A 134,263-nucleotide genomic window follows, 5' to 3' on the forward strand; every position below is an offset into this window, starting at 1 on the left:
TACAGTCAGAAGAATTAAAACTCTTTTCTCCTCATGACATATGTAATTTTGCAGGAGTTAGTATATTCACCTAAGCAAGTTGTTCATCATATATTAACTGATTTTTAAAGACTTGGGCATTCAGCTGTAAAACTAGTATAACAGCATATGCATATGTTTAAGAAATTTAATTCAAAACCTAAGTAATATTAGCTGATTGTTCTAGCAAAAAGAGCAAAGATGCATGTATCAGATTTCTGCATGAAGAGCTAGAGGCCGCAGCAGTGCCCAAAGCTGTAATAATCTATTTGCTAGTCGTACTGCTTGGCTCTAAACATCCATCATATAATTCCAAAAAGGGAAGCAGACATCTGATCTTTGTTGTGGATGGGGTTATGCCTTCCCTAGCCTTACTCTAGTGTTATGCTTAAGAAACTATGGACACTTTAGACTTTACTGCATGTTTGGTAGTTCCAGCAAAAAGGAAAAAGAAAAAAGGAAAAAAAACCCTAAACCCTCCAGACATTTACCTGAAATATATTTTTAAACTTTCTTCCCTTGATTCTGCACCAAAGAAATGGAAACAGTAAATTACTTATCATTTCTGAGTATTCTTCAGTAGCTTACATCTAGTAAACTTGTGCCCTGCCATATTCAGAGCAGCAGATTTTTGTTCTTTAGTATCCATAGAAAAGACCTGACAAGAAGCAGGCAGAGACAGTGTGCTAAATCCAAGATCTTTTCCAGGAAGTCTAATCTTTTATCTGCTGAACAGAGCTTGATAGGTCCCTGCTTGAAACTGAAGTGACTCAGTAAACCTTTTAGCTGCTGAACCTGTGGCATATACAGAAGGAGGCTGCAGGCTCCTTTAGCAGCTGATCTCACCTATTCATGTGGTTCACTGAAAGGCAGCAAGAAACAAGGAATTGCCAAACTACATGGGAAGTCTCCAGCAAGGCCTCCTTAATGGGCAATATGAAATGGGCTTGGAAAACGCAAAATGTTCACCAGTCTGTCCCCTCACAAAGGGGAATGGTTGTTTACACTTCTGCGATGTTTTCTCCCTCTGTCTTTCTGCTTTTGCCTCAAATGTATGAGAAAGAAATCAAGGTGTGCACATGTACCTGTGGGATGAGATAGGTGTCTTCCTTTGCTCCCTTGCAGTATTTTTAGTTCCTTGCTACTAACCTGGGAAAGGGATCCTGACTTAAAGATGACATTTTTTGTGCATATCTCATACTGTGAAAAGCAGTATTTTCAGGGACTGTATTTGCGAAGAGTGACATTTCTATAGTTGCTGATTACTGCAGCTGTCGTCTGTGTGGTAGCAAGCAACACGGCACCATATACAGCTTTGCAGAATCTTGGCAATAAAAGGACAGATAAGGAAATAAACTTCCCTTTGGTGTATCTGAATTTGGGATGTGACTTTTTGTTCTTTTGGAATCCCGTGTTTTCTTAATGCTGGCTGGTAGGAGAAGAGGTTAAGGGTAAACTTAGTTTTCCATCTCTTCATGCTTAAAGCACTTCAGGAGCCCTTGCTGGAGAACTCTGGGAAATATATGTGGGAACACCTGCAATTTGAGACCGTGGTAATGTAAAAGGAAAACCTTTTTTTTTCCTTTTTTTAAAGGCGGTTCCTAGCCATTCTTTTCCACAGCTAGCGTGAACATAGATGATGGAAGTCTTTGCAATGACATCATTAAACTCAACTGCATTATTAGAGTAATGCCACAGGATATGATTTCCTCATCAAATTTGCATGATTCCAAGTAAATGTCTCTAAAAGCCTGGAAAATACTGCTTGTAACAGAAAAAACTTGTGAAATTACTATTCATCAAAGAAGCTTTATGACTATTTTCAGTAGAGAATTTAGTAGTGGTGAAAAGGTACAGCTTTTACGTTGACTGATTGTCTGAAACCACGGAGCCTAGCTTTGAAAAACCTAGGTTTGGTATTTTTCAGGACAGTCATGGAAACTAAGCAGGTAATAGAGAATAGGGCATTTTTGAACTTCTGTTAAAACTGCTACGGAATGGGATGTTGTGACTAAGCAGCGATGCCGCCTAGTGGTACTAGGAGTAACAATCTGAGAATAAGCTTGGACTCTCGGGTTGTACTATTTTTGAGGTTTTTCACTCAGAAAAGAAAAAGAAGCCTTGTAGAATTACAAGTACAGTGCTGATGTCAAAGCTTTTGTTGAGTTCAGCAGTGTTAGAGCATCACTTACTACTCTTCAGTTGTGTTGGGTTGAGATGCCTTTTTATGAAATAGTGAATCTGAGAGCCTGCTTTGTTTCCTTTCATGTGTGAGAATCAGACACCTCTTAACACTGTGTAGTGTCAGCCTCTCTCCATCATTTATTCCTGCATAAGCAAGACTTTCTTTTTTGTAATGCTGTACTACCTCATTTTTGTTCTCGCTGTGCACCCTGGCCTGCTCCTCGTTTCATCAATAGCAAAAAGAATAATGTGTATATCCACAGATTGTCAGCAGCAAAAGATGATGTGGCTTCAGGCCCACATTTCCACAGGTTACTCTAACACAAAATAAAACTGTAAGTAGAACTGTGTTAGCAGATAATAGTCAGTACAGAGAAGGAAGACACACTGGTGGGAGTCAGATCAGGCAGAGTAGTTATTGAATTCAAGGAATCATAAAATAAAGTCTCATAAAGCACTCAGGAGATGTGGGAAATGAAGAAAGAAGTGAAATGAGTAGTCAAATAGGATGGGCTTCGTCTGCTCTGTACCGTACAAGTAGTTTAGCCCAGCTTTTGCTTTCCCTCTGCCTACTGCCTGCAAGCTGCATTTGGCTATAGAGAGGGAGCTGTAACATGTACCCATCTATATAATCAAAAAATGCTGTTAGCTCCAAGAGGTGCTCAGTCTAGCTCATTTCAGTTGGGGAAGGTCCATGCACCTGGAAAAAATAAGAACAGCTCCTCAGAAAAGACAAACCTTCAAGCCCAACAACGGTGGTAACAGTCTCTGCTTGGTTTTAACTTTGAGATTCAGACACCCCTTCAGGGAAAGCGTAGCCACTAAATGGTACCAATAACTTTTTGTCTCCATTGTCTGCGTGATCTTTATGTTTTAGGGCATGGAGTATCTGGGCACAAAAAGATATGTTCATCGGGATTTAGCAACCAGAAATATCTTAGTGGAGAATGAGAACAGAGTTAAAATTGGAGATTTTGGTTTGACAAAAGTCTTGCCCCAAGACAAGGAATATTACAAAGTGAAAGAGCCTGGAGAAAGCCCTATATTTTGGTAAGTCCTCTTTCAGTATATGAAAGCATGGCATGTTTTCACTTTTGCAATTTCAGTCAATAGTTTTGCATTTTATGGAATTCCTAAGTGCAAACTCAAAGTCTGTTGCTCAGCATTGTGAAAGTCACATATGCAATGTTTGGCTTTTCAAAACAATATATAAATGTGGGTCTTTTCAACTTAACTTTCACACACAAACCCTAAAAATTACCTAAACAGCTATTTAAAAGAAATAGTATGCCACAGGAAAGATGCTCAGAAACAGGAGACACTTAAAAGGGCCTGTTCTCCAAGACCCTTTCAAAGTTTTGGACCTTTAAGAACAACCTGTTTTTAGGGTCCAGATCTGCTAGCTGATATGTTGGTTAGATCCTCTGCTTACCAAGTGGAGTTAAATCTCACAGACTGTAATTCGCAGGGATGAAGTGCTACGTTGATCATTCAGGTAAGTGTCTGAATTTGGGCAGTGAGTCTCCAGAGAAGGTCCAAGTTACTCCAAGATACAGTAATGCTCCAATAGGCCCTTCTTAGCTGGGAAAGGAAAAGAATGCTCTGTGTAGTCAAGGGGGACTGAAGGTTTATTAAATGGATATTGGTAGACTCCATTCAGAATATAGACTGTTCCTCTATGTTCTCTGTATACCTCTATACTGTGCTTTCATAACTAAGACCTAGGAAAGTACCTTAGGAATATTCCTTAATATTGGAATCCTCTGATTTCCTCTGTCTTGATAAGAAAATGCAATTCTTTACGCATTATTTTAGGTCATGTGGCTGCCGTAGGCCCTCTAAAATGTGATATTTAAAAGATAAAATAAGTTAAAATGGCATCACAATGGATGTTTTGGGGAGTAGTAAAACTTAAGGCCAGAAGTACATGGGACAAAATTCAAGGCTTACTGAAAGTGATGGAGGGATCTTCTCTGGCTAGAATATCTCTTTCCAGGCCTTATCACAGCAGTCTTGCTTACTCATACTACAGAAAGGAAGAATATCTACAACTCTGTTAAAACACTTGGATATGGTTACCACTAATTGTTTTTATAGAAGCTGATTTGTGTTTTCAATCTCACTTAACTAATACTAGAAGTATAGTTACTAGCAAAGGTGAAGAAGATGAGAATGTGCTAATGCTTATGAACAAAGAAAGCTTATTCATGATAACATTTCTATCTTATTAAAACAAATATGTTCAAAATCAAAAAAGACACCAATCACCACAGGATGGTATTCCTTTTACTATGTGTTGCAGGTATGCTCCAGAATCTCTGACAGAGAGCAAATTTTCTGTGGCCTCAGATGTGTGGAGTTTTGGTGTGGTCCTGTATGAACTCTTCACTTACATTGAAAAGAGCAAAAGCCCGCCAGCAGTGAGTACATAAATTAATCATTCTCAGAATTTTTTTTTTGAATTTTTCAAAAGATACAGATTGTACCTGTCCCTAAAGAGCTAGTTATTTACTGATCCTTTCCTGAAGAGGTCTTCGTATTTGTGAGGCAGCATTCAATTAGAAGGAGCAATATGCTGAAAAGCATTAGTATCAAGCCATAAGAAGCAAAGGAGATCTGGAAAATTATCTAATAGCCTATGCAGATCCTATTCATCCTAGAACTTTCTGAAACAATTTTGAAAATCTTACTTTTCAATCTTAATCGATCTTTGTTATTGAAATTCAAGAAAGAAAGTAGCTTTTTGTAGATGGTTAACAGGTGCCTTTTAAAGAGAAATTTAAGCAGTACATAGAAAGAACTACATGAGCAGACTCACAATCCTACTTACAGCTAATATATAGCATTTCCCAACAGGTATAACAGAGGACGGTTGAGCCTTACATAAGTTACTGGAGCTGTTGTCACCCTTGGCCAGTGTCTCAGCTCTAATAAATTTAGTTTTGAGAGCTAAATAGTGATGATAGTCAAAAATGCACTTGGAAAAATCCCTGCATTGACCTCACTGACCTTTTAGTATTTTGATGCACCTATGAAGAGATAAAGGAAGTGCTCTCAAGACGAGAGTGGCTCTCCCTGCACAATAACATACACATTGCAAACATCTGGAGTTTTTCTTCCAGAATTATAAAATGGGAAGTGGTAGGGTGAGTCTTGGGTTCAGATGGTATATGCTTTGAATAAATCAATTTTACATGAGTTCTTTATTTCATCAGCTAGGTTGTCCTGTTGGTATGTATCAAGAAAAGTCTATATTGCCAATAAACAAAGGCAGTGCATTTAACTAGCTGCTGCTTTATAATAATTAATCGTTTCTCTGACTTTGGCCATTTACACATTCTACCAACGGTTATTTTATATTTTCACATCATACTTCATTACAGAAATTTACATAGCATTGGAGGGAAAATAAATCCTTTTATGTTATGCTTAGAAATACTTTTCAGTTAATAATACTTCCTTATTCAGTTTTCATCTCTGGCAGTCCAAGTCAAATTTCTTTCTACTTTCTGTGTTATGATGATTTTGGACAGAAAGATTTATCTCTGCCTGGCTTAGACAAATCACTGGCTTTAATTATGCTACCCTTTCTGACCTGAAATTACTGATCTAAAAAATCCTAATTATCTTTTTTATACATCAGTATATTAGCTGTTTTCTGTTTGGCTAGGATTTTTCAAAGCATCAGGGTTTTTTTTTAATATTTCAGAGAGCTCTTTAGAATTAGCTGTCAAGTTTCCCCTTTTAAAAATAATTAACTATCAGATGATGTTCAACATTTTTAGAATGATTTAAGTTATCACTTTAAGTTGCAAATATATCATCCTGTTTTCCTCCAAACCAAAAAAAAAGTCATGGAAGGTAGGTAATTATTGATATATTGTCTGGACTTGTCATTGTTGTTATTTATAACTTTATCATTGTCATCTACTGTTTGATTTATAGAATTTCTAAAGTTTTATTTATTCTTACAAAGAATTCTTACTTAGTGATGATTTTGCAACTTTTTTAATTTAAAAGTTATTTATGATAGTTGGCTTTCTATCTCAGGAATTCATGCGCATGATTGGCAATGATAAACAAGGGCAGATGATTGTATTTCATTTGATTGAGCTTTTGAAGAACAATGGACGACTGCCAAGACCAGATGGATGCCCTGATGAGGTGGAGTACTATAGTAATACATTACCAAAGTCTGAAAGGTGTTCAGTCAGGGTGAATAGATGGTAAATGCAAAACCTGTGCAAATCCTTCATGGATTAATGCGGTATTTATACAGCCTAAATAGTTGCGCTGTTGTTTTGTCAGAGGCATGATGAGTCTAATCATATTCATTTTCTGAATATTCAGGTTGCATTCCCTCAGGACCTAAAAATATAATCTTTCTAAATATATGAAGTAGGGTTATTGTGATCTGCTGCTGTAGGTGTGCACTCAGATTTCCATTTCAAAAATACAAATTTATTAAGGCAATGAGGGGATTAGCATATAGAATTTGTTTCATGGAAGTCCCATATAAAGATTTTTGTTTAAAATTGCAAACTGTGTTATTTTAAAATCTGTAACTTTTAGCCGTACAACCTTAATATTTACTTAGTGTTTTTCACATTTAATTCCAAGATTTAAATAACCCTTTATCCTCGTCAGTTATTTTCCTCCAGTTGGTCTTCCCCATAATACCTGTGTTTATCATGTATTTTTTTTTTTTTATTGGCAAGCATTCTCAGCAAGGAGTTACCTACAGGCTATGGGACTCCTATTCATGTAAAGTTAAGTCTATGCATCAGTCTTTGTATGTTCAGCGCCTCTGGATTTGTATACAGGCTTTTCATGGATACTGATTGTATATATATGTGAAACCATCCTCAGAACACACAAATTAATCCAACATTCTTCTATTTTGCAAATATTCTAGGTGCTTTAAATATTTCTATTTCTTTGCAAATATTTCTAAGTGCTGACTCCTTCTAAGTCCTGTAATATCCTACTTTTGAGAGCTTGAGTCAGGCTGTTAGGGTTGGATAAGAGAACTGGCAGGGAAAGAATGCAAGTAAGATCAATGCATTTTGATGTGTATAACCTACAGATGAGATCTCTTGCTGCATTCCTTTAAAACCAGGTAGACTTGAAAATAACTCAAGTGATCCTTGCAAAACTGGAGACAGAGGAGAGATCAGGCTCAAGTGGTCTAGCAGAGAAGAGAAGGAATGGTACAGATGGGGCAGGGAAGCTACTGGGAAAGAAATAGGCTATAAGGAATCAAGAGAGAAGTCTCTGGAGTAACTTTTTCTTGTATGTATAAGTTCTTTTTTTGAACTGCAGAGGTTTGGCTTTTCATAGATTACCTGAATGTCCTGGATATGAAAATACAGAATCTTTTTTTATTTTATTTTTTTACTGAAACTGTATCCAAGCCAATGTGATGGTTTTGATGTGTGACGTTACTCCAGATACCCAAGCAAGATGGAAATGCTTTTCTTTTGTCAGTAGCTGCACTCTTCCCATTTTGATCCGGAAAGGCCAGTCATTACAGATCTTAAATCTTCCAGATATCTGTAGCTTACAAGCTGCTTTAGACTCAGGTCAGTGTAGGAATTTCAGATTTGTTGAAAAATAAGGAACTGAAAGCTGCATTTGTCCTGGGAGCTTTGCAGATTTTTTTAAGCAATATTTGAAGAGTCATTGGAAGTGTGAGACAATGGTAACAGTCTGTGTTAAATTAGTAAGAAAAGTAGAGGTAAAGAGGTTGGCAAGCTGTTTTGTGATCAGGTGTTGTGTACAGGTTTGGAGAAATAGGGAAGGGTTCCTACATGCTTACTGTAATGGAAATCTCTTGCAAAAAGCATTTGAATTTACATTTACTGTAAGTGGGTTTAGTTTGTGCAGTAACATTTGTGGCTTATTTTTAGTATTTAAGACTTGAGAATTTAATACAAAAACATAGAGAAATCTGTGTTAAAACAACTGTGGGAGAAGCTTAGTTTAGAATTGCTGTCTTTGTAAATCTGATTCTTTGTTCATACTTGTGATCAATCATTAGGCACTTTAAACATTTTTGGGATTTCCAAAAAGTGAGACCAAGAATCTAAAAACTTAGCAAAATCCTTAAAGTTCCTAAGAGTTTCCAAATTAGTTCTATCAATTTCTATTCTAAGACATCTCCTTTTATAATAAAGGATTATGCAGAGCAGAACTAACTGTTCCCACTTTTTAATGTTGTTGAGATCAAGCAAATAAATTGCAAGATTTCAGGGCCACGATAAGCATAGTCTTGTGCCACTGTTGTTTGGAACCATAAAGTTAAGTTGGATGTTCTTTGGGCCAGTTCCAAGTAACTATTAACTATTTGCAGCATTGAATTATTTGATAACAATTTTGTTTGTTCTTTTTCCTCCAGATTTATGCTATCATGAAAGAGTGCTGGAACAATAATGTTACCCAGCGCCCCACCTTTAGGGATCTTGCTCAGCGAGTGGATCACATAAGGGACAACATGGGTGGATGAGAAAACTGCCTCTCATTCAGAGGATATGTTGGAATGCAAAACAAAATGTATTTGGTCTGCTGTGTATAATTGACAAATGTACACACATGCATCTGTCTTGGCTGGGAGTAAAATCTGGGTGGCAAATATCCTATCTGAAACTGCAAACTGAGGAATCCTGCTGGTTTTCTTTATCAGGATATATTTGTTACTATGAGAAAATGTTGTTGAAATTCTCAATAGGGAGAAAAATTATTTTTCTAAATAAAATAGTGTAATATATGGTCAGTCAGCAACACCATTATTTGCCTTACTTGGCAATGCAAAAAAAAGAGGTGGCTAACAAATGTGGCGAGATTTTTTTGAAATGGAAAGACAGTGCATTTCTTTGTTGAAATGGAGATGTACTGAAATACTTCTAGTCACACTGAACATACTGTGACTTGGCACTCTGTTTTGTGTGTTGCACAAGGGCTTGTGTTTGTTAATACAGTTTTATAACTTTTCATTGTTGATGCAGAAATGCTTCTCTGTATAACAGAATGAAAGTGGTTGTGTAACTCAGCAATTTTTAATGTGCCTGTCTGAATCAGTTATTGGCCAGCAATATATGCAAAAGATAATAGGCTGAGTGTTGTACTGTAAGGATTTTGAGGGAAAGGGAGCAAATTGTTCTTAATTTGGAGAGCCAGAAAACCTACTTATCCATGTGAAATCTTTAATATAAAATGATGTGGAAACTTTAATTTAAAATGAAAAAGCAAAAATGTTACCCACTTATTTTTTTTACTCTCTTTTCCCATCTTCTGTAAATACTAGGTTCCCTTTATGTATTTGAAGATACAGAGAGAAAAAGTAGCACTGAAGCTACTTTACTGAGGGGATGTCTTCAGTTTGTCTCTGAATATAAAAAAGCTAAACATATTGCTGACTCTTTTAAATGCTGCTCTTTTATTTCTCCCATCTCTGTAATTTTAAGCAGTGATAAATGTATCTATAAATTTGAAACTTTTTAATACAGAATTAAAAATACAGAAAATGCCCTCCATTTCCCAGTTCCTCGGTTCACTGTTAAGGTGATCACCTTATGCCTTCCTTCAACAACCTGAACAGACTGCTTGTGGCCAGTCGCAACCATGCCAAAGCTATTTTTTAATGAAGTGGCCCAAAGTTGTCACCTGTTTCTTTCTATGGTAAAACTCAAGAGTAAGATTATTTAGAAAGAAGAAATATACGTGCAATTGCTCCATGCTCAGCTGGGGGCAAGGACAGGATCCCAGATACTGAGAATTTTGAAGGAGGTCAGAGCTATGTAAATAGATTACTTACAACATATAATTCGGCCTTTTGAAATAAGTCTAGCAAAAATTCATGAGGAAGACAACTCTTTGGTTTTGCTTCCAAGCATAAAACCTGGGGAATAATCACTCATATCTCAAAGCAGTAAATCAAAGTTTGCAGTAACTTCTATTTTCTTCAGTTCAAATAATCTGATTTATGATTGCACAGTATAGTGCTTGTTGTTCTTGAGTTTTTGCTGAGGGAAGTTCAATTAAGGGGCTACACAACTTGAAAAAATTGTCTTGACATCCAGATTTGTAATTAAAATTAAATGTTAATTTTTTAAAATTTTCAACAGTGAGTCTGTGACACAGAGCATTTAATCACAGTCTTAAGGAGGCCCCACAGTGAAGTAATTACACCCACCTTATCTGAAGTTTAATTACCTCAATTTACAAAAATTTCTTACCCAGCATAACATAGTGCCAGTATAGCAATGTTTTGTACCACTATGGTGTTTCTCTCCCACAGTTCTTCGTACAAAACTATGATTTAAAATATGGGAGATTGCTAAGTAGGGAGGGCAGCATCAGCCCCCTTTCTGGCTGTTGCTTTCAATAAAACTTTCATTGGTTTTCTTGTCACCAAACACTTGCATAGATAATTTTTTAAAGTAATTTCACAATCAGTTTTTAAGCTGCAAAGAACTTTAAAGTGCTTTGTTCAACTTAACATCTGTTTTATCTATTTCTATACGTTGCTTTGAAGATGATTTAAAATTTTGTGCAAGAAACATTTTTGCATTTGTAGTCTCAACTGCGTGTATGTATTTTTTGTAACAAAAGAAAATATAGCTTTAAAGCATTAAACAGCATTTTAGCTGGGATAACATATGCAGGAACTGTGTAAATTTTGCAGTGTATGACACTCAGTAGCAAACTGGTTTCCAATATATAGTAGACTCAAACATAATTTATGTAAAAATCTCAGGGAAGTTTGTGTAATGCAATGAAGAGATCTTCCAGTCTGCTATTTTTTCAAGTGAATAAAAAGTCTTTTGCTTCTTCTACTACAGTATGATTGATTCCATAGTCTATTTGATTGCATAATTACAGTTTTGAACTCAAAAGGGAAATGATTGTTAAGTGTTTTGTGGGATTTTTTTCCTTTAATATTTCATAATTTCAGAGAAAGCCATAACTTTACACCACAGTATGATTTTTGTGCTGTTAGTCAGGGACGTATAGCCCATTGTAACAACTCTGTGTGTACAAAGGACTTTTATCATTCAGGTTGAGCTCTGCAGTGTAAACATTTAAGTCCTAGAGCAGACAGAATCACAGATTTCTCAAAAAGCTGATTTTTGAGGAGGATAAAAATGCAGTAGTTTTGTTGGATTGGCTACTGCCAAATTAAAAAAAAAACTTGCTTGTCAAAAGCTCTCACATACACTGAGATATGCACTGTATGATGCCATATTTTTTACTTTATACAGTCTTTTGATTAAGAATCAGTTATTTGCTTTAAGAACTTTCTTAAGTTGGCATTCCATTTTTCATATTTTAGTGTAATTGATATGCTAACCAAAATGCTGTGAAAAAGTGCTATTTTATGAGGACATGACTGCTGCTATGGTGTAGAATAAAATATTTTAAAAGAAAGGCTTTTTCTGTAAGTGAACCTTAAAGGATCTCTGCAAACAAGTATTGTCAAGTATTATAATGGTTTGTTGTCTATCAGTGTGAATATGCTAAGCTTCAGGATTCGTTTTTAAATATATTACACAACCTTGCAACAGTCATGTAATAAGCCTGAGAAGGAATGAATTTTCAGGAAGCTGTTCACTTTCCAGAAAGAAAGAAATCAGCAGAAACCCAAGTTCTTGTCAAGTTGCAGTATTGATTAAAAGCTTACATAGCTGAGGTAATTATTGCTGTTCATCCTGATGAATATAACTGTCCAAGATATTTAAAAATTACTCTAAAAAGTTTATTTTAGAAATCAAGTTTCTTTTACTTGTTTCATTTTAGTTGAGGAACTTCACCAGCTGTTTTGAAGTGTCTGGGAAAAGAGATGTTACTTTTTTAGGAAACATGAATAAATGTTAGCTGTTGTATAAAGAAGCAAGCTATTCAGGAATGTATGATCACATACACATGGAGGATGGAGTTTTGAGACCCAAGAGCAGAAAAGAAGCAAGACTGATGGAAAAAGGCAGGTGTTAAACACTGAAGAAGCTTTCTGAAATGAGAAGTGCCCGATCATATAGGGCAAAAAAACGGTAATGTCCACTGAAAAAACCATACCATGACAAATATTTGTTAATATGCTTATGAACTCTATATCCTTTGCCTTAAATCTAGAATACTTGGAGAGCTAACATGACTGAAAAATATGAGGATTACTATACTAAAATTGCTTAAGGTTGTACAAGGTCTCAGAGAATGGGCCAATGACAGACAGCAGTGATAAAAAGGTGTTTGGAAAAAAAAGCATATCTAAATTTGATTTTGAATAAAAGGTTTACAATATATTAAAGTGAAAAGAAGTCCAGTTAGGAAAAAAAGAAAATACATGCTGCTTATAGTTGTCAGACTGAAAATCCTTCAACACCTGCCTTATTGAAGAGAACAGGAAAGGGATATTTTTTAGAAAGCTGCGTATCAAGACATGAAACTTAATTGTGCATTTATTTTGAGTTTGGATGGTGAAAATAAAATACCTAAATCTAATGAATGGCACATGCCTGCCAAGATTATTTTTTAATGTATATAATGCCTAGAATTAGTTTCTGGTGTTTTAAATCACCACCGAAAACGCTGCTTTGTTTAATGGGGTAGTGTACAGGACATATAGCTGTGTGACCTTCTCTCCCAGAATAGCCATGTGTAGTGTTTATATTTCGGAAGGAACCTGTCTGTACCTGAGGAAAGGCTGTTGACACTCCCTAAAATTAAGTCTGGCTTTAAGTATTTGGTTAAGCTTTGGTTTTTGTTAAGCTAATTATTATACTATGAAGAAGCACTTTGCTTTTCAGTATTTACAGAGAAAGAAGTCTCTAAAAATGAACCACTGTCAGATTGCCTATGATTTGTTTTAAGAAGGCTGTTCTCTAACAGCCTTTGTTCAGCTAACAAAGGTAAACTCTCATGAAACCACTTCTTCATTTGCATTACTTTGTGATTTTTGTGGTAAGATTTTCCTGTAATCTTGAATTGCTTCGATATATGAAAATTATCTTGAACAAAGTCAGATGCCATTAAACTGTTAAGTTTTTAGAAGTGCCGTTAAACTGAAATGAAAAAAACAGAACAAATATGCAAAATATGCATTTATGTGTACAAATATGCAAATATATACTTTAGCTACTGTACTGTGATGGAAGTAAAAATTGACACAGTTCAATTACTCCTTTCCACGCATAAAAGGCATCTTTTCCTCACGGCACATTGCCTGAAGTCTTTATTTCTTTTATGAATGGAAAGTACTATCCCACTGCAGTTTAAATGTCACTGTAGGTAGTATTCCTCCTGTTCCTCCTAACACCTTCTGACATAATTGGGGATCTTTTTTAAGTGTACTAGTGAACAATTTTCTGGGATAATGAAAAAGTGTGAAGAGGAAAATATAATGTAGGAGATGTAATAATCTTATGAGGCATGTTTTGTCTCTGTGTCATATAGTAGGGGGCAATGTAGCCTTCAATTCATGTTGTGTAGTGCTGTGATGTCCTGCCTGTACTTTTTGAAAACTATCTATAATGACTAATGAATCCTGAATTAGGTTCAGAAACCTTTCAATCTGCAAGTCAGAAAGTGAAACATTCTTTCCAGATAGTAATATGGAGAGAAATCAGAATGTCCAATATCTGCAAACATTACTGCACAATATTATATCCTATAGTTCAGCAATGCATTTAAAAAAAAAAAAAGAAGAAGCTAAATGCTACAATTATAATGTTAATAGTGTAAGGTAACTGAGGCAGCAGATGCTGACTCAGAAACTCATCTAAAATAGAGTACTGACATAGCTGAGTCTCTACCCTAGAAAGGTAGACGAATGCTCACATAACATCAATTATTAGGAGCAAGTGCAGAAATATGTAACATTAAGGTCATAGCTAATATTAGTAGAAGCATTAGTAGAATGCAGAAGATAGCACTTCAAGCATTTGTAACTTTAAGTGGCTTTATTTTGGGCAGTAAACAAATATCCAGGAATGCAAAGAATTCTAAAAGTTTTAGCTAAATAAGAAAACATTGTAGTTCTGTAAGTATTAAGTTTTTATGAAACATTTTGCAAAAAGTTTTTTGCAAGGAATGAGAGAGACTGAATAACACATTAAACTGTATTATAACTTTAAAGTACTGCAAGACAGCAATAGCCAGTTTGCTGTGTATCTATTTTTCAGGGTGTTAAATTGTATTTTCTGGATGGAGCTGTGCTATACAACTCCAGTTCATTGAAGAACATTCTTTTTGTGTGTAAAATAGACAATTCTGCATTTTTAAGCATCTTGTTAATATTTTTTTTCCTCTACAGTGTTGTAACAATGGGAAACTTTTAGTGATTTCTAAAACCAAACTTACAGCTCTTTACTAAAAAAAAAAAAAAAAAATCAAACAGTGGTTTCTGCAACAAAGTAAGCTCACTACTGAAAGTATGGTTACTGAACCATCATTTTAGGATCCATTTTTTTGACGTTCATATTCTGCCCTAGTCTCATCTGAGACATGTAAATCTTTCTTTTATTGATTGATTAAATGACCTCTCTCTCCTCAGAATTACCAGTTTCCGCAGAGGAAGGCTAGCTCAGTGAAATTCTTCAGCCACTGCACCTTCCTTCCATTTGTCACATTTATGCAGAAGTTGCAGCCTGGCACATTTGAAACTGTGGATAGTAGTGTCTCCTATCTTGGAGTTAAGCTAATTCTCATATGAAGGTTTTGGCTTGAAAAGATAAGAATGCATGCATGCATTATTTTCCAGGATATCTCAAATGAAATGTGTAACAGACTGCGTAGCACTTGAGTAGTAAGCTTGGTGCTATAGGGACAGTTGTACAAGTTGCACAGCTTGTTCTTCCATCCCACAGATGGCAGTAGTTCTGCTTCAGCAAAAGTATGCAGCATTGTACAGAACATATATTTTTGGTGCTTATCTTTTTGATTTCATCACAGCTTTTCTGACAGCCTCTCTGTATATGCCCAAGTCCATTGTGGGCTCACTTTCACCTCGTCTAATCATTTCAGTATAAATCCCCCCTCAGGTTGGTTCAGTTCCAGTGTCTTGAAGTCTTTTACAGCAAGATACTCAAGTATTTCCTAGTCATTTTTTCCACAGAAATAAAGGCAACTTTTTTGCAGCGTTCTCCCCTTCCACAAAGTTATTTCAGCCCTCATGCACTGGAAAGGGAAGAGGACTGGCTGAACTAAGTGGTTATTACCCAAGGAACAGTAGTGAGAATGGAGTTACATCTGGTCACGCGCAGTGGAGCCATGCTGTGGGCTGGACAGTATGCTGCTCCCAGCTCACAGAGAGATGTAGCTGTGCTTCAGAAATGCTACATAAAGTTGTAGGCATATGTGAGGTATGCGAAGTAGCTGTGAGGCATATGTGTCCTCTGCTGAGTAATACCACTTGTTGGTATACTTTTTTTTTTTTTTTTTTTTTTTTTTTTTTTTTTTGGATATATGCATCCATTAGTGCCTTGCCCAACTTTGCCTATCTGGGAGGGGACACAACCTGGTCCTACCTGCCCTGCGGCCACAATTTACCAGTACTCACCTAGCTCTTGAAACATTGCTTTCAGGAGACTGGGCTTTCCTGGTAGGGCACAGCCAGCTGTGCCACAACATCAGGGATGAAGGGGATAGGTACTGCTTCTGGGAGGCTGGAGCTGGCCCTGCCTAGGAAGCTTCCCCTCTTCCCATGTGGGCCCGCAGCAACCCCCAGGCGTGGGGAAGGCAGAGTAGCACAGCACGAGACCCACCACTGGCCCTTGCTCTGCAGCAGCACAGAAGTGGGCCTCCGGGAACACCAGCACGACCAGGCAGTGTCAGCAGGTATGAAACTCTCAGCACTCTTTTGTCCAGCTTCATGTTGTTTTGTTGGAGTGTGAAGCTTCTGCAAAGTCTTACTCAAAATGTAATTCAGTTATTTTTTTTTCAGGGGTTTAAGTGGAACAACGGTTTAACAATTAGGCTCTCTCCTCCAGAAAGGAGTTAAAATGACATGGTTTATGACTAAGTCAGGTCTGTCAGATCTTAATACTTATTCCAGCATTTTCCAGATTTATTTCTTCAGGTTCTGGTTTTTTTTGACCTGTTAGCAAAAGTAGTATCTGGCTCTGTGAATTGCATGCACAGGGTTGTTACACACCTGGCTTTCTCCAACTTTTATTTTTCAATATAATTTTATTTGGCTTTAATAAAAGAATTCTTTTGCCTCCCAAGCTCCTGTCTGCCTTCAAATTCCTATCTTCTAAAATTAATACACTGGGCAGTTGAGGTGAACGTGTACACACATGAGCCATATGGCTTTCTGAAAACATCAACTTTCTGTACAAATGCATGCAACATTTAATTGACACACAAAGAAATCCAGCTTGTCCTTATAGCACCAAGCTTACTACTCAGACATGATCCCTTTTCATACGACTGTGCATACCTTAGGGTTATTTGATACGCCTGGACAACAACACAGAAGTTCATACCGGAGTCTACACCCCACTTAACTCAATCAAACCATGTAAGAACTTGGTTTTTCCCAAAGCAAAACTTAAGGTTAAAGGAAAGCACTTTCAATCATTATAGGACATCACAGGAAACTGAGAAGGACTTGTTGAATCAAACTATCAGCTTATCAGGGAGCAGACTGCTCACAGCAGCATCCCCTTGTGCGTGACTGCGCATAACTGTCTGTTCTTGCCTACGTTCTTTAGGTAGCATCCATTTAACCTCCCTCTCCCCACAGGAATAATTTTTGCTTTTTATTTATACACATAAATGGCGCAAACACACTGACAATGGGAAAACAACTGTTTCAGCCCTTATGAGTGATAAGCAAGCCTCTGTGTGTATTTAATGGATTACTTGGTACATGGTTTCAGCAAAAGGGGTGATTTGGGAACACAGGATGATGGGAAAAGTAATGATCCCAGTTCATGTCCTGGAGCATGGATATAACAGTAAAGTTTATGGAAGGATGCTCCTCAGCTGACTCAATTCAGGCAAAAATCCCTTATTTTAATCAATGCTAAATATAAGCTCAAGTAAAAATAGTAAACCATTATGGGACCTCATGCATGGGGAAAAAAAAAAAAAAAAGATTGACCTAAATGGCAGTTGCCATGGAACATCAGGAAAAGTCATAAGCAGCACATGTGACCTGCTTCCAACCCAAAGGTGCAGATTCCTGAAGCATTGATTAGTATTTAGAACATAAGCACACATTTTATTAAAGTACAGCCTTTCTACATGGCCTGAGACTTTGTGCAGCTCAGGCCCACCCGCCTGACGCATTTTGAGGTGGAAGCTTGAGTAAAGTTTTGGACAAGCTTGGGACCACAACAAGAGAAAAAGCTTGCGTGTGCTGCCTCTCCAGGGTAGACTGACAAGGCTGGAGCTACTGGGGCCCGGTCAGAAGGAGAGCCTGAGGTGGACAGCAGGAAATTGGACAGTCTGCTTCCTTATGTGAACACTGGGAAGATTCCCAGGAATTGCACAAACCCTTGAAAAGAGGATGCATGGTCCTTGAAGGGAGAGGTGCCCCTGAATGAAAAGTGCTCTGCAAGATGATGGCATCTCTTTGATGATACCAGTACCCACCACCTTTAAGAGGCAATGTAGACTCTGTAAAAGCAGAGATTTTTTTTCTTCAAGAGTTTAAACTTATATTTGGCAAACAAGGTCTGACTGGTTGCCAGACAATTGGAACAATGCAGAAGAAAAAGCTGCCTTCCACATCATATTAAATTTCTGAGCTTTCTTAATTAGATAACGCCCCCCACCCAACCAGCTTCTCTCTTTAATGTGCCAATCATAATGAGAGTGGAAGAGATGCAAGGGAGCAAGTGCTGAGAGACTTAAATGCTGATGGTGTAAGAAATCTGTAAAACAAAGTGCAAGCTGTAAAAAGCTTCAGACTTTCCTCTGAATTGGAAGGGCGGCAATACTTCCACAAGCCTTAAGAGGCCCTGAAAAGTTTTCTGGTAGTTCAGATAACTTGCTCTACGTTCCTTGATATGCCCCCAGTGTTGGAAGAAACTGCAGGATGAATCTCCCCCCCTCACAACAAAAAGATGTCTTAGCTGTCATCAACACATGGTAGACAATAACAGCCCCTTGCTTATGTAACTGAAAGACTCCAAGACCAAAAGCCATCATGGTTAGGCTGGAGGGGCAGGACTAACCTAATTGCTGAAGCTCTGGCCCTCAGAGGCCTTGCACAAAAGGCACAGCAGTGCTGGGATCATCCTGTCACTCCTGGGGATCGTTCTGACCTCAAACAAAAAACAGCGAGAGCAAAACCTGTTTTGCTGCTTGGAAAGCCCCCCTATGTAGACAGGGAGTCCATCTCTTGGCATGGTGACAAAAAGATGCAAAACCACAGAGACAGAAAAGCACTTCGGTGGTGACCTTTGATGGCAGGACTAGTTGGTGCTGAGCTCACATCTTCAGCAGGGCCAGAAGCATAGCCACTGCTTCCCTTCATAACCTGGAAAAGGCAATCCAAGGAGGCAAAGGTGCACCTCTTGCTGGGGACTGCTTGGCTGGCCTGCCTTGACTGTGACTCAGAAATGCCACAAGTCAGTTGGATTCTTCTGAAGAAGACATCAGAGTCTAAAAAAGAGGGAACTGTACCTACACAGCAAGAAACATTATGCAATTAAGTATCCCAACTCAACAGGACACTCAAGAGAAATTAAAATGGCAGCAGTATGTTCTGCCTTACTTGCCTAAATAATGTAAGAAAAGGGTAGGCCTTGGAGAATGAGCTTGACAGACTCTGCAAAGGAAAAGGTTTGGTTTCAAAGGGACGGACACTAGTATATGAACTTTTACAATGTCCTTTTTGACTTTCTTTTAAAGATAAAAATTTGCGAAAAGTGCATTGTCTGGATCATCATGCACTTAACTATGTTCCAATGTTTCTTTCAAGTAATCCTCGTGCTCCAATATTTGCTACCTTTTAAAACCTTTTCCTAAAGAAACGGATGTATTAACGTTCACGTACACTTATCCACTTTATTTCTCATTTATTTATAATGTTAAGCAAATGAAAGGCCACAGAAAGAGCTATCCCTAGAAAAGCAGAAGGTGTCATACTGAAAATAGCCTTTTTTGATTTATGCTTCTGACTACTGAAAAATTTGGGGATTATCTGAGGAATAGAGTCTAATACAAAACAAATAACTCATGTATACTGGGAGATATAACTAAAATTTCAAGTCTGTGAGCAAGTTTTGAATAAATATCACTTACCAGCATTAAAAAATACTGACTATAGCTGACATCTAATATCCTAAACATCTCATGATTAAGTGATATTTTAATTGCTATTGTCTATAACATTACATAATTCTGATGCAATTAATTTTGTAAGGAAGTATGTGTTAATAGTTATCTGTGTCATCCAGTAGATAGCAGAATGCCTATTTTTTGATTCTCACCTGAGTTTCTGTATGTGAGAGAGTTGCTACATCACTCAGCCCCTTTACCAATGATATGCTCTTGAAAATTCACAGATACAGATCTGGCTGTGTACACTTCAAGGTTAAAAAATGAAATTAGCTGTCACTGAAGAAGAAATTTGGGCATTGCAAATTGAATATAGGAGAACTCCAGAGCTGGAGAAATGTAGACAAGGGAGGTTGAGGGGAGAAAAGAGGCTGATGCACATACTAGTGCTCTCTTGCTTTCTATCTTACTGATGCTGGTTCTCCACAGTGTATTAGTCAGAAAACAGGACTGGGCAAACACACAGAAAAGGGCACAGTGTTTGCCATCATCATCACACCAGCGGGTGGCACAAAGCAGCGTGTGTAACAGTCAAGGAACTGATGGAGTAAAAATTCAGCGAGAGGAGCTAGCAGCTGCTGTGCTTGTTGCCACTGCGCACAGGGCTGCTGCATGTACACGGCTACGTCTTGAAGCTGTGCAACGAAACATTTGTTCAAAGCATAAAGGCAACCTGTGGCACAAGTGTGAAAAGGAGCCTCCCTTCCAAGAGAATGAAGCTACTTGCTGATACTGGTGAGTGACTGTGGACCAGTAGGTAGATAAAAATGTATCTAGGCTATATTTTCCTCAGTAGGGAAGGAGTTAGCATTTTCTGTTGCATCTCTGCTGCAAATCCAAAATCTTGGAGTGATTACACTGTTTGTTTCTGACTTTGCCAGCATACAGAAATATAAGCCCAACTTCTTTTCCTTGTCTATCTATTGAGAAAAAACAAAACAAAACAAAACCAAAACCAGGAGGATACCACATCTACTCCAGTAACTCAGGAAAACTAGCATTTTCTGTTTGATTTACATAAAAAAATTGGTAAAATAAGAAATTGATGAAATAGGACTAGAAGTAGGAGTGAGCTGTGTCTTCTAGGTCTCTAGGTTTCATTAGATAGTTGCCTGTAGTACATTTGCATGTACTACCTGTTTCAGAAACAGCAGCAGAAGTATTGATGCTGGTATAGACGTTTGTCATGTCACTTTAATTCTCTGAATACAAGGGACGAGCTAGAGACTAGATTTTCCCTCCTTTTATCTAATGCAAATCAGTTATTGTCACAGCATCCAAAATGAAATTGACATATCTCAGATCATTTGGCTAGGGGCCATTGTCCAGGAATTGAGAGACAGGCAGAAACCCCCTCTCTGCTACAGACATGCAATGTAATTTTTGGGAAAAATCACAATCCAATCTGAAAAGAGATTCAATCACTTACACTGGGAATTGGGAGTTCATTGATATGAAAAACTGCAGTCCTGAAAATCCCCATTCGACCATGACCCAAACTCCAAATTTCACATTAGTACCACTAAGGACTACTAAACTCTATTTTTGTGTATAGTCAAACTGCCACCTTATCATCGTCTGAGGTACTTGGCTTTAGTTATGTGACAAACTCTCCTTCCTTGCATTGCTTACTAATTTAGATGAAGAATTCTGGCAGGTTTTAGAAAAGGCACTGCTGGGAACGAAGCAGGAAGAGCCGTTGTACATATTGCTGTGGATTATCCCTAATTAAACAGTAATTTTACTTGTGGGGCCATCTGCTCCTAGAGTTCATAAGTACATCCACCTTATTAAAATTTTGGAATTAGAACATAAAAATCTCTATAAACAGATTCTAGATAAGCTAATAGTAACAAAGAGATGGAAAATTTCAGGCTGAGGTGGGCCTTGGTTTCTGAGCTAGGTAGGACTGCAGTGGAAAAGCAGGCCACCATTAAGAAAAGGCCACCAAAGAACCCTTTCCTTCAGGTGATAATGAAGACGTACCCATCTTAGATGACTAGATGAACAACCAGAAGCAGCTTCTCAGAAGAATACAGGAAAAACAAGAATTGCCGTTCAAAAGGAAATCAACAGGTGTCCTAGGGCTAAGTATCCTAGGAGAAAAAGAGATATGGCTGATGATGTATGTGATAAATGCTGTGAGCTGGGCTGCTCAGAAAGTGATCTGCTTAAACTATGTGCAAAAAGTTGACCATACTACTGTATCTCTGCATTTTTGGATGCACAGATTCCATATTAGCTGCAGTGTTACATGATTAATTAAACAGAGGGAGAAAACAAACATTATCTCACTTTTCCTGTAAGTTAGTATGAGATATTACTGATTTTCTTTGGGGGAAAAAAATCCACAAAAATAACTATCACTGATTTTTGGTTTCAGACCGCAACTGTTATTCTACAGTTTTAGCAAATCATTATAACTCATTCTGCTGCCCCATCTTTAAATCCATACTACAGGTTACCAGTAACATTTTGTAGCACCTCAAGGAGAAATTTAATGTTAAGTACAATTATAGAGCAAATATTTCAGAACTGTCTTTTTCCTTCTATTAGAAATAATGGCCTTGAATGAGCTGAAGTTCATTTCCAGTTGGGAAAGACGTATTACAAACCTCAGTGGCATCCAGTGGTGGATATCTATACATTTATTTGTTGACCCAACTCTTGAAAGTCTATAGACTCTCAACATTTGTTTCTCTTCGATTCCAGACAGCATGATATTTGGTCCATATATTTAGTGTATTATTCAGTCTCTCACTTTTTTTTTTTTTTTTATTTTTGAGCTAAACACTTCTTAAAACTCCATCTTTAACACAGTTCAGGACTTTCTGATTGAGCTATATTTTCCTTTGGACTTCATCATTATTTCTCTTTAAAATTTCTGCGTGGCAAGAAATTGGAATTGGAAAATGGAATAAATAGCTCATGAAATACCATTTCAGGTACTCTGGGCTTGCCCTGTTTCCTGCCCCCACACAAATACACTTTCTTGTGTTGTTGTCTGTTCTTGCTATTAAAATCTGACTTTTATTCCTACTCACTCTTCCTGCGTGAGCATCTTACCAGTAGTCTACCTTTGTGAGAAGTGATAATGAATTATCTTCAGCTTCTCAGATGTGCTTCTAAATTAGTAAGCATTGCCTCATTTGTCTTCTATTACTAATTGTTGGGGTTTTTTTTGTTTTGTTTTGTTAACTCTCTTTGGCAGTGATTGCAGATGGCAAAAGGCTGTACTGAAAAGAAAAACTGCAAGCCTGGAAGCTCCTCTATTGTAACAGAACAAGCTTTTTCGCCCTGACCAGGCACTCCCTAAAAGAATGAGCCCAGAGAACAAGCACCAGGTGGTATCAGAGGCCTCCGAGGGTACAGAAAACGGTCAAATACCAGTCACTAAAGGAAGGAATTGATGAACACAATGAAAACATATTTTCAACCAGTGCAAAACACTCTGTATATAATGAAAACCTAAAGGTAAGTACAAAGCATAAGAAACAGTTTTGTCTACCAGACAGGGGACCTGGCAGGAGCACTGTGGCTCCAGCGTCGTCCCGCTGGATGAGGATGCTGTGCATGATCAGCTCTGGTACTTAAATGTCAGCAAGCACCTCCTCCCTTTCAGCAGAGAAAGGGTGCAGATTTTTTGATTTGCCTTTCGCCACATGCGATTATTGCAGGCTCAGCAATCATAGTAAAGTGTTATTTTCTGGTTTGCAGCTGGATTAAATGAATTAGTCTGTGCGTGTTCTCTGCACCAGCCTCCCCTCGCTGTTAACAAAGCGATTGATAATGCAGCACCAATTCAAAGTAAACGCAGATGCAACAACCTTTTCTGTATGAGGTTTTTACAGCATCGCTTCTACAGTATTACCTTACCAAAATATGTTTGCTTCCACTATATAACTAAGAGTCAAGCACCTCATCTTAGGTGATAGATTTGTTTCTGGTCTTACAAAAGCGGGTTTGGACACTAAGTCATGTAATCAGAAACACACTGCATCCTGCCACCTGACTAGACCCATGGCAATTGAGTGACATGTAATTGTCACTTTTGATTACACTGCAAGGAAACCACCAAATATGATCTACTCTCAAAGAAAGCTTAAGAGTGTTGGAGGACTCCATTTGCTTTACATCAAAACTTTTGGATATTCTAGTGAAAACAGTCAAATATTTCAAAACTGTAAAATAGAGATCAAATTTCAGTTAATTCCATTTATTTGGTATTTGTCATGGCTGACCTGCTAAAGCCTTTAAAGAGTAGGACTGTTAAGGAACCGCATGAAACCACAAATTTCACCCTTTCTCCAGGTTATGCATACTGACGTATCTTGACTCATACATCAGATAAAGAGTGATATTTCTATTTATAATTTTGTCTCAGCATGAAACAGTTCATCTTGAACACTAATTTCCTCCTACATTATTTATAGTTTTAACGCTGGGTTATGTCTAACTTTGAAAGTTAAACCCCGGGGTTGTTCTGTTCAAGATTTAGGCTCATAAGCTTAAGGTTTGAGCTATATGTTTCATGAAAGGAGGAGGAAAGCCTGCTTGCTATTACAAGCTGTGTAGCCAGACAGATCAGTGGTAGTGGAGTAAACAAGTTGAATAAGCAGCATACATAATACTCTCTTTTCCCAATATTTCCTCTAGAAATTTAGCAGAAAGCTTTCTAGCAACTGAAAATTAGTCTGTATGTTTTGTTCAGTTGCATCAAGCAGGGCTTTTTCTCTGTTTTACTTCAGTATCTTGTCTTACAGATTCCATGTAGCGTTTAGTCTTTATCATAGTAAGGAATCTGAACTTCCAAAGCTCTTGCTCCTGGCCACAAAAAAATAAATAAATAGATAAATAAAAAGGAGTATTTCCCCTCAAGTTCTTCTTACATTCTCATAGGAAATCCTGATCTAGAGTAATAGCCTCCAAAATCAAAGCTTTGTGTCATGGAGTAGCTGGACACTAAGGTTGAGAAAGCAAATGGCTACAGAACCTTAACTAAACTGTTCCAAAGAAAACTGCAGGAGAACTTTACACAGTTACTTTTTCTACTCAGGCTGAAAAAACAACAAAAAAATGCATCTCACTACATAAAGGATTGGAAAAAGATAACTCATTTCTTGCTAAACATTACTTTACCATACCATTGGAATTTAAATACAATGACTAAAGAGACAGTCCTTTTCAGTCCTGTACAAAGCTGGAAGATAATGATGTTCATAGTGAATGCCCATTCCTCCCAGCCTCTACTGAATATAATTTATGTTTTAAAAGAAAGACAGATGCCTAAGTGCTGGAATCATAATAATATCTGAGGAAGAGGGATAAAGAAGAGATGCAATAATCTCATTAAGCACTAGTTTAATCAAAGAACCGTTTTCAATGACCGTGTAGTCTAAGCTATGAAGTTTACTATTCAGTCAACTGAGATGTGCTCTGCTGTTTACAGATAGTAATGAATATGTAGTTAGTGCTACAAAACTGAAGTTATGGTGCCAGTTACCACAAGCACCACTAAAGTGAGAAAAAAAGAAAAGCTTCCAGTCATCAGCAGCATAGTTAGAAATACAACTTGTTACAGCCAAGAAGAATAGTCAGGGGAAAGCAAAAGAGTCTAGAAGCTATAAACATTAAAGTAACAATTTACAAATACAGATGCAATTAAATATATCTGAAGTAGTATAGGTCAGCACAAGATAAACATATGGGGAAGATGTCTTTAGAGAGGGAAGTAAGGTAAACCAGGAATACTTGAAGTGTTAACACTTCACCAGCTAACCATTTAGGGCTATCTGTAACTAGGTAAAGTTCTTAGAGAGATGATATAGCATAAACCAATTCTGCAACTGTAAGGAAAGGGAAAAATAGTATTCAAGATAATCAGCGATCTGAGTCAGCATTCACAGAAGTTTGTCAGCAGAATACCCTTTTTGTACAGCTCTGTACCAAGAATTTAAGCTCAAGAACATCACGGGATGTTCTTTCCAATGACAGAGAAAGAACAATTCTAAGACATTTAGTATAATTACTCTTTAATGAAACACTGAAGTTCAAGTGTTACAAATATATGATATTAGATTTGTGCTGTAAGTTTAAAGACTAGACATTAAAAGGAATTGTAAAGGTTTAGTAAAAAATATAGATCAAAAGTTACTGCAACAAAACAAAGTCATTACAATTACATTTGTGGATTTTTTTTTCTTTTTTTTAAAGAAAACCAGCAGCATTTACTGGGGTTTACAGACAAAATAAAATACAGTACGAGTTTTCTTCCTCCATACAGTACTCAAACAAGTAGCACTGCCACTAACACTGATTCTATGTATCTAAAATAAGCACAGGCAGAATTTTAAACTCTGCATATAGTACTAATTTCAGCTTTCGTACAGCCCCATTTGCAACACATTCCTGCCAAACCCAGGGATTCCCGTTTTCTTCTGGGATACTTGGCCCAGAGGAAATTGTTTGATCCCATGGGGTCTGCAATTCCTGTTCCTCCCCTGTCCTTCTGAACAGCTTCTTCTATCTGGCGACTAAGTTCTTTGAAGTCATCTGCCATGGGTACATATTCATTATAGTCATTTAAATCATAAAAGTCTTTCAGTGTCTCCCATCCAAGCAGGGGGCTGCTTCTCTGCAGCTGCTCCAGTTCAGGACCCGGAACTGACTGCAACTTTAGGTTTCCCAGTAGTTTGTTACTTGCTGTTTCAACAAAATCTGTTTAAAGAGAAGGGTTTTTTTAAAAAAAAAAGTTAAAACACTATTATAAGGAGCATCAAAAGCAGCACATAGCTCTAGAAGCAGAAAAAACACATGCAGCTAGCAACAAGCAAATCATTTTTATTAAAGAAAACCATCAGTACTGCTGAGTCTCTATTCCATGATTTACTTATACTGTAGTTTATTTGTAGGGGAATCTTTATCTTTTAAAAGCTTTGCTGCTTAAGTAATAAGGAAGGACAAGTCCTGTTAGACACGGGAAGTACGCTGCTAGAACTGTGACTGAGGTGTAGACACCCTATCACAGCTGCAGTATTGCTGGTTTAGATGCATCAGTACAGAATGTTCACTGTTCTACTACAATAACAATTTGTTGTAAAGACACTAAAGACCAAAGTTTTGTTGTGTGACTTATGAATTTGATAGACCACTCCTCTCCCATGCACAATCATACAAACTATCATCATTTGAAGAACAAATGAGGAAAAAAGACTGAACATTGGACTAAAACAAGAATTTTTATATAAGCAGCTTCTTATATATTGTATTTTTCTATAGCTATTTTCAGCAAATACTCTCCACTTGTTTCTCTTTCATTTATTCTTTCCTTGTCCTACGAAAAGGAAGCATAGCACAGGTCTGCAGAATTTACTTGGAAATATACTTTGTCTCATCAACCCTAGTGTTGTCAACTCTAGCTGTATTCCCATCCACATCATACCATTTCCCTCTTTTTTACCACTATAAAGTAAGCAGCATTGCTTATTTCAGCTAATGTGGAAAAAGGCAGTTTCTTCAATTTTTAGAGCTAAAAAATTCTGAAATAACTGTTTGTCTTGTGGTCTTAACTTAGCTGTTAATTTTTCAGGTAGCTGAAAGAATGAGTACTTGATCCAGTGTACATTATATTTGCTTAAATACTGCCAATTCATAGATATACGCTAACTTTCAAACAGAAACAGAACTGCCCAAACGCACACAAAACCGCAAGTATTTGTAGCTACTTTACTAGTCTGATAGTTACTGCTATTTATTAGCATCCTGGGGAAGAGAAAGACCTCTACTTAGCTAGCATGCAGCACAGTGGGGTGTCTTCTCCATGACTGGGGCTCTTAAAACCTATTGATAAAAAGGAAAACAAAGCGTGCCGGGCAAGAACTCAATCACAGGATCAGAGGCCAGGCAAATCATTCGTTACAACTCAAAAGTTAACTTCCCCAGCATAGTGCTTCATTAACTGCTTGAGGTCAAGCGTTAATTCTTCCATTTTTTTCAACACGGAAAGTCATTAAAAGCATTAAATGCCCCTTTGTCACACATTTTAGTGATAATTTCAACGTTTTCCCAGTTAAAAAAAAAAGTTATTTTCACTAATCAAAGAGCTCATCATTTAAAACTACTCTGGTTGACTACTGCGGTTCACAACCACTCAGTCCACAAAATACCTGCTTAGGCTTTCTTAACGGTAAAATTCTCTGAACAACTTTTTACCCATTAACTGTTTCATGGAAGAGAAATAAAACAGTTCCTCAAGCCATGTGCTGCTGCTGAGGAAGCAAACAGAAGCACCAAACCAGGGACTCCCACGCAGCCTCCCCCTCGCTAGCCCCTTCGCACACGGCAGCGCGAGCAGGGTGGTCAAAACCCCACCGCGCACCTGGGACCGCGGCGGTGAGCGGCGCCGCTTCAGGGCTCCCCGCAGCGAGGGAAAACCAACTCGGGTCTCAACTTGGGACCGCGGCCCCCAGCCCGCACCTACCCCCGCGCCCCGCTCGCTCACCGGCCGCGGGCGGCGGCTCCACGGCCAGCAGGGAGAGCCGCTTCCAGCGGGACCCGCCGCAGGTGAAGATGACGGCGCGGATGAACTCCCGGCCGCACAGCTTCACCACGTACCCTTCCCCCTCGCCCCCGGCGAGCACGGCGGCGGCGCTGCGGGCGCTGAGCCGCCCCGGCAGCGCCGCGCACAGCAGCGCGGCGGCGGCGCAGAGGAGCCGCAGCTTCGCCCCCATGGCCCCGCGCTGGGCTTGCCCCCGCCGCCCGCGAGCCCAACGGCCGGCGCCCTCGAGCCCAACGGTCGCCGCCCGCGAGCCCAACGGCCGTCCCGCGCGCGCTGCTCCCGCCCGCCCGCCCGCCGCCGCCTTATATGCGCCGCCGCGCGCGGGCAGCGCAGAGTCACCGCCCCAGCCCCGTCCCCGCAGCCGGGCACCCGCCGGCCTCCCCCTTCCCCTCCCGCCCCCCCGGCCGCCGGTCTCCCGCGCCGCCTTCCCCGCCCCCGCTTCGCCCGCCTCGGCGGCTCCTGGCTGGCAGGGGCGTCCCGGCGGCTGCCGCCGCTTGCCCCGCTGGGAGCGGCCCGCCGCTGCCTGCGTCCGGAGACCGCGGTGTGACGGCGAGGAGGCGCCGGTCCCTTGAGCGAGTGGTACGTGCTCTGCGGGACGGGCGAAACGAGCAGCTCGCCCTTGCCGGGGGTCCGGGCTTGGAGCTGGCGGGGACACACGCTCAGAACTCCTTCGCTGTACAGTCGTTGTTCTCTTTAACTTCTCCTGTCTGTTGTCAAATATCAGGTTTTGAGGTCTTTGGAATTGCCCTTTAACTTTCTGAAAACACGAAAAACCCCCACTGTGATTCTTCTTTTCAGAAACCTGCAAAACTCCTCTCAAAGCCTAAAAATTGTGGTTGAAGGAGAAAGACAAAGGCAAGTAAACTAAAAGAAATGAAATTCCTGAAGCGTTGTACTCGATCTGTAGACACTTGAAGTGGGATTTAAAAGCCTGAGTTCCTCAGGACTTCAAATCTGTCATTTTATAACCCACGTTTAGTTGCAGCCGTGACCTTCAGAGGCACCGTGCTTCTGCGTGAGCTTCTTTGGCATCTCTAGTCCTGCACCTGCAGAGCTATTTCACCAGCAATCCCCCAAAAGGCTCACGCGGATGAGGGTGGCCTTGCCTAGCTGGACTGTGCTCCATGCACAAGTAAACACGGCTTTCTTTTTCTAACTCAACAAGAAATTGCTACTATCCCCTTTTATAAAGAGTTGTACTGCAGAAAACCAGGAAAAAGTTCACCTCTGCAAAAACACAATGAACCATTTGTCTATAGAGCTTTTTGCATGAGGCCTGTGCTTTCCGTTCCTTGGGTACTGTTAGTATATATATAAAAAAACCCTTAAAAACTCCATCCAGAAGAAAAGCACAAAGAAAATGTATTTCCATAGCCTAGTATACAAAGGTGAATGATTCACCCATGCTGGAAGACACAGACTCCATACACCTTCTCAAGGAAGATTTGTGTATTTTACACTGAGCTGCATCTAGAAAGAGGTCATGGGGAACTATAATACTGAGTAAGCTAGAGCTGCTTATACTTTGGCTTTCTTTTTGGTCCAATGTCAAACATTTTGGACAGTGATACTGCTTCAATAGCAGACACAAATTACCATCTCACTGTTACTCATATGCAGTCCTCAGAAGTGGAGGCTGTCAATCAGAAATTCCTCGAGGACAAAACCTCGATCATTTGCTCCCTGGGTTAAAGTCTTTATTGCCCTTCTGTTCCATCCAAGTTGGGCAAATCACAGCTTGCATTTTTTAAGTGAGCAACCGCTCAATCCCATTGGTGTATGAGACTTTTTCTGAAAATGCCTGCCCCATCAAGTGAGCTTATTCATGGACTATAAGTGGGCTTTTGGGTGAGGGAGGTGTTTTCAGTTAGTGAGATCAGGGAGCTGTGGTCATGTGCAAGAACACTAACAAAACTTTCACAGCAATAAGGAAGGCATCTCCCGAGCTAGTCAGCAACTGTCCTGGTGACTTTACATGATGCTTGTAAAGTAATGTCATTTATTCTATACTGTACTTTGATGTCCATAGCCGATAATGGATCCAGTCTTTAAAAGCAGGAAAATCCAGGATATGTATTTACTGGAGTTTTTCAACAGGCAAATTCAAGACTTGTCTCTAAATTTCAATCTTTAATGGTCAAGCTGATACTAAAACCTCCCCATATTTTCATTTCAAATTTAACTGGAAAATCAGTTACTGTGATACCTATCCATGTGTGCCTAAGCAAAGGAAGGCATGGTGGCCAACTGCTTCTTTAGCAAGAACCTCAGTTTTGCAACTGTCTGAAGCACCTAACCTCTGATTACAGCTGCTTAAGACTGGAAAAAAAGTTCAAGACAAATTCCATGACCTCACTTGCTTCTTCATGAAGACTACTGAAGGAGGAAGGCAATACTTTCTGTGCCTTCCATTGTGCTTGTTGGCAGAGACTATAGCGTGAGTTATCAGAAGCTTCAGAGGGAACGTCTTTCGAAGGCATCCACAGTTCCTCAAGGCAGCCCACACTGCAACATAATTCATCACTCTTCTTGTTGATAAGCATAGGCTAGAAATGCTCTCTTACTAGGATTAAAGACTACCACAGCTGTCAGCAAGTTAATGAGTTTTATTAAGGATCATATCTGATTGAGCTGGTGATAGTCTGACATTGACATGTTACTATACTTAATGCTGTTTCACTAGTATGGTGCATTGCTCAGTATTTTGCTTCCAGTCAGATTTTAAGAGCACTGCTTTTCTGTTAAAGACTTTTCACTAGATATATTGTCATTTGAATAATAGGTTATAAAGAAACTTACTAAATAAGTCATGTAACTTTAAATCATACAGGATTTTATATAGAAAAGCTTTACTAGCAATCTTTCAGTAGTTTGCCATAAATTTAAATCAAGTCAGAGGCTAAGCTGGTTTAGCTGTTCATCAGAGCCAGAACACCTGGCTTGTATTCAAGATAAGAGATGCAGAAGAATATAAATAATACAAATTTTTGTGCAGTAGCTCAACCAATCTTAAGTAACTATTTTCTTACTAAAATTTTTGTATTATCAAGAGTAACAGACAGTAGCACAGCAAAGAAATGAAATTCCATTTGCAGTCTATAGGATTTTGCAAGATACATATATTTAATGCATTGTCCCACTGCAAGTATTTTTATTCTTAGTTTCCTAAAATAAGATACATATGATCACACCATTTCTTTCCCCTCTACTAACTTTTGAATTTGTTGACCTATAGTAATCACATTTTATAGTGGGTGGAGAATGTTTCATGAAAACAGGTGGTTAACAAAAAAAACATATCCTTTAATAATGTCTTGACTGAATGAAAGGTTTAATCCCAAGTTAAATATCACCCAATCTGTATAGGAGATTAGACTTAGAACACAAATGGATAGGTTTTATTAGTCCTCATTCAGAGACCTCACTTCAAATTCATGGAGTTCACTGCTGCAAGAACTATGTGGTTTTTGAAAGCTACTCACATAAATTTTAAATAGCTTTGTGGTTTGCTTTGTAGTGGACGGGATTTTGCAAGAAATGTGAAATACCACTGCATGCATGTGATTGATGATTATCAGAGTTACCAGCTACCTATGCAGGGTTTTATCAGAAAATGATAGTGGGTTGTAGAAAGGAGCAGTTCACCTTTAAGAAGGCTAATAGTTCAAAAATAAAGAAAACTGAACTTCCAATAAATTCAAAGACTGATTAAGCAATTAAATAATAATAAAGAAACTGGCTGGAAAACTGTCTACTCCATAAGTGTGTTCCAGGCCCACTTTTAAAAGCAGCAGAAAGTCAACCTGCCTAGTCATCAAATAACCTCAAAATGTGTGAAAGGACTGTCAGAACAGATTTTCACTACTGTAAATAGGGGAGGCAGAAAAATTAAATCATTAAGGAAGGAAGGGGACCAAACTAGAGCTCAAAGAAATCACTTTGTTTCTCAGCAATACTCCTTGTGGGTACTGTCAAAACCAGATCAACAATTAAAATATCAGCCAGTTGTAGCTGTCAACTAGCATGCGCTTTCCTGGATTCTAAGTGAGATATATCTATAACTAGAATATATAGAGTTTAATTTGGACAACCTGATCATGACTTACCTCTCACTTTCCCTGAAGAATCCTGCTCTGAGTGACACTGATTCAGGATACATGGCTATCATACACTATGGCCAGAAAAAACAACAGAATTAAGGTAAGAGTCTCTCAGGTCACAACAAGCTCCTCATTATTCTCTTTCTTTTCCCCAATGATTACTGAAAACAAATGAAGACAGGTGCAGTGATCTATTAAAGAAGGTCTTGCAGCTGAAGCCAATTGAACAACAATAACTGAAAAGAGCAGGAGATTTCATATGTTTTCTTTATTTCTGTGAATGCAACTGGTACCATGATTCCATGGGCAACTTGTGCTGTAAGCATCTTTCTATCTCCCTAAAGTAGGTCCTGTCAAAGGTAAGCTTTCCTGCTTTCATTATTCTCTCAAGGTAATTATATAGTTCAGCTACTCTGTATGATAGATCTGACTGCATTTGGCACATGCAAGGGTTTCACTTAAGATGCTGGCAGTAGAACAGATACGCAGTAACACAGAATCAGTATCTTCAAAGTGTTTATTTATCCATAAAAAAACAAAGCTAAGAACAGAAAGTAAAGCAGTAAATGTGACTAACCCTTAATTTCTTGACAATCTCTGGCATGTTTTGTGTAGGCCATTTAAATCCATTTCTGGTTTTGGCATTAGACTGTCCAGTTTAGAGCATGCTGTTTTTCCCTTATGATATAAATTTGTTAACTTTCACTCATGCTCTTTGGAAAACGTCCAGCTAAAGTTGCCTTACCTCCCTAACTTTTTTGTATGGTAATTTGCAGTGGCTTAACGCTGTTGATCTTAAGTTTAACTTTGGGGGAAAAAATTCAAATTTAGCTGGGATGAAATAATAAATAGCTTCCCTGCTATCTCCTACAAACTGCTACCCGGGTCATTATTTTGCTTAGCCTGCTTGGTTCCTTTAGTGCCACTCTTTGATCAAACTCCATAGCAAGCCATCTATCACAAACACACAGATGCTAGTTTGTACTTCACAGTATGGCTATTTACTAATTTTCTAAGGGCTGTAACTAAAACTGTAGAATGAACTATTAAAACTGCTCTCCCTGTAAAAATTTATTTCACAGTATTACAAGGTAGATTAAAAGGCACAGGTGAAGACAAACAGATACTAAAAACATGCTGGTATAACTGATTTTCTTTGTTGGAAGCAAGAGTATTAATAGATGATAGAGGCAGCAGCATAAAAGGTTGTTAGAACATCTTCCAAATTAAAGCAAAGCCCACTTCAAAACTTGGTGGAAAGGTAGCAGAGGACCAGCTCTCCAAAACAAAAGGAGTAAGTAGGAGTGCGTAAATCCCAGGAACAGAACGGAAGATAGCAGCAAGTCAGGACAGGTGTTTTTGTGGTGAGGCATTATGCTACAGAACAGGCAGCAAACATGACAAGGTCTGGGGTTGCATTTTGTGAGTAAATCGTAAGTCTAGGCCAAGCTATTATAACCAAACGAGCTATTATAACCTATTTTATCATTATGCACATTAAAATGCATCACTTTTGAAATCTGTAACAGATCAGAGTTGTGTGCGTGTCCTTAACATGCAGATGACAGAGCCACACAGAACCAACTGCAAAAGTGCTTGAGTGCAGAAGTGAATGCACTTTCAGGAACTGATCTAACATACGGTATAAAAACTGTGCTGTTAATTTATCTTTTTGTGATACCCTCTGAGTAGTGTTTGTTATATAATATAGTCACCTGTCTTACTGTAACAATACCCTAATTTCAGTGAAGTAGTCTTCAAAAATACATCAGTTTCTAATTTGGGCATTATCTCCAGCTGGAAGTTAAATTTTTTAACTCAACAAATTGTTAATACAAAAATTACAGCTTAGAAGGGCATTAGCGGAAGACTTAGGCTTAATTCAGTACTAGTACTTTTTGAGCATTTGTTTTTCAACCTCCCAGGTTAACGCTGAAAGTGTTTCCACCCAAAACACATAACAATCTCTTTTTAAACAAGACTTCCAATAGAAAAAGATGTACTTTCTGCCAAACTTAGTGTCAGAACACCAAAGTGTACTAAAATTATATTCTCAGTATATACTATGCTACAGTAAAGGCATGCAAATAGTCCCTCCGTTTTCCAGTACTTGTAAGGTCCCTTGGATCTAACCATTACAAAACATACATTAATGATTTTGCCTGCTGCTAGCCGAAGTTAATATTTATCTTAGTAGTGAAACTCTGATTTTGTGTAAACAAATTATCCTGAGTTTCAGAATGTCAAGCATAAAAAGATTCAGGAAATAGCTACATAATTTGTTTTCTCTTTTTGAGAAATTATCTCTGCTTATACTTTAATACAGTTTTTTTTCCTAAAACACACAGTTAGCAAGTGACATTTATTTCTGAACTTCCTTGATAAAAGCTGTTTATTCAAGAATTTGAAGCAGAGACAGTCAGTTTACTGCCAAAAGAACAGCAACTAAAAAATGTCTTGTTTTTCAAAGAAGTTGTCTATTCCTGACTTCAAATTGAGCTGTGGATGCTCTAATATATTTGAAAATTATGGCCAGAGTTGTACAAATTTGTAACCACCAATTAACTTATTTTTATTGATTACAGTGAGTTTGCATCTCACTACCATACACTTTTGCTACAGTTGAAAGTTATTTTCAGACTCTAATTAGACAGTGGGAATTCAATGTTTCATTCTAGGCAAGGAAAGAAATACTACAACAACCATGGATATTTTCAAGAGATACAGAGGAAAATCATTGCTTTAGAAAGTACTGCTTTTTAAAAAATGAATTATCTTTGATTTTATAAAAGCACTTAATTTCCTCAAAACTTTAATGATTCACTGAAGTCCAAAAAACATGATTACAATTAATTATATATTAATTAATATAATTACAAATTACAATTATATTCATTTCAGATACAAAGCTTTGTTACCATCTTCTTATTTTTCTATGTAGAACTTGCTCTGAGCTCTTCTGATTTTTTCCAGGCCTTCATAAGTAAGCGGTCCTTTTGGCAGTTCTAGCAAAGTGCTCTGGGTCTCTAATATGTTCTCTGCTTCACCTTTTTTTTTTTTTAAAAAAAAAAAGTCATTATTGTGAGAAAACAAATGAAAAAGAATTCAAGAAATTCAGTTTTAACTATTTTTGTTTGAGGGCCAGAATAACTAAATATCAGGTCACAAAGAGGCTGATGCCATGCAGTATTAATTTTGTCTTTAAGGGATTTTGGACCAGTGGTATAACTGCATGCAAAACTGTTTGGTCTGAAACAGATATCTTGTCAAACAAATTCAGCCTGAGCAATACTTCAGCCAAAACAGTTCTGTTGTCATTGTTGCTATTTCTGTTAGGCCCTTTCTCCTAAAAGCTACATTGAGTTATAGTTCTTCTAGAAGCATATTACACAAATGCTTTGAAATGGCAGCTGGAGGTTACAGCAAGGCCTTTGTGTCAGGATGCAGTTCATACCATTTCCATAAAATATAGGACCAATTAGGAGAGTCTGGGGAAAAAAGTAGATCACGACCGCACATAAAACAGTACATAAACCTTAACAAGTATATTCCCTGTACACACTACCATCCTAGACATGCCGTAGTTTGGCACAGCTTTTCTTCGTTTCAGCTGTAGGCTGAAAGACGTTAGGCTACAGGCAAAAAGTGGACAGCAAAGTACTTGAAGCGTTAGTTAAAGCATACTGCTCACGCAAAGGCTTGCTAAGACAGTTATCCAAACATGCAGTCTTAACAGTACAGCAGGAAAGAAGTTGTATAGATAAGTTGTTGAAGTTGTACAGATAAGGATGGAATAAGAACAACTAGGACAAAGTATCCAAAAAGCAAAGATACAGATTGAATGTACTACCTAAGTTGTGGTGGTCTGATTGTTGATGTAAGACAGGATAAAGATTAGGCAAAGAGTGTGCTTTTTTTGGCTGATGCCATTTGATGCTGTGCCAACAATCTTATCCCAGGTACCTAAGCTTGAACTCCTGTTTTGATGATCATTAGGGCAAGTGGGTTCAAGTGCTGTTTACGTGCAATAAACCTGCCTGAATATTGTCATGCAGCGAGGACTGCAGCCATTCTTTGAAGCACGTCTGAATGCTGCAATCTCCAGCTGCAGTTTTGGTAGTATGTGTGTGGGATATCCACGTACACATCAGTAATATCTGACAGGATGACACTGGTTACCACTCCCAGTGACTGGTAACACCACAATGTTAGGCAGTTACATAGGGCATCAGATTATGGGACAACAAGAGATCTTACATGACAGATGTTACAGGTGCAGCCATATCTCTGTGCCTGTCCAATACAGAACACTTACTAGAGCATGTTTCTCCAGTCACCATTCCCCTCAGATAGCTCAAGGTAGTAACAGTGGCCTCTAAATCTCATAACAGGCAGCCAGAGTTTCACTGCTTAGCTGAGTTCTGTGCAGTTGGAAGGTGGCTCTATAATCTCTTGCCTCCCTCATGTGTCCAAGAAGGTCCAGTAATATGTACCTGGAATAGGAGGACAAGCAGAACAGGAAGGCCTAGAGCACAGACATCAGGTCCATGGCTAAAAGTTACTAGCACTGGAGAACTTAATTGTAGTGCCTCAGCCATTCAGAAAAGATTGTGCACCTAGGGGCTGTTCTGCAACTCTGCCATGCCTGAGAGATTGAGTTGTGATACATGGCTCTGGACCGCTTAAGGCTTCTGAACAGCATAAGCAGAACTCAGAAAAGGTATTTCCTCCTATGTCCTCAATATTCCCCTTAATTGGCCCAAGCTATCTACAGGGGGAAAAGGCCCTCCTATTTCAGTGTGGGAGAACAAGAAAGTCATGAGAAAATACTGGACAGGTAGACTGGAGATAAAAGACTAAATTAACCCTAGGCAAGATCAGAGACAAAGTAATTGTTGAAAGAGAAATGGCGCAACTTTCTAGGACTATTATGGACTGATTCCAAAGAATGAAGGAGAGCAGACAGAGGACTGTTTGAGCAAGGTGGTTCAGATGCAAGGACTGTGAAGAGAGGAAGTGACTGTGAGGCTGAAGACAGGCATATGAGAGGGAAGAGACCAATCAAAGAATGGTGTATAGCTTCATAGCAGAGGAGCGGTTGAGAAGAGAGCCTGTGAATAGGTGCAGATCAGCCAAGTAATAAGAACAAGGATTGTGGCTGTACGTCAGTTGTCTCACAAATCCTTCCCTTCAATTAATTAATATTTACCTTAAAATAAATACGTACCCCAAACCTCATTTCCACGATTACAAATCTTCTTCTGATTTCCAACCTAGGCTTATGCAAGGTAGTTTATTCCTATTTATTCTAGTGCTGATATTAATAGCTTAATATAATTAACTTCCTTATTTTCCTTTACCCTATCTTGTAAGTAGGATCTGTAGACCCACATCCATGTTGTCTTTTTAGAAGGCTAAACAAACTGACTTCTTAGCTTTCTCTCACAAAGCAAGCCCAGAATTCTCTGGTAAATCTTCAGTTATTTTAGATTCCTTACACAGAACTAGCTCAAATTATTTATAAAACTCCAAGGAAGGTATTACTGTCGTTCCGGATCAGTACTTTTCTATCTGTGCTAGAAAACCTCACCTGATGTCCCAGGACTTCACTTGTCTCTTTCGTGATTTCATCACAGTACTTGATGATACTCATTCTGTGATCAAATAATATACTCAGTTTATTCTCTTTTTCTGTCGTTTCCAGCTGGTGAGCTCCATTGGTGGAAATCCTTATTAGTCTCTAGGTTCTTGCTGTTCTTACCAAATTTCATCCTATTTTATTTTCCCAGCTCTTTAGGTCATCAGTTCTTCTTGATACCAATCAAGTTTGTCATCCACAAATTTGTTTGTATAATCTACTCATAATTTCAAATACAAAACAAAAGCAGATTCAGGCCAAATCTTGAAAAACTTCACTAATAACCCTGCTAACCTTCGCCTTTAAGCACAACCCTCTGACATCTCCTCTTTATCCCAGTGCTTATCCTTCTACTAATCCCCATGTCCTTCATGCCACCTTAGTATTCATGCGATACCACATTTAATGTTTTCATGAGTTCAGAGTAGATCTACTACATTCCCTTTTGAAAAGGAAACTGATTTTCCTAGGAAAAAAAACACTGTTAGTTTGGCATGCTTCTTCCTTTTTATCTTATTATCAGTTTGGGTCCATAGTTTTTCTTATTCTTTTCTCTAAAACCTTGTCATAAGCCTTGCATACTGGTGGAGTTGTCCTACTGGATCTGAAGTTGCAAAGGTTATTTTCTCTTATCACTTTCCAAATATAGATACCACATTACCCATCTTCAAACTATACAGGACCACACTGTTCTCTAATGTCCACTAAATGGCATTCCATACTCTTACCATGGGGTTTGAACTATCTTATGTCTACTTTTTCAAAATTCTGGAGTGAAAATTACCTCATTAAAAAAAAAAAAAAAAGAAAGAAACCTAAATTCCAAGCTTTACTTCCACCTTGAATGTGTTAATCTCCTTTTTAACACTAATTTCTGTGAGCCACCCAGTCTTTGTCCCTGTGCCTAGCTGCCTCTTCATATTAAAAACTGAAGCAAAAGTACTTAGTGGGGTTTAGGAATGATCATAAATGTTCACAGATATACACTGGTGAACAGACAGCCCAAATGTTTGCACCCATTTGCAACAGGAAGTATCTCGGAGTTTGTCCAATTAATGTCTGGCATTATTCTCAACAAAGCGCACAGAGATAGGAAACAATTCTGAGAACTTCAGCCTAAATCAAACAGCTGAAACAAACTTTTATTTAGTTTCAGTATGTTCTGTGTTCAGTAACAGACTGCAAAGTCAACCTATTTAACTAAAATGGTGACAAGCCATGGTCTTTCCAGTCAGGAGACTTAGAGTGAACATTCTCTCAGCATGCCTCCTTCACTAGAAATCAGAATGAATATAGATGAAGATGTCAGATTTTCCACAATCCTCAGCACTGATCACTTAATGAGGTCCACTGTTCGCAACTATGAGGCAAGAGCCCACTTTCTGGGACTCACCTTTTTTCATCTTAGCAGGGCACTGTGGCAAGATGATCAGCTGACGACTCTGTCCAGCTATGTAAGTGGCATGACTCCTGCACTGTATTCCTTCAACTGCTCTTATCATCCTCACCCCCTGCCAAAACAGCAGCATCTGCAATATGCTGTGCTTATTTCAGCTGTATTTATAATCTTAAAAAAATGTGAATTCTAAGAGAATCAAGAGAGGAGAAACCAACACACAATCTGAACTGGAAGGAAATGCTTTAAGAGTAGAGTGAGTAAAGTATTCTTAACTGGGAAAATATCTGATTGTAACAGAGAGGAACAAAAATAAATGTAGGAGTGAGATTAGGAAAAAAAAAAAGCTGTTGCACATTCTCTCCCAGCCACTGTTAAATTATATGAGGTTGTCTGATATATTAACCTTGGTTCTATGTGTGAACCAGACAGATTTCTATATACATACCTTTTATCCTTTGCAACATTGTCCCATAGCCCATATCATATTGATAGGCAAATATAAAGCCTAAGGGAACTATTGGCAGTAGAACTCCTGGGTTCTTCTTTCTTATCGCTCTGTTTTTAAAAAAGAACAAGAAAAAATAAGATTATTTAGGGCATTCAGCATGTCAGTACAGTCAGTCCAAGGTGACCTTGATTTTCTAGGACTTGTATATCCTTCTGCACTCCTTAATCAAAGCCACAAAAGTCTTAATTTCTTCAGAAGCACTAAATCCCCTTCTGGGCAGATAATCTCGCTCTACTATCAGCCAAGGGTACGAAAGAAAATACTTCAAGTGAGTTTTTAACGTACCTAACAGGAAATAGGTTTGTCTAACCAGCATAGCATTCATGTGCGTATGCATATGTCTTTGTCAAACTGTAGTCAAGATACAGCCACATGCAATATGCAGCAATCAGGTTATTACAGTTAATTCCAAATGCATCGCAGTGCACAGACAATGCATCATGTATAAGGTACATTTAATCTCTACTCTTAGAGAGAGATAAAAATATTTCTCATATTCCCCATATCACTTTATAGCACAAGCAAACCACATTACCAAAACCAACCAAGAGTCCTATAAGGCAAGTTCCTTAACTTCCTTAAGCAATACAACTTTGTTAGCTATAGGTTTTTCCTAACACAAATTTTTGAGTTTCTTGGTTCAAACTGCAAGTGAACAGATGTCAGAATATATCTGCCTGTTCAGTGACATATTAAAAAACCCTTATGATGAAGGATTTGTTGTTAATGAACAGTTCGTTAAATCACAATACAGACAAGAAAGTAGTATGGCTTTTAAACAATCCCTCCCATTCCACACACGACTTTTGTTTTATGCTGAATTTTTGGTATTTCAGATAAATTGTTTTATTGCCAGCTCACATCTCTGCTTTTATATAAATACGCAGTACAGACATACCCAAAACACATCCAGAAGTAGACAGAAATGAGCTGAGTCATTCTGTCATTTGAGCAACCTCTGAGAAGTTCCTGGATAAAAATAACTACCTGATAAAATGCAAGAGGATGAGCCAAAATTATAGAAATATCTTTGTAATGTATCTATTTAAATTTTCTATTAGGAAATAAACTTCATACCCAGCTGTTAAACCTACAGCAGCAAGTCCAAAAAAAGTCCCAAAGTACTTCAGAAATTCCCGGGTCCAAGCAATCTGCATGGCTGCTTGTCTCTCTCTCATCTGATTCTGCATCAGTAGTTGCCTTTCCAGCTGGAGAAGGGAGAGACATTAAACAAAATTAACTCAGCCATTTATTTTAAAGTCTGACTCAATTTCACACTGGTCTATTAATCCAGAAGACTAAACAAGAAGGTTTCCTTTTTGTTCTCTTACCTCAGTCATTCGTAAGTTTTAATTGAGAATGGTCTTATTCAGTAATAACTCAGATTATTAAAGAATAGTTTATACCAAAAAAAAATTAGGTAATTGACAAATGCTTCACTACACAATCTTTCTTATGCTGGTTCTCATAGTCAGGATAACCAAAATACCAGTGTTAGGTTTTGAGAACTCCAAGTCTGAACAGCACTCTGTAGGTTAAGGTTCTCTTTATCTTTGCATTTCCATGCTGATCCCAAGGGCACCACCCAGCTGGACAGAACACTCCCTAATCTATTCTACTTAATTATAATTTAGATGGTATCTTTAGAGTCACCCTTGACTTTTCTTTGCCCTTTAAGTCCTTTAAGGATTTCTTTTCTCCTTTACAATGCATCATAAAGCTAAGAACTGTTGCAGATCAGTACAGTTTACAAATACAGGAAAACACTACAAATAGTCTGTCAAGGTATCAGATCTTAAAGACACCGGAATACACCTCAATTGTCTATAGGAAAATTCTTCTGCAACTAACATTAACAATAATAATTCAAAAAGAACAATTTGGACAATGTATTTACATGCCAAAGTAGAACTTCCTATGGTGCAATAGAATAAAAAAGTAAGAGTATCAGTATTCTTATTACACATCCTACCTATCTCAACACATTTCATATTCATTAAATAACAGGAAATTTGTTATTTCTTAAAAGTTCCTCTCTACAATACAAAACATCAAGTAGTACAATGGTCTTTCCTCCTGATAGTGATGTGCACTGTTGTGCCAAAACTAAGCAGTGTGAAATCACAGTATAATAGTTAACACAGTTCAAAGTCTGCTTCTTCCACTGATGTTTGTAATTCAGTTTGGGAAAAAAACAGAGTACTTGATTTGGTATGTTTAGCTTCAGCTTAGCTAAGTGGGTTGCATTAAAAAGCCCAAGAAAGTACATGAAGCTGAACACCAGCTGCATAATATAAAAAGTGTATTCTAGAAAAGAGAGAACAAAGAGAGACCTCGGAAAGTTCTCTTGTCATGCATCTATGAAGTATATAATTAAATCTACTCTTTTCCCCTGCTTTCTAATTCAAGAATAATTTAAAGGATTTGTAATTACTTAAGGTTTCCACCCATTTATTCATCTCCATTACTATTGATTTAGCCTGAACAGAACAATTTCTGTTAAATTGTTACTAATTATTTCTTCAGACTATGTTGATCTTGCTATCTTATTTACAAGCTCATTCACTACCTAGATAGGTAGAATTAATTTTTTAGACAACATAACAAAAAAAGGACAGATCTAATTACATATACTTGTACACAGTAGGAAAAACAACATTCACTGTAGTCTCACAATACTGTTTCATCTGTTTCTCTTTCCTCAAAACTTACATTGCAATTATTGTTCTTACAAAAATATCACTAACAGCGTCTAGTTTTCTGACATCCATAATTTTCATATCACTTTTTTTCAGAAGAAATAATTATGTCATGGCTGACAAACCACTTAATAAAATATCAAAATAATTAGATTTCATTTTGTCACCTATGAGACACTTGGAAATTCTAAAGTAGGCATGCATGCTGCCCGTAATTAGCCCCATTGTGGTCCCCAGTATCCCAAGCCTGGTAAATTGCTGAGGGTTGATGTGACAAGATAAGATAATTACATGTAATATCAATTTAATGACTTCTATTTTCCCCCTTCAATTTGATTATGTGTGTAGTTTGCACGTATGTGTGAAAAGTATTAAGGGACCTTTTGTTTGCCTGATGACAGATAAGGAGTATATGTTTCCAAGATACACATCCTAAATGAGCTTCAATTTGAAGTAGTACCTGGGAAAGAAGGGGGACAAGGATAGGCTGATGAAATGTAGGTCTTGGTAAAAAGAAATCTTCCAAAAAAAAAGAGAGAAAAGCAGACAGTTTGTTATGCACAAATAGTGAAGATAAGGAAGTATTAAAAAAAAAAAAAAAAGCCTACATCTACAAAAGTACCTAAAGGATCTTAACATGGCTGCGAAAATATATATATATTTTATATATGCCCAAGTATTGAAAGGAAAAGAAAAACAAAACCCAAGACAGACACTAAAGTCAAATGAATACCTCTCCATAGGAACCTATCATATCACATTTCAGAAGCTCAAGGTTACTTCTATGTGTATGTACAAGTAATTTATATAAATAACTTAGTATAAATGAAAACAACTTGTTTTGCATTATTACAAACATTAGCCACTAACATAAAGATACTGTTTTTCCTATTCTAACCAGAAGAATGGTATTTTTTCCACCTAAAAAAACACCTCAACTTTTTACAGCATTCCCATATCCCAAAATACAGAAAAAAACTACACAAGCACCTCTCATAATTCCTTGACTTTGAGCAAACTTCTTCAATGTGCATACAACTGCTTATCTAGAAGGAACATAATATTGAATTTAAATCCATTTCTTAAAAAACAAGGTGTGTGGGAGAGACTGATGAATCTTGGAGACAAGCATTTTAAGGATATGTGAGGAAATGTGGCAAAGCTGGCAAGAAAATTTCAGGTGCTCAGAGGAAGCTTAATTCACGGATGACACTAAAAAGTAGATCTAGTGACATTTAGCTAAATTAATAATTTAATTCTTGCTATTACTTAAGTTGCATAATGTTACAATGAAGCATTATTTAACAGAAAATGCATTATTGTACTTACACTTGCAATTTTGCATCAAGAAAGTGCCTAGATATTTTTAGCTACGATAAGTACTCTACAGTATTGCTGCTGAGGTTTGTTTTTTAATCAGTTTTTATTTAGTGATACATGGAGAGTTACACGGAGAAAAATTGACAAAAATAATGAAATATTACTACATGTGCTCCACACTCTTCTTAAGATCTGTGCAGTCTTATGCCGAACCCAAGAACACCTCCCCCAAATGCCAGAAATCCTTTTTATGCACTTTCTTCTGTTCTTCTGTATTCTGAAAATTTTGTTTTTGCATTTCACTTCTTCCACATCAAGCTCAGTTGTGCCACTTGATATAGCTTCACCTTGCCAAAACAAAAGACATGCTATAGCGGTAGGACTGTAGTGAGACTGTCTGCTTAATGGAGAGATTTAGTAGCCCCCAGATAACGAGTTCCAGGGCAAGTCCCAGATGACTTCACTGGATTCCAATCTTTGCTTAAGGAGAAGGAAAGGAGAAACTATGGCTGAATTTGCCCCAGGACATACTGCTTCATCACACAACTTAACTTAATGGAGTAACTGCCAAAAAAAAAAAAAAAAAAAAAAAAAAAACCTGTTTGGAGAATTGCTGAGTTCTTTTCTGAGAACATTCTAGCCACTGAACTACTGAGTAACTACAGGTCGATGCTGCCATCGTGTTCCCGACATGGACTCTGAGAACATGTAGTTAGTACAACAGAGAATGCCCAACTTGCAGCCATGGACAGAGAGACCTAAGGCAGGGCACCTACCTGCTCTGTGTCATCAGAGCATATTTAATATGTCCAAACCCAACATCTGATCATCTAGACAGGTTTCATCAGCAATGCTCAATGCTAAAAAGAGTATAAGCATTTAAATGAATTTTGAATGATCTAAGTTAAGAACTTATGAGCCTACAAGAAAAGTTAAGTAGTTCCTTTGTATATCATTCGTTAGGAGATTAAGACACAATACTTTTGTGCTTACCCATCTAACACACTGATCTGAATGAAACATCTGGAGATCACACAGTTTTCAAAGACTAGGATAGCCTGATACTGTAATTACACACTGCCAAATAATTATTGGTAGAGCGTAAGACCAAACCATTACATTAAGATTACTTTATCTAACCTTAAACAAGTCTGAATTTGATAGCGGATCTATACAGGGAAAGACTCAACAGTCCAGCACAACGGATAATTTCAAATTAGATGAAAGATACAAAACCAAACATGTTCGACAGCAGTTTTTAATCAATATCCCATTTTCAGCTGTTAATTTTGTAGCAATTGTGTCTTATTTTCCTCCACATGTGTTCTATTGAAAATGCCGGTCACACTGGGTAGTCAAAGAGTAGACAGGACTCTTGACCTATTAACATGTAGATTTTATGAAAAAAGGCCAAGTCCTGCTGCCTTAAGATTTATTTTGCAATAAAGTTTTCTTAAGATGACTTCTTTTCCTATTACGACAGATTAGAAGCAAGAATTAATAACAGTATGAATGCATTTTACTGCAAACCATACCTTCACATGCAGAACTTCATAGATAAGATCACAAAAGCATGCATCTTTCAAACTTAGCAGATGCATGCTGTACCGTACTTAGAAAACTTTCACTCTAGTTGATTATTGAGGAAACAAGCCACATATATCTGCATATCATATATAATAACATCATATATCTAATATCATATGTAATATCACATACATCATATAATAAGCAACAGTTCACCTAAGTGCCATGTCTCAGGGTACAAATTCAGTTTGATTTTAAACTTACAGGTCTCTCATCTACATATACCTAACTTCAGTAGGGACTATCTACATTACTAAGCTTACCTAAAACCTATAGCTAAAGGGTCTCAGATGCAGGCTTACCAGGGAGGAAGGGAGGTGCCATAGTTTTCCAACCCATGTTGTTCCACATGGCACGAGTGGAAGCTGTGATGTGGATGCATAGGTACACATCCAAATATACCATTGATAAATCAAGTCCTACAACAATCTGACCATACTTTTAAGCCACAGAAACAAGTATAGTTAGTATTATAATGTAAAAAACAGCTACATAACAAATTTTTGCTAGTTTCATTCCTTAATGAACAGATTTTCTTAAATCACAGTACCAACTTCTTTACTAATAGTAAATACCAACTATATCATTTTAAAATGTAAGCTTAATATTTAAAAAAAAATACTAGTAGCAAGTAACATTTGATATTTTATAACACTCAAGAGGACCCAATTAGAAATAACTTTTCCCATTTTTCTTTAAATACAGTTTGCAGTTTCTTAACACTCTGTGTGAGAAACTGAGAGGGCTGATTAGCATTTGAAGTCTGACACATGCCAACTGTTTATAGTAAAAGGAAATCAATCTGACAAAATGAAACATGACAGATGAAGAGAAGTGAGGCTGAGGAACAAAAGGTCAGTGACTGTGAAACTGATAATGTTAATAAACTAGTCAGTGGTAACCATCCTTATCATTTCTATTGATTATTCTTCAGACTGTTACAATGATGTCAAACCAGAGAAAACAGCATTTATACCAACATTTCATTGATTAAAATCCAGTGGGAGAAAATTCTCATCTGAAATAATTTTATCAACTTTGACAACTTGTAAAAAAAATAAACTGTTCTCTCTGGATTACAAACCACATCAGCACTGGAAAACAGACTAGAAATTTCCGATCCTTTAGACGCTTTGCTTGTTTTCTTTCTTTCTATCTTCCTGTTTTTGTGTCTCATGCTCAGACACCGTAGGAAGGAGCAAACACTACTTTCTTCTTGTATTACGATGATGTGCAAAAGCAAAATAAATGGTGTACAAACATTTATGGCTCAAGAGAAGTGGAAAGCAGAGTCAGTGCAAAATACTTCACTCCCCATGTATATTAAAAACCATTTGCTTGATACATTGCTTGCTGGTCAAGATGTATCTGGAGAGAGGAAGACATAGTAACCACCCTTGCTAAAACCTGCATTTGCAGCTCTATATAGTAGCTTTCCTGGCCCATACACAGCTTTCTCCCACCTTTCCAGAAGAGTAGGCAGGACAAGCATGTGGCTTGAGAGTGATCAAGGCAGTAAAATTTTATGTTAAACTGCATTTCGTGTCACCATCATTAAGACATAACTATGCTGACAGTCTGGTATTCTAACGGAAAAGTAATTAATCTACCTTAGAAGGAATTATCAACCAGACAGAACTTAAACAAGGACATGTGTGTATTCCAAAATTCACAATCTAAATTTAAGAAAAACAAATCTGGAGAAACTGTTGGCATACTCTTTATACTAATTAAAAAAAAATCCTTCAGTTATGTCACGGTTAATCTCTTGCATTTAACTGTTAGAGGTGCATGGAACAGTCATTACAGCTATAACAGAAGATGATTTTCACTGACCAATGAAAAACTCTAAGACACTCTGAAACCACTATTTAATCGACTAGTAACTTGAACTGCTGAATACTCAGAGGCAAAGTAAAATAAAGCTTTATTTTTTTCAAAAATGACAATCATACTTACAAATACCTGCAAATCACTGACAAAGCACACACAAAAGTTGGTGTGCTGGTAGTATACCTAAATGACTGTATAAACCCCTTGCAGTAGCAATGCACTAAGCTTTTCATGACTAGACTAAAGTTTTAGGCCTATGTGGAAATAAAAAGGAAAGTAGAATAGTGATCCTGTGTTTACACCTGTATTGTAAATCACTTGAGTGTAATACAGAGATGATAACTTGTAATAATTACATAGTATTTGCTTGGTTCTATGACAGCCTGCACACAGAAGTGTCAGGAAATGGGCCTCCAGATCAAACAGTAAAAATTAATCAGACTTAAATGTTTTATCCGGCAGCATTCAAAACTTGTCTGCAAATATTTTTCACTTAATAAAGCACACAGAGCAATTAAAGTTATTAGCACTGCAAGAAACTATGCTCCCTATAAAGCAAACTCAATTTTTAGAGCTTTCAATCTCACTCATTAAAAAATATTTACAAGAAAAAAAGCTATCATAAAAAGAAAAAGGTCTCAAAACATTAGCCACAGTCAGAATAAATTATTCAAGTCAGAATAAATCTGCACTGAAATAAACCCTGTCTATTCCTGTTCTCAACAAGTGATTAGGATTACATGCCATATAAAAAGAAAGTAACATAAAAAGCACCTAAATCTGTTTGAAGGTTTAAGCTCTATAAAGGCTCAATGCACGGAATTGTGGTACAAAATAAAGGTTTTCTGCAGTCACCTGCCATTTCTGTGTTTGTGCCTCTTGTCCATAAAGCAAAGAACATACAGCAGAGGGACAAAGGGTGTCTTCTACCTGCATTTAAGAATCTTTAGCCTACAGAGTAAGCTAAATTTTAACTTAACAGTGCACCAGCGTTCAGAATTCTCAGGAGTTTTAAGCAAGAGTCGTATAGACAAACTAAATTCTTTTGGATAGTCAGTTACATCAAAAAGAGGTAGCTATGCAGCACGAACAGTTAAATAGATAAAGCAGGGTAAAACAAAGCATTAACAGTACAACATCAAGTCATTCAGAAATTTGACTAACAATTAAATAAGTAAGAATTAGCAGTTTGTTAGTTCCATCTCCCTATACTCCAAGTATGCTTGTGTGCCATAAAAAATTTTTTTTTAGAAATAAAGACTCAGAACATCAAATCAAAAATGAAAACCAGAGGAAATGGCTGTAAAATCATACTGTTGTATGAAAAGGGGATTATAATTCCTACATAGTCTACAGATAGGATATTTCTTCCTACCCATTTCGGATTCTGATTTGCAGGATTATTATAGCTGTATTTACCAGTATTTTTGTTATAAAATTAAAATAGGTGTAAGATTCCTTTATTTTCTGTTTTATAACCTGGATTCTTAAGAGTTCTGCTCAGTAGAGCTCCCATTTTTTTTAACTTTGGTGTTTGAGAAATAATGTTTCTTGGAAAACCAAGTATATAGCCAGTAGGTCTGGGATTCAACTTCAGTGGAGTTAAAAGCAGAAAGTTAATAGGGTAGGCTTGCTCAACTAAGAAGCAAGGCATCTATGGAAAATTCAGAGTGCTAAAGGAAACAGTTTCAGATGGTATTTTTCCTCTGAAGTCAGTTAAAACCCCCAACAAACTAAGTCTTACACATGGATTAACTGCAGGTGTACCTGTAAGCAAGACAAAACTTTTACCTAAGTAATCTGCACTCAGTACAAGAAGATGTAGTCACAGATATCCCCCAGAGAAAACACTGGTCAAGAGCTGTGCTGATGTGGAGGTCTTAACCCTTATCAAAGGCAGGGTATGGTCATCATAAACTTTGGCCAAAGAGACTGTCAGTATGTTTTCTAGAATGTCTTTACTAAGCAGCTATTCCCTCAAATCATGCAAAAAGAGTAATCTTTCGGCAAACAGCTTGGCCAAATTCTATAATTACTTAAAGTACTGTAAACTGATCAGCAAAAATGGATGGAGGAAAACAGTGCAACTTACAAAGGACAGGCATTTGCAACTGGATCAACTACTCTTCTTCCTACTACTTCTCCCATTATTTTATCCCCACTGCACACACAGTTCAGTGAAAGCTGCATTACTTTATGATTTATGCTATGTTTGACTAATTTAGTGCATCCACATATATTGCAGTGGAATAGCACCTCCATCCTCAACAACAGATTAAGTATTACTAATAAGATTGATTCCACTAAAAAGATTTACTTAACTTTTGTCTCTCATTACTGGTAATATGTAGCAATCAGTTTGTTCTGCATCTTTTGCTAATAGTGTTTGCATTTAGAAATGGCAATTAAAATTTGCTCTTTGTAAAAGAGTGCACTTACTTTCTATAATGATCAGGCAGAGTATACAATCTCCCATCTAATACTAGCCAAAAGGGCTTTTTTTTTTCTTGTGAGATAGATTGTTCTAATCTTCCTCAACACAGATATCATTCATCTTGTTCTGTTTCATTTGATGCAAGCAAACTAATAAGGATATGGAATTGTTACCAGAGAACATTTATTTCCTGAATTAAACCCAGATCACCCACAGGGCAAAACAATTTTTCTAATGCTTCAAGACAAATGCATTTGAAATGCTATAAGCACTACTAATATCTTGTCAATAGAAAACAAATGTAGCTATTTCCCACCCCAAAGGGAAAAGGATGGTAGCAGTCACGGAAAGGAAAGTGTGCTTATATTTTACTTCACACGTAAGAAAGGTAGCCATGTTTTTTATTGTAATAGAACTTAAAAAAAATCCTTGAGAACAATTCTCAGTGAAAACTTGAGAGGAAGAGGTCAAAAGACAAACTTTTGTCTTTGTAGGGACTTAAAAAGAACACAGAAATTTACTCGAGCCTAACACACTAAGAAAAATTAAAATTTTCAGGTATTATCAAGGACGTGGGTTATCTTTCACTGGCAAAAATAAGTTGAAAAACCTGTAGATGGAAGAAATATCACCACACAAAAAAGTTTCATTAGGTACAGGAAGGAATCTATAAAGGCGCTTATGCAGTAGCATGTATCAGCTCTCTTCCTTTTCTGATTAATGAAAGTTTTAAGGCATTAAAAGAAGCGTTATTGTTCAGAAATGCATAGGCGTTTTAACATAGCCATTTCTTTTCCTGCCAGGAGCCAAAACATAGCACACATCTGCCTTTAAAAAATCACCTCATTTTATGACCAGCTGATAAATGATCAATAGTAAGTTGAGTGATAGGTTAACTGAATTTATTAAGTAAAGAAAAAAAAACAAAGTCCAAATCCCAGAACACTATTTGCAGATATACTTTATCTTCAAATAAATCAGTGTGCATCTCCCCCTGTTTCTCTTTTTCTTTCCTACGTTTAGTCCATTGCTTGGATAACATTGTAGAATAGAACAAGAAGAACATGTTTAAGATAGTGGTCCTTATCAAGCACAAAATGATAGGCTCATTAGGTCAATTCATCTTAACTGTCTAAGCTGAAGTACTCTTAGTCTACTATATATAGGATAGACATTAATATTTTCTTTTTTCAACAGTTTTGCTTTCTTCTCCTCTTCTGTCTTGTGTTTGTCTTTACATCAAATGACTAAAAGAGAATGTGGCCCAAGGTCTTGTTCACCATACAACTCCTGCTAACCTATCTGGTATCAACTTCTTCACATTCCTAATGTTTTTTGTATTTAAATGAAATAAAAATTGTGCATATAAGACCTTCATATCCAATACAAATAATTTTTCAGCTAAAAATGAACTGGGGAGAAGGGGCAGGAGAGATCACTGAGCTGTCTGATAAGTAAGTGAGGATTTTCCCATCTCTCCCCATAAATAAAATAAAAAACATTTCTTTTGAACATAAAACCCATTTATTTTCATAAAAATGCGCATATAAATACTACTTGTATTTTATCTACCCGATATGAATAATTTCACTTTTCACTTGAACAAATGTTTAAAATTTCTCAGCTGCACCTTTTATTATATACAATCACATAGTTACCACTGAAACTTCAGTTCCTTAGAAAGCAAAAACTTCCTAACCCACTAGGAAGACAAGTGGATTCTCAGGTACTTCCTAACAAGGAACAAACTTAAAACAATGCTCCTGGTGAAAGGCTTAAGCTTATTTCTTATTGAGCATATATGAAACCTAATGACTGTACACATTTTCCAAAAGACATTGAGATGAAAAATAATGAACAGCTGTATAACTGAAGTTACAACATCTTGTAATCTTTACTGGATAAAAATCTCACTTGTAACACAGAATAACGTAACAGAATCACAAAGAGGACAGCATTAAGTCCTACAACCCAGACATTTTCTGCATTTAAAAAATCATCACATTTACCTATATGCTTGAGAAAGCTGGAAATAGCAAGCTTGGAGAAGAGACAGCACTACCAAAGAAAGAGTATTAAGTTGAAAATACAAATAGAACAGTTCATTAAATACTGGCCAGTGCTCAGCTAACTGGACCTGCATTCTTCTTCAGGTATTACAACTTCTGTGTATTAATAGTCATGAAGATAAGGCTAGAAGACATATTCACAGTCATTTAAAGCTAGGAGGAAGCTGAAATAGACATTTGTTTATCCTGGTCTTCAAGACCATCAATGAAGATTTCACAGCCTTTTTTAGTAACCTGCTTAATGACAGTTAAGCACTGAAAGTCTCCTAATATTACCGCCATCATTGCTTGCTTTTCAAAGGAAAAGCAAGCCAGTTGTCTTCTTATATGACATAAGGAAAAACAAACAAAAACAAAACTTAGAGGGATTAAAAAAAACAAAACACACACACCAAACTTCAAATACATAACAGCCATATTTATATGACCAGACAAGTATGATTCTTTCATCCTTTTCTCAGTGACTGTAATGCCATTGTTATTCTTACTACCATTTTCTGAACTTTTCAGTTTGTCTGCTCCGTAACAGAAGTAGCAAAATCTGTTTTCCAGAAAAGTCAGCAGTAGTGCAGATTGAGTCATTTTAGCTTCTTGTTAATAAATCCATATTGGCATTTGCTTTCTGTAAGCATCTGTGCTGTTGATTCAGCTTGTTTTTAGATCAGTATATAAAACCCAGATTTTTTTTGAGCTTCTAGTCTCTAATCACTTATTCTTGGTTTGTGTATTTAACTTTTCCTTCCTGAATGTAATACTTTGGACAGGTTTATTCCATTCCATTCTATTCCATTACATTTCCTATTATTTCAGGCACTTTCCAATTCATCAAGACAATCTGAATTCTAAAGCAGTCCTCCAATCTAACACTTTACATATGTAATGTTACACTGAATTATAGCCACATTTTATTTTGAGAAACTGCTAACTGTCTGGATGTAAATTTAAATTTTCTGGTCCTCTTCCATGACTTGTTATAGTAGAATTGACTATTATTATTATTGTAATTCAGGAAAAAAATTCCAATGTCATATGGTCAAGACATGGTCTATCAAAAGTTTGCTATAGAGAACTACAGTATTTTCATTTGAGATTCAAGGACAAATTGAACATGAAGAAACAACTGCCTCATTCCTTTCATTTGTTGTCATTCAATGAAAACTTCTTAAGGAAACAAATCCAGACAGAAATGCAATGTAATCGCAACATGTTTTGCCTCTAATAGAGGGCTGACAGATAAGTCGAAAGAAAAAGTGTCAGGCTAAACTACATTTACTCATGCGTTCACTGAGTATTTGATACAATTTTTCCAAATACAAATATTTTTGCTGCATATCTTTTATAACATCAAATGCCAGTCTAATTAAATTAATATCTATGCATTCAAGTTACAGTGCAATAATGTTCTAAAGCATATTCTTACGAGACTGATGGCGCTAGAGCTATTTAGAAAATGCTTAACCACTTCAAGCTGTATCCCTTACGTATGTACCATAGCGCATGCGTATGTTCTAAAATGCATATTTCTTCTCCATAAGCAACACCTGAAGGACAGATAAAACCACAGAACATCTGAGAGTTGTGTTCAGAAGTAAAAATGTTGTGATTTGTAATTTAGATGAACTAAGCTATTTCTGCAAGTACAGCACTGGCAAGAGCCAAGTATCTTTTTAATATTTCTGTGCTATGTCCAAGAGAATGTTTCACTTGTAAGAAGAAACTGTTAAGATTCTTTTTCAGATTCAAAAAGTCAGAGTATGCACTGTTGTACTGCAGGATGAGTGTCCTCAGCACCACTTGATATTATCTGCCCACCTATTTAACTTCACAATCATTATGAACTGGGAAAAAAAAAAAGCCTTACTTTTTTTTTATTATTAATAACTACTATTTCTCTGTTCAATTTTGTATCACTGCCAAAGTTTCAAAGGAGCTGTTAAAACAAAGCAGGAAAAAAAGAAACAGGTCCATAAACGTAGTAGATTAGATATAGAGGTGCAAAGGAGCTCCAATACCACTGGCTGGCCCAAATTAAAATAAGATCGTTTTCCCAAGGCTCACAAGGAACCAATTGCATTAGGATGCCAAAAGAGGAAAAAGGTTTGGGTAAACAAGGAGAGGCTAGCATGAATTTTCAAAAAAGAGGATGCAGTACTAACAACTGCATTCTAAAAACAGGCGCATAAAACCTCCACTCTTCCAGCTCTGCTTGATATCAACATTTTCTCTGCCAAGGAATATGGAACCTTTCCCATAACCACACAGCATTATACAGGGAGCAAGTCTAGTAACTATAAGCTCCCAAAGAAATGAACACTGATCTATAGCTGTTTCCTGGCTATCCAAATTACCTGGGGAGAAGAATCCACTTAAAGTCTGACATAATAAAATAGGGGGAGAGGAATGATGGCAGGAGAAAGGGAGTGAGACTATCCAGAGATTCATATTGCAGACTGGAGGTTATAATCAACAATTTTTATTATGGGTAAATACAGATTTGTCAGAAGTATATTATTTTCCTAGCCTGCTTATTTCCTCAAAGGTTATGTGTCCTCCCATCAAAGGAGGATTATCTTTCACTCCTGAATGCAATTATGCTTTTCCACAGAGAAGACTATATCCTTTGGTCTGATAAGGAATTCTCTCACTGGGAAAAGAAACAAAACTCAACCAAAATAAATGCCCAAATCCTTCTAAACCCCTGTCCCCAAACAAAAAAGAAAATACTGTAAGCCACAGAGATGGCCTGCAGAGGTGGGCAACCTGACATGCTGGGCCCCCTTAGGCTTTAATTCTGAATTCCCTTCCTTGCGATGGTGTCTGTTTGTCAGTATCATTTACACACGGAACAGTCTATCTAACAACTGTCAGCTAAAAGTTAGATTGAGATTCGATTTTTGATTCTAACTTTAATTCTTTTCAAGATAATGTTACTTCTCAGTGCCAAAACAAAAGTATATTATACCAGAAAAAAAAGTGACAAGTTAGTCCCATTCATCTCAAAGCAACTAGTGATCATTGATACCACGATTATATCTACTTGTCAGTATCATTAATTCTGTTTCTGTTAATTCTTCGAATGGAACTGTACTGACTTTTGTTTTAAAACATATTTTAAGATGGTGTGAAACAAAGTGAATTGATCTACTAACACAGTGAGCAAAACTAAAGGCTAGGCAGACAATTCAGGCTCCACATTTTGGGCTGGGGGAGAGGAGAAGTGTCTTCTGTGAAAGAATTACGTATCTTCTTTAACATTTGATCTATATTTTTACTTTATTGACAATGAAAATAGATAATGGTTTAAGTTACTCAAATTTCAATACATTTTAAATTCTTCAAATGAAAACTAGCCAAGGATCTACATCATTTCACAGCTGGATGCCTCTAGAACTGTTTTCAGCATTTAGCTGATGTCTGGAAAAGGTGGGTGAAAAATCCAAACCTAATTTTTTGCAAGTTTTGTCAGTTTGTCAACACTATAGATGACAGGAAAAAAAGTATTTGTTTGTTCAATAGAAACCATAACAAACCAACCCAAAAACTCTCAAAGGGCTTTACATAAGATAAGCTTCTAACCAACCTCTAGAACTCTGGTATTACACAGCATTGCCAAGACTGTTTGGAAAGTATTAGGCATTTATATGGGCAGTAGGGAACATGCATGTATGAGCTGGCAGTTTAACAGAGAGGGGACAAATCTTCATTTCTAATAGTAGCCTACTTAATCACTATGGTTAGGAAAACTCTTCTGTGGAAAAACTGACCCAGAAAGTGTGTAAACTGCAAGAAATTCTGAGCCACGTAAAAATGGATATGCCTGAAATGAAACTACGCTAGATGGATTACTAGTTTGAGCTAGTACAGACAATGCCACTTCAACTAGAGGCCAGTGCTCTGACAAGCTAAGCTACTCATTCTCTGATCTTTTTACAGAGAAAGTTCACTACACATTCTAAATTATTAAAAGGTATTTCTAGCTCAGGAGACCATTATGTGCATTTGTGCCAGCTAGATACCATTACTACTGCACGTGCAATATGGTAATGGCAAGAGTGCCCTCAAACACTGGTCCCCTCTCACAACCAAAAGCAAAAAGGCCTAGAAATTCAAGTTCAGAAATTTAGTTTTAGTAGCCCTCCCAAGGATGTGTCATGAGGGAAGTAATGGAAACTCAGCACAAGGTAACATTCAGGTCAGAGCATTCTTTCTTAATATTATCTCCAAGTACCTAATTTTACTGGAGGTGCACTTCAGAAGTTAAGATACTTTCACAACAGCAGCAGCAGTCCCAGTTTTTCAGCAGGAAACACCTCAGTGTGTATTTTGTCATGTTGAAATCAGTGTGCCTTCTTTCAAACATAAATGAAATAAGACACTGAAGTCACAGCATGTTTTGACATGTGCTGTGCACATGGTACTCAACAGGAGTGCAGAAATCAAGTGACAGCTCTTTAGAATTCGCAGAGCCTGGCCATGAGACAGAAGCACGGAAATCCTATCTCAGAGTACCATGTGGGCCACAGTCTCTGCCCGTTTCAAAGGGCAAAGCATGATAGAATAATTCAGGTTGGAAGGAACCTCAGCAGGTCCTGCTCAGTGCAGGCTCAGCCATGAGATCAGAGCACATTTGCTAAGGGCTTTAACCAGTCAGGTCTTGAAAACCTCCAAGGACAGAAATGGTACAACCTCTGTGGGTTCCAGCTCTGCTGCTGGCCTGTCCTTTGCAGAGGGAAAGCTTTCTCCTCATCTCCAGTCTGAACCTCTTCTGGTTCAGTTTATGCCTGTTGTCTCTCATCCTCCTGTTGTGCACCAGTGTGAACAGGCTGGCTCTGTTTTCTTGATAACCTCCTCACAGGTACTGGGAGGCTCATACTGTCTCCCCTGAAGCAGCCCCTTCTCCAGGCTGAACAACAGCTCCCTCCGCCTCTCTTCAAAGGGCCCAGGCTTCAGACCTGACCATCTTTGTGGCCCTCTGCTGAGCCCACTCTGATTTATGTACATTTTTCTTGTACTAAGAGGCCCCAAACTGAATGCAGTATCTAAATGCAGTCTAACATGTTGAGTAGAGGGTGGCAGTCACTTCCCTTGACCTACTGACTACACACCTTTCAATGCAGACCAGGACACTGCTGGCCCTCATCGCTCCCAGGGAACACCCCTGGTCATGCTCAGCTCCCTGCTCACTTAGGCCCCAGAGCTTCCCTGCAGAGTGGCTCCGCAGCCAGTCTGTCCCCAGCCTGTACCATTGTCAGGGGCTTTTGGGACTTGGCATTTGTCCAATTTGAATTTCATCAGTCCCCTATCAGCCCATTCCTCCCACCTGTCTAGGTATCTCTGAACATCAGGTCTGCCCTCAAGTGTATTGACTGGTCCCTCCAGCCTGGTATCATCTGCAAACTTGACAGTTTACTCAATCACCTTCTCCAGGAAGTTCACCCATTCAGGCCGTAACGTTCTCATTTGGATGCAAGACTACTGTGCAAGACATAGTCAAAAGCCTTGCTAAAGTTGAGGTAAATGACATCCACTGATATCTCACCCAGAAATCCAGTTATTTTATCACAGAAGGCAATCAGGCTGGTCAGATACCCTTGGTAAATACACACTGACTGTTCCCAGTCACCTCCTTCCCCTCATGTACCCAGAAGTGTATTCCAGGACAACTTGCTCCATGATTTTCCCTGCGACAAGAGCAGGCCAACTGGCCAGCAGTTCCCAAATCGCCCTTTTGGCAATTTTTGAAGACAGGCACAACATTTGCCTTTCTCCAGTCTTCAGGGACTTTCCCTGATCTCTACAACTTTTCAAAGATGATGGAGCAGCCTCGCTGTGACACTGGCCAGCTCTCGCAGCACCTCTACATGCAGCCTTTTAGGTCCTGTGGACTTGTATGGGTTGAGTTTTGTCAAACACTCCCTGAGTCAACTCTCGCCCGCCGCTGGTAGTTCCTCTCCTCCTTGAACCCTATCACTAAGCACAGAGGCTGGAGAGACCTTGTCACGAAGACTGGAGCAAAGGCAGCTCCTCAGACTCATCTGTGTTCACTAGCACGAACTCACCCGCCCCATTCAGCAATGGGCCCACATTTTTCTTGTTCAGCCTTTTACTGTTAAAGTAGTGGTAGAAGCTGTTATAGTTGCCCTTGATATCCCTTGCAAGTGTCAACTCCAGATAAACACACATGAAATTCCTCTTTTGTAGTCTGCTTTTGCCTCAAACTCCCATATGCTGCCTTTTTGCATTGGAGCTCAGTCCTGAGATACTGTTTAGCCAAGCCAGCTCCTGACACATGTACCTGTTTTCCTGAGTACCAGGATGAACCATCCTTGCACTTAGAGGACATTGTCCTTAAGCACCTGCCACCTTTCCTAATTCCTTTTTCTTTCAGAGCTGCCTCCTACGGGACCCCAGCAATTGGTTTCCGGAATAAGCCAAAATCTGCTTTCCTGAGCTCCAGGGCCTGTACTATGCTACTTTGCTTCCTCATCCCCCTCAAGACCTTGATCTTTACTAATTTCATGGCCACTACAACCAAGACTACCCTTGATTATCACATCCCCAAATTAGTTCTTATGTGTGGATAGCAAATCCAGCTGTACATCAACCCTGGCTGTCCCATCAAGTGCCCACCTGTATCAGTTATCATGCACACCTTCCAGAAATTTCCTCAGTTGCTTGTGTTCCACTGCATTGTCCTTCCAGCAGATGTCAGGAAGATTAAAGTCTCTCACAAGAAAAAGAATCTCTGATCCAGAGGCTTCCTCTAGTTGCTTAAAGATGACTTGATCTGCTTTTTCATCCTGATCAGCCGATCTGTAACACTATCATGATGCCACCTTCACTGACCTCTCCTTTGAAATTCAATCAGCTTGTCATCCACCACAGAGAAGAGCTCCATATATGAGCTACTCTTTCACACAGAAGGTGGCTGCCATCCTCATCTTCCTTGCCTGTCTTTCCTGAACTTGTATACATCAATCACAGCTCTTCCATCATGTGGACTGTCCTACCACATCCCAGTTATCCCAATGATGTCGTAGGTGTGTGACTGCAAACAGTGCTCTCATTCTTTCTGCTTGTTTCCCAGGCTGCATGCATATGTGTACATACGTATGCGGCGGTACTCCTTTCTCTAGAACCATCAATACTCCAGAATCTGTAGCTTTTGTCACTCAAAAGTTTCTGCAAGGACCAGATGTATTCTGGACTGGCTTACTTCATTTCTGTAGTAACAGCAAAATGCTCCTACAGTGCAGCTATTAAGGACAGAATTTAGTTAGGATGAGGAAATGTGATTTACTGTTTTGTCTGGAGAAGAAAAAAAGAAAAACAAAACAACCTCCCTTCCCCCCAGACACTAATGTAAAAATATTCTATGATCTCCAGTAGAGTTTAGAGCATTTCTCATGCTCAGCTACAGCTGAAGTTCATTTTTTCAAACGTGACCAGGATCATGCTCAGCAGTTAGACAAACTGAAGGATTAATCTTTGCCACATAACTCAAACTCCAGCTACATAACTCGTGCCTTTTGAGCTGTCGTGCCCTCATATACTTCAGTTCATGGGGCAGTTCAGTATATAACAGATTTTTATCTTCCATTTCCTGACCAAAATTAGTGTTTCTTCTTCTCCTCATCACGTTGCACTGTTTTCCCACAACAGTACCTCAGTGAAAATTTCAATAGCTAGATAGTATCAAAAGAGTGCTAACTGCCATAGGTAGCAGTTATGCTACCTGGTTAGGTCAGTTAGCAGTTATGCCATAGGTATGGCAGTTATACATAAAGATACCACAAACAGATCAGTCAGATACTGCTTTCCCATTTTGGTCATCTTACATTGGAAAGAAAAAAGGCTGCCGTAACAGAACTACAAACTAGTCATCAGTTGAGACCTCATTATTAATGATGCTGCAAGCTAATATATAAAAGGGTAGAAAAGGAAAGGCAGTGAAAGGACACAGTATACCACCAATTCTTTGTGGAGTTCCAATGAAAATTTTCTTGTGAGTAAGCATATCATTTAAATCAGTTACCAAAGATTTAAAATGCTATGAGGGATTTAAAAAGTGTATTTCATAAGCCCGAAGAAAATGGTTACTGCCTAATACAGCTGTTCTCAGACACATCATGGTATCTTCGTGTCATTCAAAGTTCTCCTAATATAACTGAAACAAAACAAAACAAAAAAAACAATCCCAAACAAAATCTCCACCTCCTCCTCTGAAGGGCTACCTTTTGCACAGCGAAATACTTACAGACTAGATATGGGAAACCTTGGAATTGACTCAGTTTTCCCTGTGCTGAATTTTTTGAACAACGGAATGAAAAGAAACTTTTGAGAGCCAAAAGCTGTATTATCTCTATAAAAATAACATCAAGGCATAAACTAAAATCTAAACTTTTCTTTGTGGGCGAGGAGAAAAGAGTGGCATCATATCTAGATGGTAGGGTTCCATTCAAAACAAAAGGGCTTTTGATCCCTCTATCTGCATTAGAAAGTTTGACAAAAATTTCAGAGAGCTTAGTTTTTATATGTCCATATGCTTAAGTAAGACCCTTTAAGTTGCATTTAGAATGTCTTTTACAAATCACCACAGATAATATTCTTCTGTTGTGCAAAGTTAATATAGTAAGCTTTAGTCTGTGTAGTCCAAGAATCAAGTTCACTAACAGTAATAAATTCAGTTTAAAATTTCCTCAATTGCTTGTCTGTATTGTTTCATGACCTTCTACCATAATTTTGCTTTCAGTCACTCTAAATATCATTACATACGGAGTACATAATCTTTTTTTAGAGTTATTTGAAGACTAGGTACAACATACATACATTATGCACTAATCATACTTAAGACTGCTCCATCACAACAAAGTGTCTAGGAAGCTTCAACGAAGCATGTGAGTTTTGACAATCCACCATTTAGAGACCTACCTGATGGTCATGGAGTATCACTATCTAGAAATATTACAGGAAAAAACTGTATTTGAAGTGTTCTAATCCATGCTGAAGAATGATCAACCACAAATATTGCTGCACTCCTACTTTTCAGTTTCAAAATGTACAACAGAGGTTGCTTCGTTTATCTAAAAATAGCTTTCGTATTTAATTAGCTACTGAAATAGCTTTTTGAAAGTATACATTTGGGTTGTTGAAAAACGGCAAGGAATAAAAAAAGAAATTAAGTGCCTGTCTTTAACTGCATTAATGGCACTCATAGCTCATGAAAACAAAAACTCCAGCATATATGATCTAAGACCAGGAACCCCCTCTTATGCATTCAGCCATACTAAAAGCACTTAGCATGGCCATGAGTTGTAGATTTGATATGCTAGCTGTTTGGAGAGAATTCTGCAAGTTACATTTTAAGGAACAGGCTCATGATAAAAATGAAGCCTCAACAATCTTCTACCATAAACAGTTTTCACTAGATAAAAGGTGGATGTTTCATTCTGGAGCCATACCAAGACACAATACAAACAACTGGTAAGTCCTTCAACATCAAGGCAATCTGACAGTCCAGTTTCTATTATTTTTCCAAAGAGCATTAAGATACAATTTACAAGGCCATAAGCCATTCTTTTTACAGTACTTCCCCAAGAAGGCAGTAGAGAAGAAATATGCATATGGCTTTATGCCATCTTTACCATTCTCTTATTCTGAATTAATCAAGCTGGTCTGGGTGTCCAGCACAAATCAAAATAACTCTAAACAGACCAAGAGTTAGCAAACACCCAGACTTCGGTTTTGGAAAGCTGCTTGTTAACATCTGTCACGTGACTTGCCTTCATATTTTTGCAAGTCTCTTTTCAAGCTACGATCCTCCACAGAGGAAAGGCACAGCTTTGCTCTCTCCTCTGAATGGAGAGAGATGTCTGGAATGTTTATTTTTTAAATCTAAGTGTTCTTACATATAAATTCATAGCAGGCAGAAAAATCCTGTTCCAAACAATTTACAGCAACTTTATGATTCTTCCTCATCAGCATGGAATAGGAAAGCCTTCACAGATCCTACTTGTATCAACAACAACTACCACTATTTGTCGTGTGGCATTTTGCTCCAGATCAACCCAAAGACTTATTAGTTCACTTAAGAGCACTATCATACCATCACTATTTGTAGGGATAACATTCCAGGAGATGTAATTTTTGATGACTTTGGCTTGGAGTGACAACAGTACTGCATTCACCCAACATTGTAAATTATAGGACACGCCAAAGTATTTTCAGAAACTCTGAAAAACTCCAAGAGGTCTCAGTCCCAGATGTTTCTTTGGGATAGTTTTTTAATTTAACCCAAAGCAGTATTTTTTGAACCTCTCATGTCAAATATATCATAGTCATCAAAGGGAAAACCTGTACTTTAATGAGAAATATAAAGGTTTTCAGAGAACATGAGAGAGCTAAAAGCATCCATTCCTAGTATTTCACCATGTGAGAGTATCTAATGGTTTAATTGAAGCTATTTCATGCTGGTCCTAGCATGACTTAGCTTTTCCATGTACTTCCAGTTATAATCTCTACTCCTAATTTTCCACACAGAGCCTGAAACCTATTTGTCTAACACCAGACGCCAGAAACATCACAGGTTTTAGTCACAGATGTAAGAGATAAATGGCAAGCTTTTCCTCTTCCCTATCCTCTCCCAGAGTTGAGAGCAGAGCTCTTTTCTTTCATCCTCTGCTGATGCAGAACTTAAGTCCTTTTTCTTCAGTAATCCATTCCTTCCACCTGAGATGACTGCACCTTTCATGTGTTTTTTAAAAGGTGCAGGTTTTCTGACACGGCCGGTATGTCTGCAAAAACAGTACGGATCAGGTATGTATGGATGAGATATGTACTTCTAGAAAGAAATGTTATGTTGCCTACTATTACTATCAAAAATTAATAAATGTCACATTGAGAGGTTTCCTAAAGCGTGACTTGCAATGATTTGGTATGCAATTTGAAAGGGCTTATTTCTGTAGAAGTTGTTGATTACTGATATTAGTCTGGGCATTTGGGAGCATCAACTACAGCTCTTGGTCATCTGATGTTAAAAGGCCCATGGAGGTGTTTGCCAATCAAAGCCCCCAGAACCCCACAAGAACTAGTGTGAACCCAAACTGTTTTCTCAACTCCATCCTTCACTCTGTACAGCAGAGGAGAAGCAGAGCATGAAGCACAACTCCACTTTAATTTCATCATCATGCTCTCAAACTGAAATCCCTCCCTTCAGGGGGATTTCCAAAAACTTCGGGGGTGAGGGGAGGGCATCTGTATAGTAAAGAAAACAGACACAAGTTGTTTGCATACAAAATTTCTGTTTGCATTTGAGAACTACATAACCCAGCACAAACAGAGATGTTCGCAAATCTTGCAAGACGCTGAATTTCTTTAGACAATGGTTATTCAGTGTATCTTTTCCTATGCTTTCTCCTTTCTAGCAACATTTCCAGTGCTACCTCCAGAGCTGAGTTTAAATGTGATCCTGTAAAACCTAGTATCTGTGAGTACTTCAGCAGCTCTGAAAAACAGAGTATGCCATCTACTGGCAAATTAAGAAATGGGACGTTCATCTACTGTAACTTCAAACATTTTAAACTTCCCTGTATTCAATTCAAAATCATACCTAAAAGGAAATATTCCAGTTAAGTCTTTCAGACTGTATTCTACTGTTTAGTATATAGACAAGTTAGAGATCATAAAACTCCTGACAACAAATCAGACAACCATAAACAGTGCTACACTGTAAGTTCTATTCTGCACAAGTTTCTGATTTTTAACGCAACAGAAACTGGTTTTCCTTGCCTTCCCCAGTTGCTATTTTATTGCCTTATCAGAGTGAATAAACAATATTCTATGCCCTATTTAGTCTCACTTGCAAGAACAATAAACAGCCATGTTGTGGCTCCCTCCTAATGTGAAATAATTGCTGTTACAGAACTTCGAAAGGAAATTGTTTGGAAGTTTTGTATAGTGGAAGAGTTGAAACACGTTTAATTCATGTGTTTTAGGAGTAACATCAACATTTTATTGCTCATGCTGTTACTGATTAACGTACACATGTAGCTATACACTGGAGTACTCTGGCCGTGCTTCAGGGAATTGCTGAGGGTCAGTTTGCAGAACGACACTCTTAAGGCCTGGCTAGCATGTTGATACCCCTGTAACCCATTAACAGGGACTCCCGAGGAAGCTACTGGATTTAGACGATAGCAGCTTTACACATCCGAATTTGACGTGTTAGCCAAACACATCTGAACTAACAGATTTCGTAGTCAAAGCACGTTTAACGCCGGAAAACGGCAAATCCCTCCACTTGAGGCGTGAAGCTCAACTTTCTGCAGACAGCGTGACGCGGGTGACCTCCCCGGGTACCGCGGGCGGCGCCGGCTTTACCTGCAGCCGATTGTTCATCAGCATAAACTCCTGCTGGGCCTTCATGCTCTCGTTCGCGTACTTGGAAAACAAGCACCCCATTTTGCCCTGAAGTGCGGAACAGAGAGGGCGGGTGAGCGTGGGTGAGCGCCGGGTGAGCGCGCCGAGGCGACCCCGCTCCCGCAGCCCGCGGCCTCCCCGTCGCGGCGGCCCGCCCCCGCCCCTGCCCCTGCGCCCGGGGGAAGCGGCCCCGCCGCCGCGCCCCGCCCAGCGGGCCCCGCCGCCCCCCTCACCTGCGGGAGAGGCGGCGGGGGGGGCTGCGGCTGCGAGCGGCGCGGCGCGGGGCGGGGCGGGCGGTGGCAGCGGCGGCGGAAGGTCACGGCGCGCCTCCCCCGCGCGGGCGGCGCTGGCCGTTGGGCGGCGGTTGGCCGCTGGGGGGCGGTGGCGGCGGCGGCGGCGGCGGTGGCGGCGGCGGCGGCGGCGGGGGGGGGATTTAAGGGGCCGGCGCCGGGCTGCGAGGCCGCTGGTGCCGCGGCGGCCTTTGCCCGAGGTGGGAAGGGCGGAAAAAGGTGCGAGTCGTGCGCGGGGGGGGCCGAAGTGCTGCCGCGGGTCCCTGCCGAGGGGCGGCGGCGGCCGCTCCCTGAGTAAACGTTGTCGCTACCGGCTTTCGCCGCCAGGTGTGCGTCGGGTTTTTGTCGCAAAACTGAAGTTATCAACTGTTAAGGTGCGTTCGAGGTGCAGCTATAATGTCATTAGCAGTCTCTTTATTCACTTCTGTTCCCTGTTTATCCCCTGAAGTATTCCCTACTTCATACCACAGTAAAGTGCGTTCATCAGTAAAGCGCTGATTTAAGGAGCAGAGGAAGAAAATGGCCTGTTTGTGCTTGCTTTCAGAGGGAAGACCGTTGTGATACATCGTAAGTTTTTTGTTGAAGAAACAAAACTGTTTATACCTGCCTGGGGTTTTGAGAACAGCTTACTTCTACTGTAACTAGGAACGGTTTAGGTGTTCTTTTTTTTGTTTGTTTTTTTAGTTAATTTTAAGTAAATATCCTAACTCTTCCAGCAGTCTGAAAAAATGCAGTTCCATTCAATTTAAACGAGCTTGCATATATTTTTAACCTAGGAGTATTGTGACATTAAAATTATATTCCACATTTCAGGCAACTTCAGAATATAAATGGTTATGCATTTAATGAATTCTGTTAGGATTTAATGCTAATTTTTACAGCTTAAATATTTTAAAATGCACAGAGCAAGAAGTTCCTGTTCTTCTGTGAGATATACACAATGTAGCTTTCTTCCCCCCCCCCTTCCCTAAAGCTACAGAAACAGTCCAGAGGAACTTCCTAGAACTTGCATTAAATGTGTGTACAAACCATGGCAGGATTACAACTCATGTATGTTCCATCTAGGTGCAGAATATAAATTAGCAAAGAAAGGAGTAATCAGTGTCAAATGTGTGTGACACCTATGCTTGGTGTATTATTCTGCCTTTTATAATGTGTTGTTGTTCTTTATCATTTCTTGCCATCACCAACCATAATTAAGGCTGGCTTTCAATTCTAAAGAAATTAAATTGTTGGAATTAACCAAGTGTGGAGACAAAAATTATAGTCTGGCCATTGGCTTATAAACATTGATAGGAGTATTGGGTAGGACCCCCAGAACTCCTTGTATTAAACAGTATCTCATTAACGTTTCCAGTACTGGTCTGAAAATATATGACAACGGTCAGTATCTCTCAGTACTGAGTCTGATGTTTCACGTTACAACAAAAATTACTGTTTTCCAGAAAGAGTCTTTTAGCTCAAGATTCAGATGTAGTTTTCAAACACGTTTCTGCTAATGTAGTGATCTGTCAGTGATTCTTACCATTGGTATTTATTCATTTTCTAAACACAAATGTTTTTATGAAACTTTTGCAAAAAGTCTGAGGAGACATTTTTCCCACAGAAAATAGGAAGAAAGTATCAAAAAAGAAAACTATTTTCCCCTTCTTAGTGGCAAAACAAAAATAAAAGTGAGGAAAAAGGAAAAAATCAGCTATTGCTGTGGTGCAGAATTACTCAACACTTTTATTTCAAGTCTTTGTATGAAGTTGAAAACAAAAATTTTGTGATGTTTTGAAAATGCTTGTGACTCTTAAAAATCATTTTCACTTGGCCATGCATAGTTTTATGGAAGCATGCTTCAAAGATACAGACATTGAAAACGTTGTGGTAGGGCATATTTCCTACTAGAGAGACTTGGCAATCTAGGTCCCTATCCAACTTGCACAGTCAGTTTACCATATGGAAGAAGTCTGACTTCAACCAGACTGCTTATAATGGTAAACACTTCCAAGGATAAAGGCCCTGATGCAAGATTCTGCATACACCTGTGAAAGTCAGTATTTTTACCGACAGTTACCCACCAGTAGTTTTACTGCAGTGATTAGTGTTCACTTGAATAAAAATACTTGCTTAAGTTTCTGTTTATCTAAATAATGTTTGCCAATCTTCAGAAAGGAACGTGATACTGAGAAGTCCTGTTCTTTAACTTCACTGATGTTTAATATGTGCATACAGTTGTTATATATAGAATTAAAACATACTCAGCCATAAAGATGTAGTGAATGACAGCAACAGTCAAGGAAGGGGGAAATACAGAAGCTTTTGGTGTGATTCACAAAATGAAATCTGGTGCAGAGAACTGAAAGGTACACCTGGCTACATTTAAATCTAAGTGCATACAATACAAGTTTTTGTGGATAGAAGGATGCATGGAAATTTCTCGGATATATGAATGATGGGTGGCTATGTAAAATATGAAAAATAGAGACTAGAATAATTATGGGAGGGGGTTAAAAATGGATAAATGTTGGCACATTAAGAAGCAGGGAGAGAGAAAAGCTGTAAGAGAAGATCAGGAAAATGGCAGAGGAGAGCCGAAAAAAGAACTAAAATTAATAGATGAATTTAAATACAGATTGCTGATAGTAGAACTGCCTAGCAGTGATAGAATATAGCATCCAAGTGCATGGGAGTGGTGGCTTGTGTGACCTGCAAGAAGGTAGCACGTGACTCCTTGGTGACTAGCAAGCCATCTGTGCAGCAGTGATCCAGGGGAAACATTTCCTGTTATGTTCCAGTTCTGCACCAGATGGCAGTACTGCACTTGCAGGCAGCGACTGACTTTTTTTAGTTCGGCTTCACTGGGCAAAACTGTCGTTTATCAGTCTTTCAGTGGTATATCTAATGGAATGTCATTTTCCTTCAAAACAACTTAGCAGATGTATCCTCCACCACCTCCAACCTCTGCAGTCAAGTCAACTATTTTGGGCTGTCTAGATTTTTTTTCCAGCTCCTGAGCCAAAAGATATTCCAGACTGCAGTAGACTGCTGTCTTGCAAAGGTTGGTAACTGTGGAGGTGTAATATGTTTGGCCAGATGATACTGATTTCCTAGAATAAAGGATGGCGGGGCAGTTGTGGCTTAGTGGTTAGGAAATGGGACTGGTTTCTGAAGAAAGAAATAAGGATTTTTGGAGCAGCAGAGAGAGCGGAGGCTAGTATGGTGTTGTATGGCGTTAAAGAGCCACTCTGGTTTACTCCTGCGGAGGTGAGAAGAGTTGCTCTGGGGGAGACAGGTTTGAGCTACACCAGACTCCAGGCACCAGACAGCCCGTCTGTGACAGGGGCTGTAGCTCCTGCCTCTTTTTGCTGATGCTTGCTGCTCCAGGCATGGGCTGAATGGTATTATTTCACTGATACTGCCAATATTTGTGGCAACCCTTGGGGCTCATCCTATTCTAAATCCTGCGCCCGGCTGCCATGGAAAACCAGAAACACCTTGACAAGCCACAGTCAAATCTAGAGAGACTATCTGCCTTGCTCAGCTGATTGGTACTTATCCTACCCCTTCATCAGTGCCTTGCTCACACTGTTTCAAATGCATAATGAGGGAGCGAGAGCTGGGTTGAAATGGTACTGTTAAGTCTGCCTTGGTGCTGTGTTGTGTTGTTGATGTGCTTCATCAGTTGAGAATCCTTGTCCTGTGGAGTGCAGTACAGCAGCGTAAAATGTAAATTGTGAAACTGTGCTCAGGCATAGGCTCTTGTTCAAGGGTTCCAGGCTATGGCCTGGAACTACCAATCTGTTAAGTCATGATATGGGCTACACGGAATTATATTAAAATATGAAACATACAGTGTCTTTAGCATCAAATACTGCATTGTTGGGTCATCAGCAGTTTTGAAGGTAGGCAATGTTTCATTAGTCTAAAAAGCTGTAGGGATTGCTGCTCTTGCAAAATACCCACACAAAATCATAAAGATGTTTTGTAGTAATACAGAAATGGCAGTCATTTGCCAGGTAGTAATGTCTCCTTCATTCTTGTCATCTTTTTAAAAAATATTTAAATGATAATTATGTATTTTCTCCTAAAATAGTTGGTCAAAAAATTAGATGTTAGAAATACTGTATTTGGTGCTTAATTGAAAAAATTAAGTAACCTATAACAGGAACCATAGCTAATATGAAAAAGGACAGTTTGTGTACCTCTTGTATATAGAATGCTATACTCTCCTTTTCTGGGCTTTGCCTTTAGTCTTCTTTTTAAGACTCAAAATAGAGCTGAGTGTGTTATCAGGGATTTATTTCTCTTTCCTCCTGCCTGTTTTCTGGAAATTTTTTGTTGCCTGTTATGATAACCATCCATGTGACTTTGATTCCTAACCTGCCATTATAGCTACGATTGTCCTATTTTATAATCCTAATACCTGAAACTCTGCAGCAGTTAGTTCAATGACAGGTAAAACAGGAAACGAAAAGCATTCAGGTAAGCATACATGATATTTGAGCCTCAGTCAAACTTTATAGAACTCTATGTAACATGCAATTATGATTTTAAAGTTGACTTCCATATAAATAAGAAGCGATAGTAATTCATCCTTTGCATAACACCTTGCTTGGAGATGCTTGCTTTAGGGTCAGATGACTAATGTTGCTAATGCAGCACTCTCCTGAAAGCCATAACTGGGCCACATTCACACAGATTTGTCAGTGTAATTCCATTAATGTCACTGAGGCCACATCACAGATAAAATATACTCTCCTCTGATTTGTTACCTGTCCTAAATTACACATTAGGAGTAAAATATTTCTGACTAGGTGTAAATGGGAAATAACTGTAACTTGTGCCGATATGGATGCTTACTGCTAAACAAAATGAGATTTTTACAAGACAAGAAAGAGAAGGGAACGTGGTTAGAAAATCAACTGGAAGAAATGTGGGAAAGAAGGTAAGCATTCTTTCTGTTATCTTTATATGTAGTGCACATGGATGAATCAGTTTCAGTTTTACCATAATGATTTGGCTGTAAAACAATTCATTATCTGTTTCAGCTTCATACACCAAATGAAGAAGGAAGCAAATTGTGCTAGAATCTCCCCCCCCCCCGCCCCAGAGATACCCTCTCAAATTAATATTTGGAAAAGAGCTTGTATCCTAATTGATTCACACTTCAGCATACATCTAACTGGAAAGGACATTAACAAAATTAAATTCCAAAATATGTCTTAACATTTTCCAAAATGCTCAGCAAATGTACAGCAAATGCTTATTTATCCCCTTATAACTTTGAAGCTACTGAATCAAAAACAGTTAAAGAACTTTAAAGAGGAAAAAAATTAATCCTCCAAAATCATAGTATTCAGGAGACTGGTTTCCTCATTTTACCGTAGCAAATTGAGCTGAGCCTCTTCCTTACCGTAACTAGAAGCACGCTTACTGAAAATATGCATGACTGCAGGATATCTTAATCTTATGTTAATTAGTTCTTTAATCCTTTTTTGTTTTTTAATCCTAATTTTGTTCAGCAAAAAATCCAGTTTTAAATCTTTCTTATGTTAAGGCCAAAAAAATTATTAGATTACTTGAAGATTTTTTTTTAAGTTCTCTTAATATTTTACTTTTGAGAAAAGGAAGTAAATGATAGATCCAGTGAGCTTTGAAAATCCAAGCATGTACGTAGAGTGAATATAAAGCTACATAGCTTTGACCCAGCATTTTTGTTTACCATAAGGGAAGTCCCAGTGTTACCAAATCCCCTTAGTCACGTACTTATCAGTAGTGAGTTTAATAAAGCTACTCATAAACTAGCTTCCTCTTCATGCTGGGAATGTTTTCAGTCTTGTGTTGTTCTTACTGGAGTGACACTCCTCAGACCTGTGTCATTGGGCTTTAAAAATGTTTTTGTGTCTGGTTTGTAGCTTTATTTTTAATGTACAGTATCTAACTGAATAGTTAAATTTGCCCTTTACAGATGTCATATTTTTTATGAAACAATGTAGATCTTACTAAAGTACTACCTGAATTAGTCATCCTGGTTACCTTCATTCCTTGCACCAGTTGCCACCAGCAGTGTGCCACTCACCTTAACTGCATGGACGAACCTGGATGGGCAGATCAAATTCCTAACCATCAAATTCCTGATTTTTTTAATCAAAATCTTAATTTCAGTGTTAATTTTGGTGGCAGCATCTACAATTGGACAGGTGCTCCCTGGATAACACAGTACAGAGCAGATTTGTTTCTCTCTGTGACTTTAAAGTGAAATATTTCCTAAAGGAATATGCTGATGCATCATGCTTGCTTGGGGTTATGATTGCCCAGCTTGTATTTGCTGATGTAGTTTTTCTGTTTCAAAAAAGATTCTTGCATTATAAGTGCTGAAAGTGCTAATCAGGTGAGATCTACACCCATTAGATTCTCTTCTTCCTTTTTTGCTGAATTTGAAATATAATTGCTAGAAAGCATTTTTTCACTTAAGAAACAGCAGAACAGAGAAGTGTTTCACATTTCATTTTTTATTTATGCTGTTCTTCTCATGTCATCATGTTTTGTGAGTCTAACAGGGTTCTTCAGTGTATGAACATGTTTGATCCTTCAGAGGGGTTCCCTCACACTTTCCTCTCACCTCTCTTCTGGCTTGCAGGGGGAAAACAGGAATAGGGAGGTACTGAAGCAATACTGTTTTCCCTGGATTCTAAGCTGGAGATTGGATTCCCATTAGTACATTTCCTAGTTGTACTGTGAACAGACTCTCCATCTCCTTCTCTCTGCTGATATGCAATTTATTGTTGCTATACTGTGGGGGTGCCACTCCTGTTTTGCCACTGGAAGATTTTGGGGTACCTACTCTTGAAGATTTGCTGGTCTAAAGAGCTGTCAGCATGCCAACCAGTTAAGAAGCAGGTGTGATAGTAACAAATGCAGTAGGAATACCTGAACTGAATATGCAAGAAGGAAAAACAAGATGGGAATAAGGTGTCTCTAAAGGATATGGGGCATATCCCTGCATGCTTCCTGGCCATACCCACTGAAAAAGTGGTATTTTGCCTGCTTGAATTAGTTGAGTGGCCTACTCCCTACAATATTACTGATTTAGCATCTTTGCATAGCCCAAAAACCCTGCTGGTTTCCCAGTCACAGCTGAGGATATGGGTATGTTTTGAAGTTATTGTTTGTATGAGAAATGATTCTTTATTGGAATACTTTCTTGACAATCATTAACCGTGTTCCACTCTTCAAAGGCAAATCCAGTTTTCAGATGAATTAGACCAACTCTTAGTGCTATCTTACGGAAGTCAGAAAAGTTTACACAACTTTCAGGCTATTTATAATTATTTATAAATTATATAAATATATATTTATATATATATATAAATATATATATATAGATTATACTATATATAATTATTTATAATTATAATTTTCTGAAGACTGAAGTGTTCAAAGCAAGTCTTTTTGACAAATTTTAGTGCCTTATTGTGACAGAGATAGCTATTTTGGTTCTATACTGATACTTTAAAGGATAATTTATGTTCAGGGCTGACTGCAGATTTTTAAAAGATTCAGCAGTGTTTCCCATAGTTTTGCTACTCAAAGCTGAGCTGCATTTTTTTTGTTATTAATGTCTGTCTAGATCGTTACTGTGAAATTTGTAGAGGTACTTCTCCTTTCCTCTGTGGTCACAGATGCTGGTATCATGTTGGGCTCTGGTTACTCTACAGCAGTCCCTGTGCGTATTAGAAGGATTTCTTGAGAATTGGTTATGGTGTGAGGCATGGCCTAGTAGATACCAGTTGACTGCACTGTTTAGCCCTTGTGATGATGAAGACAGTTTTGTCAGGTGTTAACTTAAATCACTGATCTGTTTGAACTGTAGTCTTTAATTATGTTCCACAGAAATAATTTCACACATGTAACACTGCATATAAATACCATATATAACTAATACACTATATATGTTAGGTATATTGTAATATAATATAACATAATGTGACTAATCCCTATTCTCCCAGGGAACTATTGAAGCCCTGTAATACAGTATTGCCATTGTTAGTAACAGGCCATAATCTTTGTACTGAGTTTTCAAGGCCTCAGGACTGAGGCTTGTCAGGCTTGCTCTGTCTGAACTTTTTTTTTGATAAGCCTGTAGCTTTGTTTTACTTGGTTTAACTGTTACAGCAATTTCTCTGATTCATCAGTGTCTGTGGCTAATTTGTTTTACTTTTATTACCTTTTATGGTACTACCATGATTTTATGACTAACATGATGTAGCGTAGAGAAATAAATGTCTGCTAAATAGCAGAGGAGGCCTTGAGAAGTGGAGCCACAGGATGCAGCGTACAAGCATGAGATGGTAAGAGATGGGGCACAGGTTTGGCGTTGGAGACACACAGCTAAAAACAACTCACCAATGATCAGTTAAAGAAATGCAGAGCTGGACATAACTGGTTTTAGAGGTAACAAAGAAATAGTATCTAGCATATGTAAAAGATGCTGTATATAGTAAATTCAGATGTAATGTGGAGCTGCAAAGTTTAAAAGCAGAGCAGCAAAGTTTAAAGCATTAGAAAACATAAGAATAGTCCTGAGTAGATCAAAGGTAGGTAAGAAAAGAAGGAAGGATGAATGAGGAGGAAGAGAAAGAAACCATCAGCATAATACTCCTCCTCATGAAGTACTGCAGGTGCTGACAATTCATCATAACACCCTTCCTCGCACCAGAATGAAACCACCGATCTTAGGGCTCAGAGGAACAGGGGCAAAGGGTGAACGTAACATCAGGAAAGGGAGTAGAAACTGCAAATTGTGTGCAACAATTTTAAATGTATTATTATTGAAATTTCTGCATAGACATATTCTTTCTTTTTCTGTAATGATTAAATCTGGACTATAATGATTCTTGGATTAGACTGTTAGGATTTCAGTTATACTAACAATAAATTCTTGGCTTATATATAAGGTGCGTTTCCTCTTTGCCCATAAACAAAATTTTGCTTGTCATTAAATTTAGTCCAGTCTGTATTCTTCTTTAAACATACTGAGGCTAAATGCACCTCTGCATATAGCGCCATTAAGGTACTTGTTTGAAAACAGTGGAGAAAATGTGCAGCAAAATGGAATGTGGCTATCCAAGGCTGCCTTCCTGTGCTCCAGCACACTCAGGAAGGGTGTAATAGTCCTGTGCGTAAGCTGCTGTCATTTCTCAATATGGAAATTGTTTGCACATTCCATTTCTGTATGCAGTATGAAATAAGTTTCAGTAACTCAAGCACTATTGAAACTCAGACTTGTCTGTAATGTCAGATTGAATGGTGAAGTACAACCAGAAACTATATACCAGTAACAAAGAGGGCATTTGTTAAGGTCAGCGCAGTCATTAATCAGTGAGTCAATAGACTGAGAAGAGGGACAAAGATGGAAAATTAATTTCTGTAGACAGAATACTCACTATATAATTTTCAAATGCAAGTATAAAATTTGCAGGTGAGCACATAAATACTGTTGCCCAAAGTGTATGGCAAAAACACAGTAAAGCATTCTAGCAGCTATCACATTCCAAATCCAGCTCTGCATCCCTCTGTTTTGAAAGGGATCCAGCCCATAGAGAATGGGAATAGCAGTGGCTGGTGCTGTGGTTCTGACTGAATGGAACGGTTCTCCTCATCTTCCTTTCTAGGGCTGATGCTATAGGACTTCAGAGGATCTGGATCCAAGTCTGTGAACAAAACAAATCTTTGTCAAGCATCTTAGTCTTCGAATACTGCACATGGCACCTGCACAGCAGTGCTCTGAATTAATAGAAAACATGATGGTTTATGGGTAGGTATTTGAGTGACTTCTCAACTGTCTGCTGGTTTATGGCCCCCTACAAAATTTTAGCTGTATACTGTGAATGCCAGTACTTGGTCCTTACGGCACAGGGACCAAAGAGATTTGCATGTCCAATGTATCCTTCAGTTAACCATTTGCACCCTGTGCATGCAGCCTTGGATGAGTTTTGAATTTTCTTTGTATTATACCCTGTAAATGTACTCACTACTAAACTGTTCTTACAACAACCCAGAATACATTCTGGTGCCTCAACAGACTAATGTCCTGAGTAAATATTCTTATTTGGGGGTTGCTTTGTTTTGGGAACGTTGTGGGAGAGATGTTACTGTCAGATTGTTTTTAATTTGGAGTTTTATCCTTCAGTAGGCTCTGGAAGTGGCAGGGAATTCAGCTGTTGAAAGGAATTTGGACTGCTGCTTTGTCTATGGAAAAGCAGCAAATAGCCCCTGAACTTTATGGCCATCCTCTATGCTGCACAGACATCCAAACTTCAGTTCTGTTGGGGCTGTCGACTTTAACGTAAGTGGGCTCCATCATACAGGGTATTGTCCGTTTGGGGAATGGGGAAGGATATGATTCCACTATGAAGCAGTATCTTCCTGTTTCTTTTTTTTTTTAAAAAGTTCCTAAGTGATGTATCACACTGTTCTGTTTAGGTACCCACCGTGATTTGAAGGCAATTTGTAATCCAAAAGCAATGCAGTTTTGTCATTCTGTATATTCCTATGAAATTACATGTGTGTACAAATGAAAGTAAAAGCAGTTCTTGCTTTCAGTTTACTTTTGCATTCATGGCTTTCAAGAATAGAAAAGCATTACAGGATACTCCCCTGACTCTTTCCAGCTAATTCACGAAGAACCAGATTTCCTTTTTTTGTCTTACCGGAAGAATTAGGAAATGTAGACTTAGCTCCTTCTGTTAGAATTTCCGATGGTCTGGGAGAAATAGGGATTTCGTTATTAATGTTTCCGTACCTTAAGGGTCTCTAATTCTGTGACCAAAATGTGAAATACGATGTCATCCCTCCGATCAGTGTTGTAATTTATCTTTTCCTTTAACTTTTTAAAGGGTGTCTGGTCGCGGCGTCCCCCGTGAGGATCTCGGGCAGCGCCGGGCCCTCGCTCCCGAGGGACCCCCTGCGCCGCGGGGCCGGGCCGCCGGAGGGGGAGGCCCGGGCGCGGCTGGGAGGCCGGAGGCACCCGCCCGCCCCGCCGCCGGGGCCGCGCTGGGCCGGGCCGCGCCGGCGGAGGTGGGGCCGGGGCGGGGGCCGCCCGCTGCCTACTGCCCGCCGCGCCGCGCGGTGCAGTGCAGCCGCCGGGAGCAGCCGCCGCCGGGAGTCGCCGCCGCCGGGTACGTGGGGGGCGGCGGGCCGAGGGGCGCCCAGGGCAAGGGGCCACGGGGAGCAGCATGGCCTGCAGCCCCTTTCCCAGCCGGCCTGGGAAGGAGGCACGGCCCCGGGACCTGTGCCGGGGCTCCGCGCCGCTTATTAGCAGCGCACGGCCGAGTTCGGAGCTCTCTCCGACGGGGGAGCGCGGAGCTGAGCGCTGCCTGCGGTGGCGTCCCGCCGCGCTTTGGCGCGTCTGGCGCTCCGCTACGCCTGCTGCACCTGTGGCGAAGCTAGCTTCTGGAGACCTCCCAAATCGGGTCCCAAAAGCTGCTCGGGTGGAATTAGAAATACGGAATGACACGTGAGACTGAGAGGTTTGTCTAGAAAAACGCTGCAGGACAAAACATACTGCAGACAAAAGTATAGAATTTAGAGCCTCGTGTCTGTATCTATATGTGTGTGTACATATACCTACACATGTATATACCTATATACACACTATATGTGTATGTGTGTGTCTGTGGATATGCATGTGTGGATATATACATATAGACACATACTTATGCACACATACATATACAAATGTATGTACACAGGTATGTATTTTTTATATATACACCATAGTGTATATGCATATATATATGTGTGTATCTATATATCTGTTTATACTCACTGTAAAAGAAAAATAACTTTCAGAATCTTTTATTTGCTGTCAAGTGCTTACATGGGAAAAAATCCTGTGAGCTCAAGGGAAGTAATTAACAGGAGGAAACTAAATTCGTAATTTTGAGTGTCAAGTACATTAATGACTTCTGCAGTCTGTTGGGCATTATTTTACAATTTAGTTGTTGTTTCTTTTTGTTCTATCTTTTTCTGAGAAAGTAAAATGTCATTAAAGCTGTTTTTTAAGCACAGAAGAACCTGGTGGAAAGAAAAGTTCATTATGCCTCACCAATTACAGAAATCCACCCCCTCAGCCTCCTAAGGTAGTTTCAGGTTTCTATAACCTGAATGTTACATTCAGCTATTTCATATACCACTATCTCTATGTTCCTCCCACACTTATAGTAAGAAGGTTAATTCATACCAGCTTTGTGTATTATGTGTTTTTACTTCCATGACGGGTACGGTGAGTGGGCTGTCACGTAAAAAGAAGAAACTTTTCGTTGAAAAATCTTAAGTTGTCATTTTACAGTACTTTCTCTTTGGAGTATCCCAACCTTTAATTGAGATATTCAAAGACAGTATAAGTGGGTGCACTTACACTGAAACATATGTTTAAAGTCATATGTTGTGCTGTTGATCTGGTTATCCCACTACCATCAGCATATTCCTGTGAGTACTGCCTTTGGCTTCTAATACTTGCTTTTTCTGTATTGTTTGATCTCTAGAACCTAGAAGAAGAAAAAGACAGCGCTCTTTATTCCTCTAAGCTAATATAAAGGCTTAATAACTCTTCCTGCACTACACAGTGGCATGGCAAGAAACCTTCATTGCTCTCAGATCTTGGAGAGAAAACATAAGCTATATTCTGTAAGCTATTACCAGATAAGGGTAAATAGTGTTCTGCTCATTATTCCTACGTACAATGTTTACACACAGGAATAAGTTATGCAGAAATTTCCAGTCATTGTTAGCAGTTGCTCAGCACAGTGTGTGGTAAATACTGTGGGAACCTTGAGTTAATGTAGGTGTATCACTTCTTGTTACTGGTATTCCAAGGGCTGTTGTTCACATCTTGCTCTGATCAGATGACATGTTTCTTAAAATGCCTGTGGCATTTTATATAGTAGTTTTCCCAGCATTTCTGTCTCTGGTTACAGTGAAGCACTGTTAGCAATAGAGAATTTTCCCTAGTGGGGAATTTTCCAGTAATGGGGAAGCTTCCTAAAGAAGTAAATGAAGTTGCAGCAGCATTTAAGTTCTGTCGCGAAACAGCTTGGGTGCAACAGCTTTGTCCTCCCTCTCTTCATTTGTTTATGAGAGAAATGTTAACAGCCAGCAAGACTGAAGAGTATTTTATGCTGTGAATATCTTTTTGCTTTTATAAAACTGTGTTAGCTACAGGTGTCAGATGCAAATTGGGAGGAGGAGGGAAGGGACATTGTGGTAGGTTCTGTAAGAAAAATAATGAGAAGACAACTGCTTTGGCACCCTGAATGGCATTTAGGGTCTCAAGCAGCTTTAGTTGAGCCTCCTAGAGTATGTGCCTGCTCAGAGTGAAACAGAAGAAAGCTCTGTAGTGGTTATTGCAAAAGACTTTTTTCATGTGCATCTGGACTTAACCTAGACCTTTCTTTTTCCTCTATCTGAAAGTGAAAAATTGAGTACAGTAGCAGATATTCTCAGTCTTGAAGGATTTTGTAAGTGGTGTCATATTTCTTAGTAAGACCCTGCTTGGCAGTTGGAGAAAGCATGCAAATTAAAGTTCTTTGGTTGCAGGATACAAGAATTAGAGCCATAAAAACGCTGCCTTCCTATCATCGTTCTCTGAGGAGTCTCTCAAAAAACCCTACCCTGGAGTTAATGCCTAAATTCTGATTTCCTGCTGAAAAAGTGGGTATGGGTTGCTTGTGATAGTACAGGTGTGTACTTTTCCATGACTATAGTACACATGCTATTTGTTTCAGGCCGTCTATTAGCTCAAGTCCCTTTTTTTCAAAGTAGAATATGTTCTGGACCTGACTGTACTGCAGCCCAGGTATTTCTTCCATGGGCGGCACAGAGATGCACGCCTGTACCTGTCAGTTTCACTGGCATGCTCTTCTGCAGGCTGTATCTGGAGTGAGCTTGATCAGAGTACACTTTGAGATTGGTATTCTTCCACCTTGTTTGAGGAGCTTTATTTTGGAGCTCAGTTGGTGCTCTGAACTACTCACTTAGATGGTGGCATAATGTTGAAGGTATTCCCATGCATGCTCATCACCAGAAACTTGGGTATCTTAGCTACCTGCAGGATTAGGTAGAAGTTTGCTGGTGCTTTCAAGAACATCATTTGTGGTTAAGGAATAAATCTGGGTCTCTAGCCGTATAAGTCTGGAATATATTTATCAGTGAGATAGAGTCTGAGGATCTTATATTTATTTTCCTATCCCTGTTTAGCAGAACGTCCTTTTGTAATTGCTCATGCCTGCCTGGCTGTGTATTAAAGTGGCTTTCTTTTTCAGCTCTGTGTTGCCTTCCACAAAGTCTCTGCTGGGATTAGGCAGCAGAAGGCTGAGGAAGAAAGTAGCTTGTATCAGATTCTGTTGAGAAGAGTCTAAGTCCCTTAAGCTATCATGCTATAGAGGCACATACGTGTCTTATGACTCAGGACAGTGCTGTTACTTTGTTACCAGAGCAACAAAGATAAAACAGTTAAAAGAGTCTCAGACCAGATAGAATCTCATCAGTTAGGTCATCTGATGTTGCCTAATTTCCTATGCAAATATTGGAACTACCATTAGAAAGCAGTTTAATGCAATCTTTGCTTATTTCTGTGGCTTTTTGGGTATCCAAACCCAGAATTTTATCTAAATAAAATTCTAGATTCTTCTGTACTCACAATGGACTTGCATAAAGAGTTTGAATTTTGCTTGAAGGTAATTTGAAAAATGATTAGACAGTTTGATCCTACTACTACTATGACTCAAAATACACACTTAGGAAGTGCAGTGGGTGTGTGAAGTAAGTGTGTGGTTTGACATTGATTAATGTGTTGTAATGCTAGTGTTGTGTAGGAGTATAAAAGGCCTGTCAGCAAAAAGGGGGGAAAATTTTATTGAGGGAAAATTCAAATAATTTGTATGTTCAGATGTGAAGCAGAAAAAAAAATCAAGCAAACAGGTTTTGTTTGTAGGCTGGTAGTTTCTAGTACTGTTTTACAAATGCACTGTTGTAAAAATGTTCATTAAAAGATTAATTACAACTTGAATGTTGTTTGCAATATATATAACTTCACAAGCCCTATATTAACATTGTGAAACTAGTCGTTACAAAATTTGGTAAATTCACAGCCTGTTAAATTAGGCAAACTGGTGGAGAAGAGGTGAGTTCTGTTTCTTGCCCTGAAAGTGTATAGAAAGCTCCTCCTCTCTCTTCCTAGTGGCAGCACTCCCTGCTGCAGTTTACCTTAACAACTGGGTACTTATGAGTACTTATTTACAAACTGACAGAAAGTAATAAAGTATATATTTTGCCATAACCAATAACAAATGATCAAAGCAAATAAAACTGTATTTCCTTCCTAAACCCAAGCAAGAAACTGTCTGATTTACAGTGGTCATAGGTGCAATTTTGGCATATCTTTGGCTAGAGTGGAATTCGGTGCCTAGAGTCCAGTTCTTTGTATGGAGTGGCTGAAGTATATTCTACAGTGCAAGTTAGAAATAAGCAGATATTTATATTTGCCCATTATTTTATCATTTTAGGTTCTGTCTTCACCATGGAAAAGCCTTTGCTTTTGTATATATTTGTATTCCACTGGCATTTGCTGAATGGTAAGAAGCTAAACTGTTTGATTAGCTTTCCTATTCGTGTATAAGCATGGAAATTTTAATTCTTCAGGTAGTTTTCTGTACAGTATTAGTGTTTTGTTTTTGTTTTTCTTTGCTTAATGTTTTGAATAAAAAGGTCTTTGCGTGCCTTTAAATTAAGCTCTAGATATGTGTGCTTTAATATAGGGGCTTTGATAGGGGTCTGGATTGAAATCCTGGTCATTGTTTCAGCATGTATCCCTCTTAAGATGTGGTACCATTTTGCAATACACAGGTGGTTTCATTGGCTATGTCAAACCTGGGAATCTGTTTTGTACTCTTCAGCATTGTGTGTAAAAGTAATTGACATTTATATAAAACAGAATGTTCTTGTAAGAGGCATTAACAATTGCAGACAGTGTTCTGAAAGCAACAGCTGAGGGTGTGCACATGCATACATCTGTTTTTTTTAACAGAATCATATTGTGCATATGCACAAATCAGGGGTCTGCAGATATAAATAGCCCAGTTTGTCCTGAATTTGGCTGTGTGCCTGCAAAAAAAGTTTAACTTGTATGAACAGGACAGTATTTTTGGTCCTTCAAGGTCCTATGCGTATGATAAAATGTAACTTTGAAAATTAGGCTTATAGTTGGAAAATTAAAAATTTTCTTCTCAATTTTGTTTTTCAGCTTTATTCACTGTTGAAGCTCCACAGTCACTCTACACTGTGGAATATGGGAGCAATGTGACCATGGAATGCACGTTTCCAGTGAATGGGCAATTAAAGTTTAAAGATTTAAGTGTCAGCTGGGAAAAAAAAGATGAATTTAGGAAAGATGTTTATGTACTTCTCAAAGGGGAGGAAGATTTCAACAGTCAGCACAGTGACTTTAAGGGAAGAATAAAATTGTTGAAAGAGAAACTGAACTTTGGGCAGTCTGTCCTTCAGATCACTGACGTTAAGGTCAGTGATGCAGGGTTTTACCGCTGTCTAATTGACTACAGGGGAGCTGACTACAAGATGATCAGTTTGAAAGTTAAGGGTAAGTTCTACTGCAGGAGTTTCAGTGCTCTGTGACACTCTTGAGAGGTCCCAGAGGAGTTGCTGATTGGAAGGCATGCCCGGGTTATCATCTGAAGAAACTTCTCTAGAGACTTGTGCAGCCTCATGACCATTGCACAGCTGAATGACCTTGTGTTTCTGTCCAGATGGAATCCATTTCCGTACTTTGTTTTCCAGGCAGATGAGGAATGGTGTTGCAAAAAAACATTTGGACAGGGCAGACTGGACCAGAAAACTAATGCAATTTTCCAAACAACATCAGCATTGTAGTAAACACTATATAAATCCTGTACCCCCCTGATTACTATGAAGAGACACAACATATATCTTTTCTGTCGAGAATTCTGTTTACAAAAGCTGAGTTGATATATAGAAATCTGGCCCAGAGGCTGGGGGTGAGGAGATTGTGTCTTGCTAACATATGCTGTTCTTCTAGCTTCCTACTTGTAATTGTTTTCTTCCCTTTGCTTAGCTCCTTATAGAACCATAAACCAAGGAGTGGTGAGTACAGGAGACAAAGAATGGAAGTTAACGTGCCAGTCAGAAGGATACCCGAAAGCTGAAGTAATATGGCAAAATGGAGGATATCAGGATTTGACTGATAAAGCAAACACAAGTTACAAAACTGGAAATGATCAGCTGTATCGTGTGACAAGTACGCTTAAAATCAAAAGCAAAGCTGATGAGATTTTTCACTGTACATTCTGGAACAAAGAACTTCAAGAAAATATATCTGCTATTTTATACGTAGCAGGTAACACTTCTGAATTTCATTTATAGTACTACTTTTCATGATCATATGTTGTTTTGTATCAGATGGATCAATCATGATTTTCTTCTCTTTCCTATCTAATTTAGGAAAGGCTGAAAAGAAATACTGTGTGGTGTTAAGCGTTGCTATTAGTGCACACTTTCACAATATTAATACATTCACTATGCACGTGGGGATGGAGCTAGTTGTTCAAGGACAGCAATTTTGCACGGCCTGTAGTTAAGTGAAAACTGAGTGTGCACCTGTCATTTAAAGGAAGTTCAATTATTTGAAAAGCATAGAGCTTGTATCCTAGAAATAAAACCCTTTTTTATAAATTAAACACATTTTCCAAAAATGTTCTGTTTCAATGATAACTGTCTACGAAATTTGAACAACGTTTTTTTCTTGCCACTACAGCCATTGCTGCCAGCATATTGAATTTAACAAATTATGCACAGATTTTATTTCTCATAACAACTGGATTAACAGAAGATACATGAATGCAGGAGAGCAGTACAGTGTCCTGTGAGACATTTTAATCAGTCACTACCTCTACTGCTTTTGCCCTTGGCTGCTCTTATTATTTCTTCATTGTCCCTGTGATATGCTGGCACAAGCTTTGAACGAGACTGGTGACCTGGTCCAGCTGAAAAATAATCTCTTCGTGTTTGTCAGACTGTTACTCAGCCAGGTCATTTCACCAGTCCAATTCATAATATCGGTGCTGGCACACTTTCCAGGGCTGTCAGGAGGTGGAAGCAGGCAGAAGGTGGGAAAAGCCTGTAACAAGCTGGTCGTCCTTTCAGGAGGTTCTCACCTCCTTGGTGAGAACAAGAGTACAGTTTAGACAATGACAAGAAATACCTCTGGGATTCAAGGAGGCCACCTATCTTTTGCATTCAGAGCTCTGCCATCTCAAAGGGACTTTCTGGTCTCTTAACCATCTTGTTTCTATAATCCTGATGGAATGGAGCTAAGCGTTTTGTTCCTTGATGACCAGCAGGACTTGTGACAGGAATCGAAGGGACTGTCATGCAGAATCCTGGAAGCAAAGATAAATATGAGTATGTTTTAGCTTTACCTTTATTGAGTTAGTGAGATACGGTGAAGTGCACCATCAGCGCCTGGCCTTGGATAAAATCTAGAATGCTTCTATCATGTCTAAAATCCTGATAACAAACACAATAGAGTGAAAAAGAAAGCAAAATGGAGAAACTTGAATATAATTCTGCAGTGTCTTTCCCCTGCTTGTCTTTCTTCAAGATTCAGCTGAGGATATTCTGTGGACTAAGAACAGACGCTTTGTTGGAGCAATTCTGATTGTGACTGCTCTCTTTGGATCAGTGCTTCTATTTATGCTCTGCATAGGAAAAGGTATTCAAGTTATTTATTTTAGCATCTCTCAGCTGTTATCCATCTATTTTGTTAATTCAACTTCACAGAGATGGGATGAGAGGATAAAAGCTTGACTTAGTTCCTTCATCCTGAAACTACCGATTTTTTTACTGCATTTTTTTTTTCTTTATCTGACTTTATCACATACTAGCTATTAAGTTAGCAGAGTGGAAGAGGTCAGCCCCTCACAGGCCACTTACCCTTGCATCTCTGTTTTTGCTTTTAGGTAATACCTGTATTTGCTTATAGATAATGAAGTAGAGCAGTAGGATTGTTGGGTTTTTTTTTTCCATCTAAAGGTCAAAGCACAGCTTATGTACCTTGCGTAACTGTAAGCTTCTGATTCTGAGTCCTCCCTTGTGATTCGGTTCCTGAATACTGGGAGTAGATATGGCTTTTTTCCCCACAATCTATGAAGAATTTCACAAACTGTGAGGGTGTGTATTTTAAAAAAATGTTCTATTTGTTATGATTTCTAGATATATCTTAGTTCTGGTTAAAAAATATGATAAAATGGTACACTACATATGAAACAAGATGTCTAAGCTTTTGAATCTGAAAAACTTTTTTGTAAGAGATTCCTGTTGTGGCTTGGTACCACTGGTTTATTTCATTTCCTTCTTATGTTTTGAGCTTTTTCAGTTCACTTGACTGCCTTGAATTGGATATCTTTGGCATCACAGTATGCTGAAGAGCTAAAGTGTTGGCAGTAATTTATTTTCATTCACTAGCTGACCAAACAAAAAGCTGGGAAATAAAATATTTTAGGGTATCCTAATATGAAAATATCTTTTTGCTCCCAAATTAAAGAAAAATGTTTGAAATGTGTTCCTCAACCTGAAGTAAGTATGGTTTCGTTTTTTCTTTTTTCTTTTTTTTTTTGCCTTGATCAAAGATGGATGTTTATATTTAGAGATTTTTTTTACTTTTCATCCTAAGAGATGCAATAAAGTCAGGCAGATCTCTGAACATCTGTAGGACCCATTTTGAAAATATCGAAAGGAAAGTTTTTTACTGAACATTTTGGTGAGAACAATTCATCTGATTATAACAAATTTGTGAATGTTTTACATGATCCATGGTTACTTTTTTTTTTTTGAAGTAACCTTTTTGATTTTTTTTTTTTTTTTGTCAAGCTGTATGCAAGGAAAATGTGCAAGAGGCCTCAAAGCTCACATTCTTCTCTTAGCATTACAATATCATACTCACACTACCCTGTAAAGTATTACCAGAAATGCCCTCAAAAGCTGAACAAGATAAGGGACTAACAGCTCATCTGGAAAGTCTCAAATTTTATAGTATATATAAATGGGTAGCTGGCATGAAATTCAGCTGGAACCAAAGCAAAGGCTATGTTGTAATATCTTTTTGAGTGGTATTTCAAAAGCTTGTACACCAAAGAATTGTACTAGCTCAGGCTGTATGGCAGAACAGTTGGGTTCCCGCTCTGCCAGCTCTTTTCCTGCCTGGTGAAAATTAGAAACAGCACTATATTCTGGCTGGAAATCACGCAAAAGCACTTATCAGCAAAGTCTACACTGAAATTTCATGTTAATGAAATACAAGATAGAACTAAATGCAGATACTCAGTCTTTAGTCACAGACTATTCTCTTGCATAGGTGCTATGGAGACAGGTTCTAGGAGAAGTATTTGTAATTCTAACAGGCTAGGAGATGCTTGTAGGCTTCAGAGGGGCTGTGCCTAACCCTGCGTGTGTCTAAGTATGTATTTGTCCTAAGAATGTGATAGGAGTAGGGGCAGAACATGAAAGTGGAAGAAGGGCCAGCAGAAATCCTTGACTTCTCAGAAGATTCCCATCTGGGGATTTTAGATGAAGGTCAGAAGTTTCCTAGGTTCCTATGTTGTGTGTGTATGTGTGTGTGCGTGCGTGCGTGTATACACACACACACACACACACACACACACACACACACACACACACACACACACGTCATAACCTACAAGTTAATTCAGAAACTAAACTAAGCTAGTAGTGACATTGTATTTCTTTTAAAACCCAAGCTGTTGGTGAGCAGACAGGTGATTTTTTAAATAAAGGAAGGTTAAGAATGGAACCTTCCTGGAATACGAACTTTTTTCCCCCAGAATGCTGAGAAGATGATTCTCTTGCTCCCAGTTGTATATTCAAATTAGGGGTGAAAACATACCACTGAACAAGTACTTTTCAGTCAAACCTATTGCCTAGTGTCAGGGAGTTCTGGATTAAAGTTATTTTGGAAAGGAAACTGACAGACTGGGCGCTAAAGAATATATTTTAAAGGATTTGAAGAAATTGAGTGTTTTGAGAATGTGTGATTATACTATGTTGAGAGTGCCCTTCCCACTACTGTGCTTGAGCCCCTACTAGATCAAAAATCAGTATTTTGTTTTTTTGATTTTCTCTCTTCTCTTCTCCTCATTTTCTCCAGTTGAAATAGAGCATGTCTGGCTAAGGTGGTAATGAATGTTGCAAGTATGTACAGCATGGCATAAATCTAGATCAGCATGACTCTCATGTGATTAGTTGCTTATGGATTTATTCTGTAATTATGACAACCACAGGCAAAATTACATTCACCTCCCATTTTGCATTCTACTTTCCTTTTATGTAACAACTGTGAATTATAGTTAAAGAGTGACTTTTGGTTACTCTGTTAATTTCTTGAAAGGAAAAGATGGAGAGAAAAAAAAAAAAGCATTGGCCCTAGGAGCTGTTGCAGCCCTGATATGAACGAGAGAAGGCCAGAGGGTTTTCCTGTCTTTTGATAAGTCTGTGATAAGTCTGTGATGGGATGGGACATGCTCCCTGCAACATACACCTCATGATGGCAGCACAGCCTGGAGTGCAGACTCTGTGCTGCAGGTCGCATTGGCACTACCCTGTGTTGTCTCCAGTATTGTAATGCACGTTGGAGGCTCTGTGTCACATCGCTGAGGACACAGGGGTTGCCCAGCCCAGAGGATCATAAGGAGAAGCTGCAGCTTCCCTAATAGCTTTTGTTTCTTCCTGTTGAGATACTGGTGCTGTTTAACAAAGCTCAGTGAATAGTGGCAGTACCACCGTTAGAGTGAGAAATAGCAGAAGAGGGAGAGAGTTAAAATTTATTGAGGGAGAGAAGAAATTAGAATCCTCGCATGGTGGCTTATGGGAATTTTTTTTTAATTTGGTGTTTGGTTTTATTCAGAGACCACTTTAAACTACACTGTTCTGTCAAAAATTAGTTGTTACTGGCAGGATTTTCTTTTTTTTAAGTGTTGTTGCCCAAAACAGACAAAATTTTTGGTATTAATCCTTTCCCTTGCCTGCATTTCAGCCATACAATTCCTGGAAGGTCTGGGACAGCAGGTTTTAACAAAGATTTATCACTAGATGAAAAGTTAAAGCTATGCTGACTGTTATCCATATGTATGTGGTTTATTTAAAGAGTTGTACAAAAATGAGGATGAGCGTGATTGCAGAGGTGCATCTTTTGAAGAGGAAGAGCTGCAATGTAAGTATAAATCAAAATGGGAAAATAGTAGCAAATTTCACACGGCGCATATCATCTACAGTCTCTACATCTAACAAACCAGCGGAGCATTGATTTGTGGCTGGTTTATTCAGTCTTCTGTTTCAACAGACAGAGCCTTCAGGAGAAATATGACCTCCCATTATCTGTCTTATAAATTCACCATCACAACTGTTTGTGTGGCTGTACTGGGAGTTATATCAAAGAATTAATCTGATTTTAAAAATAGAAAGAAAATTGTGGGAAAAAAAATGATGCGGGGATATATAAAGCCAAATCAGTCTTTCATCTATCCCACACTTTTGTTACAAAAAAAGTTGTGTCAGCACAACTGACAGAGTGGTGTATGACAGTGGGGAAGGGGCTAATGAAGGAGGTCTTATAGCATCACTGCTATAAGACTCAAGCCATGAGATTCTGTCTCAGCAAAGCATGATCTCAGGAAAATAAATGACCAAATCTCTGAAATTCCTAAAACAAACTGTGGTATGGAACCAAAAAGAGAAGTAATTGAGCTTTTTCTTTCACTTTCTCTCTGACTTCCAAAGCATTTACATTACATTTCAAATCCCTCTCTGCTGCACTTTGCTGTAATAAATATAAACAGGTATGCCTGCCAGTCCCACAGAAATGTTTCCAAGACAGACAATTAGGGCTTCAGGATATACTAATAAGGAAACTGACAGACTGGGCGCTGAAGAATGGGTTGGACTTTGAAAAGAATGGGGATCCTAAGCCCCAGTAGTTCCACTGTCTGTATGTGTTAGGAGAACACTTCCCATCCTTTTGCTTGAACTACCACTTTCTTTCCTCCCATGATTACTTTCTGTTTCTGCTTTATTTCACCTTTTATTAATTTCATTTTTAGATCATTAACTTTGGCAATGAAGGAAACTTTTTGTTGGTGCCTCCAAATTCTAGGAAAAGAGTCACAAAGCCATGAAATATTCTGTTACTTTGAAATTAATCCTTTGTAATTGGATAATTTGTTCATGTACTTCTTCTTTTACAGATAAGCAAATTGAGAAGACTTAGCGTAAGCAGGGGAAGCTTTTTTTGTCGACGAATGTTTGACAGCTCCAGTGTTCTGTGTTCTGCTTACTGAAGGGGGATTTTATTTTTTTTAAATTTTGAGATTGCAGTTTTCTTCCATATCATCATAAGTCAGGAAAGATTGCAATGAAGCTAATGGAATTATTGTTGTATAAAAAGCCTATGGCTTTTTCAGGCCTCTGTATATGTCAGTAGGTATGGAGATACTTACTCAAACATCCACATTTCTGCTTTATTAAGATTATGCACTTTCAAGGACACATTTCAGTTAAAAGTATCTTTAAAGTGAAGCACTTTAGGTCTATGACCATAATGAATTTTGTAGCTAGTTCTAGAACGGTCCATCTTCTGGGCTGTTTTTCTACCTGGAGGTCTCAATTCCCTGCAGAGACTTTGCTTTCCAACTTGTAAAGTAAATGTTTAATGCTTTGATCCGCATAAAATGTTAGGGTGCAACAATACAGAATGCCATACAAATAGGACATTTTCTGTCCTTATCATAGGTTTTAAAATACTGGTTACCCACAGCTATGCCTGAAAGATTATGAAACCCCCTTGACGCCGTGGTTCGGAAATAATTAGGTAATACTGAGCTGCTTAAATGTCTTGCTCTCAAGAAGTTCTTTTGAGGATATAATTGCCTTGTGTGATATAGGTGGCACTACTTGGTTGCTGCTGTTCACTCTTCTGCTTTACCATTTGGAGACAGTGCAGCTCTTCAGACCTTCAGGAAGAACAGCTCTTGATTTGGGCTGGCTTTTTATTCAGACCCTTTTAATTCATCTTGGAAATAGAAGGGAAGCCTTCAGACTTCAAGGACATGAAATAAATGCTCATGTGATTGCTTAAGAAATGCTCGGGGAACGTGCTTCTGGATTCCAGTTATCCAGCTATTGATTTGTTACATTTGCTAGGTGCATAGCTTTGTGTGTCAAAAATACACAGATTAGAATTATTTATTACAATACTATTCACAATTATATTTTTTTAAATAAAATGTGTTTTGTTTTTTTTGTGCTTTGCTCTGCTCTCCAGTTTGTTGATGCTAGGTGTCAGGACTACTTGTGGCACTTCTGAAAACTCAGATATCTAAGATTTGGTGTAGAATAGTATCTGCCTCCATATCACCATTCTGTTTTCACTTCATGTCATCCTTCTCTTGATTCCCATGAAAAAGAGAGTGGAGATCCGGAATCTCATTGTACTCAGGTTTTATTTTCCAGTTTAAAATAGATGAGTCTGTCATGGGATCCTAAAGATACGAATGCAGGTTTCAGCTGAGGTCTTCACTGGTAGCAGTATTTGATCTAACTGATGTGAAGTTGTGTTTAATAATGTTTCAGCAAGCTGCAGTAGGCTAGAGAAATGCTTTTCAGAACCATAATTAAGTCAGTAGACTCAAATCAAGTTAAAAAGTTGCTATAAAGTGGTTTCTCTAACTCATTGCAGTGCTTGCACATTTTAATAGTTATTCTTGCTATTTGATTTCTCCTAGACACTCTGTGAGCCTGAACATCCACTTTTTCAGGCCTTGATCCTGGTGTCATTGGAGGCAATGGATAATTCTTAATTATTCCCGGAGCATAAGAATGGCCTCAAATCTTAGGACTATGTGTGGAACAAGCATTGACTCTCTTCGATGCACAAACATAGTTTCATATTACCTTGTATATAATGCATCTTCAAGACAGCCTCTTCATTTTGTACTTCCTCTTTGAGGACTGCAACAGCTATTTGCATATTAAAGTAAAAGTGAAAAGGCTATTTTTTTCTTTTAAATAATCACCCTTTGCAAGTGCTATTAGTGCTTGCTTAGTATGGAACCAAAGTCAGTCTCATTATTTCACTCCTTATAAAACTCCACAAAACAGCAGAAATTGTTTTATGTATCTTTTTCCAAAAGAGGAAAGTACTATGATGCTGCTGAATTATTCAGACTTGACTGGCCAAAGTGTGTATGTTTAAATTGTGCTATTTTCTAGAAACATACTCAACATTATGGATTTAGAAGTCATTAAAGCAGAAGCTTGCTTAGAACTTCCTTAGCCGCAGTAATAGCAATGTCTTGTTTTAATGGGAAAAATACATGTGTATTTCCTTGCTTCATTCACACAAGAATGACTGAATTTTTCTTTAATTTTACATGCCACAGCTTTGTGCTAGGAGCACACCCCTTAACAGTTCTGACTTTCAGGTGCATCCTTCAGTTTTGATCATTTTGACAGAAGTCTATTGCTTTATCTCCATGTATAATCAGCACTTGTTACATTATTGTTAACAGCACTGTACATCAGATGAGTAAAATAAGAGGTTTAAATTTTTTAAAAATTCTGTAGCTGTACTGTGCCACCCAGAATGTCAGTGCTTGAGCTTCTGAGTGGTTGATAGGAAGCTTGAAATTTTGCTGCCTCACTAGAAAGGCAAGAGCTATGGTACATAACAGATGATGTGAAAAGATCTGTCCTCTCTAAATAAACTCCACTCTGCTTTCCTTTGACATCCAAAATCAAACTTTTTAAATCTAATTTTACCCCTCTTAAAAGTTAGGCTTCTAGTATAAGCTGATTCTCTGGGCTTCCTTTTTAGCAATACAGGGAGACAGGCCCACATGCTGGTCCTCCAGTGTCTGAGTCATTTTGGCACAATTAATTTTCAGTCTTGACAAAGGGAGAATACACAACTAGCCAGTAATAAGGCACTTTTAGATCATGTGAATTAGGTGAGAGAAAATGCCTTCTGATGCTAACATAAAAACTGCAGTTAAATACCATATTTGTAATAGTTGTATTTTTCTTCAGTTAGCAATTTCTGTATGGTACTTCAGTGTTTGGCTATCTGGAAAAATAAAATCTAGTAGGAAGGTAGAGCAAATTGTGCTTCAGTAAGCTGCACTGTCCTTCTAATGGCCAAGCGCTTTCAGATGCCTCAAATTGTTCAGAAAGGCCTGGTTCATATGCATGTCCAGAACTGGTTTATTGTTATTTGAGTTCAGGGCTTGTTCATTTGCAAAATGTAATCATCGTCCAGTTTGGTGGTCTCTTACAGAATATGCCATTTCATTTTGTTGCTTGTAGAATACCAATTCTACCAGTGTAATAACAATTTCATTAAAGGATAACAAATAATAAGAAAAGTAGAATCACTGCCTTTCGACCAGCAGGGCTTTTCATGGAACAGCATGCAGGATGCGTGCCCTTTTCCCCTTCTTTTGACCAAAAAGATAACTTTAATATCTTGGACTGACATGTATGTACCAAGGGCACATCATGCAGCCTTGGGTTAACCTGAAAAATGGCAGATATTATCACTGGGACTTTACCTTTGTGGCATCATCTCCCCACTTCCCTATCTCCCACTCCGTATTTCTGTGGTCAGGTAATCAAGGTGATTGTCCCTGCCAAGTCCCTGCCAAATACTTCTGTGCTCAGGAGATGCCACAGGCAGCTCACTGGCTCAGGGCAATTGCACTAAGCTTTTTGTCCCCCTGTGCCAGAGTGGGAACACATGAAGGAAACCTATTATAGCCAGAGCTGGCTCAGAACAAGTAGAAGCTGGTGGAGATTACTGTGAAATTACCTCAGGGTACCTTTCCTGTCAGGCTGGGAGAGAACAAGGAAGATTCTTCTTTTCCTTTCAGAAGAAGTCTCAGCGCCTGCAGATGAATCTAGACACAAAAGAATATGTCTGCTCTGGTTGAGAGAATAATGAGTCTGAAGTTGCAAAAACATGGAACTAGAGAATAAATTGTATTACAGTGAGGAGTCTGAACACACATTGTCATGAACTGAAAGGGGTGTTTAGTGTAGCCGTGAAGCAGAGCCAGGCAAGAGTCTTCCTTCTAGTTCTGGCAGAAGGGTGCACCAGGAGATACGATCGTTACCTGAAGACTGCTCTGCAGCTACCTTTGGCTGCCTGTCCTCTGCACAGGATACCTGCAGTCCCCCACTCTGCTTGTGCCACCCCTCCAGTCTGTGTGCCACATGCCTTCCTCAAGGGCTTGCTGCAGGCAGAGTCGCCAATAATAGGACTCTGCAAAGGCACCATGACTGGCTGGGACCATCTGCCACTATAAACCTAGCAGTGGGTTATAGCCTGCCTTTCCCACCTCACAATGCCCATGGGCCTTGCGTGACTTGCACATTGTTCATATCTTTCCTGCCCCCTTCTTTATTTTGCTATGAATAAATCCTATTAAAAAAATCTTACTTGTTCCAAACTGTGTTTGCATAAAAAGTCCTTCCTGCATAGGCTATTTTTCTTTGCCTGGAAGGCCACAAGCAAGCCAGGCCTTCAAGTGTTGGTGGCAGGTGGAGGGCAAAATGGAGGTAAGAATAATAAAAGCATCAGGCAGGAAGAAGTGTCTCAGAAAGATTCATTTCCCCCACTCCCACATACTTATAAAAAGAGCATGAATCTTATTCTGCTGCTGTCTTCTCCCGTTTGCTTTCGCTGAAAGTGTTAGGGACTTCAGGCAAACTTAATGCTGTTTATAAGTCACAAATCAAACCTAACTCTGGCCCTGATGGACTTTATCTCTTGTAGGTGGCCTACCATCCAATCCATTGATTTCTGACAGCTGCCAAAGAGGTCACTGGAGTTTTTCTGGTGAAAGGCCAGGTTACACATGGATGACTCCCTGAGCCAGGACTGCACAAGATAAACGTACTGAGGAAAAAAAAAAAAGAGGCAAAAATTAGCGTAACAGTGATGTCATTGAGATCGATTGCTCTGTATCAGGTAGTAGGAGATCTAATTTCATGTTCTGAGTCACACTGGAACTGTGGGGCAGGCAGGCATTGTATGTATTTCCAAACCAACCAGAGCTCATGGGGATAAAGCCACAGCTATCACTTGTCTTGGCCTGGAGCAGACTTTCAGGTGATGCAGAACTATCTGGAGACAAAAGAGCACGTCCCCCACATACAGCACCAACACATCTGAGAAATCCTTGGGGAAGAGACCGCTGTATCCTCCTCTGTGTCTGCCACTCATGGGCAGCATGGGCTTGCAGGGTGTGAACCTTCTCTGCCGTTCCCAGAACCTCCCATACTGTTGAGGCGGCTGATGTCTTCTCAACCTTGAAGGGAGTTACAGCACAGCCATGGGTTTCTGGGGAGGCCAGCCCCCAAATCACTGTTTCGTCATGCACAGTGGGAATCACAAGATTCTCGCCTGTCTCAACAAACAAAAGGTGCCCACGGCACAGATCTTTGTGAGCTGGCAGTCCTCACCTGTTTGCTGTGTGATCCGCTTTGTCTGTGTTCAGTTTTCTTCAGCTCAGTTGCAAGGAGGAAAGCATGGCGTATCAACGCAGGTGTAAATCAAGTCGCAGTTATGAGTAAGTTCCATCCAGCTCACAGGTCTCATCTGCATTATCTCCATCAAATGCAGCCTGGTGGTGAATTCTTTTCAATGCAAGAAGCTTACTTCACCTTCAGCAATTGTGCGCTCAACACAGAAGTTACGACAGCTCTACAGTCCTAACCAAGGGTGGATACATGCTCCTCCTACCTCTGCTCTCTAGCTAGCAAGGTAGAACAGTGCACTGCTCTTTCAGACCCAGACCCAGCAATGCCCTTCTTCAGCCCCGTTGCCTCCTGATGTGGCGAAAAATGCGGGGATGGCAAGAAACAGCTCAAAGAAGTTCACCATGCATGAGAGCTGTCATCCATCAATCCACAGAAGGTTTAGTAGGTAGGCAAAATGCAAAGCTGTTTGGGATACCAGGCAGCATGCCAAGGCTCTTTTCCCCAGCACAGTGTGAGCTCACTAGTGACTGTTTGTGATTACACATATATTGAAAAAGCAACCATATTTGTTCTGCTTGGTGAACTGACTGGGCACAGATTCTGTATAGCTTCTTGTTAAACTGTATCATCTTCTAAATTTTCCCTGTTCAGGGAATATTAATGAGTATGATAGTGAGTGTAGAATAAATAATGTTATTTTTGGAAGAGCAGTTACCTCATTTGTCTGACATAATGTTATTTATTTTCACTCTGTCTGCTTTGTCTATGAAATGCTGTGTGGAGAAGAAGGCAGAATCTGAGCATTGAAAAAAATTCAGATTTATATATGGTATTATTCTATCAAGATCAGGCTGTTTCATGGGTTTAGACAAAAGTATTTAGTCCATATAGCAGTAAGAATGTATATATTTTCAGTACTACTCACTCTCGCATTTCTGCTGGCTTTGGAAGCAATTTTCTAAAATCCTTTCCACCTGTAAAATTAAATACCTTCTCAGAATTGTCATTATGACACAGCTCTGTATTTAGGGAGCTGAAAGGTATTGATTAAACCAAGTTTCTTACTCAGTCCTGATAGCTAAATTAAAACATAGTTCTGATCCATGATAAAAACTGCCTAGTCAGAACTAAAATCCAGTTACAAAAAATATCCCAAGTTCCGTTTCCTAAAATATTGAAGCAAGGAGTGGATAATCCTTTTATGTAATTAGGTTAATGTCTTGATAATATAAAAATTAGTGCAAGAGAGCAGGGTCTGCATTTAGATATTAAATGCTAGCAGTGCCGTAGTCTGGGTGAGAGGAAGAGGAACAGAACACTCATTTGGTTTCCTCAGTTGTACAGATCACTGAAGATTAGAAAAACACATGACTGCCTGCATTAAAAAATAAGGGGAAAACAGTGATTAGAAGTCTTTTTGCAGACATGACTTGCAAATAACAGTTGGTAATAATGATGATGTGGTCATAAATGAAAAGATAAAGTGGTGTACTGCAGTATAGAAGTAAATAGTACATAGTAACAATAAAACGCACAGAGACACCCAGTGAGTTAGGTGATGTGGTTTAAAAGAATCATAGTATAAATTATGTTGGAAGGGACCTCTGGAGATCATCTAGTCTACCCCACACACACACTCAAAGCAACACCAGCTTAGATCAAATTGCTCGGGATTTGTCTTGATAAATATGCAAATTTTGAATATTTGCAAGGACGGAGATTCCACAGCCTCTCTGGGCACCAGTGTATTATTACTCTCATTGTGATTTTTTTTTTTTAATATGGATATAGATGAAAATCGATGGGAAATGTATTATGCAACTGTTAACTAATTCTTAGAAGAAGTTTTGTAAGGTTAATATGAAAAGAATAAAAAAAAAAGTAACTTCATAGTTTCGTGAATGCAGAATGGTCCTAGTAAATGCAAGATGCTCAGACTCCAAGGCTGTATACTGCCCCAGGTGGATGTAAATCCAGAAAAATTTACAGGTGTAATCAAAAGCAGAATTTGAGCATATAAACTCTGCCAGATGCTTTGAATAAACTTGTTTGGATGCATGTTCTCAGCAATACAAAGCATTGAACTCGGAGTACTTTCAGTATGAAGCATCAAAATGAAACTGGAACTGCTCATAAATTCCTAAGAAAATTGGTGGTTTCCTTTTGAAACAGTCACTTGTTTTGAAGTGACATAAAGCTTGAATAAGATCAGCCTGAGGGCTGCGTTATTGGTGCATGTTTTAAACTGATCGTGAGAGGTGGACTGTTGCTGCTGTCATGCAAATATACTAGAGCTACTTTGTCCGTAAAACCTGGGAAATCTTAGCTGTTATATTAACCAGATTCTTCCGATGGTTGCATAAAGATCTGATGTGAGTATAATGCTGCTAAATGCCAAACTATATTTACTGTATTTCTTGGCTGATGGATTACTGATTTTTTTTTTAAATATGCTTAGGAATTGTTTACATGAAGTCTGTTTTCAAATGATTTTCAGGGAGCGAACTCTGATTCTGAACAAGGGCTGGAGTAAGTCCCAGGTCCTAAAACATAGGTCCAGATAACTTCAAAGCCTGGGGAAGAAAGAATTTTATAGCTTGAACCTCTCAGTCTTCCAACTCTGTCTTTCTTCTGTCATAGGTGAAGGCAGAAAGGTGGTGCTAGGGAGCCTCTACAGCTGATGAATTGGAATATGTTGTTTGTAAATCTTTTATTTCTTAATTTCAGAAGAGCTGTAAAAAGAAAAATAATGTATATTTGTTTATTTATAGCTAAATACCTATATATCTGTGCTTATTTTCTCTTGCTTGTTATTAACCCCCTACCACTGCAGGCTTGTTTTGATTTTACAGCATTTCTGGGGAATTTCGCCTTTTGCCTTCCCAGGATGAGCACTAACTAGGAAGAAAAGAATTTTTTGTGCTTCTCTGAAAAGTTCTGCAACTTCTCTTTCAGGAGAAGTTGGAGATGTAAAAGGAGAATTGCAGCATGTCACTCAGAAGTGTTAGCCTGTGTTATTCAGTTGTGCTGCTAACAACTGAAATGTTGCATGGCAACATTTTTTTGTTTGAAGTTGTATTATTGCATTTAAGTTGCCGTATTTGAACCTGAACAAAAAGGTGACAACGAAAAGCTATAACAGATGATAGATAAACAATGCAGGGTCAGTAAAAATTAATCACAAAGGAAAACGAAGAGGGAAGTGAGAAATGGCATCTTCTCACCTGAAAGCTGAAGTACAATGAAAAGCAGATTAAAATAGTGCAAATAAGCTGTTACAGGTGATGTCAGCATCAGATGTTAAGCAATGGACCCAGCAAGGGATTGAGTACGCAGCAAGGTGGGCTGCAAGTGCTTGCATACAGGTGTAAGGAGCAGAGAAGGCAAGAGCAGGTGAGAGGATATGTGGGTGAGGTGGAAGAGAGTGAATGATGGCAGAAAGTGTGTCCACAGGATGTACTGGGACAGGCCTGTGAAACAGACTGCTGAACAAATGTTAGTTTTCGCTGTATGCATCGCTAGTTTTTTTATGAAATACCTGAGGAGGAAACAAAGTACCTTCTTTCCATTGGCAAGATATAGTACAGCTATAGTTTATATAAGGATATTAGTACTGTGTTTGTTTTTTTTGTTTTTTTGTTTTTGTTTTTTTTTTTGGCCTGGGGTTTGTACTCTTGTGTTTTTAGGCTGGATCCTTCACTAAATGTGAAATCAGCTTAGTCATTGCATGAGAAGGTTGATAAAGTTGTGAAGGTTGGAAGGAAGCTTTGGGGGCCTGTGGGTGCACCAAAGGGAAAGGAGTTTCAATAATGAACAAAGACAAAGCAGACAGTGATTTACACACCATAATCTTAGGTGGTGTAAGGCATATGCAAGTAAGCAGGTAGTCCTTTTTCCAGTGAAATGAACATACAGCTTTGTTTCTAATAGCTACCTCAAAACAAACTAGCTTTGACAAGTGAAGCAGTACATGCACATTAACCTGGTATTCCTCTGATGCTTCCTTCTTAGACAAACTGGTCCAAAGAGGAGTGCCACATTACCACAGCTTGATTACTTCTGATTTTCCAATGAGTTTGTCTTTCTTGCATATTTCTAGAGTGCATTACACTGTGCTTTGTGCAGGCATACCCTTGCAGTACAAAAATACAAAAGATGTGAGAAGGAATAGGAAAAAAGTGAGCTGAAGTGAATTCTCTAAGGTTACAGAGTATGCCAGGGGCCAAGCAAAAATACTGAACATAAGAATGAATAAATCAATAGCAAGATTGCTATTTCAAATCTAGGGCAAGGTCCATGAGATCAGGATTTCTCACCAGTCTTTCAGATTGCCTGCAACATCTTATTTGCTAAACCACACTTCACTGTGTGTATGGAGGTAGATACAGACGATCTGGCCTACCTCCTGCAACCTCCTCATGATGTTACCGTCCTCCTGCTCCCAACTGTGGCCTTGAACATCCCATCCCCTGCTTTCTTCCAGGAACTTCATAAGGCGGCCTGTGTTATACTGCATAAAACTGAGGGTTGTCACATCATCGATGCTATAAAAGTGCTAGATTGCTCTGTAGGCCAATATCTGTTTACAATATCTCCTTAACTCTAAAAGTACCAGGTATTTTTTCTTTAGTCCTTTAGCCTTCCAGACTGAAATCTGAGGAATTATTTTCAACTTGTATGTAGTTTTGACTTCTGTTTTAAACTTCATGAAGAGCTGGTGTGCCTGAAAGCTTGTTTAGTTTTTCCAACAGTTCTGATTATTCTAGTGAAAGTTATGCCCTCTATCTACAAAACTCACCTCACTGGAGCCGCAAAGCATCATTAAGTAAATGCTAAATGTGTTTTGTGCTCTTAGTCATCCATTGTCTGGAATCCAAACATTTCACCAGATCAGTGTCTTTAGGGGAGGATTATGTGTGATTTGTTAGGCTGTAAGGTCTCTGAATCAGTGGCTGTGTCTTGGATTGTATTTGTTTAGGGGATGGCATAATGAAGACTCTGTCCTGCCCTGTTCTGTTTCGTTGTGTTGGCAGCAAGCATAATAAGGCTACTAAAGGCATCCTCGTACTAAAGTGCTCCTTTTATCTAAGCAAAGTTGTTACCTTTCACATACATGGATGAAGCAAATGGAATTGAGTTCACAGTTCACATGATTCAGATGGGGTTTTCAATATCTATTACTAAAGAATTGATTACAAAATATTCCATGATTTGCTTGGGATCATTACAGTTAGGTTCTGCTTCAGGAAGCTGTTAATCATTGCTGTGACAAGGCTCACACATGGGAGTGAGGACTTGCACAGACAGGCCCTGAAATCTGAAGATGACATTACAGATCAACTATGCTATTTCTAGAATCAATCCAAAGCAAGATTTTTGACAAGAATGTTAGCTAGGAAGTCTGCTACATGTCGATAGGGAGGGCATTACAGACCAGAGGCACAATTATTCCCTCAGATGTGCATATCTCCAAGAACAGAATTTAGTGCTCTGCCTAACATCTTCTCCATCACAGTACATGAGAGAGACTTACTTTTTTTTTCTAATTCATTATGTTGGCTTACCTACCGCACTGGCTTATTATTTTTTATAAAACAGTTTTGCAGCCTGTTGCCACATTTTTGTTTTGCATCGTATTGCCTAATTCAGGATTGGATTCTGGCCAGCCAGAGGGCAATATTTCTGTGAGAGGAGCCATACAAGAATCAAACATCTTACCTACCTAGAAGATGGATGAAAATGGCCTTTCCCACTGGCTAGCTGGATTCAGGCAACATGTTTAATCCTCTGCAAAGATGATGGTGGTATTGCTCCATTTAAGAAACGTGGGAACGCCACACGGGTCAGGATTGCATCCCAACTAAATGCAACTTTAGGCATCTAAATCTGACACTACAATTCACAAAACTCCTTTGCTCAGCTGCTTTCTCAGCATGGAAACAGCTTAAGTCTGAGGAGCCTAAGCTTTTGACCTTTAAGTATCCCAGCTGTTTGCTCAATAGCTCCATGTTTTAAGTTTGTAGAGTCTGACACTCCTCCCCTTTACCACCTCTTCTGCTTCTTAAGAGCATCCTCATATATACAGCTCTATTAGGATAAGCATCTCTTTATTTCTGTCTGTAGAAAAGAGTGAATCATATATTTTATGCTGAAAATTGAATAATGTGTTGAAAACAACGTTGAGGCCTACAGCACATAACTTGTGCAGTTTGAAATGGGAATGCTGAGTCTAAAACTTCTGAGGGAACAAGAAACATCTTTCTCAGTAGTTATGAGGACAATTTTGGGCAACTACTTGATTTTCTACACGAAATGGTGCCTTCCATTGACAAAAAATTATTATTATTTTTTTTGAAGATCAGTGTTATAAACTCTGTGTGTATGTCAGCTTTGGCTGGGACTAAAGACATAGAGGCAATCAGCCCAATCGAAAGGAGAGAAACTACACACAGTGTCCTTTCAATCTAGTAGTGGAATTTTAGCAATCAATTTTGACTACCCTCTGGGTTTGACTCAGCACTCACTAAAAAAATTTATCAGACTATGTTTCTTTTGAGCCATGGAAAGTCAAGTATGGGTTTCAACTTAGTACTTTCAAAAAAGTAAAAAAGCTTTATAAAAAGGGAAGATTATTTTCCTCCTGTTTTCCATTCATGTAGTCACGCCTTTGTTTTCATTTTTCCCACTCAAATTTTTAGTCTTGGGCCTCACATCCTCATTGGAACTATTACAAGTCATAAAAAACATGATGTTTTTTGGATGGGTGGTCCTATGACTTATATCACCTTAACTCTGGGCAGCTTCATTTTCACAATTACACAGCATTGTGTGAAAACTTGCTTTTTCTTCTGGAGTAGGTCTGGGAAATTCATTTACTGACAGGTTCAGAATTGCTGTTGAAATGTCATGCTACTTCCCCATGTCCTCAGATGTGGATTCCAATCCCTAACTGAGCTGCCAGGACCAGTAGGTGCTGTTTCTATGGTGCAGAGTTTGTCATCCCCCTGTGAAGCTGTAACACACAAATGATGAATGTGCTTTAGAAATGGCTTTTTGTTTAAGGAAACATGCTGTAGCCAACTGAAAGTAAGACAGTGGTGTGCACTGACTTGTTTAGGTAGTAGGGCACAATGATCTCTGCAAGACAGGGCATGCCTATGTTCTACAAAAAGAAGGGAGCAAATGAGGCTTATTCTGGAACATAATGAATGGTTAATACTGCAAGCTCAGAAAAACACACCTTCCACGTGCTGATGCAGATCTTACAGAAATTCCCTTATGATGCCTTACATAGCTATCTTATTAAATTGCATGGGTAGATTACACTGAAGTAGAGCAATGGGTTGATGTCTTTTAGTGAGAATGAAGTAAGCTTGTAATATAGATCTTTGCTGATCCTAACAAACACCCCAGGACTCTGCTTGCAGTATCACAAGTGAGAATATATTTCCTTATTTGGGTTCTTCTAATAATTTATTGTATGTGTCATGCTCTTCTTACTAATCCATCTGGTCTGGCAAGACTTGCTCTTATTTGATATTTAATAATTATGATTGTTATGGGGCTTTAATTTTGTATTCCCTTAATTTTGTTCTATCCTTTTACTCTTTGTAATATGTATATTTAAAAAATGTCTCATCTTCTACCTTATACAAGATACATACTCAAAGTTTTCAGTGTACCCAGAAGTACAAAAAGAGGGCAGATTGACCTCAGGTATCCCACAGTGAGGCCAAGCTAAGGCTCTGAATGTTTTCATGGAATATTTTTTCCTTCTTTATTCAGTTTTTTTCCTTCTGTGTCCATCCATCTGCATGTAGTAAGGTATGTAGAGAAGTGAATAATAGAGCAGGAGATTGAGAAAGGTAAATTTCTTTCTAATATTAAATGTGAAACACTGTGGTGGCTACATAATGAAGTGAAATTTAACCCAGCTGTAAAGGCTGAACAGGGTATTTGCTTCTGCATCTGAGAAATAAAGATACTAATGCAGGATATTGTTCATTAGCTCCTTTCTCATACAGCTAAAATAGTTAGGGTTTACCACATGTTAGATAGTTTCATCTCAACCAAGCCTTCTGATAAAAGTAAGTAGTTTTCACTTGCATATAATAAACTGCTTACTGTAGGTTGCTTATCCACCTTTATGGATGAGAACAAAAAGTCAAGGTCCGAATTTCCAGGATGAGTCCACTAATTTTGGCTGCTAATTTTGACAAGGCCTTGAGCCTGACTCTGAGGTGCTGAGAGCTCAAGGGCAGAAGCAATCAGAAAAATGCAGCACCTGAGAAAATCAGAGACAGAGTGCTTCAAGCTGAGCTGCAAATGGATGAGGAAGTTAAATCTGAAACCCTCTCCAGTAAGTCTAGCTCTGGGGAAGTCTAAAATTGCTCCTTCTCCTCTTTACTTCCTTATGCTTATTTCTAGATCTCTTTAACTTTTCAAATTATGTTACTGTATGCTGATTTATTTGAAGTAATCTTTCCTTCTTATCTATCATCTCATTAGTTCTGTTATAAACTTTGTCACTTTTTTTCAGTTATGTTCATCTGTATGTGAAAGTACAAATAATAGACTGATTGTTATTGCTACAGGAAGATACTGTAAAACCAGATTTTCTCCTTCCTGATGCATTATTTAAGGGCGTTTTTTTTTACTGTCAGTAATTCAGGTACTTTGTACATGCCAGATATTGCCACGTGTACAGAGAAAGAACAGGACTCGGCACTAAAATCCAGTCCACTCTGAAGTGCACTGCTAATTTAGTTGACCCTGAGATTTCCAGTACCTTATGCTGACTTCCAGGTATCTGCTGGCCTTGAGATTAAAGAACTCAGATAGTAAGTATTTTCAGAAAGTATGCAGAACAGAGTTGAAATAAAATCAGGGTTAGTGATCTTGTAAAACAGATAAGGTGTTAGTGCAGGCAGTTTAAAAAGGTTGCTTGTACATGTTTATAAAGCTTTCCTGCATGAAAGAGGTATCAATTCTTTATATTATTCACGGGTACAGTTGAAATGAGAGGCTGTATAAACACTGTCCCGGTAAATTATTTTCTAGTATCTGGAAGCTACAGATCTTGAAAGCCTTAAGGGTAAAGTTGTAGACATGATTTTTCTCTTCTTTCAGTGCTGCAGCTCAGCACTTCATGTTTCACATGTAGGCATGGGTTGTTTTAATCAGGTTTTCCATTGTTTCTGGTATAAATATAAATGCTTCTATTTTTTGCTGATTTTTAGCTGTGACAGATTTTGAGGAGTAGCATGGCTTTTGGTGATTGTTGCAAGTTAAGTTGCAATTCTGCCTTTGTTTCAGATTCACCTGAGAAAAATGTTTGGAATTGTGACAGTCCTGTTGCTGGAAATGCAACTCTGTGAGGTTTCAGGTGAGAGGGACTGCCATTCAATCTCATCGGTAGGACCAGTATAACGATACCACGACACCCTCAGCACACGTTTACCACCTTCAGTGGTACTTACCTGAACAGCTAGTAAGGCCTGGAGCCTCTGCTCCATGATGTCTTACAGCAGGCATTTTGTATTAATTAAGCAGAGGAAAGATGTCCACCACTTTCCCAAATCTGGCTTCTTTAAAGCATAGCATATTGATAGAGGAGGTGGCCACAATTATCAGGCATAGCTGTGAAAGGCCGTATGACCAAAACGATGCAAGCCTGTTGAAAATTAGGACAACCTTGGTGCTAGATGCACTAAAGTACAGCCACATGTCCCCTCATCCATGCCTGTAGCTTGGCCAAAATTCAGGAGAGGGCCATTGGGGAACAAAATTAGGAGAGGGGTGCTGCAGGGATTACAGACTCCCAGTTTACAGCACTAGGAATGGCAAGAGGCGGGCTGCAGATTCCCAGCCCATAGCCTGCTGTCCCCGGTGAGGAGCTAGTGCCTGCTCTGTCCCCCGGGCCATCTGCAAAGGACGTCTTCAGGAAGGTCCCGTTGGATGGTTGCTCTGGCCGCTTGCTCCCCCGCCTCCCGCATGCTACCGGGACCCTGTGCTTCGCGGCGGGTGCAGGGGGGTCTGACAACGGACCTGGGAGGCGAGGAGCTGCCCCTGTTAGTCTCCTGCCGATGGAGAGCTCCGCAGTGGGAGGTGATTCAGGGTGATTATAACAGGCAAAACACATCCCGCACTAATGTTATTAGGGATAAACCTTCTCCTATATTTTTGGTAACTATCTAGCGGCAGACATAACATTCAGCAGTGTACATTCCTCATTTAACTTATTTCAAATTAGTGCAGCTTAGCTCACACTTTCTGTGTAGGTACAACATCACAAATAATAAATGTAAAAGGGAACAGCTTAGCACAGTTGCATTTTTTCCCTCTATCACTACAGTCATATTAAAGTGAAGAAACAAACACTGAATTGAAGCTTCCGCTGTTAGTATTTCACAAATACACAAAATAAAAGTGAAAGATGCATAAATGGTTGTAAGAACTTCTCTTTTGAGCGTCATCATCAATATTTGCAAGTATTTCTGAATTAAATCTATCAATATATGATACATACAATATTAAAAGTAATAACAATGTATGTTGAATTTTGTATCAAAAATAACTTTCATGTATCAAGTACATTTTAAAATGGTAAACTATCCATAACAATAAGAATTTCAGATTTGGTGAAGGAGTGAGCAGATGATTTTGACATACTTTCTCAAATAGCATGATATGCTGTTTGAGAAGATTCATGAGACTAGATGATATTCATGTGTTCCCAAACTTGTGGAAGACTCATAATTGCTACATAGCAATTCTTCCAAGTTACTGTAATCACATGTTTTCCTGTTATTCATGGTGCATTTCTACTGATTTCACAATAGTTACACTGGATTTTCATTTATTAAAGAACAATAAAGTCAGGCTTACTCTTGCCATAATTAATTGCTGCTTTTACGAGAATTGCGGGACATATAAGGAACAATCATAATTTTAGAAAAGTATCCACTGTGTAATAACTGATTCAGCCATAAGTTATTTCTAATATGCGAAAAAACTTTTTAATACTTTCTTTTGTCCTTATCTTCCAGACTCTGAAATCAATACAGAATAAAGATTATTTGCTATATAGATACTACTGACCTGGTAAAAATAGGTGAATAGAAAGAAAAAATACTTAAAACACAGTCAATCCAGTAACTATATGTCTGATTATATGACACTTTTGGGCCAAGTTGAAAGGAAAATGCAACATATTTTAGTACAACGAAAACTTATTTTCTTTCCCTGCCTCAGCTTTATTTACAGTTGAAGTTCCTCAACAGCTGTATGTCGTGGAGTATGGGAGCAATGTGACCATGGAGTGCAGATTCCCAGTGAACGGCTCATTAAACCTTGGACTCCTAAGTGTTTTCTGGGAGCAGAAAAGGCAAGGTCGGCCAAAATCAAAAGAGGTTTACACACTTCGCAATGGGAAGGCATTCCCTTCATCCCAGCATCATGATTATGTAGGAAGAGCAGCACTATTACACAATGAATTGAAACTGGGGCGAGCTATGCTTCAAATCTCCAGCGTAAAGATCACGGACGCAGGATCCTACCTCTGTCTCATTGAATACCAGGGAGCCGACTACAAGTACATTACTTTAGAAGTAAAAGGTCAGTGGCTGAGTGGAATATAAAAAGCCTCTACTAGATTCCTACAGATCTGTAGGAATTTTTAATTAATTTTTCTCTCACCAAGCCCCTGTGCTCAGCCCCGAGGTGTACCAAAGCAGCTGTCTTGGTGCGGGCTAGTCTTGAACTGAAATTCAGTGGCCAGCTGAGCTTCTCCAGGGGTTGCCTGTGGCAGAGAAGGAGAGCGGCTGCCTTCCCCCTTCATCCTTCACCCTTCTCCTGTGCCCCCTCCCCTGTTGTGCCGGCTCTGGCACAGCTTTCTCCAAGCTGCTTTAATTCACTTGTGAGACCTGTTGTAACTACCCAAGTGGCTGGGAATTCCCTGAGCAATTGCACTTCTGGGGACAAGGACATGTGATTTTCTGTGTTTGTCAAAGTCAACCAGTAATAAGTGACTATATGATTCAATATCCTGGTAGACCAATCCTTTGAAAGGCCTGTGGTGTTTCCTACTAATTGCAATACGTCACTATGATGCAAAGGAGCAGCTTTTCCCCTTCAGGAGTTTAAGAAAAGAGTTTTGTCAAAGGCAAAAATGTATACAGCCATTTTTAAGGCCAACCTTGGTTCTTCTGAACTGTCTTTACAGAAATTCTAAGGTCATTCTGTTCTAGTATGACAAAAATGTCGTGCTTGTTTATAATCTATGGTGGTGCAAACATTAGAAATACCCTTTCTCTTGAGATAACCTCAATTATTTCTATTGTACTATGGCTATTATTTTGTATATTCAAAAAGTTGAGAAGGCTTCACTAGTATCTATACTGATAAATTGCAAATTCAATGTCAAATACTGCCTTGTAAAAAGCATAGTGGAAGAAGTTCAGTGGCAGTAGGCCTGAGAAGGACTGAGATTAGAATATTGAATTGTGCTACAAACATCCTTCATCATTGCAAATGAGGAATATCTCAGATACACATACTATGACAATAAGGGGAAGGAGGGAAAGGGAAGGGGGAAAATGACTATGATTGCATAAAATAATTTAACTCAACCTGTTGTTACACAGCATCCTACAAGAGAATAAACACACGAATAATGAGAAAATCAGATGAAGATCAGTTTGTTTTTATGTGCCAGTCAGAAGGCTTTCCTCTGGCAGAAGTATTCTGGCAAAATGAGAAGAAATTTAATCTCAGTGGATCTGCAAATACCACCTATACCTTGACCGTGGACGGCCTGTACAACGTAACCAGTGTCCTGACGTTCACACCAAACATGAGTGAAATCTACAGCTGCGTGTTCTGGAATAAAGAACTGAATGAAAAAACATCAGCTCACATTTCCACTTTAGGTCCATATCTCACCTTGAACTTGTACAAGAGGGGCTTCCCAAATGCATGTATGAGAGACAGACAGTAGGAAATGATTATGTGCATTTTTACAATACATTGTGTCCGATAACCCATCACCACTATTCAGTTCTAGAAATCAGTGTAATACTGATGCTCTGAAAAAGAAACAAGTCAAGATTATTTATGCCTTCACATAGGCATAGCTTGAATCCTAACAAGCCAGCCTCTGTCATCTTTCTGTATACTTTAATTTTAGGATAGCTCCCATTATTTGGTGGCCAGTATGGTAGAGGTTTTTCAGTCTCCCCTCACCTGGACTTCTAATTCACTGTTCTTCAGATGGAACACAGGGAAATTGCAGTAATACTCACTGAAATGCCATTAAGTATTGGAGAATTGACTCATTTATTGTAAAGCTTCGTATAGTAATATCACAGGATAAAGTATCCATAAAGTGAGTGTAACACACTACCTTGATAAATTTTCAGAATCTTTTGTCCTGTCAGAGCAAGACCTTGGAGAATCAGAACTGATAACTTTATAACCCATGCCTGTTTTGAGTTTAAAATTTACTTTATTTTGTCTGCTTTTCCTGTTTTTCACAGCTTTAATGAGTACACGGTATAGCGGACAAAAATCACTGATCTTATTTATCATCCCCACATGTGTGGTGGTAGCTGTTCTTCTCTCTGCATTAATAATCTTTCAAAAGAGAAAATCCTTCAAGAACTGCAATGTCAAAAAAGGTACGTTTTAGTTCAGCTAGTAGATATTCTCTCTTGTTCCTTATTTTTCCTGTGGATGACCTTTCGGCAGTTTTAGTACTTCTAGACATGCATATTTGACTTTGGTCACGTTTGATTTCTAGAAGAACTCAGTTCTAAAATGGGATCTTGCTTCACTTGAGTTGGGCTTTATTTTCCAACCTTGTTACTTAGGTGAGATAAGTTTTATAGGAAGAAATATTTTTTTATCTGACCAGCTGCTCTTCTGTAAAAACAAAAACAGACAAGCTTTGGCTCGGGGAAGACAGGATTGTAAACACAAAGCTTGTCAGTTTTTTCCAGGTGTACCAACTGATTTAGTAGAAAGCATTACCTCTCCCTGCAAACTTTGTCTCACTGTCATTGACATGTCATCATGGCTATAAAGACAAGTGACTGCAACATGTGACACAGAACTTTTATTTATTTATTTCTTTATTCAGTAAGGCTGTCTAACTAACACTGTATGCTGTGGCATGTGCTATTCTGTATTGGACTATCATGCATCATGTTTGCTTTCTTGCTTTACTAATGAAATAGTGGAAAAGTACTCATGCGAAGAGACAATTACTGTAGTCTTTTCTTGCATATGAATAGACTCCAATAAACTCAGATGAATGTAATTATTCTCATCAACTGAGATTATGAGATAAATCTTGTTATTAAGGACTTCAGGATTTGGTTCTAAAGTTGTAAAGAAAAGAACTGGAGAGAAGTTCATTACTAACTCATACTAAATATGCAAACTTAAACATTTTAGCTTAATCTAAAAGCTTGTTGAATTACAGTATTTCTTTAAAATTTAGAACCGCTTATGTTAAATTTGTTTACATTTACTTTAACAGGTGGAAAAAGAAAACTCCACCCTAAACAGAAAGATGAGAACAGTAAGTCATAACATTTTTATGTTTATGCTCACAGCTTTTTCTTTGTTACAGGTAAAATCTGTATAAATTGATAGGCAGCAACTGTGGACAGTAATACTACATCAAAATAGACTCTAGTTTCACATTTAAATTTAAATTTTCTAAAAATATAGTATCAGTAATCTCTAAGTTCTAAAGGTGAAATTATGATTTTCTTGCAGGCTGTATTAAATTTATAAATGTTTGTCCCTTTCACTGAGATACAGGTAGCCTGCACATAAAGCTCTGTATACGCCTCTGTATCCTACACTGAAGCTGTAGTAACCTCAAAGGAGTAAGGTACAATTGAAAAGCTGGTTCTTTTGCAAGGCGTAAAGTTTTTTGTAGTAACAACCTGGCATATTTTTGGCTCATGCCAAAAGTTATAATCAGGAAATAGAGTGATACATGATTTGGATGGGGCCCTTGACCCACTGGGCCACTTCTCATCTTATATGACTTTCCTTGACATCCAAGAATTTGTATATCTCAAAGAGAAAGTCATGTCCAAAGTTCTCAGGATGCATATGACTGTCCTGTACTAGGAAACAAAAAAAAAAAAAAAAAGAAAAAAAAAAGAAAAAAAAAGAAAAGAAAAACAAAAACAAAAAAAAGAAAAAGAGAGAAAAGAGAAAGAAATGCAAACATCCTTATAACATCTACTCATATAAATGAATTTTATTGTCTATAAATAAAAGTCTGACAGATTAATGTCTTGTCAGGAGAGAGGTTGTGGTCAGTGTTAGGTGCAGCTGTAGTGGGTGCAGCTGTAGTTCTTGGTATGCAAGCAGACCTTGCCAGAGTTATTTGGGCCACTGCATCATTAGAGTAGCCCCGAGGTACGCAAGTAGCCTAGGGTGCTCCAGGAATGAACTCAAACCATTCCCCCCACCAAAATGCAAGGAGCAAAACTGTAGCAAAACTGTGATATAGCTGATGGAGTGGCCTGAAGAATCACCACATTGCAGATTCTGGACACATTGACAACCTCAAGTTTTTCCAAGGTCAGGGTTTACTTGAAAAGCTACCATAGTTTCTCACTATGAAGAAATGCATCAGAAGTCACAAGTTTAAAAAATAACTTCCATAGGAGAAATGAAAATTAGGGATTGGACAGAGGGAAGAAGAATTCTTCACTTCTCACTTCATCTCAAACGGTATTGGTTGTGTCTTACCCCAGCTGTCCAATCCACTCACATCAACAGATAGCACATTAAAAACGACACTTTCAGAAAAGCACTTTCATCTTTCAAAAACCTGTACCTACTGCAGTCAAAAGAACATTCTTATTTTCCACGTGACAGTGTGAAACTTCCCTGGAATCATGCCGTGTGCAGATGAACTAAAGCTCAAGGCAGGCGGGGAGCTGGAGGATAGCTTTGGTGCATGTCCAAACATCATTCCAGTGCACACCGTCTGAACACAGCGTGGTTTCCCACAGCTTTTTGTCTTACTGCTGTAGGATTTTTCTCCTCATAGGCCCTAGCCTCCTCTTTATACTCAGTGAAATGAAGAAATTAAAGGGGATGTAGCTGCTTTTTGTGGTTTTGTTTTACTTCTTCATTTTAATGACCGAAAATCTTTGTGCAACATGCAGTAAGTCATATGACAAACTTTTTTATATGTCTCAGCATCATATATTTTTAAGAAACACTGGAAAGAACCTTTTTTCCATGATGAGTATGTCGTTAAAGCATAAAAGCCACAGATATTTTACCAGAGAGCCTTGGAAATGACCAAAATTGACCTGGTTACAGGAACAAGGATTGTTCATCTTACCATTTTAAGTTATAGCTCAAGCTGTATCAGCATTGAAGACACTACACATTTTACCTCATTACTGAAGTCCCAGTTCTGTAAATGTTTCTACTGACACAGATTTTACTGGCAAGCATTCATGTGGATGCTATGTAACCATATTTCAGTTTTGTTATTTCATCTGTAGAGCTGATAGTCAGTGATAGCTTTGACGTAATAGAAAATTCAGGGTTTGGATCAGAGATAAGAAAGATAGATGGAGGGCAAACATGGATAATTCTTCCCTCTGAAATGATCATAACAGGATATCTCAGAAATTAGTGGCTGCTTTCAGGGGCCTTTGTACTTCAGCATGGCACAGAAAAACTTGCATATAATGAAGACAGGGCTCTCACTGCTCATCACTTGGTAGTTAAAATCAGGCTATTTATTTATTTGCTAAATTATTGTAGATTTTTTTAAATAATAGTCTTTTTTCTTTCTTTCTTTAAGGAGACAATTGTAACTCTCAAACTCAGGCTTTATGCTTGTCAACTGTACCAGGAGATGGCAGGAACATGCGTCTATGAAAACTCTTCATGTGACATGCCGTAGTTTGCACTTTTTGTCTCTATTTTTGAGGACTTCAGAGGAAAGTTGCAGCACTTTAGCTTTGGAATTTGTTCATTGGACTGAACAATGAACTCATGGGGATTTGTTGGCACTGCAGCAATGAAAAGCTGTGCCTTTTAAGATACTGTATCTAGAAGTTACAGGGAATTATGCTGTCATTAAATGTGGTTTACCATGGTAAAGGGGATATTTGAGTGCCTTTCATACACTTTACTTTTGGAGATACTGTTGCTCAAGGCATTTTTGTTCAGGAATGCCTTTATTAGCTGATCTAGTCTCAGGAATGTTGCTTGGACTCAAACATCTTGTGGGACTTTGAATAAAAGCTGTACACACTATGTTATGTTTGAACAGTCGTCTTTCATGTGGAGACATCGTTACAGGCCTGTATACCATTTCCAAATTTTCCACCCTTTAAACTGGAAATTTACACAAGTACTCACCAGCAAGACAGTTTATGGAAGATGTTTCATACCACAGAGCCAATGAGAGGTTGGAAGTTAAATCAAAGGACAGCCAAAAAAGACCCAACTCCAACAGTAAATCAACATTACATTGCAGAAGGAGAATTTTAATGCATAGGCTAGGTAAAACCCTGTATAGCTATTTCTAATTTGTGGAAAGCTGGTAATATTGAGACAGCTTTAGGGAGATAAGTGGCCAGGTAAAAAAATATCAAGTGTGTTGCTTTAGCTACATGACAAAAAAAGGTTTTGCATCTTGAGCTGATTACTCAACAGAATTTTCTTTAGGAGGAATTTGGAAGCAAAAGCGAAAGTGAAGTTCTGCCAGATTTCTATACCAGTTATGTTCAAGACGTAATTTTAACATTTTCTCGGAGCAAGAGATGAGTCTTTTCAATGCCAAGTACTGATCTGTTTTACTTCCCGTTACAGGAATGCCTAAAAATGCCTCGTTCAACTTTGAATACACTTCGTGCAGGGAGTTACTTCTGTAGTGGTAGATGTGAAAAAATAAACAACAGGAAACAACAACTTGGCACTTTAGTCATGACACAGTGAACCAAGGGCACCGGGTAGGATTTGGCATATTATTGGCCAAGGGCACTGGCTTTGGTGAGCTGTGTTTTCCCTTTAGAAAGATCTTACAGGATTGAAGAAACAAGCGTTCACATGAGAACTATTTTGGCATCATCTCTTGGAAGAGTGCTGTCTATGTCATTGTAAAAAAAATCATTACAGCAGCAATGTCAAGATTTTCTCCTTAGCACTAGGTCTGGACTGAGACAGGAGCTGATTCTCCAGCGTCTTGTGCAGCTATTTATCCTAGCACAAAGTAGACCTACAGTGCTGCTATAAGATCACAAAGATAGCATTCACATCCCCTTCTGTTTTGCCATGATAGCAGATAAAAAAAGCAGGGCTGGTGTTGATTTTACTTGCGGAAGAGAAAAATAAGCATTTCTCTATAGTCACCTCTGCTTCCATGTCTATGTATTGCACTTTTAAATATCCGGTTGTAGCCATTTGGATTCAGCTGAGATTAAGCCAAAACCAGCCAGATTCCTTGCTGGTATAGCAAATCAGATAGGATGTCAGGGAATCAGAGGCAGCTTCTTGAACTACTGCTTAGCTTCAGGTGCAATATAGAGCAGCCTGGGGACTGGTCTAACTTGCACCATCTAGCAATACTCTAAAGTCAACGTGCAGCATGTTCCAGCCTCAAGCAGTTCCTTGCCCTGCCAGATTTGCACTCAGATGGGAACTATGTGCCACACTCTTAGCCAATGTGAAAAATCTAGCTCATAGTGTCCCTGCTAGGACTTCTTTTTTGCATTTTTCTATTCTTTTCTCACCTAATTGTAAAATGGAAGTCATTCAGACTGGATTGCTCTGTTTTTGTGGAGGAACATAAATAGTATGCAGCCTCTGAAATTTGATTGTGGTGAATACCATTGTTCCTTATTGAAATGAAAGTCTGCTTGACATTATTGTACTCTGCTGAGTAACTTTTGACTTGCTGTGGGTAGGGAACAACTGGTGTGGGCAGCACTTGCTGCATGTTTTACAGGCATAACAAACGCTACCCTGGTTTCCCATGCTCTGTACACCGGATGGTTTCACCTTGTATTACTAGGCAGAGGCAGCTCAGCTTTGCACTTCAACCCTATGTCCTTCCCACTCCATTTCACATGACAAAGAGAAGCAATATTGCTATTCACTGTGATAACTATAAAAATACCTAGAAATGTATCTTCATTTGTATGCTTGTATTCTCACCAACTCTCACTGGATGCTTATGGGTGCAATAAAAAGAAAGAAACTGGGATGATTCTCAGAACTTAGTAAGTGAAAGTTAGCTTGTCAGCTGCTTGTGCAATCTATATTTGTCTGTGAATTAATGCATGAGTTATTTTTTGCTGCAAACCACTAAGCATATGATATGTGTGTGATACGATGAGTCTCTGTTCTTTCTGCTTCAGCTACTGTTTTACAAGCTGATATCTTGAAACAGCTGACATAAGAGTTTTCTAATAAAGTAGCTGCAAAATGTTTGAAGGTCTTTTTTTAAAAATAATTTTCAAATTTACAGTTAGTCAGCTGATATTAGATCAACATTAGGAAAATTCTAGTTGCTGCATAAGGATTAGTCTGTATGGATGAACTTTAAAACTTACACTCCCAAACAGGCATCTTAGTCTGGCATAGTGGATACCTTGAACAGTAAGCTTCCATTTTTTTTTGACATGTATTTCCTCTATTCACCTATGTAAATTTGTCCCACCTAGGTGAATGTCATAAGCAATAACATGTTAATGTACTGTAAAAAGGTAGGGATTCATTTAAAGTTGGTGGTATATCTGTATGAAAAGTTGTGCAAAGTATCTAGCCAATGGTTTATAGTCTTCAGAAACATGGTTCACTGAATTCTAAGGATGACCATTTTTTCACAAACAAGTCTATGAAATAAGTTTTTAATTATTATATTCTTGTTGTCCGGATAAGGAACGCTACTCTTGCAATCCTCTGGCCTGTTTCACTATCGAGTAGGTGTTTGACATGTCAGCACAGGAGTGAATGACAAATTGGGTGATTAGTCTTCCCAATTATTCCATACCTCTGCTATTTACCATAGATTTTAAGGCCTTACAATATGTTTATGTGGGCTTTTCTACCACAGCAACATTTTCAGCACCTGTGTGTTGCAGCTCACTCTCTAATTAGGAACACAGAGGAGAGTAAGAATGGCTAAGAAATATAATATTGACTCCCTGTTTTATATCACATTGATTCTCATACTGGCAAGTCTGAAAACACTCCATTAGTTGATTTCTGTGACACAGACATGGCTGAAAGCAACTGCTGACACTGAGAATGTTAATATCTTTGGAAAAAGACTGATGATAGGAGGGGGACTGCTAATGGCCACTTGAAGCACAAGTCTTAAAAGTTGCATACCAGAAAATCTACCAGCTGTTTCTGATCAAAGCTAACTGGAAGCATTTGGAAATACCTACCAGAGATTTGGTCTGCCAATGAACAAAAAACTGATTCTTAAGAAATGGTGACGTCATCTCTTTCCCTACTGAATTTCTTACTTCACCTAAAAGAAACATGCTGATTGCACCAAAACCAATAGCCTCCTACTTTACAAAGCAGCAAAGGAAAAAAGGTTTTGCAAGCCATCTCTTTACTGTAAAGAACAGCTCTAACTTGAAGTTGGCCTTTCTTTGTGTGGGTATGGGGTTGTACTAGGTGGCCTCCAGAGGTCCCTTCTAAACTCAAGTGATCTTTGATTGTAAATTTGTAGTTCAAGTTTGTTTCCCTATACTTTGTAATTAGCTGTCTCATATACCCCAGTGAAATAATGGCTTGACATAATAGCCCCATAGTAATGACTCCCATCTCGTATCCTGATCTGACATGCTGATTTGCCTAAGTATGTTGTCAAGTGTGCCCTGAAATACTGTGTAATTATAGACATCTCACTGTAATATTTCATTCCATTGCATAGCTATGTGGTAAAGAGTACCTGATAGATGTAGATGTACTGTGCAAAAACTGCTGAAAGCTGACTTAAAAAAAAGCAGTAATAGAGTTCAGATGTCTTTTGCTAGATACTACTTTGGGTTTTATGTTTACTGCCTTTCTTCTCCAGCTGAGGTTTGTTTACTCACAACCCACTTTCCTTAATGGGCTTTTCCAAGTGAGAAGTGAAATGTCTTTCATGCCAAGTCTGTGTTATAAACCACATTGTATAAGGAAATAAAGCAAACCATATATGCAACAGAAATTTAATAAGGTGAAGAGTATGTTTAAATGCATTCCTTACACACATGTATTTCTTAAGCAGAGGGGTAAGATAATTATATGAATCTCAGCTAGTGAAGACAGCTGTGCTGCTGTTGGTGATTGCATATGTGTATAAAATCAACCTTTTTCAAGTCAGATTAGGAACATACTTTCTCAGACTTAAAACAGATTAGTCAGTCTTAACAATGCTCTAGTTTGGCAATAGCTATACTAAAATGCTAAACTGAAAAAAAGCAGAAATAAGTTCCAGCTAGTCCTTATGGAGCAGTGAAATAGAACTGGGCAGAACAAAGAGGCCAGATATTGGTGAAGAACATAAAAAATTTAAAATGTCAGTAAGAAAGGAGAAGCTTTAGCGGGGAAAAGGGAAGAGGAGAAGGTCAACAGATTTTGTTTCAAGAGGGACCCAGAACTGTTGTGAGAACTACTGAAGTCAGATGAAGCATTCTGAGCTGAAAAAATTTCCTGGTTCATATGAGAAACCATGAACTGCTGAGGAATGCTCCTGTACATCCCCCAAATATTGTGACCCCAGTCCATGGAGCAGTCTCAGACTGGTGAAAAAAAATGAGGCAGGGAGACATCTGTAGATTTGTTGAGCAAAAAGATTCTATGCAAAGTCTTTGAATTTCTATAGATTTACCAAGTACATAACTCATGCCCCTAAAGAGTTATGAAGTGAAATGAGAACCACACAGCATATACCTTCATCGAGATGTTTGGGAAGATGTCAGATATATTTAGGAGACTTCAGGAAGTCGCAGCTGTTTCTTGGAAACAACTTGTTTCTTGTCTCAGAAAGCAAGTCACCGCTTTTCAAGAGAAGCGTCAGATATAGACCCTGTTTCTGGATTAGTTAGATGCTCAAGCCAGGAGCAGAACTTGATTCAACAAACTTAGAAGTGGAGAATTCCCAGCGGGGAAGCTTATTTACACTAGTGTGTAAACTGCACAAAGCTGAATGAAAATGAGTGTATGCTGCAAATGGAAACTATGTGCACCTGTTCATATGTTCTACCATTGACATAGATTTAACAGAGTTTAAGACCAGAAGGGACCACTGGATCAGTGGTTTTAACTGCACCTATGTTACCAGTTATGAAGAATTATCCAGGTTCTGTATAACAAGCTTCTAACTTCTAACTAAAAAGTTCTTCAGTTTTCCAAAACTGAGTGTGTATGACAAATAAAGCAGAGGAGACCAGGAGATCAGAGCCCCAACCCTCCTCCAGCGGGAAGAAGATGGCTGGGTCAAGTTTTCCCAGCATTTCCACAAGGCTGACTTGTACCATTGTACCTCATGCCAGAAACTGAAAAAAGCCAAAGGCTTTTTGTGAAATTGTAAACTTGATTACGGAAAATTTTTCTTCCCAGCAATCAAGACAATCTTGAACAAGACACACTCCTGAAGTCATTTCAGGGCACCAGCCAACCTTGTTCAGTTAATCCATCGCTGAGCATGCCCAGCCTCTGACAGTTAGCAGTGCCCTTATGCGAGAAGCCAAACTGTGCATTGGGATAACTTTACATTTCTGGTGCTTCCAGGTGACTGGCTAAACCCCTGGAGCTAGACTGATGGGCTCACTTTACCATGTAGAGAAGGCCAATGATTTTCTGAGGTCAAAAGTTTTCAAGCTGTCTGTATGCGAGGGGCTCATTAGTAACTCTCTGAAAGGGTACTGGGAATAAGCAAAGAACCTACAGGGAACAGGGAAAAGGAGCTAAACATCAAGAAAGTTGTCTTTAAACATGTAGCACAGAGCTACAAAGGCTAAGCTTAGTTAGACTGTGTGAAGAACATGAAGATAAATGACAAAAGGTTTTTCCACCATATAACTAGAGAAAGAGGAGAAGAGCAATGCCACGCTTCAGTGAGAAATGAAAGGTAACCTACCATTGGTCCTGCTCACCACAGCACCAGTGAATTGGGTCCATCTGACCCATACTTCGAATCCGAAGACCATGAGTCCAGCTTCTCCTTAAAACCGTTTGATATAATTCTGAGCACCATATTTGGCTGTTCCTCAGTGCATGCATCTTCTCCATTCTGCTCTTGACAGAAGTCATGGGTATCCTGTGTTGATCTGCACATTTTTGGCTTCATTCTTTAATTAATCTGCCTGAGGTTCCCTGGCAGTTACAACAGCATAATCGCACATATAATCTAGCTCCTCTTCTGGGCAACCTGTACGACTTGCTCCTAGATATGTTATTTCAAAGTAAGATCATAGCTGAGATGATTAATCCTCCTGTTTCCAAACCTGCATAGCTGCCGTTTATATCATTGCCCTTTGTAATACTTCTTGGACTTTGCCTGCCAACTTACCCCCCATCTGGACACACTGTGCACAGTTACGATTGTTTGTGCCAGGAAAGCTGAATTCAAAATAGGACAGGAGCAGACAAGGGCTACGAGGATGATATGGAAAAGAGAGAACATGCATAGAAGAAAATCAGAAGTTGTCTTGTTCAGTCTAGGAAAGTAGTGACAGAGAAAAGACATGATTGCTGTCCATTAAAATACCCCACTGAGGGTATAAAGGAGGAATAGTCCACCAGGATGGAAAGGATTTGTTTGAAAGTCAGTGGCAGAGAAACAAAGGTGGCTCTATCCTAAATGTGGTGCAGAAGTCAGGCTTCTTGTGTGTTAGAGTAGAAGCTCAAAAGCAGCTTTTCAGTGGAAGTGGTTGAGTAAAACTCAAACTTGTTTACAGCAGGAGCTCAATGCATTTATGAACGGGATTATATAACGTGGGTCTTGTGACATCAGGGTCCTGGACTTGTTAACCCAAGAAGCCTTCTCTGATTTTGCATTCACAACTTAGTGTATGCTTGATATTCCACTTTTTAAAAATCCGAAGATCACACAAACCATTTTTACTATTGTATTGCCTCAGGAGTGTATGCTGAGGTCTATGCCTTGTGAAGACACCAGCTTTCCTTGAGTTGTAACTTTCGAGACACTGTTTCCAATTCAGTGTTGCCTGCATTAATTTCTCTTCATGGCTGGCAACAGAGAACAAAAAAATACATACAGGCACCTTATAGGAAGCCCCTAAACATTTAATAAACAAAACTAACAAGCTGCAGTCATCCACTCCAGAGCTGTCTCTAAGACGCTCTGATTGCTTAGGCCTATTAAAAAAAAGACTGTTTAAACAGAAAAGTTTTGTCCTTGGTGTCTGGCCAGCCATTTGTTCAAATCTGGGGTTTCCCAGGGGAACAAGAACATGTGCACTGCTTTGATATATATTGAAACCCTAGCTGTCATAAGAAATACTTTCAATCTTGCACTGTCATAAAGTAAATGTTCTAATAAGGAGCTGCTGGTTTAGAGAAACCATAAGCCTCACAGCAGCAATGAGGAACACACAAACTGTAATTTCATAGTATGTGGCAATTGCTGTGAGCCAGTCATCTCATACGCACGTAGGTATTCAGGCTTGCTCTGTGCCAGCCTCTCCTTTCATAATTGCCTGACATTGGGAGCACTAAAGGGGAAACATTGGCAACTGTCATATCTGCTGCTCTGATTCTGCAATCTATAGGCATAATACTGTATGGCTTTTTGCAAAACTGGGCTTTGTGCCATGAAGACGTGCTTTGTGAAGAGTAGCTACAAAAGCATTTGAAACAAATCATGCTAACCAGTCTATGGCAGCAGTGTGGAGGGAACAACATATAGTGTGTGGTATGAATAGGTTTAAAGCCTCCCCCCTTGCAACTATGCACTTCCCCAAAAGTCTTGTGAATTGCTGATTAAATCCAAAAAGCCACAGGGAACTGAGAGAAACAAAACTGGAATGTATTAGGGAATCTGGCTTGTATTTGCAGTCTAATTCTTTAATTTTCTTCACTTTGGTAGATTTAAGTTCAACTTTTCTCCATATTATTGTTTTAACAGGATATAGTGTCTTTTAAAAACCACTTGTATTCATGAAAACAGACGTTCCTCCTCTGATTTTGGAAGGTTGGGGCAACAGGACAGGGCTGTGCTTGCTCCCCTCCAGAATCTGGCAGCTGGAGGTCACGGTGCTGCAAGCTGCTTTGCATAAGCATATGTGATATATGTGCAAGAGCTCACTGAAGCAGAGCAAATGGTATTACAGAAAATATACTTGAATGCAGGGCAGAACTTACCTAATTACATAAAGTAACTGCCCAAACAGTAAGCCATACATTTCTGGGTCATAGTTCCACTCTCATTTGAATGTCCAAACTTTGGGAAAGAGTTGCTGCTAAGAGTAGTAGCAAAATTATTGATTACCTTCCTGAAAAAGTAGGAGTAACAGCACTGAAGACTCAGCTGCTCTCAGAAGGATCAAGAAGGCTTGTTCTGGTCCAGTTTTCAGTCCTGGATCTGAATCAACATAAAAAGACTGAAGATAGGCTTGTTTTTTGTCACATTTTGCTATTTGTCATCTGTTCTGTTTTCTAAGAGATATAGAATTTCCTGAGAAGGCGATTTAATTAGCTGACTTCATGGCTTTCTAGGCTAGTGAAGCATCAACACAGCATCTTCTGCCTGAGAATCTCAAAGTGTTTTCCAAGTGTGTGTAAATATTGTTGCACCATGACAGGGGATGAGCTGTGTGCAGAGGGCACCCAGGGCAGTGCCCTCCCCAGTGAGGTGCAGCCCAGGGGTTGGTGATGGTTTCTCTCCACTACCCCAGACAAGTCAAGGCAACGAGTTGGGTCGAGGGTCCATCCAGGGGGACTGGTCATGAGCAGCCAGAGATTGGCCTGGAGATGGGGGTGAGCCACAACACAGGTCCAAGGTCCGTCCAGGAAAACCAGTCAGGAGGTCAGAACAGCAGGGGCAGGACTGGGCACAGACCTACCGACAACTCAGCTCATGCAAGGTTTGGGTGCCCAGGCCTGAGCTTCACTGGGGCTCCTGAGCCCACGGGCAAAGGGTGCACCAGTGAGGTCAGTGAAGAGGCTGGCCAGGGCAATGAAGGCCTCTTGTTGCTCTCAGGACCATGACAATATGGGGTCTATTGCCTTGTGAGAAAATGCCATACTTTTAATTGCTAGTTTTAACAGCAGTCTGCTTTGTACAAGAGCAGCAGATGTCTTATGACATCTATTCTTGGAGCAACCACTTCTGTAGTATCTATGCTCCTTCTGCTTTAATTATTGTATTTAACTCCCGCCCTGCATGTTGCTATTTTTAGATATGAAGGTTTTTTTACAATAGGGAAGCATAAATGCATATAGCCATTGTATTGATATTCAGATGTAAATGCCTGTTAACAAAAATTAAATGCCAATTAACTTTCAGTTGCTCTTCACTGGACAGCATCATGGTTGGTACATTAGGAAAGCAAGAACAGTTGGAGCCTTGAGTCGACATTTGTAAAACTCTGAGAGGAAAAACAGCTGTCTTGATTCCCATATCAACTCAAAAGGACTTTTTTCCCTAAACATATACAACTTCTCACGATAAAAATGTTGTCAAGAGAGTCCAGCTTCCGTGTAGTTAGGCTTTGTTGAGATGACCACAATGATACTAACAGATCTTATCCCAAGTTATGTAGATTGGTTAAATGCTTTCATAGCTTACTCACTTCTCCCATTTTTAAAGCAAACTTTGTTAAACTTCCCCAATGGGATGCCATCTCAGAGCAGCTTCTGATGGTTATGTGGCATGACTTTGCAACTTCTTGCAATGCTGCAGATGAGCAGATCAGTAGAGCTAATATGCAATAGCAGATAGCACAGACCTTCCTCGTGCTGTCTATTTTAAACAACTGTGCTTAGTTAAGGCCTTTCAACTTAAAGTAAGGGTTATACAAAATACCATGGCTAGGAGCCAAGTGATTTTCCACTGAAAAAATCATCAGCTTACATATTGCAGAAAGACCTAATAACAAACATGGTAATGCAGAAGTATAGTTAAGATCCCATCATTTACGGAAGAAAACATGGCAACACCCAAGAACAAAGCAAGTATTATTAAAAAATGCAAGACAGAGGGTAAATATGGTACTTCTTCCCCCCAAAACAGGGTGTGGACTGCTAAAAAATTTGCAGCATGCTTTAAAAAGCAGCCTTGAGGATGTAGAGGGAAATAGTTTCATAGGTAAACAAATCACGCTACTATTCATCTATTTAACTCCTCCCCATCCTTACTGTGCACATATCTCTGTAATAGTGTGTGTCTTAAGCAGTTATAGGGATTTGAGGGGGGAGGGGGGGCATTAACCAGGAGTTTGTCAGTGAATCAGTAAAAGGTGCTTCTTATCCTTGATTAGTGGTTATCAGCCCTATTGGCTGTCGGATCTTCCCCTAACCCTGCATATTTCAGGCCTAAATTTCTCTCGAGCAGAGTCTGCCAACAGGCACAGAAGAAGCAGAAATAAAATCACAAGGTATTTATTAATGCTTTTACCTACTCGGTTAACATCAGCTAGCTCTCATGACTTCTGCGTTGGTGACACCTCTAACAACCTCATTTTGCTGATAAGTCTCTGAAAACCTTATTTTACAGGTAAATAGAGATGAATATTTTATGCTATTTGACTAAGGTGCCATTTCAAGTCAAACTGCAAAAATGACCAAAGGGGTCTGATGTCTAAGTAGTGCACTCTGTTCAGAGATGTAGGGTGTTAACAAAACTAATAACTGTCAGCTGTGTGAGGGCTGTTTCTGAATGCCAGCAGAACAACAGCTCCAGCTGCTTCTTGTGGGAGTACTGAGGGAAAACCACAAAACAGCTGAGAAATCTGTTTTTCCTTCTTTTTTTAAATTTTATTTGCTGTGTGTTAGCAGCATGTATGCATTTTGTAACAGATAGACTCTGGATCCTGCTCTAATGTTCTTAAAGTTTTAATGACAGCTAGCCCGTGTAAAACATGTGAAATCTTTCCAGGTGTAACTTCCACTGCCATTGCCACTGGTGGCGCTAGTATTTTACCTGTCATTTACAAGTTGCAATACCAAAATTTGAAGTAGTTCCACCTAGTGTTTCTTTCGTAATGAAATGATAGTGCTCTGTTCTTGGTGCAAAGCCCTTTGTTTCTGGACTCCGCATATTCTTCTGTTAATTTAAGCCCAGCTTTCAGCTCCCTAATTCAGATTTTCAGATCACATCTGGAAGCTTTGTTTTCAGACACACACAGACACATTTTCAACACAGCTCAACACTCTGTGTGTGAAGGCATTTTATTTTGCTGTCTCAGTGAAAGATAAATTATTTTGAAATTCAGTTCTTTTTAGGAATCGGTCTTTCAAGGACTGTTATAAAACTTAGGGGAGAAGGATCACAAGACAGAAATCTCACAAGGTCAAGAATGTCATGTGGCACAAGAAGGCTTTTGCACAGGAAGAGGCACTTCTTTCAACTACAGCTTTTTCCAGATTTTGCTGAGCAATGACATATCTGCTTTTTCTGTGTTTCTGTGTAAACACAGAGCCAGATCCTGAGAGGCACTGAGCACTTGCAAGTACCTTTACCTTCAGTGGAAGCTGCAAAAACTGAATAGTACCCAAGCCTAGATCTATACACTTAATTTTTCCAGTGACTTCAACTATACATGTCTTGTGCATACAAGCCTTGCAAATTTGGAATCTTTTCCAGCTGAAAGAATGAAGGCCAAAAGGGCATTTTTGCCTGTGTGCCTTCCAGTAAGCTCTCAGATGTCTAGTGGAGGGTTTAAACTGAAGATAAAACTTTGCAAATCCATCTATTAAGAATTAATTTGGATTTGGTGAGTCAAAAAGGGTCTCTCTTTTCTTCCAATAGACGTTAATTAGAGTTCTAGGTACTCTTTGAACTCTTTGAACATGATTTATGGATGGAAAAGACACTGTCAAAGAACACAGAAGTGGCCTTTGAAATGTGGCATCTGAGTAAAAAGGATTAGAGTAGGATCACTGGATACCATGGAAGAAGGATTAGAGTTTGGCCTCATTTAATGCTGCAGGCTGCTCATAGACTGTGTGTTATGCATCCTAAATGGAGATGTGACAGAAGTGACAGTGATTTTGATTCCAGGTGTTATTATTTTTACACTTATGCAAAATCCTTTCTGCTCTTCAAGGAACAATGGATACTGGCTGATATATTTGATTGAAAAACATCATAAATTGGGTTCCTAGAAAAGAAGTGTCCACAACATTACAGCACCAGTCATGTATTCTGTACCTACAGAATACAGTGGATCCAGTGCAACGAGATGCTATCAACAGGGGGGGGAAAAAGATGACCACAATGGCACTAATTTCAAATGATACCAGAAAGTTCTATCTGATTTAGTGTTGATATTCTGGATTGAGTCTTGTTTAGATACAAGAAGAATTCAGCCCTCTGCCTTCTACTGTGTCAAAGGAGCAAATGGCCGAACAGGAAAAATGAGTCCCTCCCCTGAGAAGCTGTATGAAAATGTTTGTACACCTTTCCATCTAATTCTGAGATCCTGGAAATACAAGTGAAGTATCTGAGATTATTTAGATTTTGTAATTCTATTGCTTTCTGGCTTCCCCACCTAATGTCTTCTGACTTTTAAATGAGTTGGAGAAATTTCTGAGATGTTGCTTTTTGCTTCAAAAAATACCCTCGGGGTTGCCCTCAGGGCATCTTCAAGACACAGCAAGACCACCTGGACACATTTGACAGCCATGTAGAAGTGTCTGCCAGCTAGCTATGTGAGCCTCAGATTTGATGAAGGCCCACCATCATCTAGAATTTTGCAGCAAATCTTTTCTATACACTGTGATGGTAGAGTCAGCCAGTTGTGTCAGTACTCCCATTTCACAAACTAACTACTTCTGGAAAAAACAGGCCAAAACTCTTCTCCTCTGGACCACAGAACTCTGCCCCTAAACTTGTCACCCTTTCTAAATCTGGCCTAGTAAAATTATTGCCTTTCTTTACATTTTGCCTTGATTATGTCCTTAGACTGTTGTACCAATAGTCACACTTCTGCTACTGATCTGTCATGAAAGACAACTGAATCCCAAACGCAGTGGCAAATAACAATCAGAATTGCTTCTGGTCAGTGTAACTTCGTAACATTTTGATTTTGATTCACTCTTTAAAATCAGCTCCAAAGGAAGTCTAATCTGAATTAAGAACAGCCACACTCGGTCAGACTGAGAGTCTGTCCAGCCCAGTATGCTGTCTTCAATCTGCCAGACACACATCCTTTAGCAGAATTAGAGGAATAAAGCAAGCATATATGTTACTTCCTCTGCATACTCTCTTTTTCTACAGTAATTTGTGGTTCAAGGACTTCCTCAGCTAGAGGTGGGTTCCACAAATTTAGTAACTCTCGGGGTTAGTAAATCTTTTCCATGGTACCTTGCCTTGACACCATGTAAGCATTTAGCATACACAGCGATGTAAGGGAAAGCATTCAGCAATTAATTACACTTTATAAGCTGACTGCGTCCTTCTGTTTGCTCTGCACCTACCAAAGGCTGTTTTCTTTTCATACTCTCTAGGTCTTAGACTGGAAGAGACAGTGAACAAGAGATCCTTACTCACATCATCCATGACGCTCATGGCTTAATAGACTTCTATCATATTTCTCCCTCTTTTCCATGTTAAGGAATCCTAAATCCTAATCTCTAAATAGACTACGGTCTATTTAGTCACTCTGTGATGGAAGTCACTCCGTATCTGATGCTAAGGGATGTTGAGACCAGTGGGCTTCTAAGACCAAGGGGATTCCTTGCTCTCAGATCTTCTAGATGCCAGGCTCTGCCTTTCCCAGGTTCCCAATCCTGCTGATAACAAGGCTGAGCAGGTAGTCCAAAGATGCAAATGCACACACACAGACACCCACAAAATACAAACATGGCCAGCCATGCAGATCAACACAGACAAAAAACAGTGCCTTTAGTGGTTACCACATAAAAACAAACCATACTCACTCACATGAACATGAACAATGAAGATGGCCTGATCCTGTTTCTCCTCTCCAGCTGATCAGGCTTGAAGTTTGCTAGTGGAATATGTCCAAGCTGTCACTCACATAACTAACACGCACTCTCATATTTGCAGTCCATTTCATGTCATGTTCACTAATTTTCCACATCCTGTTCACATAGATTAACCTCAGGTTAGTCAGGGTCTACTCAGCAGCCTGCAGCCCTAATCATTCTTCTTGCCCTTGGTCTCCTTTTTGAGAAGAAAGAGTAAAAACAGCCAACACTGCTTAAGGGGTAAGCACACCATGAATTCATACACTGAAAAAACCCAACGTTCTCATTACTATCATTGAAGTGATATGGAGTTGCCATTTGCTAAGAAAAAATGACAATGATAAAATAAGTGTTTAAGAATTAGTATTGTAGCCTTGGTTTAGCAGTGTATTAAAAACATGCTTCGTTATTTAAATGTGAGTAAAAATCTCCATCTGTTCAGTAGAACCCACAGGAAATATTGAAATATTTAAGTATCACGGAAGCCAGTGGAGAGTTATAAAAGCACTTAAAGCACATGCTTGCTAAACCAGAGTCTTATGACTGAACGTCTTGCTGCATCTGTCCTCTATCAGGCATGTGTCTTTTTGGTCACACAGGTTATTTCAATCTGCTCAGGGCTGGCCAACAATTATGGGTGAAGTACCCAAGTAATACAGAAGAACAACTCTTAATATAGAAGTACAGTATTCTTAATAAAACCTAGTAAGCATTCTTAATAAGGCTTACTATAAATATGTTAATCACCCTATGAGACCCATGCTTCCAAGAATTGTGTAAGAACAGTTGTAACTATGTTTCATTATATGTCTCCAAAAAGATGAGTAATAGAAACAGTTCTGTTTGAGCAAGACTTAATTTGCATTAATTGTCCTTTATTTACTCTAAATACTAAGCAAGTCATAAAACAGTACGAAGCTGGAAAACTCTCAGACATCCACTGATACATAACACATTTACCATAATAAGTAGATATACATAATTTGTACTTTGTTTTGCCAACTTTCCATCCAATTTGCTTCCCACTTAATAGTCTTGTGGGTAAGGTCTGCAAAAACTGAAACGCTTCTCTCTCTTTTAATTGAAACCATGTAACAGAAAACAAACCACTCTGATTGCATTTAGAAAAATCTTTATTTAATTCTGTCAAGGAACTGCTGAAAGGTTGGCATGGTTCAGTGATTAAAAAAAAAAAGTGATTACTGGAGTGTAGCCTGAAAACAGTTCAGATAGCTCTTCCCCTTTTATTTTGCTGGTTTGACGCTATCTATTTACATTTTGTCTCCAGAAGAAACAAGCTCTGTAGCTCCACCCAGTGTTTTTTAAAGAACTTCAAATCACTAAACAGGCCACAGGAAAACTCACTAAAGATTTCTCTAGATGTGGACACATACAACTATCTCTTTGTAATTTATCTAATGCATACCCTTTAATGGGCTTATCTTTCTAATAGCTTAGTTATTATATGTAAGTTACATTTAAGAATATAACTTAAAAATAACCAAATTTTGTTGAGCATGCATATTATCAGCTATTCCTGATACTGCAACCTTTGCCATTTCAGATCTTTAGCTGAAGTTAATATGAGCTTTTGCTTGACAAACAACCTGGAATCTGTCTCATTTAGTAATTTATATCCCTAATGCTGACTTCTTAAAGACCATACAGATGCCATTGTATGGTCTGAGATCAGAAATCAGAAGTCCTGGAGTCTAATTGTGCCATCTTCTCTTAGCCTTCACATCATAAAACATGTTTTGCTTATGTGCAGGAGATAACCACAAAGAGGAATAATTTACTAATAAATGTAGTAATTAAAAGGCTTTACTCCATTGTGGTGGTATTGCATTCAGACACAGGTTAGCTTTTAATCAGTGATGGTTTTGGGTTGAGCAATCAGTTTTCATGTAACTGACCATGTGGCAATCCACTTCAGAATTTATTCCTGCAACTGCAAGATGTGTAAAGTCTGAGATAGATCATTAACAAGTACAAAGAAGCAGAGTTAGAATGTATTTTATTCTGCTTTCCGTTGTACTTGAACAGGAAACTTGACAGCTCAAAAATACGACTGCCTTCCACGACAATGACAAAGGACAATTTAAGTTTTACTTGCAGCTGTGTTGTAGGGACGTTGTGACAGCTCTCCCTCAACATCCACTTGGCTGAAGCTAACACAAGGCCCCTATAACAAAGCCACTTATTTTCCTTAGTGTAGTCACTGACCACAAAGAATTGAAAATCAAATTGCTTGTCCATTTCTTTCAGACACAGTCAGCTCAGTATAGATGAAGATGAGCCCCTAAAGGAAACTGAGGTGGGAACTAGAATTACTGTTGCCGAGGGTGCGGAAGGATTGTAAGACACAAACTGATAGGAAATCAGATTTTGTTATTTCTGTGGCTCTTGAAACAAGCCAATAATTTGTTTGCATAGTGCTTAATGGATGTTCAGTTACAACACTGTGTTTGCTTCAGGGCAGCCTCAGGAATAAAACTCCAAAGTTCAGATGATGCTGTCCTAAAAAAAAATATTTGAAAAGAACTAGCTCAGCCCAGTAATAGGTAATCGAAATACAGTGGGGTTGCTACAGCTCCCTTTGCCTACCAGATAAGAGCCTGCAGAGTGCACTGCCAATGCCACTGCCATGTTACTACTCTCCGAGTTTATGTAGTGTGCCTCTCAGTCCAGACAAGTGCCTACATTGAAGAGATATACAAGACAGTATTAAGACTAATATCCACTAGTCATGCACAAGATATTCCCTCTTTTTTTACTTGCTCCGTTCTTTCTTTTTACTTCATCCTTTTGGAGGTTTGACACTGTTATTTACAAGTAATACTTGCAAATGTGTTGTGTACCTTGACACCTGTAAATCAGTGTCCTGTTCATTGGAGACAGATGGTGTTGGAAAGACATGGTTGGAGGAAGAGGACCAGGCTGCGGGTGATGTCCAAGAGTTTACCAGATGCTTACCCAGAATGTTTTTCTTTACTTTTCATCTCCAGACTGAAAACATTTGTTTTCAAATCCAACAGCACAGTCAAAGCATTATCTGCTGCAGATAACACCAGATAGAAGTATTTCTTCAGTGAGTGATCTGGTAGTTACGATTTTAGGTTCTTTTCTGCACCTTTACTACTTTCTTCTTGGGGAGTGCAAACTGATAGCAAACTCATGGGTGGAGTCTGTGTGAGGATCAGAAAAAAAATGGAGCCAAAACTTCAAGCCCAGGGTTTTCCTCCTCTTCTCTTCCAAAGAAATTTGCGGATCTAATTTTTGGAATTATCTTCTGTCTTTGATAATTCTAAAACTAATACATTTCTAAAATCGATACAATAACCTTTGCTTTTTAGAATGCTATCTTTCTGTCTCCTACATATATATATATATATATATTTTTTTTTTTGAGAAATACATGTACTAGAAGTCTTGGAGGAGGTGTGGGCCTCCTCACTGTGTTCCAATGATAGCTAAATCTGTGGGCAAGGAAATTCTGCATATCAGAGCACCTATGAAAAGCTCAATGTGCAGTACAGCTGTCCATCCATTAGCGTTCAACAGAATTTTAAAGAAGGCTACAAACGTGACAGCTGAATAGCTTGTTGCTGTAACTGCAAGTAAAAGACATATACAGTATACAGCATATATAGGACATACAGCATACATGTAACAGACAAGTAAAACATTCATTGGAGGCAGTTGCTGTACTGCTCCAACACACACATGCAACAGGTTGCTGTCCGAACACTGATGAGACTGAACCTTTCCTTCTAACCTACCTAATACTGCTGCCACTTGCACACTTCAGTGGTTGTCTGCCACACAAGAGGAAATGCTCAGAGCAATCAGATTTTATTGATAAAGCTCTCATTTTCAAGTATGGGTCACAAAGTGCCCTGCCTTTACCAAGAGGTCTGGAAAACTTACCTTCCACAGTGTAGCCAACAATGAAAGATACACTGCAAAATTTTAACATGGAAATGCCAATATACATCTCACACTTGAGGGAAAGCAGCAGTGGGTATATCTTAACTGACCTGTTATGAATATGCAATATCTGTCAAGGATTCATTGGAACAGAAATATCCCATTGTCATTTACAGAAAACGGCTAAGATGCAAGGTCTGTATGACACAGGACCTGCAAATACGCATATATGCTATCTCTACTAATTGTCTATGAGTGTGGACAAGAAAGTGAAAGCCACCATGGCCACTGGCATGTTCAAGGACCCTCAGGCTTCTTCTCTGTTATGAAGACTCATTTCATAGTCAGTGAGACCTAGATTGGCTACATCTGAATGTCAGAATATTTGAAATGACCACATGTTCCTCTCATCCTCACCCCTGCAGTGCTTATGGCTGTTCAGAATCATGTGAATTTGTCACATAAGTGATAACGGTCTATTACTGATGTGACCAGTGCACATACACACACACATATGCAATACCATGCCTAGGAAAATGGCTTGTGAGGATTACTGTGGCACCATCACACATTTTAAAATCTGATCTGAATATCTCTGCAGTCCTCTAAAACTGAAGTAGCATTTGTCTGCAGAAGGCGATGCTCTGCTGAACACCAGCTAGAGGAAGCTAGTGAAACTGTATTGTGTGGACAAAAGACAAGCATATCTTTAATGTCCTATTTACAAGTAGATTAAGGACAGAATTTACTGCATGATGTGAAGCTCTGCATGTCGGTCTCCTCACACAGCATACAGATACCACCTTCCTAATGTAGCAGAAAGTACATCAGTACTGACTACTTGTACATAGGACTTGTTTGTGATTAAAGTTAAGCAGTGTGCTTAATTTAATTCTAAGGCAAGACAATTCAGGTATACTTTCATGAGTTTTAGATGATCTAATAAAGAAAATACTTACAAAATTTGAGAAACACCTGCTAAAGGCAGTAGTTTAAATGCATAACATACAGCCGGTCTAGGTAGTCATAGCTATCAATTTCATTTCCGTATACAAGAGCACCCACCTCTCCAACCACTTTGCCCACAATTCCAGGTCAATGTAATGTACTGTGGCTGTACTGGGTACCCAGAACTTCAGGAAGGGGGTGTTATATAGCTAAAACATGCAGCTATTATCCCCCAAAAGCTTCACTCATTTTTTTCGTTTTTGGCAGCTTGCAAGGTTCCTTAGTTTGTTACTGCCCCTAAAGTATGTCCTTCCAACACTGTTACTTTGAAATCTATGCCAGGAATCATGTTTCTGAGTCATTGAATTCCTTTTAAAACCCTTTACTGTTACTGGAAAGCCCTACATAGTTCAAATGCCTCTTCTTCATTGATTAGAGGTGATCCAATGAAATTAAGTAATTTGCAATTCACAGAGTTGGTAGTAGTATTTCGAGGCTGCATTGTGTCCCCAGAATCTAAAAGAATAAACTTATTTCCTAAGGCCAAGACTTAAAATGACCTGTGATTCTGGATGTTTCAGATCCCTTGTATCCAACATCAAACATCTTCAAGGAATGCAACTCTCTGGACATATTCAGAAACCACAGTGACTTCTGGCATAGAAACTGTGTGCACAAAGCAAATTCTTCAGTGATGGAATACTCATGAAACTAACACTGCATTCCTCAATCACTGAAACCAAAGTAATAAAGTCTGAAAGAGGATCGTATATTTCTAAGAATATTTTGACTGACCTAAAAGAGGATTAAAAAAAAAAACCTTCTGAATTTATAGCAGTTATGAAAAACAAACTGAAGGCCTCAGGGCTGTTTATGTACAGATTTTATTCCAAACGACCTGCATGATTGGCAAGTGTTGTGATAGCTAGCAATGTTGAATCAGGCCTATGTCGCATGGTTTTGGCCACACAATTGTTTACACTGACAATAATTAACCCATTAAGTGATAGAGATTGTTTTCAAAACTTTCAAATGATACAGTTTCATACCTCTTCCTTCATATTCTGTTTCAGATATCATGTATGGTTGTTAATGTATTGGTAAGAGTTCAGCTTTGATTTTCCTTTCTATTTTCTCAGAGCTGAGTAAACATAAGAAAGTATTTTCAGTCCATATTTGATTTCTAAACTAAAACCATAATTACAAGTTTCTTGCTTTTACTTTCCACAAGTATTTCAACTACAAAATTTAACTAACGAATCCACTGATTTACTTGCAAATGCTAGGCTTGGATTCAGTTCAAGAATTTTTTGGTGAAACCCATTTCTGAATGATACATATATTTGTAAAATTCAGAATAAAAATGTATCAATCGCATATCTAACCAATCCATTGGAAAAAAACCCAGAAACATTATTGCAAAACTCATGAAATTGAGTTCAAATACTAGTGATTAATACTGCTGGTTAGTTACACAAATTTTCTAGTCAGAAATTGAAGACAGTAATATGCAACATATGAAATGACATTCCACTGTAAAATGGATGGTAAGTATTTATAGTTAATTAGATATGAAATCAACAGTGAGTAATTACATACATTTCAAAATTATCAAGTGGTAAATAATGTTGTTAAATGATTTTGTGACCATTTTGAATAATTTATTAGGAAAATATTTGTTATGAAAACAGGTTGAATGCATACTATTAATTCTATTACTTGTACTTTCTTTACTCCAAACTAGCTTTTTATGCTATTTTAGTCTAGCTGGGTATAAAAAAAAAAATTATCAGAAAATGTGTTTAAATTTGAAGATGCATCAAAACTCCTTCATTGGAGTATTAAATAATGCTTGTTTTATGTGATAAAATGATGAAGTCTAGCCATGGCAAGAATACCTTCTTGGTATTCGAGGCCCTACCTTGTATATATGTACATATTGCTGACTTCGATTTTGCAACTAAGTAATAAACTGTTCTTCTTCTTTCAGACAGTTTCTTCACAGGAATACTCCTCTGCTGTGTTGTGGCTGAATTTAGAAAATCCCTGTAATAATTAGTTATTTTTCTCTGTATATTTTACTAAAAAGTGGCTTTGCAGTTCACTAGCATTAGCAATTAGTCTACTGCAAGTTTCCTTCTTTTCTTCTTAAAGTACATCAGATTTTTCTGTGATGTTGTAGTAAATAATTTCCCTTTCACTGTTTTTTTAATATCTGACCTAAGTATTTTGATATTTCTTTAGATTACCTCTTTAGGGATGATAACAACCACAATAACTTCCTCTGTGAAATCTTATCTGTGAATGGTCCATAGGAAAGAGAGCTGAACACTTGCCATACTTTATTCTGTTTATATGTATCTGTCCTTACTGAAAAAGCCCATTTTTTGTGGTTCAAAGGATGACTAGTACAGCAAGGAGTTTAAATGACCTGCAAGGTGAATGACTCATTTGTCCTAAGATCAGTTTTAAGAAGCTCAGATGACTTAATAAAGATGCCTTGCTATATGTAATAACAGAGATATGCATGCATTGTCACATGCCTTCTGCTTGTTATATGACATAATGCCTGCGTCCTTCAACAGCCTGGCAAGCTTCATGCCATGGGCTGTGACAGGGCATCATTAACACTCTTCCTGTAAGGTATTTTTGTCTTTAAGAGACTTTGTCTGTAGCAGTAATTTTTCGTTTTTTACAGCACCTATCAGAACTGACCGTCCTTAATTGTTCATGCAGATACACTGTAACACAGCTGCAGATAGGACCTCAGTTCCCACAGATCTCCATGAGCTCTCCGCTTTCCAGACAGAGCTATCTCAAGAGCGCAGTTTCCACAACAACATGCCTGTCACTATGTTGACGGTCACATGGAAGCGTGTCTTATCTTCAGCTCAGTGAACCTGATGACAGCGAGACCTCTGTGCATGAGGGACTTGCACGATTCCACCCAAGTCTGTTATCACAGCCTCACTCTTACATCGCGTAATTGTACCTCAGCAGTCACTGCCAGACCTATTGGAGACACTCTGTGAGCCTGGTTCTCTGCATGCTTGTCATTTCTACATGCCTTTTACCCCTTGGGTCAGTAGGACCTACAGTCTAGTATCATAACACTGAGAAATGTGTTGATGTTTTTGCACTTAAGCATAAACAGTCTATGATTCAAAAAAATCTACTATCTTAATAGATAATTCGTATTACCATTCAAGGCATCTAAATATGCTCCTGATTCAGCACACAAAAATGTAAGAAAGGACATAGTTCAGGTCATATCAGATCACCGATGCCAGGACTTTGATAGTTGCACTTTCAAAGGAAACATTGCATCACTTTGTAGTCAGTGAACTCCCCATCATCATTTATCATTTTTATGATGTGTCCCATGCCTCTCTGCAGGGAAAGCAATGACTGCAGCAATGTACACACTACAGAGACTTCTGTCTCTTTGCTCTCTTTGCTTGTTGCACAATGTAGAGTTATGACAAAATCCTACAGAGTAGCTGTTATTAGCAGCGGCTGCTTTCCTTCCTTAATGCATAGAGTTTGCATAATCTAATCACGCAGCAGAGGCAGCATGGGCTGGAAGCACGTTTGCCTCTCATGTATATGTATGCGCTACAATGCTGTAAATGCTATTTAAAACTAAGAAAGACATGTGGATCCCTTACTAATTTTCTCACAGATTTGGAGAAATTTCTCTGTATTTTCCTTCCATCAATTAAGATGAAAAGACAAAGTATAATGACCCCAGAAGAAAGATGATTCAAAAAGCCATACTTATGCCATGGGATATCTTTTGTGGCATTTATTTGTTAAAAAAAGGAATAGAAGGGGATTCAGTAAATGAAAGGCTGCTATACTCCTGAATATTATTGTTAGTTCCTAATCTAAAAGGCTAGCTAACAGAAAAGCAGGACAAAAAGGGACCACAGAAGAGATGAGTGTTTGTAGTAGAAGCACTGATTGGCAACTTCCTGAGGGCAAAGAATCTGATGGCAAAACATTTCCAAGTTTTGCACTTAAAAGTTTAGTGTAAAAAGTATGCTTTGCTTCTTTGCTATGAAATCTTTCAAGGTTTATTATGGCTTTGTCTAGGTTCTGACATATACATACTCATAACTCACTCCTCTTTTTGTGTCTGTGACCACACAGACACAAGATTTCATCTGGAAAATAATATTCTTACAGTAACAACAACAATTTATTACCAGGAAAGATATTAGGAAAGAATGTATCTTAGATGTGGGGACAGGCCACATTCGTTGAAGGGAACTACAGAATTTGTGTTTTGCGTGAATGGGTTTTGCGTTTTGTAGGCCAGCAGAACTCTTTTAACCATCAATGCAGGGCAGTGGTTCAGTAAGCTTTTCTGATTATTTCTACCTGTAGTTAGTTATTTCTTTCCAATATGGGTGCTGACCTTGAAATGGTGAGGAAATTTACCTCTAGTTCTCTTCCATACTCTTTTTTTTTCAGTTGCAAAAGGAGACAATCAATAGTGAAAGCCTCATTCACTACATCTAAAGCTATAGCTTAAGCGTAAGCAGTCACCACTTCTGGTCCTCCTCCTCCTCCTATGTTCCTGCTCTCTCCTTAATGTGTCAATAAAGTGTTTGAGCAATCACAGAAAAAAGATTACAGAACAGGTCTTGGCTGAAAAATAATCTAGTAAAAAATTATTTTTCAGATGAATTAGTTCCATGACCCTGCTCATCATGCAGCAGGACAAGTCTTCATGCCCATGCCCAGCAGAAGTGCCAAACTGCCGCTGCATGCCACGGCTGGAGCCATGCCCTGAGCCTGAGGTAATCCCAACCCAAAACACACAATTAATGGCGACCTCTGCGGCACTGGCAATTCCTGGATCTTCCCAAGCTTGTCCCCGTCACCTCCAACATCGCCCTGTGGAGCTCTGTGTCGCTAAAACAGTCTCTCAGGTTGGGTGCTGGGCGCAGAAGGACCCATTCTGTGTGAAGCCTCCGGCACAGTGCCTAGGCTTCCCAGCAACTGCAAATCTGAGTGTGTAGCAACACACAACTCCTTTCCTAACTGATGGTGGGATGAACCGGAGGGAAAGACCTGTCTGAAGAGTGTTTTCCTGTTTGAAGTACTCTTTTTTCCTCTGTAAACGTGTGCTTATACGGGTGCACCGGTGCCCTCCCCCGACAGCGTCCCAACATCCCCACGCGCTCCCAAACCACCCGACACCCTCCACAACGCCCCGACGGCCTCCGCAGCGCCCCGCCC

At 38.8% G+C, this 134,263-nt stretch overlaps 5 protein-coding genes and 2 long non-coding RNA genes across 17 annotated transcripts in view; 4 read left to right on the forward strand and 3 right to left on the reverse strand.

Annotated features, from left to right (window-relative positions):
* The window catches only part of JAK2 (Janus kinase 2), a 98,980-nt gene extending 87,936 nt beyond the window's left edge, over positions 1–11,044 (forward strand). For all 7 annotated transcript variants that reach the window (XM_064502884.1, XM_064502885.1, XM_026097458.2 and 4 more), the window contains 4 exons: positions 3,080–3,252; positions 4,505–4,622; positions 6,253–6,366; positions 8,600–11,044. In XM_064502884.1, the coding sequence (XP_064358954.1) occupies positions 3,080–3,252; positions 4,505–4,622; positions 6,253–6,366; positions 8,600–8,707 (513 nt within the window). In that variant the 3' untranslated portion in view covers positions 8,708–11,044. The remainder of the gene's footprint in view (positions 1–3,079; positions 3,253–4,504; positions 4,623–6,252; positions 6,367–8,599) is intronic.
* A 14,465-nt stretch (positions 11,045–25,509) lies between these two features.
* Positions 25,510–28,320, reverse strand: LOC112981664 (relaxin-3-like). The gene is made up of 2 exons (XM_026097495.2): positions 27,989–28,320; positions 25,510–26,205 (listed from the first exon to the last, which is right to left on the reverse strand). Exons 1-2 carry the CDS (start codon positions 28,215–28,217, stop codon positions 25,838–25,840), a joined length of 597 nt encoding a protein of 198 aa, XP_025953280.2. The 5' UTR covers positions 28,218–28,320; the 3' UTR covers positions 25,510–25,837.
* A 4,324-nt stretch (positions 28,321–32,644) lies between these two features.
* PLGRKT (plasminogen receptor with a C-terminal lysine) lies at positions 32,645–64,420 on the reverse strand. Of its 2 annotated transcripts, XM_064502661.1 has the most exons (5): positions 64,283–64,420; positions 64,011–64,097; positions 40,768–40,898; positions 39,628–39,737; positions 32,645–35,192 (listed from the first exon to the last, which is right to left on the reverse strand). In XM_064502661.1, exons 2-5 carry the CDS (start codon positions 64,089–64,091, stop codon positions 35,071–35,073), a joined length of 444 nt encoding a protein of 147 aa, XP_064358731.1. In that variant the 5' UTR covers positions 64,092–64,097; positions 64,283–64,420; the 3' UTR covers positions 32,645–35,070. The 2 variants fall into 2 exon arrangements, with proteins under 2 accessions (XP_064358731.1, XP_025953255.1); XM_026097470.2 differs by lacking the exon at positions 64,283–64,420 and having other exon boundaries at positions 64,011–64,198.
* A 156-nt stretch (positions 64,421–64,576) lies between these two features.
* LOC135325165 (uncharacterized) lies at positions 64,577–75,186 on the forward strand. Its single transcript, XR_010386344.1, has 4 exons — positions 64,577–64,906; positions 69,142–69,272; positions 72,597–74,144; positions 74,520–75,186. It is a non-coding gene; the product is annotated as an uncharacterized LOC135325165 (long non-coding RNA).
* Positions 75,187–75,225: 39 nt separating this feature from the next.
* CD274 (CD274 molecule) lies at positions 75,226–92,949 on the forward strand. Of its 3 annotated transcripts, none has more exons than XM_064502888.1 (7): positions 75,226–75,507; positions 79,894–79,962; positions 80,631–80,984; positions 81,477–81,758; positions 83,022–83,132; positions 86,580–86,645; positions 92,259–92,949. In XM_064502888.1, exons 2-7 carry the CDS (start codon positions 79,908–79,910, stop codon positions 92,354–92,356), a joined length of 966 nt encoding a protein of 321 aa, XP_064358958.1. In that variant the 5' UTR covers positions 75,226–75,507; positions 79,894–79,907; the 3' UTR covers positions 92,357–92,949. The 3 variants fall into 3 exon arrangements, with proteins under 3 accessions (XP_064358958.1, XP_025953262.1, XP_064358957.1); XM_026097477.2 differs by lacking the exon at positions 92,259–92,949 and adding an exon at positions 87,676–88,729 and having other exon boundaries at positions 75,379–75,507; XM_064502887.1 differs by lacking the exon at positions 92,259–92,949 and having other exon boundaries at positions 75,379–75,507; positions 86,469–86,591.
* On the reverse strand, positions 91,325–93,073 carry LOC135325166 (uncharacterized). Its single transcript, XR_010386345.1, has 3 exons — positions 92,948–93,073; positions 92,268–92,381; positions 91,325–91,380 (listed from the first exon to the last, which is right to left on the reverse strand). It is a non-coding gene; the product is annotated as an uncharacterized LOC135325166 (long non-coding RNA).
* Positions 93,074–95,148: 2,075 nt separating this feature from the next.
* Positions 95,149–113,580, forward strand: LOC112981643 (programmed cell death 1 ligand 2-like). 2 transcript variants are annotated; one of them, XM_026097442.2, is made up of 7 exons: positions 95,149–95,337; positions 102,281–102,350; positions 104,219–104,581; positions 105,610–105,894; positions 106,501–106,641; positions 107,505–107,546; positions 109,815–113,580. In XM_026097442.2, the coding sequence occupies exons 2-7, from the start codon at positions 102,296–102,298 to the stop codon at positions 109,889–109,891; spliced, it is 963 nt and encodes a 320-aa protein (XP_025953227.2). In that variant the 5' UTR covers positions 95,149–95,337; positions 102,281–102,295; the 3' UTR covers positions 109,892–113,580. The 2 variants fall into 2 exon arrangements, with proteins under 2 accessions (XP_025953227.2, XP_025953229.2); XM_026097444.2 differs by lacking the exon at positions 95,149–95,337 and adding an exon at positions 101,632–101,805.
* The last annotated feature ends 20,683 nt before the right edge of the window (positions 113,581–134,263 follow it).

Source organism: Dromaius novaehollandiae, chromosome Z (assembly GCF_036370855.1).
Source record: "Dromaius novaehollandiae isolate bDroNov1 chromosome Z, bDroNov1.hap1, whole genome shotgun sequence".
Lineage (NCBI taxonomy): Eukaryota > Metazoa > Chordata > Aves > Casuariiformes > Dromaiidae > Dromaius > Dromaius novaehollandiae.

Coding starts and splice junctions, on each gene's coding strand:
- LOC112981643 (XM_026097442.2), top strand. CDS start 102,296: ATGTTTGGAATTGTGACAGTCCTGTTGCTGGAAATGCAACTCTGTGAG. Junction 102,351..104,218: donor GCAACTCTGTGAGGTTTCAG/GTGAGAGGGACT, acceptor TCCCTGCCTCAG/CTTTATTTACAGTTGAAGTT. Junction 106,642..107,504: donor GAACTGCAATGTCAAAAAAG/GTACGTTTTAGT, acceptor TTACTTTAACAG/GTGGAAAAAGAAAACTCCAC.
- LOC112981664 (XM_026097495.2), bottom strand. CDS start 28,217: ATGGGGGCGAAGCTGCGGCTCCTCTGCGCCGCCGCCGCGCTGCTGTGC. Junction 26,206..27,988: donor GGAGCCGCCGCCCGCGGCCG/GTGAGCGAGCGG, acceptor CTCTTTAAACAG/ATTTTGTTGAAACAGCAAGT.
- PLGRKT (XM_064502661.1), bottom strand. CDS start 64,091: ATGGGGTGCTTGTTTTCCAAGTACGCGAACGAGAGCATGAAGGCCCAG. Junction 40,899..64,010: donor TGATGAACAATCGGCTGCAG/GTAAAGCCGGCG, acceptor TCCCTTCTCCAG/CTGGAAAGGCAACTACTGAT. Junction 39,738..40,767: donor GCTGTAGGTTTAACAGCTGG/GTATGAAGTTTA, acceptor TTTTAAAAACAG/AGCGATAAGAAAGAAGAACC.
- CD274 (XM_064502888.1), top strand. CDS start 79,908: ATGGAAAAGCCTTTGCTTTTGTATATATTTGTATTCCACTGGCATTTG. Junction 83,133..86,579: donor TATGCTCTGCATAGGAAAAG/GTATTCAAGTTA, acceptor GTTTATTTAAAG/AGTTGTACAAAAATGAGGAT. Junction 86,646..92,258: donor TGAAGAGGAAGAGCTGCAAT/GTAAGTATAAAT, acceptor TATCTCTTGTAG/GTGGCCTACCATCCAATCCA.